General features: G+C 42.7%; 2 protein-coding genes, 3 long non-coding RNA genes and 2 pseudogenes across 11 annotated transcripts; 3 read left to right on the top strand and 4 right to left on the bottom strand.

Annotated features, from left to right (window-relative positions):
• The first annotated feature begins 19,184 nt into the window (after positions 1–19,184).
• Gm3752 (predicted gene 3752) lies at positions 19,185–41,757 on the top strand. Of its 5 annotated transcripts, none has more exons than NM_001374192.1 (7): positions 19,259–19,528; positions 20,906–21,019; positions 34,096–34,226; positions 34,959–35,121; positions 36,072–36,203; positions 36,880–37,062; positions 40,558–41,556. In NM_001374192.1, the coding sequence occupies exons 4-7, from the start codon at positions 34,994–34,996 to the stop codon at positions 40,565–40,567; spliced, it is 453 nt and encodes a 150-aa protein (NP_001361121.1). In that variant the 5' UTR covers positions 19,259–19,528; positions 20,906–21,019; positions 34,096–34,226; positions 34,959–34,993; the 3' UTR covers positions 40,568–41,556. The 5 variants fall into 5 exon arrangements, with proteins under 5 accessions (NP_001361119.1, NP_001361121.1, NP_001361122.1 ...); NM_001374193.1 differs by lacking the exon at positions 34,096–34,226 and adding an exon at positions 24,254–24,361 and having other exon boundaries at positions 19,310–19,528; positions 40,558–41,703; NM_001374194.1 differs by lacking the exon at positions 34,096–34,226 and adding an exon at positions 24,211–24,361 and having other exon boundaries at positions 19,426–19,528.
• On the bottom strand, positions 69,619–70,753 carry Gm18575 (predicted gene, 18575; annotated as a pseudogene).
• On the bottom strand, positions 85,382–95,594 carry 4933406F09Rik (RIKEN cDNA 4933406F09 gene). The gene is made up of 2 exons (NR_015568.3): positions 95,461–95,594; positions 85,382–86,540 (listed from the first exon to the last, which is right to left on the bottom strand). It is a non-coding gene; the product is annotated as an RIKEN cDNA 4933406F09 gene (long non-coding RNA).
• Positions 87,966–89,185, bottom strand: Gm8379 (predicted gene 8379; annotated as a pseudogene).
• Positions 95,595–95,792: 198 nt separating the features above from the next.
• On the top strand, positions 95,793–123,608 carry LOC115485924. 3 transcript variants are annotated; one of them, XM_030248167.1, is made up of 4 exons: positions 95,793–95,856; positions 103,195–103,369; positions 103,963–104,156; positions 106,947–107,057. In XM_030248167.1, the coding sequence occupies exons 2-4, from the start codon at positions 103,270–103,272 to the stop codon at positions 107,040–107,042; spliced, it is 390 nt and encodes a 129-aa protein (XP_030104027.1). In that variant the 5' UTR covers positions 95,793–95,856; positions 103,195–103,269; the 3' UTR covers positions 107,043–107,057. The 3 variants fall into 3 exon arrangements, 2 of the variants coding, with proteins under 2 accessions (XP_030104027.1, XP_030104026.1); XR_001781363.2 differs by lacking the exons at positions 103,195–103,369; positions 106,947–107,057 and adding an exon at positions 123,581–123,608; XM_030248166.1 differs by lacking the exons at positions 95,793–95,856; positions 103,195–103,369 and adding an exon at positions 103,383–103,778 and having other exon boundaries at positions 106,947–107,890.
• Positions 108,495–130,003, bottom strand: Gm41090. Its single transcript, XR_001781391.2, has 6 exons — positions 129,752–130,003; positions 128,862–129,022; positions 115,456–115,596; positions 114,790–114,924; positions 111,667–111,903; positions 108,495–110,180 (listed from the first exon to the last, which is right to left on the bottom strand). It is a non-coding gene; the product is annotated as a predicted gene, 41090 (long non-coding RNA).
• 4930521O11Rik (RIKEN cDNA 4930521O11 gene) lies at positions 126,148–132,657 on the top strand. The gene is made up of 3 exons (NR_152169.1): positions 126,148–127,243; positions 127,696–127,869; positions 132,244–132,657. It is a non-coding gene; the product is annotated as an RIKEN cDNA 4930521O11 gene (long non-coding RNA).
• Positions 132,658–144,179: the final 11,522 nt, after the last annotated feature.

Below are 144,179 nucleotides of genomic sequence, written 5' to 3'. Positions count from 1 at the left end.
CAGATAATGAGTCTTCCACAGAGGCCTGTCAACTCAAAAATAGAAGCTTGGGTATTTCCAAAGTTTGGGATGCCACTCTACAGTCATGATGAATTGGTTACATGAGATCATACAAGTTAACTAATGTCTGTATGACTATTTTCCTTATTTGAAAGTGAGTAATGAGATCATCTGAGGAGTGGGTGCTAAGAGTAAAATCACTGATTAAAATGAGTGATAGGACTGTACAGAGTATGGGCTTAATTTTCTGGGTCAAGTGCAAATAGCTGGGAAAGTTCAAAACAAAACCAATAGAAACAACAGGAATACTAACAAAAACAATTGTTTAAAAACCTTCTGAGTGCTGGGATTACAGGCATGTACCAACTCTACCCTACTTTTTTGTGTATGTATAACAAACAAACAAACAAACATCCCTATTCTAGTTCTAGCAGTTGCATCAGAGAGAGCTGTGTGACACTGCATGGTGCTTCCTTTCCCCAGATAGCTCAGGTCTTCTGTCCTATACCAGGTCAGCTGGAGCTAAAGCTGGTGCCATGCCATGATTCTGCAACAATCCTTTTCTTGGTAAAATTGATCCTGTATACAGTGAGCCCCTTGTTGTTGGATCCAGGCCCCGTTAGGCCAGCAAACACATAAGCCACCCTCAGTGAAAGAGAAAAGGAAAATTGGAAGAAAAAGACCTCAACTTTGAATCTATCACCTATCTCCCCTTGATTTTTGAGCTCTGCATATTGATATTGTTTGGCTCAAGAAGGGAGTGAAATTCAGATGGTTTCCCAATGAAGACATACATAGTTTTTCACTCTTTATCTGTGAGGTTAGCGGGCATTATAGCACAGATTCAGCAGACCCAGCATAAGAACACAGAAGCCAGAGATGATAATGCCAAGGGACAGCATCCTGAACTTATAGACACATTAAAATTGAGGTTTCATCTCAACTCAGGCCATTGCACTCCCTGTCCTACCTCCTGAGTCTTATACTTGCTGTGAGTACAGTATCACGGTACAACCAGCAACATCCTTATTGCTCAACTTCTCAATTCCGGAAGACAGATATTGGAGAAGTTATTGCAATGAGGCTAAAATGTAGTAATGTAAAGTCCGGGATGACCTTTGCTCTCTGATGCCCACTTAAATTGTCTGGTTGTTTTTGAGAACAGGACCATGTGCAAGATAATGTTTTGAAGATGGGACAGCAAGTTTACCATTTATATTTGCCCTGTAGTTGATCCCCTATGTTTGAAAGAATAGGGAGTTTTCCTTATAAAAGATAGCATTGTAAACCAGAGATTTTGTGAAACACATGGATATATATATATATACATATATATGTATGAATTTATGTATGGAAAGAATGACAAGAATAACCACTATCAAGGAATGCACCGTTAGAAAATATCATCCAGGTTTTATACAATTAAATGTATAGGAGAAAGATATTTGCCTCTGTTATACAGGAAATCCCTGGGAAATTGGAGTATATGTCATATGAATTGACTCAGGTGGCATATTTATTTTTGAGAAAAATCTACTACATCCACAGTCCCTAGAGATTTGGGGCTAACAAAATCTCTTAAGCATGTCAGAGTCCTAACCAACGTTCCCCCTCAAAAGCACATGACATCTAATAAAGCAGTTAGAATTCTCCAGCTTTGGAAGGAGAGGTTGCCAAAGGGGATCACACGGGTCCATGAGAGGCTCCAGGAGAGGCACCCCAGAAAAGGACCAAGTTGGGGAGAACTAGTTAGCAGGTAGTTCATGGCAGTTGCTAGTGACATCATCAGTAATGCCTTCCTTGGAGAATCTCTTGTATCTAGGATAGAACTAGAATCTTCTGTGTTGTCACCTGTGTTGTGGTGACAGCAACTGCCTGTGGTTCATACCTTCTGTTTGCTGTGGGATTACCAGCAGGAATGTTTTCCTGGCTGCTCAGGCTATGTCAGAAAGAGAATGGCAATGAAGGAGAGACCAGACCAACAGAGAAGGAAGAGGGAATCCTTTCTCATGAAAAAGGAAGAAGGAAATCATTCTTGAGAAGGCACAGTGAGTCCTGGGCAGAGTGGGGATCTTCCTGGTAGAGTTAGGCTTGAGCTGGGCCGTCCAGGAGTAGGTCTTACAAGCTGAAGCCTTGGACTTTGCCAATGTCAAAGAGTCAAGAATTTCTGATGATTAGTTTGACAGAGCCAGGAATTGACAAACCTGCAGCTACTTTTCTGGGAGCTATTTAATTTCAATTTGAGTGGCAAAGAATGCCAGGAGTGGGCACTATGGGAATATCAGTGTTTTATTCCTTTCATGGAAGGGAGTTGAAACACTTCATCTTCCAGATTACTGTAGGTAACTTGAGTCTCTGATGAAAAGAACAGAGAAGGATGCTTCCCTGGTCATGTCATGTGGTGAGGACTCAGACACTTTGGATTTGAAGACACTCGATTAATTAGAGCTTGATAGTGCTAAGCACTATGAACTTCAGGATTTCCCTGAAACACATCTGATATGACCTGACAATGTTCCCCATATCTTTTTGTCTGAGGCAAATTATAGATTTCAGGGCAAGGGGTCCTGTAATAGGGAGTGTGGCATATGTCTGACAGTGGTGATTAGGAAGAGGACATAGCTTAGCAAACCAGCTGGAAGATAGCTTTTCTGCTCTTTTAGGGATTCACCCTGTCTTTACCTTTTCTCTCCCTCAGTCTTCTTCTTGGGACTCAGAATGGTCTCCCCTCTCCTGGGCCATCAAGTATGCAAATTCATTTGTGTTTATCTATCTGCAGGGTCTGCTAGAAATACTTCAACCCAAAATTCCAACATCACTAATCAGATATCAAATATAAATAAAGTTAGAGAATTGAAATTGGATATGAGGAAGATCAGCAATGACATGGAGGAAATGTGTGGAATCCTGAACGTTTACATGTATGAGAATTTGAACTACAGGTAGGAATTATGCCCAGTACCCTCTTGCCTGTATTGTGCCATCTGTTAACCCAATTTCCTTCCATGAATGGAGTGTGTCATCTCCCATCATTCAATTAAGTTGCACTGACAGGTGTTTAATTGTTGGATAAACAAGGTGCTGTGTGTTTATTATCAACTTCTTTTGTACTTGACCTTGGGTTGCTTGCAATCTGATTGTTGCTGTCAACAGCTGGAAGGACCTGCTCACACTTGCTGCCTCTCAGTGTGTGAATGCAATGCCTGCAGGCTATCACACCTTTACTCTGATATTGTTCATCATATTCTGAGCTTGGCACCTCCCTGGATTTATTGGCATTCTAATTGTGTCTATGTGTGTGAACTTAGCTGTGTGTGTTTTGTTCAGGACTGAGGCTCTGGGACCTTTGATGGGGTCTGAGGATTTGTGTGATGCACAGTTTGCAGGTCCTGTTGGTGTGAGTCCATAGAGGTCCAAAGTGATCACCAGGGAAGTTTGCTCCTGGTGTTTCCTGGTTGTCACACAGGAATGTCCTGGGGGAGGAGGTGTGATAAAGCCTTTCACCTGTAAATAATAGTTGTGTCCTCTGGGAATTCACATAACAACAGGAACCAAGGAATGAGAATCCCTGCCTTAAAAATAAGAGGAAAGTCATTACAGATACCAATAGGACCCTTGCCTGTGGCACAGTGTATTGGAAAATTGTCATAGAAGTAATCTATTCCTTCAGGCTTGCCCAGGAAGCTCTTGAAGGTCAGCTAGCTCCATTAGGTCTCCTTGCTCTGCTGTCCTCTGCCCAGGATAGTAAGTTTAATTAGCACCAAGGGGACCCAGTTTTAAGGAACTAGGATGTGGCATGCAATTGGCTTGGGTAGTCCATGATACAGCCTGTTTGCACATGATTATTGAATCCTCAATTCAGCACATTATTTGCTTCTTGGGCCATGCCTTAACACAGGATGAACACTGAATTCAACATCATTAAATCACAACATGAGAAGACAATGTTGGATATGGATAAAATGACCCAGTCCATAATTGCTTCCATGAAGTTCTCCAAGGAACTGTTAAAAGATAACTATTCCTACAGGTGAGTCAGTGACACAACTGAGACCCCCAGAACTAGGTAGGAAATGCTTCTGTCCTTTTAGGACTTTGAAAAAACGCAAGGGCTCTGGTTCTATGTTATCTTTTTTTTATTTAGGAACCCTGCCCTGAGGCAAGGGTCTTGGATTTGTACCTCTTGGACTCAGTTGTCCTAAGTGTGAAAAGTGTCCAAGACCCTCCAATCTTTATTCTTCCAAATTCAAGGACCTCTACATAAAAACTTTTCCACCACACTGGGAATATCCAGGAACCCTGAACCTCTAGGGTTCTGACCACAGATTAAAAGATCTAGGATTCCAGACAAAAATGGAAAGAGTGTACACTTGTTGGGTCAGCTCAACTCTCTCAGAGGAGATAAGCCCTCTCCCTGCTGAAGGTTTTATGGTACCACAGACCTATAATCAACCATGAAGAACATTTCCTCTTCTGTGATGTATAGGGTGCACTCTTGGTGTCAGGGCTTTCAGAAGTTTGTTGAGTCCTGTGGAACATGGGCGGTATCTTGATTTGACCTGCCTCTGTTTGCTGCTGCTATGTATACTGTAGACTCTTCTGGGACTGTCTGGGGTTCAGGGCCCTTGTGGGACCATGGGACTTGTAGTAGTGGCAAGCCAATGGAATCTGGCTGGGAATCACCAATTTTTTTTTTTGTGGATCAGCATCAAGCAGAAACACCACCTCCGTGAGTGCACTCAACTAAAGGAGAAAGTGAGGATATTACCGAATGAGAACAGAAAGGTGCTGTTGGAGTAGGCTGGAATGCAAGTGTCCCGTGGGGAAGAAAAGAGGTTCTGTGAGGAGGCCAGCAAGAACATCTGTGCCTCAAGTGCCAAGGAACAGCAGGTAGGATGATGTGTATCAGAGGCAGATTGCCCTCATGTCTAACCATAAACATAGACAATCCAATGTCACAGTCCACCAACTTCTCCAGGCACTCACCTATGTCTCCTCCAAGTGTTTGTTTATGTGATCATCTACAGGGCTCTCTGTGGAGGTAGCTTGGTTCAAGAAACTGCATGTTTGGCATGCAAATGTTCCTGCTCTGCTAGAATCAATAAGGGTGATAGGTTGTTTACACATCACAACACTACATGCCTTAAGTTTGAAGGATGCTGTGTTGGAGCCCTTGTTGAGAATAGCAAGAGCTTTGAAGGAAGAAGTAAAGGCCTGTAGCTCATTTGCTTTACAGGGATCTTGTGAGATTCTAGGTAGGAAATAGTTTGCAGGGATGACAGCCTTGTGTAATTGACAAATAAGTGGATTTCATTGCTGTCTTTTGGTGGCTTCTCTATTCCCCCCTTTCCCCTCTATCTCAAAATGGTCTCTGCAGGCTTCATATATCTTGGTTCACACTGAGAGGTCCTGAGTAGCATATTGTCAGTCCCATTTTCTTTGAGTGCTGTTGGAGTGGTCATTCCTGGGCCTGAGAGTCTGGAGTTGTCTGGATGACCAGAGATGACAGAGAGGCTTCTCACAGGCTCAGGTTTGGTGTGAGATTTCTGAGGCTTCATGAAAAAATTTCTTAATATATGCCCCCAATTCTGACCAAGAAGAGTGTTCTCTAGTGATTTTTGTTAGATGTTTTTTTTTTTTCTGTCCCCTGTGACAGGGATTCTCTGTGCAGCACCTGCTGTCCTGGAACTCACTCTGTAGACCAGGCTGTCCTTGAATTCAGAAATCTGCCTGCCTCTGCTTCCCAAGTGCTGGGATTAAAGTAGTGTGCCACTATGACCTGGCTTCTCCAGGGCTTTTTATCCCTCTAAAGTAATCACAGAGTCGTTGGGTCTCCCTTGAAACATCTCCTGTGCATAGTCTGAATTATCTTGGTCCTGAACCATAACAGATACCTCATTATTTTGTGCTCAGTTATGATTTTATGTGAATCAGTCTGTGTGTGCTTCTGTGTGTGTCTGTGTCTGTGACAGTGTGTCTGTGTGTTTCTTTTTGTGTATGCATTGTTTTCGTGACCTGTGTCTCTCTCAGTATGTTGGGAGGCCATTCAGTGACATCTGAGTTGTGCAGTTATTCTCTATATTATTTCTTTGAGCATTGGTCTCTCAATAAAAGTGACATTTCCTGTTTTGTTCTGTCCAGTAGTCTTTGCATCTCCTGTTCACTATCAGGTAGCATCCCCTCTCTCATTTATTTCAACAAATTGATAAACACAGCTATTTTAAAAATAAGTGTTAGATTCCTTCACTTTCCCTGCATAGATTTATCTCCCTGGGAGATTTGGGTTTGTCTTATTGGCTCCACCATGAACATGCATAGAATCCTACCGTGCATCCCTCTGCTAACATGGTTTTTGTAACTATATTGTGGGCATGGCTTTGTTTCAGGATAGATTCCTCTTCATAGTCGGCACAGTGCTGCATTTCATAAATGTCACAGCATGTTATTTCACCAGCTTTTTTTCTGACTGATATTGAGGAAGATTTAATATCACATGAACTGTAATAGGTTGAAAAGTTCCTGGGTAGTGACCAAAAGTCACTGTCTTCCTCTGATGCTACCAAGGAACCAGTGTAGTTGTAGGGAAGGCTACTGAGAGAGTCAACATGGGGGCTTGCTGGAGGCTTTTCTTAGGAATCTATTTCTTGGGAATTTGGTATTGTGTTGTCCAGGTTATCTGTGCAGAGCTTGTAACTTCCTGGTAGGATCAGAAAGCATCTGCATAAAAAAAATTTTGAAGAGGAGTTAATTACAGATGAGGCCACAAAGACTGCCTGAGTCTAAGAACCTTATACTCATACACATCAGAGGTCCCAGTAGCTGCTCATGCAACTGGAAATGTGCTGGGCGACAGTAATATTTTCATTGATTTGTGTTTGTGTATCTCTATGTGTGTATTGTGTGGTGTGTATGTTTTTGTTCCTTGTGTGTGGTGTGTGTGTTTGTCTGTGTGTGTTTGGACCACGTTTGGCTGAGCTTGTTTATACTAAAGTTGTGTATTAGTGTAATACTAGGTAATTTTGTGTTTGTGATATGGGTGCTTGTATATACAAATGTGTGTGTGTGTGTGTGTGTGTGTGTGTGTGTGTGTGTGAGTGATTGTGCATGAATGCACCTGTGTGTGTCTCTAGAGGTCAAATTTAATGAGAAATACACTCTGAGGTTTGAGTTTGCACCTATGAAATATCAAATACAGCACTTCAATTATTCTTCATGCTCACCTAACACCCAAGAATAAAAGGACACAAGAATTCTTGTAGGGTCAGATTTTTAACTGACTAGAGACAAAACTATTGATTCTCATTGAAATCTTTAGAGCAAATGTAAGGGATATGGTATATGGAGGTAAGGAGGACATTGCTGTATAAAATCCTTGTGTTTATGACCTTTTTCTGCTCTTGGTGAATTGTGAAGGACCACTGGGAGGTCAGGTGGCTCACTGTGTCTTCTAAGCATTCCAGGTTGTTTTCCTCATTGCCTGCCACCATTACATTTCCTGCTACCTCTGCTCAGTAAAGCTTTGCCTTGTAGTTTGTCTTGGATTTTACTCATTGAGAGATTGAGTTGCTTGGAGCTGAACTTGGATCCAGCAGAATTCCCATAGCTGTGAAGCAAACCAGGCCTGCTTCAGGAGCCCATTGAGGGTCTTGATAATCTAAAGTACTCACACTATCTTATCTGTGTAGCATTCAGCAGGACTGTTCTTCAACATCATTTTCTCAGAGTTAAAATCAGCCTCAGTTGGGGTTGGGAGAAATGAGGACCTTCAGATGGTTCTGGTAGTATAAAATTGGTTATGTCTGTTAGAAGCCATGTTCTGAAAGTAGAAAAGAAGTCCTCATTGACCCAGTTCTTCCAGAACAAGTAGGAGGTATCCACAGAGTCTAGGGTATTCAGGGCTTTAGTGGTCCTCAGAGCAGCCCTGAAGGAGAAGTTATCCTGATGTCCATTTGCTGAAGAATGAAACGGTACTGTGTGGTGCAGCCCTTCCATGAACTCAGTGTGAGATAATCCATGCAAGCTTTTGTCCTTCAACTAGTCAGCCTTTTCTTACTCAAAATAGCCCTGACACAATCACATTCTGGGGAGAAAATGGTTCCTTTGGATCCTGTTATAGACAGTTCCTATTACTCTGGGCTCATACCTTTGGACACCAAGTCAGTTAGGTGATGGAAAATGGAGATCCTATTGAAAGAAATTGTTTACTTTGGGACAAGTCTGAAACAGTGAGCAAGAACAAGAGGCTGGTCCACCACCAACATGTGAGCATAGGCTGGGAAACAAACCTATTCTACACAGCCTTGGGAACTTGCTGAGCCAGATTGGATAATAGGACAAGAACCCTGATTCCCAGACTGGTTTATGAGTGGAAAGCATATCACTGACTGTGCTGCCTATATGCTTTGCCCACTAAGTACCTTTCCCATTCAAGATTTGGTTTTTTATGCCTCTAAAGTTTCCTGGGAGATTTTTATATTTGTATTAACCCGGAAACTAAATGGGGCACTGCAATACAATATGCTTGTATTGCATAAACACAAATAGGTGTGTTTGAGAGTGTGCCCTACAATAGTCATAGATGTACAGGGGTGTTCTGTTTTTTTCATGACCATCACTTTTAAGGTTCATTGCTCGGCCTTGGGAATATTTTTATTTAGCAAACTCTTACAGATTCTAGGACCTATGAAGTACCCATGGGGTTTTGTGTTGTATGTTGTCTCTGGTTATTTGGAGATAGAGGGATTGACAAGAGGAACCTTGTGAGGTTCCTGCACTGGAGAAATAATCATAGCCTTCACTTCAGTTCAGGGCATGCTCGCACCCCATAAGGAATCCACATGGTTTTCTAAGTTGCACACATCTCTCTTGGACTCACATTCAGACATTGTTCAATTGTTATTACTCAATATAATATACCCGCACAACTGGGGAAATGTGGTGTTTTTTTAGAACTCCAGTATAATGTGTAGTTGACAGTTCAGTTTCTAGCAGTTTTTAAAAGGTGAGAAACAATTCCAAGCTCAGGTGTTCTATGACACTTGGGATGCACGGTATGATCTCAGCTCATAGGTCATGTTTGTCCAGCTGAATAGAGCTGTTCTGGGAGGGACAGCTCAATTGACAAATGCTTACCAGGCCTTTGTTTCTTCCTTCCCTAAGTCTGAAATAGTCCAGCAGAAAGCAGAACATGGCACAGACCACAACATGATCTCCCTCAAAGAGAAGTGCTGGAGGAGGAGCACTGAGTGTGCACAGGAAATACACCACTGTTGCCTCTCATCCCTAATAACCATGGCTGTTATGGGCTGTATGCTCCTCCTTTATTTTGGTTTATTTGGTATGAACAGGCCTTAATTTCATCTATCCTCTGGCCCAGAAAGAGTGCACATTTAAAGGGATTAAGAGAAATGGTGAGACACATTAAGAGCTGCTGGGCATCCAGGAAGAATCTGAGTGCAAATTTATCTTTTCCTGATGGGTCATCATGACTAATTACATGGAGATCAGTCAACAAAATTGTAAAACCTTGGGTCCAAGTCTACAACCTGTGTTCTGCTTTGACTTGGGAGGCCACATCCTTCAGACCCACACTCCAAAAGGAGAGTGTTGCTTAAATTTCTCCTGCAAAGATTTTTACCTGCAGGAACTGCTTTTCTACTTAGTTGCCAAGGACAGCCACAGGCTATAAGTCTATGCTACAAAATAAGCAGACTAAGAATTTTGCTTTGCACAATTTTTTGGTTTGATATTGGTTTGAGTTTTGATTAGTTATTTGGTTTTTCTTGTTTTCATTCGAATTTTGTTATTAATTGGTTGTTTATTTGTTCTTGTAATTAATTTGATATTTTGATAAGGCTATATACAGTACATATTGACTGTCAGCTTTTAGTTACAATTGAGTATATTGCATTTATTCTTATGACTAACACAGTGATCTCCAACTCTTCACTCTTAAAAACCTTGTTATTTCAGGAGTGATCATGAAATCCCACAGATATCAGACCCAGATGGATCTCTGCATTCTTCATGGGACTTGGGCTCCATAGTTTCTTCACAGCCAGAATGAACTACAAAGTCCATCATACATTCAGTGTGGAGAGTGTGTCCAACTCTCTGGATAGGAACTTAATGTTGGAAAACTTACCCATGCTGCATCCTTGTTGTCAAATATTTAGCTACTGTGAAAATTCTGTGGATGATGATGTTGAACACATTAATGGCAAATACATCAGTATTTCTGTAATAACTCTCATTAATTAAAAGCATAGTCTAAGGGAATAAAAAGCTGTCAGAAAACACAGCAGTGTATGCTTCAGCTTTCCTTCAAATATAAAATCACTGGTAACTGCAAGTAGAGATAATAAATTCCACAATCTGTTTGGGGACAGGTTTCTCTACGGGTCCTTCAACATTCATTTTATTACTTTATGATTCACCTGTGTCTGCCAAAAGACATCATTCAAAAACAATGAAGACTGCAATTAGGTATCATCCTATAAAATCCTAACAAATGCTTTTTTATTTGATATTTTCTTTACATACATTTCAAATGTTAAACCCTTTCCTTGTTTCCTCTCTGAAGATCCCCTTTTTCCTACCCCCAACCCCTGCTTCCCAACCTACCCACTCCCTCTTCCTGGCCCTGGCATTCCCCTTTACTGGGGCACAGAACCTTCACAGGACCAAGGATCTCCTCCCAGTGATGACCAACCAGGCCTTCCTCTACTACATATTTAGCTAGATCCATGAGTTTCACCATGTGTTTTCTTTGGCTGGTGGTTTAGTCCCAGGGATCTCTGGAGGTACTGGTTAGTTCATATTGTTGTTCCTTCTATGGGGCTGCAAACCCTTCAGCTCCATAGTTCCTTTCTCTAGCTCCTTCACTGGGGACCCTGTGCTTTGACCAATAGATGGCTGTGAACATCTACTGCTGTATTGGTCAGGCAGTGGCAGAGCCTCTCAGTAGACAGATATATCAGGCCCCTGTCAGCAATCTCTTGTTGGCATCCATTGTAGTGTCTGGTTTTTGTGGTTGTTTATGGGATGGATCCCCAGGTGAAGTCTCTGGATGGATATGAGGTGTCCTCCTGCCTCAGCACAAATTTGAACACAAATTTGTACACATGCATCCACACACAGGTATAAGGCACACCAAACAGGCACTGACACTGTAACCTATTACATTATGAATCCCTTTGACCTTTTCTGGTCTATGCATCTTTTATCTGTCTTTAAACACAGACAACATACCTGACATACCACTTTGTAACCTGTAGTCTCCCCTCCCCCAGCCTGAAACCTGCTTGCTCAGGGGTGGAGCTTCTCGCTCAATCATTCTGCCATGCCCACTGCTGGAACCTGCTTCTTTGCTGTTTGGAGCCCTGCACATTGTCACTCTGCTATTGGAACCCAAGATTAATTTCCGGGAATAGGGGCCCCCTTTCCCTGCTTTATAGTTGCATGTGGAACAGTAAAATTGAGCTTTGATCAGAATGACTGTCTTAGCTACATTTCTTTATCTCGCCACCTAGCCCCTCTTCTCTTCCAGGTTTCCAAAATGCCTTTCCAGGCTAGAACCCATGTTGTCATCTGCTGGCCGGACACAACAGTAACCTCATGTACTAAAGAGAAGTTCTTTAAGTCAGACGTGATGGAACATTACTGATATCCCAAGACTCAGGAAAGGTGTGAAAAGTACAAGTCCAGGGCCACCATGAGCTACATCATGCTATTTCCAAACAAAACAAAACAAAACAAAACAAAACAAAACAAAACAAAACAAAACCAAAGTTTGTTTTATAAGCATTTGTTCAGTTGGTAGAGTACTTCCCTAGCATGAACTCAGGGGGATGGAGACAGGTAAGTCAATGTTTTCCGCTTCATAACAAGTTTGGGAGTAGTCTGGCTACAGGGAAATGGGTAGGTGTGAGATTATCAATACAGTGTGTGTGTGTTCTCAGAGAGAGAGAGAGAGAGGGAGAGACAGAGAAAGAGAGTTTATTGTTAAGACACTTAGATGTGACTTTGATAACTTCTCTCTTGAGCAGTCCATGGGCACTGTGGCGGTCTGAATGCGAATAGCCCCCATATATTTGGGAAGGATTAAGAGGTGTAGCCTAATGGAGGATTTTCAAAAGCCCATAGCATTCCCTGTCTCCTGCCTGTGGATCAGATGTAAACTCTCAGCTACCACTCCAGTATGATGCCTGTCTCCTGCCATGCTCCCCACCATAAGAGTCATGGACTAGCACTCTGCACCCAGGAGCCCCTGTAGACGCCTTCTTCTATACGTTGCCTTGGTCATGCTTTCTCTCCATAGCAGTAGCAAAGTAACCAAGACGGCCCAGTGATATGTACAACTACCACCCCCCAACCCCCACACAGTCATTCTCAGTAAACTCCATTTATGGTTCATACAGACTTGTACTGAATTTCTCTTTTGTGGTGTAAGTTAAGAGTCTCATTTTTCAGTGAGTAGAAGTCCCCCTAAGGGACAGTTGCCAATGTTGAGCTGTGTCTTCCTTTTCCACTGCCATTACTATGCAGCCCAGGACTGCTTGGGGACCTTTCCTGAAGTGCCTTCCCCAGCCCTTAAGTTTCAAAGGCCCTCTCTAGTCTCCTGGATTCCTGCCTCCCTGCTAGATGTCATGCTGGCTACTGAGTCACCTACAGCTGCCTTCAGGCTCCTTATGTGATTAATCTCCAGAATTGATTCTGAGAGAATAATCACAGAATTATTGATCCCGAGAGCACCTGGGTTGATTCTTGGCAACTGCGTGTCTTGGCTTTGGAGCTCTAAGCTGGAATCTGAAGTGGCTGGGTCCTACCACTGTATAGAGGGGCTCTGCTAGAAGTATTCTCGGGGGATCATAAGAACTAGCTTCCCATGCTGCCCCTGGCTTTTCCCCTGCACATTTGGAGGGAACCTCATATTTTCTATTTCTTTAAAAGAAAACGTATTTATTTTCAAGTTTATTTTAGGTATATGAGCATTTTGCCCACAGTATATGTCTTTGTACCATGAATGTGCTGTATGCGTAGAGGCCAGGAGAGGGTGTCAGATCCTCTGAAATTGGAGTTGCAGATGAATGTTAGCCATTGTGTGAGTGCTAGGAACCCAACTTGGGTCCCCTGGAAGACAGCCAATGCTCTTAACCTATAGCTGACTCTCCTGCCCTGAACGTGCCATTTCTTGAACTACAACTAAATCTGTCACAATTTATATTTATTTTAGACTCAATTGTTTCATCCTCTCTCTGTGGAAAGCAGACCTCATGTTGGTTTGTTCTTTTTTCTGCATCGTTAACAACCTCACCCAGCAGTCATGGAATACTTTTTCATAGTTTTCTATACTGATCTCTTTGTTAGATGAATCATTTGTAATTATTAATCATTTTCTTCTCTTACAAGCAACAACAACTGTGCGGAGAAAAAAATACATGATCTTACCATACTTTAGCCAAAAGGAAGGAAAAAAATACATGCAATTATGGAATCCTGTTGCACATTAATAACCAGTAGCCATGTTGAGACATAACCTACCAATTCAAAAATTCTTATTTTATCATATGTACACTTTTTACACATTGGGATTTAGGTAGTTAAAATATTTAACAGTTTTTTATTTTTAATAATAACATTTTTTTTACTATTAGTAATGTGTGTGTGTGTGCAGAAGAACATGCTATCCTGTACATGTGCGGGTCAGGGGATAACTTTGTAGCCTTAGTTCTCTCTTTCCACATTTATGTGCATTTAGTGATCTATTTAACTGCCATCATTAGGCTTGTGTGGCCCATGCCTTTACCCACTGAGCCATCTCACCAGCCCTATATTGTGCTTTAAAAAAATCTGTCTTTCATTTTAAAATGACATTTAGTTTTTTTTTTCTCTCTTAATAATTAGGTGAGATGTGGACAACAGGAAAATAAGGTCATTTGTAGAATTTACACCTTGAGTTATGAGCTAGAAATAACACCAAACCCAGACACTGTTGCTGATGCAAGGGCTATGTAGAAAGATCCTGTTGTACATACATGCCCGCCCACCCATGCCCACATACAGGTTTAAAAGATAAATAAAACACAAAGTATATTAAAAAAGACCTAACAGCTTTGTAAAAGAATGAGATGAAAGTTGTAAGGAGATTAACAAATGAGAAGACAGTGGTCATATTAAGAAATTAAGAAGCAGGCTAAACAGAGACAGGAAGATTACTACAAGTTTGAAGCCAGTCCCATCTCTGTAGAGACTGGTAGGCCAATCACCAGAACTACATAGCAAAACCTTACCTCAAAAGGACAAGAAATCAGCACTGGCAACTGAACATTGTTGCAAACAAAATTAGGGAATTGGATAATATTTCAGAGAAAAGTATCCAAGACTAGCAAAACACACACAGACACAAACAAAACAAAACAAAACAAATCATCGTCACCATCACCATCACCAGCAACAACAACACCACCACCACCAAAGAGGAGAACGGTGAAAGAAAGATCGAGATTTGGAGGATAGTATAAAATCTCTGTGTCAAATCTAGTTATAGAAACTCAAAATAGAGAAAATTGCATGGAACAGGAATGAAGATAAGTAACAGTTGAATTTAAAACATTTTCAGTCTTCTCTTGAGGGACATCTGGGTTGTTTCCAGCTCCTGGCTATTATAAATAAGGCTGCTATAAACATAGTGGAGCATGTGTCCTGGTTATATGTTGGCGTATGTTTTGGGTACATGTCAATTAGTGGTATAGCTGGGTCTTCAGGTAGATCTATTTACAAATTTCTGAGGAATCGCCAGATTGATTTCAGAAGTGGTTGGACCAGCTTTCAGTCCCACCAGCAATGGAGGAGTGTTCCTCTTTCTCCGTATCTTCGCCAGCATCTGCTGTCACCTGAATTTTTGATCTTAGCCATTCTGACTGGTGTGAGGTAGAATCTCAGGGTTGTTTGGTTTGCATTTCCCTGGTGACTAGGGATGTTGAACATTTCTTTAGGTGCTTCATGGTCATTCAGTATTCCTCAGTTGACAATCTCTGTTTAGCTCTGTTCCCCATTTTAATAGGGTTATTTGGTTCTCTGGAGTTCTTCTTGAGTTCTTTGTATAGACTGGATATTAGCCTTTGATAGTATATAGGATTGGTAAAGATCTTTTCCCAATCTGTTGGTTGCCATTTTGTTTCATTGACAGGGTTCTTTGCCATACAAAATGTTTGCAATTTTTTGAGGTCCCATTTGCCGATTGTTGATATTAGTTATCTGGAGACACCAAACCCAGACACTATTGTTGATGCCAAGAAACACTTGCTGACAGGAATCTGGTATGAGTGTCCCCTGACCAATACAGATGCAGATACTCATAGGCAACCATCTAACTGAGCATGAGGATACCAGTGAAAGAGCTAGGGGAAGGACTGAAGGAGCTGAAGGGGGTTGCATCCCCATAGGAAGAGCAATATCAACTTACTGGACCACCCCATGCTCCAAGAGACTAAACCATCAACCAAAGAGTATACAAGGAGGGATCCATGGCTCCAGATACATATGTAGCAGAGGATGACCTTGTTCGGCATTAGTGGGAGGAGAGGCCCTTGGTCCTGTGCAGGTTTGATGACCCAGTGTAGGGGGATGCTAAAGGAAGGGTGGGAGTAGGTGGGGGATTGGGGATCACCCTCATATAGGCAAAGAGGAGGCAGGAGAAAGAGGGTTGGGTGGGGGTGGTTGTGGACAGTTAAAGGGGGATATCATTTGAAATGTAAACAAATAAAATGATTAATTAAAAATCCACCCCCCAAACCCAAAAAACATTTTCAGATTTAGAGAAGGATTTATATTTCAGGGTAAAATGAATATCAATTTCATAAGAAGAAACAAACAATCCTAAAACTAAAATCCACTTAGATTCAAACCATTAGTCCAAACACAAAATGAAAATATTAAAACTTGATGGACAGAAACATAGTGGACTGAGAGTAGACATCTCATTGCTGGCCCGAGGTGCCAAAAGGTTGTTATGAAGGGTTGGTGTTAATCACTTTCCATGTAGAATTCTGTAGACATTGAAATTTTGATTCAGGCATAGGAGGAAATAAAAATACAAGACTCAGAGGCCTTTGGTGAAAGAAATTGAAAAGCACATTCTCAGACACACACACAGACACACACAGACACACACACACACAGATATACACACACACACAGAGACACACTCACACACACAGAGACACACACACACACAAACACCAGTGTCTAGAGTTCTGTGAAGCAATGCCCCTCCCTGCCTTTTTTGTCTCCCACAGGAGACGCTATATCACTTCCCTCCTCTGTAAAAAGCACATTCTCAGACACACACATACACACACACACAGAGACACACAGACACACACACAGAGACACACACACACACAGAGACACACACACATGCAGACACACACACAGACACACACAGACACACACATAGACACAGACACAGACACACACACACACACACACACACACACACACACACACACACACCACTGTCTGTAGAGGTCTGTGAAGCAATGCTCCTCCTTGCTTTTTTTTGTCTCCCACCCCAAACTCTGTATCACTTCCCTCCTCTGTATGAGGGCAAAGCCTCAGGAGGTGGATGGTAATGTGGAACAGAGGACACACCCCACAATCTCCTAAAGTGTACTGTTCCCTGAGAAGGAAATAAGGTGAGGGGGAGGGGCGGTGGCAGCAAGGCTTTCCTAGAGCCCTTTAGTCTGATTAATACACACAATGAATGAAAACAGTCATGCTAAAAGTAGTGCTCTTAGGATGGTCTGGTAGTAGTGAGATCAAACCGTATTTTTAGGACATCCTTAAAACACAATGACTTGGAAGAGTTGAAAAACAGAACTAGTTATACTGTGCATTCAGGAGCAAAGAGAACACTTTTATTATACAGGACAGAATTTAATGTTATAAGACAATGGAGATGGTATTCTGTTTCTTGCTTTATGTTTTGAATTGTTTTATGTGAGTGTGTGCCTGCCTGTCTATCTGGGCACCATGTTCATGCAGGTACCTGAGGCCAGAAGAGGGTATTGGATCTTTTGGAACTGGTGTTACAGGTAGCTGTGAGCTGCCCAAGGTGGGTACTGGACACTGAACGTGGGTCCTCAGGAAGAACACTGAGTGTTCTTAGTCACTGAGCCATCTCTCCAGCCCCTCCACCTACAAGACACCAGTTCCATTTATACAGAATCTGCTATCATAACCAGACCCCTTCCTTAGGTGCTCATGCAAGTTAGGACTTCAACGGGAACTGGGGAGATACCAACATTTAGAACATAGAAACAGCTGTATATGTAGTCACATTAATGAAGCAATCTGGATTATAACCCTGGCTCTGGGAGTTACACAGGTCCCTGGGCAAGCTGCATTCTTCTTTTCCAGTTTTAATGCTTTTCTTTTTTTCCTTCTTTCTTTCTTTCTTTCTTTCTTTCTTTCTTTCTTTCTTTCTTTCTTTCTTTCTTTCTTTCTTTCTTTCTTTCTTCCTTCCTTCCTTCCTTCCTTCCTTTCTTTCTTTCTTTCTTTCTTTCTTTCTTTCTTTCTTTCTTTCTTTCTTTCTTTCTTTCTTTCTTTTTATAAAAAATAACGTATGTGTGTGTTTGAGACAGAGACAGGGACAGAGAGAGAGAGAGAGAGAGAGAGAGAGAGAGAGAGAGAGAGAGAGAGGAAACACAACTTTTTGGAGTTGGGTTGCTCTTTCTGCCAGATGGGTTTGGGAGTCTGAAAGCAGGGAGTTTGCTTTGGAGCACCCACACTGGGTGCCTCCTAACTCCAGCTCTAGGGGTACTGGATGCTTCTGGCCTCCATGAGAATTCACACTGCTGTGCACAAACCCACACACAGACACAGACACCCAAGTGAAAAAGAAAAGTCAAAAAATGTAACAACATGCTTGAAAAACAGCAGTTCGCTTCTGGTCTGGGATAGCTCAGTTGGCCTAGAGGAATGAAGGGCTGGGTTTGAGTGAGCCCCAGTGTTCATCTGTGATCCCAGTGCTGAGGTAAGGCAGCATGGTCAGAATGATGGAGATCTGTGAGTTATCATCTGGCTGCTAACTAAAAGCAAGGGAGGAACTTGTAGACTGCTCACTCACCCCACTTAACCCTCATTCAAAGTAAATGAAGGACAGGCTACTTAGGCAGCAGGTAAGAGGCCACTGAACAAAGCATAGTCACAAACAAAGAAGACCCAACATTCCAAGGCCCTTTAAAGGAGAGATTCAGGAATGCAAATCTAGTCAGTCAAGTCACAGAAAGTGAGGGCTGGAAACCATCCAGTGGCTTAGCTCTCTCCACAATCCTTAGTGACCTTTATAGGTGTAGCTCCAGTGGAATATTAGCCTTGGAAGTTAGTATGACGTGGGAGCATGCTGGATCAAGTACGTGTTTTGAATTTTCGGTTTCAAAACGTGTGAATGCATCTGTCTACCAGACTAAGGGCCAGGAGATGCAGGAGTCTGAAGTCCATGAGAGAGGAAATGATCCATGCAAATGCAGTCACTCCTCTGTTTGCAACTAGATGGAAACTGTCTCCACTGCCAGTAAAGATGATTTCAGGAAAGATGATTGAAAAACTTGCTAGTTGCAATTTTCATTTTCTTTTTCCCAGAGAGCAGCAGGAGAGACAGTTGACATTTCAGCTGTCTCTGAACTGCCCCTGTCCCTAATTTGAGTTGAGAGCTCACAGGGAACCACAGACCTGCTCCTTAGCTGGTTCTCTTTTCACAAAATCTTTCAGCCATAGAAAATGAACAAAAGCAGGGCTCCCCAGCCAGCCCAGCCAGACATCCCAGCTGCCAGAATAGGTGCTTGGGAGCGGGTCAGGGGCGCAAAGCACAGCCTTGCTCTGTTGAAGCCAGGTACTGTCCTGGGCAATTGGCTCCAGGCTCAGCTCAGGAGGCAACCACCTGGAGCTACAGGCACCCGAGGCAAGGAATGCCTGAAGGAAAGGGGCCAGGTCCTGCTCACCCCTCATGAGCTACTTGCCCCTGACATCCCGATGCTCCTGTTGAGCCTGGGTCCTTGGTGAAGCTTCCTCTTTTAGCTGCACCACCGCCAGGTGCCTGTGACCGCCTGGTGGCTGCTTTCCTTTCGGCGCCATATATGGCCTGGCAGGGGGGGGGTCACATGCATCCCGGGCCGCCGGCCGGGAGGGGTCGCTGGGGAAGGGGCAGAAGGCGGGAGAAAAGGGGAGGGGGTCGGAGGCAGAGACAGGAGAGGGGTGGGGTGGCAGATTCTGGGGCCATGGGAGGCAGCAAAGGCTCGAGGAGCCCAGCGCTCGCCACCGCGCCATGGAGCTGCACTCATGCGGCTGCGGAGGTGGTGGTGGAGGGAGGGACCCGCGCGGGGGGCGGGGGGGGGGGCGAACGCGTCCGAAGCCAGAGAGCACCGTGTCCCTGCGCTCCTTCGGTCAGCGGGCGCGGGCCGGCAGGATGGAGCCGCAGCACGTGCGCCCCGTGCTTGGATCCCAGAGCCCAGCCTGGGAGGAACCGGTGGGTACCGCGCCCGCGCCCGTGCACACCCCTCCCGCTTGTCCTTGCTCCCCGCCTCCCCCTCCCGGCCAGGTTCGGTTCAGGAAGCGGTCCGGGATGAGGTCCCCAGCTGCTTCCCAGCCGGGACAGCGCTTCCTCCCGCGCCCTGGCTCCTCCTTGCTCCCCGCCCGAAGCGCCTTTGTCTGGTCGGCCTCTGGATCCGGAGAGGACCATTTCCGCGCTTCATCCTTTTCTCAGCTTTGCACTTTATTTCCTAGAGTGGCATGGAGGCCAGGGAAGTGGAGGGGGCTGGGTTGCGCGGTCAGCGGGTGCGGCCAGGAGGAGATGGGGGTTCACCTCTTGACCATGCGCTGGCAGTCACCTGGGCACGCAGGTTCCTGAGGACCGCCGCCTGGGAAGGCCCGAGGCTGCCAGAAGCCCAGAGCCACGCCTCCGACTCGGGTAGCCTAGGCTGCCCTGAACTGTTCCGAGGGTCAAGGACCTGGCCAGGGATCCAGCCCCAGATAACTTCGCTTTCGCCTGGACCTCACAGCACACGCCACGCGAAGATTGAGTCACTTTTGGGGCTAAGTGTTGCGTGTGAGAAGATGAGAGTCGGGGTCTTTGGATTTATTCCCTAAAATCCATTAACTTATTTCTTGCACCTCAAACTGAACCTTCTGTTATCCAACCATCCATTCAGGGATTCCTCGCAGGAATCCCCGCCCTGCGTAGACCCTTGTAATCTTGAGTGGGCAATGAATTTTGGCCCTGCATACCCTATCTATGTATTTCTTACTCGTTTTTGATTGACGTTGTGAACCGTCTCAAAAGCCTGGTCTAAAATTTCTGGCTTCATCCCTGCTGAGGTGCTGTTCCAGTGAAGTTGTCCCAGGGACTTCCTGAGTCTGCTCAGGTGCGCCCTCTGCCTGTTGAGAGCTTGTAGGTCAGGGGCCAGGCTTGCTTCTTCTTTTCTACCCTTAGACTTCCAGCCCTTTTGCCAGGGTACAATTTACTGCCTCCTGCTTCCTGACCTTTCACGAGTGTCCTTCGACTTTGATCCATCTGCCACTGCGTTTGTTTTTGTGAGTTTGCACGTTAGGTAGCCCATCTGCTCGTGTTCTATTGCGATCATTATTAGGGAGTAAGGTGTTCTTGGTTAAACATACAATTCAGTCTTGACATTTTAGATCATTGGGAATGAAATCCAGCGACCTGTTTTGAACTTTACTATATAAAATCTTATCAGCTTCCACCACGTACAGCGGGAAGCTCCAAGTTATGTGTGGTGCTTTTTGGGTGCTGAATGCTAGGACTTCACCGCAGTAAGAAAATTAGAGAACCTCCGGCTTTCTTCTCCAAAGTGCTAAGAAACAGAGTGCTTTCTTATTCTCCTAGAAAATCTTCAGTACTCGTCTCGCAACATGAACGTTTAAAGCTAAAACCTTCACAGAGATGTGAGATGGAGCAGGAGCAGTGGCTAAATGTTGAACTCTTCAAAACTTGGCGTATGTAAGTGGCTAAGGCATTTTATTAGTTCAGCACATATTCTTATCCAACACCTGTCGTGTTCTGAGATTGTTGGGCAAGCTGTTAACTCTCAGACAAGCGTTGTCCCCAAGAACCTTACTTTATAGCTGAAGGTTGACATCTATCCAAGTAGGTGTCATAAAAAGTTCTCACGAGGGATTTTATTCAGAACTTTGTGTAATGATTACAATATTTAAGGATTTTTCAAATGCTTTATATAACTACATAAGAAAGTTGTGTTACCTGAACGACTAAAAGAGGAGTGTATTCAAGAGAAAGCAAGAATGTAGTAGAGGAAACAGCTTTAAATGTTAAATTTTCTGGCATGGGGTGCAATGGGGTTGACGATTTAATCTAAATATGTTTTGAAGGAACACTGGGTCCATCCGAATCTGTGTTGTTTATGTTTGGGACAGAGCATCACACTGTAGGACAGGCTGCTGTGGGATTTACCCGGTAGGCCAGGCAGGCCTGAAACTGCATGCCCTGCTCTTGCTTCAGCAGAGTACAAGGCATCATCAAATTCCCCAAAATCAGAGTCTTTAACTTTGATTCAGGGATCTCAAGAATCTGAATGAAGTGAGTTCTGGTTTCCTTCAGAATGAATCGATATGACCGTCATGCGGCATGCTATACTTAGAACATTAATTGCTAGTCTATATATAATTTTAAGAAGCCACACTGTCTGTCTGTCTGTCTAACACACACACACACAGACACACACAGACACACCGACACACAGAGAGAGAGGGGGGAGCGAGAGCGAGAGAGTAAGAGAGAGAGACAGAGAGAGAGAGATATCAGATCTAAGCAGTAGAATCACAGCTTTTTGAAGCCCCAACTCTGTGTGCTCAGAGACTCTCATTTTCAAGCTTTGTGTGTGTCCCCTCCCCCCATTGCTTCCTAGTAGGTGGCACAGAACAAGCAGCTGGTACATGCTCTGGCAACCACAACTAGAGACCCAGCTCCATGCCTTTCCCACCAAGATATATTTATACTCTGAGACAAAATAAATCCATACTCTCTTAAAACAAAATGAAAGAACAACAAAGAAAGCAAACCTGTTTTCACTGGGATTCCAGTTCTGAGTTGGTTTTTCAAAAAACTTTCTTAAAATTTAAATATAGGGAATTTAATATTTTACCATACAAACTTGACTAAATGGGATTACTGTGTTATCATGGCATGTGGCAACATGTATGCAAGAATTTGCTCTCTCTCTCTCTCTCTCTCTCTCTCTCTCTCTCTTCCCCTCTCTCCCATCTATGATGTATTTTTCAGTGAACACAGTTTGAGTTTCAAGAAGATTGGATCTTGTAACAAAGGGTATATTTTAATGTTTGAAGCTATATGTGATCATATTGACTAACAGCACACATGTGGTCCAGGCTTCATAAGAGAATGACAGTAAAAGAGCCATTAGCTAGAATCCAAGTACCTTCTGCCCTGCTTTCTATTAGAGGTAGGGACCAAAGAAAATGTTGGGACACAAGTTGAAGTAGGGGAGAGAAAGGAGGTGATGGGAATGCCTGGCCTGGTTCTGCCTGCCTTTAATTTCAGCACTTGGGAGTACTCAGAGACAAGTAGATATCTGTGAGTTCAAGGCCCTGCAGGCTCTTCCTGGGTGTGCTTCCAAGCATCAGTACTTGAGGCAGGTGTTCCTTCTGCATCCATATTCATCCTAATCTGAGTTTTCAGGAGTATTTTATTTCACATTTACATGAATAGGGGAATTTTGAGAAAGAAATGAAACATTCCTGGGGAAATTTTTGAAAATAAACAATCAGTTCCCCATGGGGGAATTAGTAATGAGTTTCCAACCAATCTAATGGAGGTCTTTGGAAGGAGGAGGTACTGAAAGGATTCCCTTCAGTGTTAGGAGTGGCTCCTGGAAAGTGCAGCATGAATTGTGAGGAGAGCTAGTTAGCATGGTTGCAGTGTCACCTCAACATGACATCAGCAGTTCCTTCCCTAGACATTCTTTTGTGTATCCTGGAGAGGCCTGGCATGGTTTGAGATGTCACCTGTGTTGTGGCAACACCAACTGCACTTGGACCACTTTATGCACTGCCTTTCCTAATCATCCATAGATATGTTGGCTAGAGGAAGGATGCTACTTAGGAGAAAGAATGGACACAAGTGAGAGGAAGAAAGATGACCCTTGACCCTCAGACCAAAGCATCAAGAAATAAATGGTCCTTGAAAATGCGCCACCATAAGTATTGGTCAGAAGATGGGAAAATTCCTGAAGGAGACCACAGTCTGTTTCTGGGTCTTCAGGAATTGGGACTCAGTAGTTAGTCTCTCTGGGAAGCTTCTGGCCTTCCCTGCTTGTCATGGATCCTGAATTTGTCAATGATTACAGGACATTATTTTGTCCCAGATCAATGAAGTTTTAAGGCAAAAGCTGTTGTCCTGGGAGTTTCAGGCTTCTGCTCTTACAGGGGAAATGGGTTTAAACGGGACAAAAGTGAAAGCAGCAGCAGGCAGAGGACTGTGAGTGAGATGTCAGCACCTCAGGGCTGGGCATCACTGTCCTTTACCCCAGGGACTCCATTAGGTGAACTGTCTGTCCAGCTCTCCTAAGAAGGAAAGAAATTGGCTTCCCAGGGAAGACCTTTCATTTCTCAGATGTCACAGAAGAACGTCTCTGAACAGTGTTCCCTAAAAGTTGCCCACATAGGTAGCAGGTGTGGGTATCAGTTTGTTCTCTAGTCTAGCCACTGGACTGTCAAAATAGTGAGCCAGAGTAGAGACTGGTGCTTTCTTGCCAACTCTGGGCACACTGGGCTCTCACGCAGCTGACTTGGTGAGTCTGGGAACTCGTTGTGCTCTGGCACTGTTTTTCCATCCATAGTCTTGTTTCTAGAGTGACCTGACAGGAGATATGGGCATCTCCACACCATCTTGGTGCTTGTGGGCTATGATAATTTTCTGATGGTTTCTATACCACAAGCTTATGGACAGTACTGCCTAATTAAATCATACGCAGCTATGAATAAGCCTGAGGATCCTGTCCTTGGTCACATGATGCATGTGCAAAGTGAAGCGAAAGAGGAATGACTGGGTCACATGGATTCCTGTTTTGTAAGATGTCTGTATAGGACTCAGTGTTCTGTCAATGCTCTGTTCCTTGACAGTATGCATATTCACTTGTGTTCATCTACCCATAGGGGCTGCTGGTGTACCACCATCATCCCCAACACTCCTGTTCAGACAATGGGTGAGGAAAGTGGAAAGTCTAATCAGTCAGCCGATGACCAGTGGGAAAAATGAGCTACAAGATCACCTGATCTTCATCAGTGAGAAAGCTTTGCACAAGAGGTATTTTTCATTCTGTCAAACATCATGGTCAATTTCTTGGGTCTATGGTATGGCCTACAATTTATTCTTATTAAATTTTATGGTACTGGGAGACTGTAACTCCAGGGTGTCACTGTGCCCAACCTTTTCTCGCTAAACATTCTCACAGGCTGAACTTGAAGTCAGAGCAGGAGTGAGCTGCGGACATAGGGTATTCTATTTTTTTTATATGAAAATGAAAGCCTACAACTGAGGGATTGAAGAGGATGTGATGTCTCAGCATGTATTGATAGAGGCACTGACATGTGACCGTTTGAGTGAGATATTAGTTGCTGTGAGGTTTTGATTGATTGTTTGCTTGCTTGAGTTCGTTGTTTGTTTGTTTGCAAAGCTTTGTAATTGTCTGGCAGGTGTTGCTTGCTGAAGCTTGCTATATCACCAGGAAAGCTTGGTCCCATTTGGTCCATCCTGATACATGATGGAAGGTCTTGGGCTCATTAATACTCTTCTCAGATTTTGGGCCTTATAAACAGAATGTCCTCTGCATTTCCTCTGGATTCTATTTCAATTGTACTTTCTCATTCTCCCTGCAAATACACCCTGATTCTGTGTGCATGCATGTGTGTGTGTGTGTGTGACTCTCTCTATATTCTGGTCATAAGGGTATGTGCTAGGACCTGAGGAATTGCCTGCCTTACAGTCTGCTGACAATGCCAATGCTTAGGACTGGAAACCATACTTCAAGCAACAATGCACTTGCATTATGTGTTCAACTTGATGAAATATTTGAGTTCTGTGGTGAATTCACCATGACCTCCTCATTCTGGGTAATTCTCCCTGAAATGTGGATTATATAGTTTGGCCAAATTCATAGGACTAGGCCAAAGATCAAGAGTCCTTGTTCTGAAAGAAAAAAAAAGGAGAAATGTCCTCATAGTTTCTGTATACCCACACCTGTGCCATAAACTACTGAGAGTTTAGAGACCTCGTCTGTCCCTCCAGGCCTATGCGGGAGCTCAAACAACCAGAACTCTAACCACCTGGACACCCAGCCTCTGGAGACCTTTGGACAAGATAGCAAGATTAATAAGCTTAGATGATCCTAGTACATAGGAGGTAGAAGGTAACATACTGTGAGCTTGGATAGTTCAGAATCCATCCTGGATTCAGGTGACACTTGAAGCCTGTGTTCTTGGGACTCTTTGCTCTTGGGGCCAGGCCCAACCACAGATCAAATCCTTACTATGAAAAATTGAAAGTGGAGACTAAGCAGGTAATGTTGGACCTGCAGAGCTTACAGAATGTGTACACTGAGGCCTCAGAGACATTTGAATTCCTGGCAAAGAGAAAGGCTGCTATAGGTAACTGTCTGTCTTGCTTGGGAGCACATGAGCTGTAGAATTGCCATCTCTGCTTTTGATCCTGCACACAGGAGCCTTTAGATCGTTCTGTTGTAAACCTGTGGGTTGAAACACTTTTTGGGGTAAAAAAAAAGGTCAAAGGACCCTTTCACAGAGGTTGTGTATCAGACAATCCTTTATCTCAGACACTTCTATTATGGCTTATAACAGTACAAAAATTATAGTACCCAAGTAGCAATGAAAATAATCTTAAGTTTGGGAGGTCACTGCATTAAAGCATCCACAGCATTTGGTAAATTGAGAAACCCTGGTCTTGACAGAAGAACTATTTGTATCATGTGAGGTCTTCTTGACCCCCGGGGCTGAGTCAGGATCTGTAGAGAGCTAGTTACCAGCAGACCCATATATAGCAAGTATTCCCCTTGTTTCTCCTTTCCAATTCATAGTGCCTTTGCCCATTCCTTCGTGATGTTTCTCCATTAGGATGGACAGGTAGGGGCAACTGTAGTCCACTTCTTCTTTTTAGGAAACATGGATCCCTCTTAGTGTTGGGACTTTTGGAAGTAGCATGAGTGTTTCTGGAATTTGCTGTTCTCTAGTTTTTGCTTTCTGAGTGCAGCTCACCTAGATGTCCTGAGTTCTTATCTAGGTCTTCCTGAGAACCAGGGTCTGATGGGGTTGATGGTGTTTCTTATAAGTTAATAGGAAAAGGATAGCAGGGGCTTTGTATGCATTGGGTGTTTGCAGAAACCTGCAGAGCCACCTTCTGATGGAACTGAATCAGCTGAAGAAGAAGGTAGACATGCTGAGGAGGCACAGGAATAAGAAAGTGCTGGAAGATGAGGCACTGGTGCTGCAGTACTTGTGGGACTTAAAGGGGCTCCATAAGGACCAATAGGAAGAGGCCAGTGACTTCCAGAGTCAGGAACAACAGGTAGAGACAGGCAGCTTTGTCAGGCTAATGGTTAGCTCCATCTGCCCTTGTAACTTCTAGACGAGCTCATCCACCTACCTGTGCTTTCATCCATCATCTTACTCATCCACACAGCAATCTAAGTACATACCTCATGACAGCCAATTGTTCAGGTCTATGTCCAAGCACAAATATTTCTGGGGAATGAGCTTCTTGTGAGAAAGTGGATTATCAGCAAGCAAATCCTCCTCTGCTTAATACTTCAGCCCAAAGATGAGTACAGTTCAATAATACACCACACGCCTACAGGGTTTAGTGCACAGAGCTTTAAGTGAGTGAAGTCAGGGCTTGTGGCTTATTTGCTTGGCATCAGTCATATAATTCACATGTGAGAAGCAGCTTGCAAGGGTGGGGGGAATCCCTTTGCAAATGCCAAATGAGCAGTTCTTGATGTCATCTTTTTTGGGGTGACATGTGGCATTTCTCATCTTTGCTGTCTACATTTCAAGACAATCTCTTTAATCTGCCCAGGACAGACTCACACTGACTGAACTCTGACTAGCAGAGTGTTAGCCATGTTTTTTGTCAATGAGGCTGGAGTATTCTCCTTTTCTGTAGATTGCATTCTCCTGTTGACTGGATGACTATGGATGTGGGTAGGGATTCTGACAAGCTAGGGACATGGTGTCAGAGATTTAAGATTGCAAGAGGAAATTTTATGCAACCACTTCAGCATAGTCTGGCCAAGCAAAGCATGCTCACCATAGCAATTGTATCTTCCACCTTTTGTTTAGCATAGTGTAAGATACCGCTCAAATTGCTGGTATGCTATAACTAAACGAATGTGTTCTTGCAGCACGAGGTGCTTTTTTTTTGGTATTTTGCTCTCATTTACATACTCTGTGTGTGGTGGATAGGCTGCGGATATGTGTGTTTTTGTGTGTGTGTATATTTTCTTTTTTTGTATAGTATAGGCATGTGGTTTTTTTTTTCATGCACTTTTTCATGCATTTTCTTCATTTTCTAGAAGATCTCATTGGGTTTCATTTTCAGCCTCTGTCTTGAAATACTGTTTGCTCTTTCCCCCAGAAGCTGGCTGCTTTGCTTGCCTGGCTGATCATCAACCACTGGTATCCTTTGTAAACACTTGCATTTTTATTCCAGTGTGTGCATGCTTTTTGATACCCCTCCACTAAGAACACATACTCTAATTATCAGGAACAGGATAGTCTGGAGCAAAGGCTATAGTACTGCTGAGCAGAAGGACCTGGTCATGCAGAAGAAGAACAAGCAATAAAAAAAAAAAAAATCTGGTCTTGCTTGGTTGTCTCTCAGATGAAGTAGGAACAAAGCCTGGGAGGATCCTGTGGAGTGACTTTTGTGGGCTTCTTTCTGCTCATGGACAACCTGATGGTCACAGCCAGAAAGAGAACACATCAGAGTTTACATGGATCTAGTCTTCAGGACCTTCTGTCCAGGAAACAATATGTTTGATACTCAGTGAGTGTCTTCCTCCATTCCAAACTCTCTGATATGTTATGAGCTTGCTGTTTTTGAACACACAGAGATCCTCCTGTTTATAACTTTTAAGTGATGGGATTTAAAGGAGTGCATAACCATGGTTGGAAGAAACTACACTTTTATTGAGAAATACTGCCTGTAGACCTGAGATTGCCACCCTTGAACCCGGGTCTCTGCAGTTTCTGCCTATTTCTAGTGAATAGTGTTCTCTGGATAGAGAAGATTTAGGAGGTAGCTGGATGAACCCAGGCAGAGCCTCTGCTGCAGGGATGCCTAGAGCACTTCAGAGGAGTGTTCTGTAACAGAGTCCCATAAGAGCCAGCATACAGCATCCAGAGCTAGTCCTAAGTCTAACACATCATAATGAAAGTCATTTTTAAACAAACAGGATCACTTTCCCTCCCAGGTCCTTCCCTCCCTCCCTAACATGGTAGGGGGCAGTTGGTGTGGGGAGAGGGAAACCTGATCTGGTATTGGTAGAGGGAAAATGACTGAAGTCCTGATGTCTGGCAGAAAGAATGTAAACAGGCAGCCTCAGGAAACTGGACCCCCAGAATGCACCAGAGGCAGTGTCTTTTGCTTTGCAATTTTGTGAGGTCCCATTTGTCGATTCTCGATCTTACAGCACAAGCCATTGCTGTTCTATTCAGGAACTTTTTCCTTGTGCCCATATCTTTGAGGCTTTTCCCCACTTTCTCCTCTATAAGTTTCAGTGTCTCTGGTTTTATGTGGAGTACTTTGATCCACTTAGACTTGAGTCTTGTTTAAGGAGATAAGAATGGATCAATTTGCATTCTTCTACATAACTGCCAGTTGTGGCAGCACCATTTGGTGAAAATGCTGTCTTTTTCCCACTGGATGGTTTTAGCTCCCTTGTCAAAGATCAAGTGACCATAGGTGTATGGATTCATTACTGGGTCTTCAATTCTTTTCCATTGATCTACCTGTCTGTCGCTGTACTAGTACCATGCAGTTTTTAGCACAAGTGCTCTGTACTACAGCTTGAGTTCAGGCATGGTGATTCCCCCAGAGGTTCTTTTATTGTTGGGAATAGTTTTTGCTATCTTAGGTTTTTTTTTATTATTCCAGATGAATTTGCAAATTGCATTTTCTAACTCAGTGAAGAATTGAGTTGGAAGTTTGAATCTGTAGATTGCTTTCATCAGGATAGCCATTTTGACTATATCAATCCTGCCAACCCACGAGCATGGGGGATCTTTCCATCTTCTGTGTTCTTCAATTTCTTTCTTCACAGACTTGAAGTTCTTATCATACAGATCTTTCACTTCCTTAGTTAGAGTCACGCCAAGGTATTTTATATTGTTTGTGACTCTTGTGAATGGTGTTGTTTCCCTAATTTCTTTCTCAGCCCGTTTATCCTGTGTGTAGAGAAAGGGCATTCATTTGTTTGAGTTAATTTTATATCCAGCTACTGCACTGAAGCTGTTTATCAGGATTAGGAGTTCTCTGGTGGAATTATTAGGGTCACTTATACATACTATCATATCATCTGCAAATAGTGATAGTTTGACTTCTTCCTTTCCAATTTGTATCCCCTCGATCTTCCTTTGTTGTCGAATTGCTCTGTCTAGGACTTCAAGTACTATATTGAATAGGTAGGGAGAAAGTGGGCATCCTTGTCTAGTTCCTGATTTTAGTGAGATTGCTTCCAGCTTCTCTCCATTTAGTTTGATGGTGGTTTTCTGTAGATTGCTTTTGTCATGTTTAGGTATGGGCCTTGAATTCCTGATCTTTCCAAGACATTTATCATGAATGGGTATTGGATTTTGTCAAATGCTTTCTCAGCATCTAATGAGATAATCATGCGTTTTTTTTCTTTGATTTGGTTTATATTGTGAATTACGCTGATGGATTTGCGTATATTAAACCATCCCTGCATCCCTGGGATCCAGCCTACTTGGTCATGATGGATGATTGTCTTGATGTGTTCTTGGATTCGGTTTGTGAGGATTTTATTAAGTATTTTTGCATCCATGGTCATAAGAGAAATTGGTCTGAAGTTCTCTTTCTTTCTTGGATCTTTGTGTGGTTTAGGTATCAGAGTAATTGTGGCTTCATAGAAAGAATTGGGTAGAGTGCCTTCTGTTTCTATTTTGTGGAATAGTTTGAGGAGAGTTGGAATCAGGTCTTCTTCGAAGGTCTGCTAGAACTTTGCACTAAATCCGTCAGGTCCTGGACTTTTTGGGGCTGGGAGACTATTGATGACTGCTTCTATTTCTTTAGGGAAATGAGAGTGTTTACATCGTTAATCTGATTCTGATTTAACTTTGGTATCTGGTATCTGTCTAGGAAGTTGTTTATTTCATACAGGTTTTCAGTTTTCCTGAGTATAGCCTTTTGTAGTAGGATCTGATGATGTTTTGGATTTCCTCAGGTTCTGTTGTTATGTTATAAAGAACTCAAGTAGATAACCTTCATAAGAGCTAAGAACACAATCTAAAAATGAGGTAGAGAACTAAACACAACATTCACAACAACGCATCTTGAATGGCTGAGAAGCACTGAAGAAGTGTGCAAAGTCCTTTTTTTTCAGGTAAATGAATATCAAAATGACCCTGAGGTGGTGTCCAGCGTTATACTTTCCAGTGAAGAATGCTAAGATCAAAAAAACTCATGTGAAAGCATATGTTGGTGAGAATTTGAAGAAAGAGGAACATTCTTCCATTTCTGGTGGGACTGCAAAGTGCTATGGCAACTCTGGAAATCAAAATGGAGTTCCTCAGAAATTTTCAGATAGATCTACCTGAGAGCCAAGGACCAACCTTTCTGGTGCATGGCCTGCTACTTTCAGTTTTCACTTGATGGCTTGTTACTCAGATTTTCTTATTGGGCTATGACTTTGCTCTTGTCTTTCTGATTCTCAAGCAGTTCTCTGTTCTTACACATTGTTTTGAGGTACCTCTAGCCACTGGGATTTATTTATACCTTCAAATCCCTCTAAATTGGGGGACTTCTAATACTTGGAGAAGCTGAGTGACAAAAGCAAAGTATGTTGAGCCCTTTGGTGTCCAGTGCACACGAATCTATGGGAGTTTAGATATAATAATCCTCTAGAACATTCTTTAGGAAAGCAGCAGTATGCTCTCAGGTCCCTGTGTGACCTCAGTTACCTTTGCCAGCTTTGTGGGCTTCTCTACTGCTGGTCTGAGAACAATTGGAAACTCCTGGAATAGATGTCTCATATCTCATTTCCTTTGTCTTTGTTAGTATACTGATGGGATTCGGTTTGATGGAAATATAATCTCAAGAATAATTAATAAAACCAGTGCTTCTTACGGACCATCAGGATGAAGTACCAAGTTCAAGGACAGTTCTGCAAGAACTGCTCAAAGCCAGCCAAGTGGAACAAGAAGAAAGCCAAGCAGAAGTCATTCATTCCCAGCACCCTCAGCACCTTTCTCCAGGACAGGGTCACTCAGCTTTGGTAGAAGAAGGGATGACCTGAGATAGCTGCCACATATTCCCTCAGAAAAGAAGCAGCCAGCAATATTGGGGAAAGAATATAGGTGTCAGGGGGCAGAAAGCAGAGTGTAAAGTGAATAAATAAAAAGATATCAATAAAAAATATTTAATTATTTAAAAAAATTGGACAGAATGTATTGTTCTAGTAACTCTAGTGTGTATACACAGGCAATAACTTTAACACCCAGAGAGAATAGATGTTGTAAAGTAGGGTGCCTTTGGTATTGACATAAACTAGGAACATAGCAAAGATAAATAAAAAAGAAAGATGTTTGTCCCATAGATCCATTATTCTCCTCAAGTCGAAGTGTTTGTGCTCACTTTTACCAGAACTCTGGAAACCTCTGTTAATCCAGGTCTCAGGGCTCATCCAAAGTACAGTCCTGAACTGGCTGTGGCCAAGGGTTCCTGTGTTGTTGGCTGACCTCTGCCTCAGGCTTCAGAGGCACTGGAGGGGCAGTTTTGGCCTTCAGGTGGCAGCCATTCCAGGTCCCCTACCATACCAGATATCGAGTCTTCCACAGATGCCTGACATCTCAAAAATAGAAGCTTGGGTATTTCAAAGATTGGAATGGCACTCTACAGTCATGATGAGTTGATTATGTGAGACCATACAAGTTAACTAATGTCTGTATGACTGTTTTCTTTATTTGAAAGTGAGTAATGAGATCATCTCAGGAGTGGTTGCTAAGAATAAAATCACTGATTAACATAAATGATAGGACTGTACAGAGCATGGGCTTAATATTCTGGGTCCAGTGCAAATAGCTGGGAGAGTTCAAAACAAAACCAATAAAAGCAACAGGAATACAAACAACAACAATTGTTTAAAACCCTTTTGAGTGCTGAGATTACTGGCATGTACCAACTGTGGCTAACTTTTTTTGTTTTATAATTAACAACCAAACATACAAACAAACAAACATCCCTATTCCAATTCCAGCAGTTTGCATCAGAGAGAGCTGTGTGACACTGCATGCTGCTTCCTTTCCTCAGATAGCTCAGGTCGTCAGTCCTATACCAGGTCAGCTGGACCTAAGACAGTGTAGTTGAACTACTTGCTGTCACGACATGATTCTACAACAATCCTTTTCTTGGTAAAATTGAGCCTCTATAGAGTAAGCCCCATGTTGTTGGAACCAGGACCCTTTAGGCCAGCAAACACACAAGCCACCCTTAGTGAAAGAGAAAAGGAAAAATCACATTGGAAAAAAATATGCGCCCTAATTGTAAGAAAAAGCCCTCATCTTTGAAGCCATCACCTATCTCCCCCTGATTTTTGAGCTCTGCATATTGATATTGTGTGGCTCAAGAAGGTAGTGAAATTCAGATGTTTTCTGAAAGAAGATATACATGATTTTTCACTCTTAAATCTGTGAGGTTAGGGGGCACAGGTTCAGCAAACCAGCATAAGAACACAAAAGCCAGAGATGATAATGCCAAAGGGACAGCATCCTGACCTTATAGACACATTAAAATTGAGGTTTCATCTCAATTCAGGTCATTGCACTCCCAGCCCTACCTTCTGAGTATTATATTTGCTGTGAGTACAGTATGACGTTACAACCTGCAACACCCTCATTTCTCAACTTAGCAATTCTGGAAGACAGATATTGGAGAAGTAATTGCTATGAGGCTACAATGCAGTAATGTACAGTCCAGGATGACCACTACTCTCTGTTGCCCACTTAAATTGTCTGGTTGTATTTGAGAATGGGAGCATGTGCAGGATAATGTTTTGAAGAAGGGACAGCAAGTTAACCATTTATATTTGCCCTGTAGATGATTCCATATGTTCAAAAGAGTAGGGAGTTTTCTTTGTAAAAGATAGGGTTGTAAACCAGAGATTTTGTGAAACTCATGTATATATACATATACATATATATATATATATATATATATATATATATATATATATATATATGAAAAAATGCCCTCTGTCAAGGAATACACCGTAGAAAATATTGTCCATGTTTTGTACAATTAAACCTATAGGAGAAAGATATTTGCCTCTGTGAGACAGGAAAACCCTGGGAAATTGGAGTGTATGTCACATGAATTGACACAGCTGGTATATTTACTGTTGTGAAACATCTACTACATCCACAGTCCCTAGAGTTTTGGGTGCCAACAAAATCTCTTAAGCATGTCAGAGTCCTAACCAACGTTCCCCCTCAAAAGCACATGACATCTAATTAAGCAGTAGAATTCTCCAGCTTTGGAAGGAGAGGTTGCCAAAGGGGATCCCACGGGTCCATGAGAGGCTCCAGGAGAGGCACCCCAGAAAAGGACCAAGCTGGGCAGAACTAGTTAACAGGTAGGTCATGGCAGTTGCTAGTGACATCATCAGTAATGCCTTCCTTGGAGAATCTCTTGTATCTAGGATAGAACTAGAATCTTCTGTGTTGTCACCTGTGTTGTGGTGACAGCAACTGCCTGTGGTTCATCCCTTCTGTTTGCTCTGGGTTCACCAGCAGGAATGTTTTCCTGGCTGCTCAGGCTATTTCAGAAAGAGAATGGCGATGAAGGAGAGACCAGACCAACAGAGAAGGAGGAGGAATCCTTTCTCATGAAAAAGGAAGAAGGAAATGGTTATGGAGAAGGCACAGTGAGTCCTGGGCAGAGTTGGGGAACTTCCTGGTAGAGGTAGGCTTGAGCTGGGCCTTCCAGGAGTAGGTCTTACAAGATGAAGCCTTGGACTTTGTCAATGTCAGACAAAGAGTCAAGAATTTCTGATGATGAGTTTGACAGAGCCAGGAATTGACAAACCTGCAGCTACTTTTCTGGGATCTATTTAATTTCATTTTGAGTAGCAAAAAATGTCAGGAGTGGGCACTATGAGAATAACAGTGTGTCCTTTCATGGAAGGGAGTTGAAGCACTTCATCTTCCAGATTACTGTAGGTAACTTGAGTCTCTGATGAAAAGAACAGAGAAGGATGCTCCCCTGGTCATGTTATGTGGTGAGGACTCAGACACTTTGGATTTGAAGACACACGATTAATTAGTGCTTGATAGTGCTAAGCACTATGAACTTCAGGATTTCCCTGCGTCCCATCTGATATGACCTGACAATGTTCCCCATATCTTTATGTCTGAGGCAGCTTATACATTTCAAGGCAACCGGGCCTGTAACAGGGAGTGTGGCATATGTCTGACAATGGTGGTTAGGAAGAGGAACATAGCTTAGCAAACCAGCTGGAAGATAGCTTTTCTGCTCTTTTAGGAATTCACTGTCTTTATCTTTTCTCTCCCTCCATCTTCTTCTTGGGACTCAGAATGGTCTCCCCTGCCCCTGGGCCATCAAGTATGCAAATTCTTTTGTGTTTACCTATCTGCAGGGTCTGCTAGAAATACTTCAACCCAAAATTCCAAAATGACTAAGAAGAGATCCAAAAGAAATGAACTAGAAGAACTGAAATTGGATATGAGGAAGATCAGCAATGACATGGAGGAAATGTGTGGAATCCTGAACCTTTACATGTATGAGGATTTGAACTACAGGTAGGAATTATGCCCAGTACCCTGTTGACTGTATTGTGCCATCTGTTAACCCAATTTCCTTCCATGAATGGAGTGCATCATCTCCCATCATTCAATTAAGTAGCCCTGACAGGTGTTTAATTGTTGGATAAACAAGGTGCTGTGTGTTTATTATCATCTTCTTTTGTACTTGACCTTGGGGTTTTTGCATTCTGATTGTTGCTGTGAACAGCTAGAATGTCCTGCTCACACTTACTGTCTCTCAGTGTGTGAATGCAATGCCTGCAGGCTTCAAGGCTTTACTCTGATATTGTTCATTATATTCTGAGAGATGGCACCTGTCTGGATTTATTTGGCATTCTAATTGTGTTTGTGTGTGTGAACATAGTTGCGTGTGTTTTGTTCAGGACTGGGGCTCTGGGACCTTTGATGGGGTCTGAGGATTTGTGTGATGCACAGTTTGCAGGTCCTGTTAGTGTTGAGTCCATAGAGGTCCAAAGTGATCACCAGGGAAGTTTGCTCCTGGTGTTTCCTTGTTGTCACACAGGAATCTCCTGGAGGAGATGTGATAAAGCCTTTCTCTTGTAAATACTAGTTGTGTCCTCTGGGAATTCACATAACAACAGGAACCAAGGAATGAGAATCCCTGCCTTAAAAATAAGAGGAAAGTCATTACAGATATCTACTGGACCCTTGCCTGTGGCACAGTGTAGTGTAAAATTGTCATAGAAGTACTCTATTCCTACATGCTTGCCCGGGAAGCCCTTGAAGGTCAGCTAGCTCCATTTGGTCTCCTGGCTCTGCTGTCCTCTGCCCAGGATAGTAAGTTTAATTAGCACCTAGGGGACCCAGTTTGAATGAGCCAGGATGTGGCATGCACTTGGCTTGGGTAGTACATGATATAGCCTGTTTGCACATGATTATTGATTCCTTAATTCAGCATATTATTTGCTTCTTGGGCCATGCCACAGGATGAACACTGAATTCAACATCATTAAATCACAACATGAGAAGACAATGTTGGATATGAATAAAATGATCCAGTCCATAATTGGTTCCATGCAGTACTCCAAGGAACTGATAGAAGATAACTATTCCTACAGGTGAGTCAGTGACACAAATGAGACCCCCAGAACTAGGCAGGGAATGCTTCTGTCCTTTTAGGACTTTGAACAAAAGCAAGGGTTCTGGTTCTATGCTATCTGTTTTTTATTTAGGAACCCTGCCCTGAGGCAAGGGTCTTGGATTTGTACCTCTTGGACACAGGTGTCCTAAGTGTGAAGAGTGTCCAAGACCCTCCAATCTTTATTCTTCCAAATTCAAGATCCTCTACATAGAAAACTTTTCCACCACGCTGGGAATATCCAGGAACCCTGAACCTCTGGGTTTCTGACCACAGATTAAAAGATCTAGGATTCCCAACAAAAATGTAAAGATTGCACACCTGTTTGGTCGTCTCACCTCTCTCAGAGGGGCTAAGCCCTCTCCCTGCTGAAGGTTTTATGGTACCACAGACCTATAATCAACCATGAGGAACATTTCCTCTTCTGTCATGTATATGGTGTACTCTTGGTGTCAGGGTTTTTAGAAGTTTGTTGAGTCCTGTGGAATATGGCTGGTATCTTGATATGACCTGCCTCTGTTTGGTGCTCCTATGTAACTGTGGACTCTTCTGGGGGCTGTCTGGGAATCAGGGCCCTTGCAGGGATCATAGGACTTGTAGGAGTGGCAAGCCAATGGAATCTGGCTGGGAATCACCAATTTTTCTTTGTGGATCAGCATTAAGGAGGACCACCTCCTCCGTGAGTGCACTCAACTCCACGAAAACGTAAGGATATTACTGAATGAGAACAGAAGGCTGCTGGTGGAGCAGGCTGGCCACAAGTGTCCTGTGGGGAAGAAAAGAGGTTCTCTGAGGAGGCCAGCAAGAACATCTGTGTCCCAAGTGCCAAGGAACACCAGGTAGGATGATGTGTATCAGAGGCAGATTGCCCTCATGTCTAAACATAAACATAGACAATCAAATGTAATAGTCCACCAACTTCTCCAGGCACTCACCTATGTTTCCTCCAAGTGTTTGTTTATGTGATCATCTACAGGGCTCTCTGTGGAGGTAGCCTGGTTCAAGAAACTGCATATTTGGCATGCAAATGTTCCTGCTCTGCTATAATCACTAAGGGAGATAGGTTGATTAGACATCACAACACTATATGCCTTAAGTTTGAAGGGTGCTGTGTTGGAGCCCTTCTTGAGAATAGCAAGAGCTTTGAGGGAAGAAGTAAAGGCCTGTAGCTCATTTGCTTTACAGGGAACTTGTGAGATTCTAGGTAGGAAATAGTTTGCAGGGATGACAGCATAGTTTAATTGACAAATAAGTGGATTTCATTACTGTCTTTTGGCGGCTTTTCTATTCCCCCCTTTTCTGCTCTATCTCAAAATGGTCTCTTCAGGCTTCATATATCTTGGTTCACACTGAGAGAGCCTGAGTAGCAGCTTGTCAGTTCAATTTTCTTTGAGTGCTGTTGGAGTGGTCATTCCTGGGCCTTAGAGTCTGGAGTTGGCTGGATGACCAGAGATGATAGAAAGGCTTCACACAGGCTCAGGTTTGGTGTGTGATTTCTGAGGCTTCATGAAAAAATTTCTTAATATATGCCCCCAAATTGGACCATTGTTAGATGTTTCTCTCCCCCCCTCCCCCCAGACAGGGATTCTCTGTGCAGCACTGGCTGTCCTGGAACTCACTCTGTATACCCGGCTGGCCTCAAACTCAGAAATCTGCCTGCCTCTGCCTCCCAAGTGCTGGGATTAAAGGAGTGTGCCACTATGACCCTGCTTCTCTCGTGCTTTTTCTTCCTCTAAAATAATCGCAGAGTCCTTGGGTCTCCCTTGAAACATTACCTCTGCATAGTCTGAATTATCTTGGTCCTGAACCATAACAGATACCTCATTGTTTTCTGCTCAGTTATGATTTTATGTGAATAAGTCTGCGTGTGCTTGTGTGTGTGTCTGTGACTGTGTGTCTGTGTGTTTCTTTTTGTGTATGCATGGTTTTTCCGACCTGTGTCTCAATCAGCCTCAGTGGGGGCTGAGAGAAATGAGGACCTTCAGACAGTTCTGGTAGTATAAAACTGGTTATGTCTGTTAGAAGCCATGTTCAGAAAGTGGAAAAGAAGTCCACTTTGACCCAGTGCTTCCAGAACAAGGAGGAGTTATCCACAGAGTCTAGGGTGCTCAGGGTTATAGTGGTCCTCAGAGCATCCCTGAAGGAGAAGCTATCCTGATGTCCATCTGCTGAAGGATGAAAAGGCCCTGTGTGGTGCAGCCCTTCCATGAACTCAGTGTGAGATAATCCATGCAAGCTTTTGTCCTTCAACTAGTCAGCCTTATCCTACTCAAAATAGCCCTGACACAGTCACATTCTGGGGAGAAAACGTTTCTTTTGGATCCTGGTTGTAGACAGTTCCTATTACTTTGGGCTCATGCCTTTGGACACCAAGTCAGTTAGGTGATGGAAAAGGGAGATCCTATTGGAAGAAATTGTTTACTTTAGGACAAGTCTGAAACAGGGAACAAGAGCCTGGTCCACCACCAACATGTGAGCCTAGGCTGGGAAACAAACCTATTCTACACAGCCTTGGGAACTTGCTGAGCCAGATTGGATAATAGGACAAGAACCCTGATTCCCAGACCGTTTTATGAGTGGAAAGCATATCACTGATTGCGCTGCCTATATGCTATGCCCACTAAGTACCTTTCCCATTCAAGATTTGTTTTTTTATTCCTGCAAAGTATCCTGGGAGATTTTTATATTTGTATTAACCACGAAACTAAAAAGGTCACTGCAAAACAATATGCTTGTATTGCATAAACACAAATATTATGTGTGTTTGAGAGTGTGCCCTGCAATAGTCATAGATGTACAGGGGTGTTGTTCTGTTTCTTCATGACCATCACTTTTAAGGTTCATTGCCCAGCCTTGGGAATATTTTTATTTAGCACACTCTTGCAGATTCTAGGAACCATGAATTACCCATGGGTATTGTGTTGTATGGTGTCTCTGGTTATTTGCAGATAGAAGATTGACAAGAGGAACCCTGTGAGGTTCCTGCACTGGAGAAATAACCATAGCCTTCACTTCAGTTCAGGGCATGCTCCCACCCCATAAGGAATCCACATGGTTTCTAGGTAGCACACATCTCTCTTGAACTCACATTCAAACATTGCTACAATGTTATTACTCAATATAATGTACCCGCACAACTGGGGAAATGTGGTGTTTTTTAGAACTCCAGTATAATGTGTAGTTGACGGTTCAGTTTCTAGCAGTTTTTTTTTTCCATTTTTTATTAGGTATTTAGCTCATTTACATTTCCAATGCTATACCAAAAGTCCCCCATATCCACCCACCCCCACTCCCCTGCCCACCTACTCCCCCTTTTTGGCCCTGGTGTTCCCCTGTACTGGGGTATATAAAGTTTGCAAGTCCAATGGGCCTCTCTTTCCAGTGATGGCCAACTAGGCCATCTTTTGATATATATGCAGCTAGAGTCAAGAGCTCCGGGGTACTGGTTAGTTCATAATGTTGTTCCACCTATAGGGCTGCAGATCCCTTTAGCTCCTTGGCTACTTTCTCTAGCTCCTCCATTGGGAGCCCTATGATCCATCCATTAGCTGACTGTGAGCATCCACTTCTGTGTTTGCTAGGCCCCGGCATAGTCTCACAAGAGACAGCTACATCTGGGTCCTTTCAATAAAATCTTGCTAGTGTATGCAATGGTGTCAGCGTTTGGATGCTGATTATGGGGTGGATCCCTGGATATGGCAGTCTCTACATGGTCCATCCTTTCATCTCAGCTCCAAACTTTGTCTCTGTAACTCCTTCCATGGGTGTTTTGTTCCCAAATCTAAGGAGGGGCATAGTGTTCACACTTCAGTCTTCATTCTTCTTCAGTTTCATGTGTTTAGGACACATGCTCCACTATGTTCATAGCAGCCTTATTTATAATAGCCAGAAGCTGGAAAGAACCTAGATGCCCCTCAACAGAGGAATGGATACAGAAAATGTGGTACATCTACACAATGGAGTACTACTCAGCTATTAAAATGAATAAATTTATGAAATTCCTAGCCAAATGGATGGACCTGGAGGGCATCATCCTGAGTGAGGTAACACATTCACAAAGAAACTCACACAATATGTACTCACTGATAAGTGGATATTAGCCCCAAACCTAGGATATCCAAGATATAAAATATAATTTGCTAAACACATGAAATTCTAGCAGTTTTTAATAGGTGAGAAAGAATTCCAAGCTCAGGTGCTCTATGGCACTTGGGATGCACGTTATGATCTTAGCTGATAGGACATGTTGGTTTGTCCAGCTGAATAGAGCTGTTCTGGGAGAGACAGCTCAATTTACAAATGCTTAACTGGCCTTTGTTTCTTTCTTCCCTAAGTGTGATATAGTCCAGCAGAAAGCAGAACATGGCACAGACCACGACATGATCTCCCTCAAAGAGAAGTGCTGGAGGAAGAGCACTGAATGTGCACAGGAAATACACCACTGTTGCCTCTCATCCCTAATAACCATGGCTGTAATGGGCTGTATGCTCCTCTTTTATTTTGTTTCTTTGGTATGAACAGGCCTTAATTTCATGTAGCCTCTGGCCCAGGAAGAGTTTAAAGGGACATTTAAAGGGACTCAGAGAAATGCTGAGACACATCAAGAGCTGCTGGGCATCCAGGAAGAATCTGAGTGCAAATTTATCTTTTCCTGATGGGTCATCATCAATAATTACATGGAGATCAGTCAACAAAATTGTAAAACCTTGGATCCAAGTCTACAACATGTGTTCTGCTTTGACTTGGGAGGCCATATCCTTCAGACCCACACTCCAAAAGGAGAATGTTGCTTAAATTTCTCCTGCAAAGTTTGTTACCTCCAGGAACTACTTTTCTACTAAGTTGCCAAGGACACCCACAGGCTGTAAGCCTGTGCTACAAAATGAGCAGACTAAGAATTTTGCTTTGCACAATTTTTGTGGTTTGATTTTGGTTTGAGTTTTGATTAGTTTAGTTATTTGTTTTTTCTTGTTTTCATTCAAAGTTTTGTTATTTATTGGTTATTTATTGTTCTTTTAATTAATTTGATATTTTGATAAGGTTATACACAGTACATATTGACTGTCAGCTTTCAGTTACAATTGAGTACATTGCATTTATTCTTATGACTAACACAGTGATCTCCACTCTTCACTCTAAGAGCCTTGTTATTTCAGGTGTGATCATGAAAGCCCACAGATATCAGACCCAGATGGATCTCTGCACTCTTCATGGGACTTGGGCTCCATAGTTTCTTCTGAGCCGGACTTAACTACAAAGTCCTTCATACATTCAGTATGGAGAGTTTGTCCAACTGTCTGGATAGGAACTTAATGATGGAAAACTTACCCATGCTGCATCGTTGCTGTCAAATATTTAGCTACTGTGAAAATCCTGTGGATGATGGTGTTGAACGCATTAATGGCAAATACATCAGTATTTCTGTAATAGCTCTCATTAAATCAAAGCATAGTCTAAGGGAATAAAAAGCTGTCAGAAAACACAGCAGTGTATGCTTCTGCGTTCCTTCAAATATACAATCACTGGTAATTGCAAGTGGTTTCTGTGGGGGTCCTTCAATGTTCATTTTATTACTTTATGATTCACCTGTGTCTGCCAAAAAACATCATTCAAAAACAATGAAGATTGTAATTAGGTATCATCCTATAAAATCCTAACAAATGCCTTTTTTATTTGATATTTTCTTTACTTACATTTCAAATGCTAAACCCTTTCCTAGTTTCCCCTCTGAAGATCCCCTGTTTACTACACCAACCCCTGCTCCCCAACCCACCCACTCCCTTCATCCTGGCCTTGGCATGCTCCTCTACTGGGGCATAGAACATTCATAGGACCAAGGACTCTCCTCCCAGTGATGACCAACCAGGCCATCCTCCTCTACACATTTACCTAGAGCAATGAGTTCCATCATGTGTTTTCTTTGTTTGGTGGTTTAGTCCAAGTGATCTCTGGAGGTACTGGTTAGTTCATATTGTTGTTCCTCTTATGGGGCTCTAAACCCTTCAGCTCCATAGGTCCTCTCTCTAGCTCCTTCACTGGGGACCCTGTGCTCTGACCATTTGATGGCTGTGAGCATGTACTTCTGTATTTGTCAGGCACTGGCAGAACCTCTCAGTTGGCAGCTATATCAGGCTCTTGTCAGCAATCTCTTGTTGGCATCCGTAGTAGTGTCTGGTTTTTCTGGTTGTTTATGAGATGGATCCCCAGGTGAAGCAGTCTCTGGATGGTCATTCCTTCAGTCTCTGTTTCACATTATGTTGCTGTCACTCCTTTCATGGGTATTTTGTTCCTCATTCTAATAAGGATCAAAGTATCCTCACTTTGGTCTTCCTTTTTCTTGAGTTTTGTATGCTTTGCTATTTGTATCTTGGGTATTCCAAGGTTCTGGGCTAATATCCCCTTATCAGCAAGTACATGTCATATGTGTTCTTTTGTGATTGGATTACCTTACTCAGGATGATATCCTACAGATCCATCCATTTGTCTAAAAATATCACGAATTCATTCTTTTTAATAGCTGACTAGTTCTTCATTGTACAAATGTACCGTATTTTATGTATCCATTCCTCTGTTGATGGAAATCTTGGTTCTTTCCAGCTACTGGCTATCATAATTAAGGCTGCTATGAACATAATGGAGCTAGTGCAGATTCAAGGCAATTTATATACTACATAGCCTATAAATCATCGTTGTTACCCGACTTGAAAGGGACACAGCAAGTCAGACTCATCTGTCATTTGGGGACAATAAGTCTTGAGAGTAACTTTTAGGATATTTCAAGTTTAAGACAAGCTTAAGTAGAGGACCAAAAGGGGAACGTGGCTGTTATCAGTCTGCAATCAGTTGACCCCTAGAAAGGTTGTTATAGTTAAGTGCTATATGACTCTACAAATCCTCTTGTAAGGGGTCAGATTAACCCTGCAATTGAAAACATTACCAAACCAGGAATGTGCTATGCTGAGCACTCACAGAGAGTTATGAGGAGCTCCCCTAGGCTCCTTTTACAGCAAGTAAAAATAGACAAAGAGATCAAATATCCTAATATCACAAGATGATAAACCTAACAACTGTAGATTTTACTGAGTATCAGCAAGTTTAGATTCTTGGCCATCTATAGATTTACATGCAACATCTGTATCGGGGACAATACATAAGGAGGTGGCTGCTCAATAGCATGACAAACAACCAAGAAGAGCCATAGCCTCTACCACTCTACTCTGGATGCTGAGACTAAATAACTTTAGTTTTTCACCACCTGTCCCAGGACTGCTCGCATCATTTCTTGCATATGTTTACTCTAGCACTTGTCTACCTTGGGTACAAACCCAGAGGACAGTCCCACAGCCCAAAGAAGAGGCTCCACTCCACACACTCACTCTATCATGACCAGGATCTTAGAATCCCAGGATCCCAGAATCCCAGGAGTTAGTCACACAAGAATCTTAGAGTCTCACAGGCAACTTGTCTCCCAGGAACTGCGACACACCCAGAATCTCAGGGTCACAGGATCCCGGAATTTTACACCTGTATCCTTATAGCTTTAATGATCAAGGACAAGGATGCAGCTGGGACTGAGTGTGTGAAGAAGATGCAGGACATGTTCAACGCTGAGATCCTGTTGTCTAGACATTCTTAAGCTCTGCAGATGTGGGCTCACAGATGCATCTTTGCACTCAAAGGACATATATTGATTTAAAAATTAGAATTACCTTCAATCTTGCTATTTCCTTAGAGAAGTGAGGTAGGATTTCTTCCTTGGGGAAACAATTTTTCCATGCTTTCTTAAGCACTTCAGTTTTACTTTGAAATCTTTTGAAATGACTTCCTGAAGATGCACAAACTGTGATTCCCTAGGCTCATGTTGAATATCCTTCAAAGTCTTGTCAGCAGACTGATCTAAGAGTAGGGACCAGATGTCATTGTCATAATTCTGTTCAGGTTTGTACTTTAAACTTTTGCTGAATATGTGCTCGCAGAAAGTTTTTTTTCCAGAGGTCTTGTTTTCAAAATAACTCTGTCTTTACATATTACAATGTATGGATTAAGAAAAAGGGGCAACTACTTACTGATTCTCAGTTAAATATCTTCTTATGTGTTCCTGTACTCACACAATCACTAGAAATTGTTAATCAGTCCAAATCATTTATTTTAGTAGAGTAGACTATAACCATGAACCAATATACTTAGTTTACTATTGATGACTGTGTTGATTACAATAAATACATGAATGATAGGACTGTACAGAGTATGGGCTTAATTTTCTGGGTCCAGTGCAAATAGCTGGGAGAGTTCAAACTAAAATTAGTAGAAACAGCAGGAATACTAACAAATCCCAAAGATCCAATATTCTCCTCAAGTCTAAGTGTTTGTGCTCACCTTTACCAGAACTCAGGAGACCTCTGTTCATCCAGGTCTCAGGTCTCACCCAAAATACAGACCTGAACCAGCTGTGGCCAAGTTTTCCTGTGTTATTGGCTGACCTCTGCCTCAGGCTTCAGAGACCCTGGAAGGGAAGGCTTGGCCTTCAGGTGGCAGCCATTCCAGGTCCTCTGTCAGATAATGGAGTCTTCCACAGAGGTCTGTCATCTCAAAAATAGAAGCTTGGGTATTCCAAAGATTGGGATGCCACTCTACAGTCATGATGAGTTGGTTACATGAGATCATACAAGTTAACTAATGTCTGTATGACTGTTTTCCTTATTTGAAAGTGAGTAATGAGATCATCTGAGGAGTGGTTGCTAAGAATAAAATCACTGATTAACATGAATGATAGGACTGTACAGAGCATGGGCTTAATTTTCTGCCTCCAGTGCAAAGAGCTGGGAGATTTCAAAACAAAACCAATAGAAACATCAGGAATACTAACTACAACAACTTTTTAAAAACCTTCTGAGTGCTAGGATTGCAGGCATGTACCAACTCTGCCTTATAATAAACAAACAAACAAACAAACAAACAAACAAACAAACATCCCTATTCCAGTCCTAACAGTTGCCTCAGAGAGAGCTGTGTGACACTGCATACTGCTTCCTTTCCCCAGATAGCTCAGGTCTTCAGTTCTCTACCAGGTCTGCTGGACCTAAGATACTGTAGTTGAACTTCTTGGTTCCATGGTATGATTCTGCAACAATTCTTTTCTTGGTAAAATTGAGCCTCTATAGAGTAAGCCCCTTGTTGGTGGATCCAGGACCCTTTAGGCCAGCAAACACAGGAGGAAATGTGGAGATAAGGTGTGGAGCAGAGAATGAAGCTAAAGCCATCCTGAGCCTTCCCCACCTGGAGATCCATCCCACATACAGACACCAAGGCCAGACACTATGGAAGATGCCAATAAGTGCTTTCTGAGAGGAGCCTGCTACAGTTGTCTACTCAGAGGCTCCACCTGAGAGTGACAAATACCAAGGCACATTTTTGCAGCCCCTCTTTGGAATGAGCATAGAGTCCCCAGTGGAAGAGTTGGAGAAAGGACTGAATGAGCTATAGGGGGTTGCAACCATAGGAAGAACAACAATATCAACCAACCATATCCCCTAGATATCCCAGGGACTAAACCACCAATCACACATGGACTGGCCCATGGCTCTAGGCACATGTGTGCCAGATGACAGCCTTCTTGGACATCAATGGGAGGAAAGGCCCTTGGTCCTTTAAAAGCTCCATGCCCCGGTGTATAGGAATGCTAGGCTAGCAAGAGAGCACTGTGTGGTGGAGCACCCTCATAGAAGCAGTTCAAAGGGGCATGAGGTAAGTGGGTTTTAGGCAGAAAACCGGAAAAATAGCTAACATTTGAAATGTAAGATTAAAGTGTTTTAAAATAGAAAAAGAAATGATTTGAAGACCGAGAAATTAAACTAGACTGATGGACACTTGATCATGGACAAAGTCATGAATATGCAATGCAAAAAGAAACATCTTCAATAAATGTCGCTGGTCTAACTTGGAGTAAGTATGTAGAAAAATGAAAGTAGATGCATATTTGTCACCTGGCACAATACTCAAGGCCAGGTGAATTAAAGAACTCAACATAAAACCAGATTCACTGAATCTAACTGAAGAGAAAGCAGGAAAGACCGTCAAACTCATGGGAATGGGGATAAATGTCATAAACAGAAGTCCAATAGCTCAGACTCTAACATCAAAATTTATAAATGGGCCACAAGAAACTGAAAAGCTTCTATAAGACAAAGGGCATAGCCAATAGGACAAATTGGCAAACTACACATTAGGAAAAAAACGTTCACCAACAATGTCAAGGTCTGCCTGATCCAAAGTCAGGACTATGAAGCTCAACCCTATCTCAGAAAAGCAAAGCTAAACAAAAATAAAAATAAACGTTTGTCAAGAAAGCACTAGGTAGAAAAGTACTCTCATCTGTCTGAAATGCCCAAACGTGGTGGTGTGTGCTGTAGATTCAGCTACTCAGGAAACTGAGGCAGGAGGATGGTTTGAGGTCAGGGATTAGGTGGGAAGAACATAACAGACCCTGTCTCCTTATAAAAATAACCCAAATAACCCAAAAAACACCCACATCTGTAAAACAAAAAGCCCCAGAGTGAGAAATAAGTGCATAGGTATGTGTGTGTGTGTGTGTGTGTGTGTGACAGAGAGAGAGAGAGAGATAGACAGAGACAGACAGAGACAGAGAGAGAGAGAGAGACAGAGAGGTGGTGCTAGCCCAGGGGAGCTTAGAAATAGTGACCATCTTTATTTCAGCTCCTAGAATGGTGGTTTTACCCGCACGGCCATCACATTCATTTGAGAACATTTTCTGTACCACACATCACCACTTTTAAAATCTTTTTTAAACAGGAGGATCTTATAATGCTTCTGTAAGCATGGAGTTTCTGCTGCTTCCCAATTTTAATGTTTCGCATATCACGTGTTTAGAATGCACTGAAAGCCTCAGCTTTGTCAACCACGATGTCAGTGGTTCTTTCTCAACCTGTGGGTCACAACCCCTGTACAGGATACCCCGCATATCAGATATTTACATTAAGACTCATAACGGTAGCAAAATTACAGTTAAGAAGTAGCAATGGAAATAATTTTATGGTTCAGGTCATGAGGAACTGTATTAAAGAGTCACAATTATGAAGGATGAGAACCACTGCTCTGGCCAATCATATCTGACTCTGTCTGTTCCCAGAGCAAGGCAGGTGCTTTGTAAATGTGTGCCTGTGTCATTCTGCCCACTTTCTCCATTTCTCTCCCGGGTTTAATTCTGTGTACTGTTCTTTTTTTTTTTTTTTTTTTTTTTGTTCTACGCACTCTGTCTCGGGCTTTGTTTTGGTAAAGTATGGACAGGCGACTGTGATCTAAGAAGGTTATGTTGATCAGGCAAGACGTTCAGTAAGGGCACACCATGTGATCTCCCGGACATTCTCACAGCACTGCTGAGGGAGGAAGTAGATGTTCTCTTCACATCCACCATAACAACCCCAGAGGGTACCATGAGGACACTCTCTCCTGTAAGGCCCATAGAGAAACTCAGATTTCAACTGAGTGACAGCTGCCACTCAGGGGATCCAAGTGAGACACTACTAGTTCTGGGTAACATAGGCACAAAGGTGCAAGTAGTTTTTATTCCTTTGGCTTTTTGAGGCAATGTCTCTCAAAGGCCTTGAACCCCTGATCCTTCCCACCCTTTCAAATGATTTCTAAAGACTGAATAAGTATCAGGGATTTTGAATTACCTTTTCCTTAAACTGGATTCTCTTGTAGAACTCGGGCTATGTTGTGTTTTATTTTGTTTTTCGTTTTCACTTCCACAGAGTTGAAATGTTTTGGGTTGAACAGGATGTTAGAATGCAAGGGAAGTCTGTCAGTTCTTGGTGGCTTTAAAGATCGGAGTGAAATGATGAGACCCTTGTATAACAATGCTTGAAAGCATTTTTAGACGGTTTCACAATATGTTATTGTGAGATCAGTGTTGATAACATGAGCCTCTGAATAATTCTTTTTTTATTATAGTGTATGTGGGTTTCCCCTTTCCCTTCCCTCCTTCCATTTACCTCCATCTCTCCCTCCATCCATCCCTCCACCCCTCTCTCCACCCTTTCTTTCCCTCCCTCCCTCCCTGCTTTCTTCCTTCCTTCCCTTTCTTACTTCTATGAGCTTGCATAAAGGAGGAATAGAGCCAGGAGAAAGAGTGGAGGATGCAAAGATAGGCGGTGATGTCACACCTCACATTTTCACTTCTGTTTATAAACTAGTATGTACATTATTCATGATGGTCTCTAGTTATATTTTTTATATTTTAATGTTCACAATTTTATTACAAACATCCTTAAAAAGGAGATACTAGTAGTATGAATGCCTATGAAGTTGGCCGTGTTACCACATGCAAGACATTAAAGAAACTACTAAGTATTTATGAACACTCAACATCAAAACTTTAAAAATCTAAGTATATAGTAGCCTCCAAAAAACCTCCAGCTTGCAGATGGTGGTGGAGTAACCATTACTACATCACCAAGGAGGCAGGAGCAGGGGGTATCTGTGTGAGTGTAAGCCTAGCTTGATGACAGAGAAACTGCTTCAAACAAACAAATGAACACATAAACAAACCCTGGGGGGAGGGGAAGCTACAGACTGTATTAAAAACTTCTTTCTCTACCACAGTACTAGGGATTGAACTCAGGACCTTGTGAATATTAAGTTAGCACTGCAAGCACCCACTACTGAGCTATATCCTGATAACATACAATAAAAAAATTCATACATGTATACAATGTATCTTAATTGTAGTCATTCCTTGTTCACTCCCTCTAGCATTACCACTATCACCTCCTGCCCCCAACAGGTCTCCCATACTTTTGGAATCACCACACTTCCCTCAACAAGTCTCCTGTATCCCTCCCAACTTCATGTTGTTTCATAAAATCACACACTAAGTCCCACTGGTGCTGCCTGTATTCATGCATGCCTGCTGGGTCATACACAGGGGTGTGGGAAACCTGCCAATGGCCACCTTTCTCAAAGGAAAGTGGCTCTCTGTCCTTTAGCAGTTATCAGTTGCCATTAGCAACTCAGTAAGGGAAGGGCATGGGGTATTGAGAATCCCTCCCCCTCCACAATGGAAAGTTTAACACTCCGGATCTTGTGAAGGGCTTGCACAGGTAAACACAGCTGCTGTGAACGTGTGTGTGTAACAGCCATGGTGTGTTCAGAGGCCAGCCTCTCACAGTATTCTTCTCCATTCATCAGGTTTTTACACTCACTCTTTCCATAGCTTCTTCAATACTGTTTCCTGAGCCTTAAAGTAGGTAGGGATCCTATACAAAACAAAAAACTGTATGGTATTTATAGAGAAGCCAGTGTTAACCTGTACTTAAGTTTCACATTTATAATGAAATAGTAACCGGGCTTCCACAAATTCCATGGGAATCGCAGACTAACCATTTGGTTTTCCTCTGCCTCATGTCCTCCTCCTTCTCGTCCTCCTCATCCCCATTATCCTCATCATTGTCGTCGTCCTCCTCCTCCTCCTTCCCCCCTCCCTACTTCCACTTCTTTTTCTCCTCCTTCCTCTTCTTCTCCTCCTCCAATTTCTTCTTATTCTCCTTGTCCCCCTCCCCTCCTCCTCCTCCTCCTTCTTCTACATCATCCTTCTCTTTTTCCTCCTCCATCTTCTCCTCCTCCTTTTCCTCTTCCTCATCTTCTTCATCTATTCATTCTTCTTTGAGCCTCCTGGCCCACCAGGGCCCTTCTATCTTTCATCACCTCTGCACACTCAAGGTATGCAATATCCTGTAGCTCATACTTCCTTTAGTTCAGCTGCCTTCTCTTCACATGGTGGTCTATCTTGGGCTGTCTGCTCAGACCACATCTCACCCAATTTCCTTGCTACATTCCCAGTGGACAAGCCCTGGGATTCAATCATGATCTTTGGACAATATTCAGAATGAAGCAGGAAGAAAGCAAGCGGTAGTCTTTTGTGAGTATCTGAGTCTTCATTCTTCTTCCGTTCTTTTCTTATTGCCTTAAGAGGAACATAATTCTTCATCAGCTATCATAGCCTCAGAGCAAGCCTTGTCACTTGGAGCTGTATCTTCAGGTTTCACCTTTTCCTTTGTAGGCATGAAGGTCCTATCTAAGAACTCACCAAAGCTGGACTGGACCCAGGCATTTCTTTCTGTTCTCCTGGAAGTCTGCAGGAAGACAGCTCCTGGGCCTTTTCTTCCTCCAGCCAACCAAGTCTCCTTTACCCAAGGTGACCCTTGGCGTGCGGCGAGAAGGGTGGCTCTACCTGAGTGGGCTTTTTCCTGAGTCCAAACCAGATACTTCCTTCTCCATACTATTGTCAGCTAGCTTCACTTTTCATACTATTTTAAGCTTTAATTTTTTTTCTCTCCTTGTGGAGCAACAATTGTGGTAATAAAACCAGATACCAACTCTTATCTCAGGTTAGTAATAAAGTTGTTGCCTACTATCTAGAAATGTACCTGCCTTTTCTTTTTTCTTTCCTTTTCTCTTTCCTTTCCTTTCCTTTCCTTTCCTTTCCTTTCCTTTCCTTTCCTTTCCTTTGCTTTCCTTTTCGTTTCTTTTCTTTTCTGTAAAATGTGGCATTTTACAGGTTGGGATGTATCACCGTTGGTGGAGTGTTTACCTAGCTAGTATATACAAAGCCCTTGTTTAAATTCCTAGCACTGTGTAGGTATGGTGACTCGTGTCTGTAATCTCATAACTCTACAGGTAGAAATGTGGGAAACAGAAATTCATCCTCAGCGTACAGTGAGCTTCAAGTTGGCCTGACCAAGAGGAACAAGGGGGGAAAAAGCTGATGTCTTTTCTCTCTCTCTCTCTCTCTCTCTCTCTCTCTCTCTCTCTCTCTCTCTCTTTGTCCTAATTCTTTTGGTAGAGAGAAGGAAAGAGATGAACATGTATTGATTTCCCTGGTATCTACCAAATTTGTATATTACTTGTTGGTTAATATTATAACAAACATTAAATTGTATTCAGAACCATATTTTGATTACTATCTTTGTGTGCTTTGGATCTCATGACAGTGATAGTTACCTGAGGTGCTTAACTACCATTTTAGTGACAGTAAACTATTCAAGTTTACCCTCTCCCTCTACAACCCAATGCTGTGTAGTTTGTATGGTACATTTGTTGTTGGCTTGTTGTTATTGATGTTGTTTGTGTTGCTGAGGCTAGAGTCTGGGGCCTTGTACATGTTGGGCAGGCAAATGCTCCACCACTGTGCCTCCAGCCACTTTGCTGGAGGTTTTTGTAGCTGTAGATTGTAATGAAGAAGTTTTTCATCTTTTATATTTGAAAAAGATACCACGGCACGATACACAGCTACAACCGATGCACCAAGATAAATAACCAACCCAACAGAGCGACATTATGATGCAGTAGTTGTAAGAATCAATTTAAAAGATATATCACCTCATCCTTGGGTTTGCCTATGTTCTCATCTGTGAGATTTAAAATCTTTTGAAACATTGCATGAAGCCTCTCATCTATCATCTACTGCCATTAAATATCACATATTCACAGCTGAAGAAATGGACCAGCTGACACCCGGAATAGTCCTCCAGTCATTCAAGAAAGAGTTCCTGACTAAGGAGAAATTGTTTCAACTGATTTCTTTCCTGAGGTTTGATTTTGCATTGTGTGTTCACTTTTAAAGCTGCTTGCTGATCTCTTCGTGGACCAGAGATGGAGGAAGTACTCCACTCTGTTTATTTTTTCACCACAAGATTAATTCAGGTCAATCTCATCTCTCAGGTTTGTTCTTGTAGTGGTTTTGAAGGTTTCAAAGGAAAGGTTGCTGCATGGATTGCTGTGAAACTCCAGATGTTTGCAAGTGAGTTTGAGAGTAACTTCTACAAGCAGATCAGATTGGTGGTCCGGGTCTTCTGGCTGTTAGGAGAACACCACTTTGTTCACTGTTTCAAAGAATGTTCTGTTGAGAGCATTTGCTAAGGGGGTTCTGATGATGGCAACTTGCTGATGTCAGGGAACTCCAGGGACATGAACTCACTGAATCACTGCTTTCATTGGAAAAGTAACTTTTGGCCATAACAATTCTCTGCTGGCTAACTTAATGTCAACTTGGCACCAGCTGAAGTTATCTGAGAGGAGGGAACCTCAATGGAGAAAATGCCAACACAAAATCAGGCTGTTGGTACACCTATAGGACATTTTCTTAATTAGATTGATGGATGTGGGCCCAGCCCATTGTGGGTGGGGCCGTTACTTGCCTGGTGGTCCTAGGTTCTATAAGAAATTAGGTTGAGCAAGCCATAAGGAGCAAGCCAGTAAGCAGCATTCCTCAGTGGCCTCTGCATCAGCTCCTGTCTCCAGATTTCTATACTGTTTGAGTTCCTGTCCAGATTCCTTCCATGATGATCTGTGATGTGGAAGTATAAGTCAAATAAACTTTCCTTCCCAAGTTACTTTGGTTATAATATTGCCACAATAGCAGATCTAAGAAAGAAATTGCAATTAAAAAAAAAGTCATTTAACATACCAACTAATAAATCTATTAGGATGTATGGTGGCACATGATAGCAAGTAGGACTCTAAATGTTAATTTCTATGATAAGGGTTTGTTATCCCTAAGCACCAAGGAAGTGCAAATCAACCACAGTGACATTCTGCCTCATACCCCATACCTGTGAGCACAGATATCAAAAACAGAGCAGAGAGATCAGGCCCTGCTGACAGCATACAGTAAAGGCATCATTCTGTGTCTCTGCCTTCCCTCTGGGGGTTAGGAATGCCACCAATGTGCCACTTGGGGAAGGCAAAACTCAGGGATATTAGGCTGTGTTTCTTCCTAGCCCCTGGAGTGCTGAGCCACATTGCTCAGGGAAGGCTGAAACAGTCTCAGGGGGCCCAGCCTGTGTTTCTCTGGCTGAAAACAGCAGGGTTGGGGGGATGGGGAGTCCTGTGCACCCAGAATTTCCTGGGAACCATGATGAGTTGAAAATGGTTGTCCCAATCCTCTTGTGTACGCAGATACCACTGAGAACTTCAAGTAGTTGGGAACAGGAGCCAGTAGCCCTAGATGAACCCAGTGTGGGGAATTCAGCTTAGCTCCAGGTGAGTGCCAGGGCTATGGAGGGGCTAGAAGAGGGGTCCTCTACAGGAGACTTAACCACAGCTCTGTGTGTCTAAGCCTTCCCCCCTGCCATCCCCATCCCCCCACAGCCCACTCTCTCCCACACCCTTCAGGTCCTTGATGAAGAAGACAATCCTTGCTTGTCTAAACTGTTTTATTCAGGGTAGATGAAAATGCACAAGTCTTACTCTGGGTGAACCAGAGATTGAATATCTTTCACAGAATTGGAGGGAAGCTCATTGGCTAATCACTTAGAGCCTAGCTAGATACCCCATCACAATAGAAAACTCTATGCAATGTCACCGGTTGTCATGGTCCTCTGGTGACACAGTCCACTGCCTCACAAAGGATAGCTGTGTGCACTCCAGGCAAGAATTTAAATTGGTGGAGCCACAGGCAAAACAACATGGAAGTTCCTCAAAAGAAATATAAAAAAGATGTAGCTTCCTCATGAGGTGTTTGAGATAATTGTCTCATAATGGCCTGTAGGCAATTCTGTGGGGCATTTTCTTGATTAAGGATTGATGTGGTAAGGCTAAGCCCACTGCAAGAAGTGGGTTGCCTTGGCAGGTGGTCCTGTGGTGTAAGGAAGCAGGCTGAACAAGCCATGAGGAGCAACCCTGTAAGCAGGGCTCCACCATGGCGTCCTGCACTGACTTTAGTTCATGATGGTCTATAACTGTAAGCTGAGAGAAACTCTTTCCTGCCTGTGGTAGTCACTGTTCTATTACTGTGATGAAATACTATAAACAAGGTAAGATACAATGAAGCTTTTAACTGAGGGATTGCTTAGAGTTTCATAGAGTCCAAGGTCATCATGGTTGGAAGTATGGCCGCAGACAGGCAGGCCTAGTGCTAGAGCAACAGCTAAGAGCTAACTAACATCCTTATCTGCAGGGAGTAAGAGATTGACACTGATTCTGACTTGGTCTTTTGAAATGGGCTGAGAAAGAAATTACGGAAACAACACTATTCACAAGAGTAAAATCCAATAGAAAATACCTTGGTGTGACTCTAAGGAAGTAAAAGATCTGTATGATAAGAACTTCAAGTCTCTGAAGAAAGAAATTAAAGAAGATCTCAGAAGATGGAAAGATCTTCTATGCTCATGGATTGGCAGGATAAATATAGTAAAAATGGCTATCTTGTCAAATGCAATCTACAGATTCAATGCAATCTTCCTCAAAATTCCAACTCAATTCTTCAATGAATTAGAAAGGGCAATCTGCAAATTCATCTGGAATTACAAAAAACCTAGGATAGCAAAAACTGTTCTCCAGGATAAAAGAACCTCTGGTGGAAATACATACTAAAGTTGACCAGATTTGGTACAAGCTTGTAATTCCAGCCCTCAGAAGGTTTTTTAAAAATTGTTGTTGGTAGCCTGACCTAAAGCTGTACTACAGAGCATTGTGATCAAAAATTGCATGGTCTTGGTATAACGATAGACAAGTAGACCAATGGAATAGAATTGAATACACAGAAATGAACCCACACACCTATGGTCATTTGATCCTTGACAAGGGAGCTAAAACCATCCAGTGGAGAAAAGACAGCATTTTCAAAAAATGGTGCTGGCACTACTGGCAGTTAACATGTAGAAGAATGGGAATTGATCCATTCCTATCTCCTTGTACTAAGGGCAAATCTAAGTGGATCAAGGAATTCCACATAAAACCAGAGACCATGAAACTTATAGAGGAGAAAGTGGGGAAAAGCATAGAAGATATGGGCACAGGGGGGAAAGTTCCTGAATAGAACAGGAATGGCTTGTGCTGTAAGATTGAGAATTGACAAACGGGATCTCATGAAACTGCAAAGCTTCTGTAAAGCAAAAGACACCGTCAATAAGACAAAAAGGCCACCAACAAATTGGGAAAGGATCTTTACCTATCCTAAATCAGATAGGGGACTAATAACCAATATGTATAAAGAACACAAGAAGGTGGACTTCAGAAAATCCAATAACCCCATTAAAAAGTGGGTCTCAGAGCTAAACAAAGAATTGTCACCTGAGGAATACCGAATGGCAGAGAAGCACTTGAAAAATGTTCAGCATCCTTAATCATCAGGGAAATGCAAATCAAAACAACCCTGAGATTCTACTTCATACCAGTCAGAATGGCTAAGATCAAAAATTCTGGTGACAGCAGATGCTGGCAAGGATGTGGAGAAAGAGGAACACTCCTCCATTGTTGGTGGGATTGCAAGCTTGTAAAACCACTCTGGACATCAGTCTGGCAGTTCCTTAGAAAATTGGACATAGTACTCTTGGAGGATCCCAGAATACCACTCCTGGGCATATATCCAGAAGATGTTCCAACTGGTAAGAAGGACACATGCTCCACTCTGTTCATAGCAGCCTTATTTATTATAGCCAGAAGCTGGAAATAACCCAGATGCCCCTCAACAGAGGAATGGATACAGAAAATGTGGTACATTTACCCAATGGAGTACTACTCAGCTATTAAAAAGAATGAATTTATGAAATTCCTAGGCAAACAGATGGACCTGGAGGACATCATACTGAGTGAGGTAACACATTCACAAAGGAACTCACACAATATGTACTCACTGGTAAGTGGATATTAGCCCAGAAACTTAGAATACCCAAGATATAAGATACAGTTTCCTAAACACATGAAACTCAAGAAAAATGAAGACTGAAGTGTGGACACTATGCCCCTCCTTAGAAGTGGGAACAAAACACCCATGGAAGGAGTTACAGAGACAAAGTTTGGAGCTGAGATGAAAGGATGGTCCATGTAGAGACTGCCATATCCAGGGATCCACCCCATAATCAGCATCCAAACGCTGACACCATTGCATACACTAGCAAGATTTTATCGAAAGGACCCAGATGTAGCTGTCTCTTGTGAGACTATGCCGGGGCCTAGCAAACACAGAAGTGGATGCTCACAGTCAGCTAATGGATGGATCACAGGGCTCCCAATGGAGGAGCTAGAGAAAGTACCCAAGGAGCTAAAGGGATCTGCAACCCTATAGGTGGAACAACATTATGAACTAACCAGTACCCCGGAGCTCTTGACTCTAGCTGCATATGTATCAAAAGATGACCTAGTCGGCCATCACTAAAAAAAGAGGCCCTTTGGACAGGCAAACTTTATATGCCCCAGTACAGGGGAACGCCAGGGCCAAAAAGGGGGAGTGGGTGGGTAGGGGAGTGGGGGCGGGTGGGCATGGGGGACTTTTGGTATAACATTGGAAATGTAAATGAGCTAAATACCTAATAAAAATGGAAAAAAAGAGAAAATATTATCCAGGTTTTATACAGTTAAACATATATGAGAAAGATATTTGCCTCTGTGAGACAGGAAAACCCTGGGAAATTGGAGTGTATGTCACATGAATTGACTCAGGTGGTATATTTATTGTTGTGAAACATCTACTACATCCACAGTCCCCAGAGATTTGGGTGCTAACAACATCCCTTAAGCATGACAGAGTCCTAACCAACGTTCCCCCTCAAAAGCACATGACATCTAATGAAGTAGTTAGAATTCTCCAGCTTTGAAAGGAGATCCCACAGGACCGTGAGAGGCTCCAGGAGAGGCACCCCAGAAAAGGACCAAGCTGGGGAGAACCAGTTAGCTGTTAGGTCATGGCAGTTGCTAGTGACATCATCAGTAATGCCTTCCTGGAGAGTCTCTTGTATTTAGGAAAGAACTAGAATCTTCTCTGTTGTCACCTGTGTTGTGGTGACAGCAACTGCCTGTGGTTCATCCCTTCTGTTTGCTCTGGGTTCACCAGCAGGAATGTTTTCCTGGCTGCTCAGGCTATGTCAGAAAGAGAATGGCGATGAAGGAGAGATCAGAACAACAGAGAAGGAAGAGGGAATCCTTTCTCATGAAAAAGGAAGAAGGAAATCATTCTGGAGAAGGCACAGTGAGTCCTGGGCAGAGTTGGAGAACTTCCTGGTAGAGGTAGGCTTGAGCTGGGCCTTCCAGGAGTAGGTCTTAGAAGCTGAAGCCTTGGACTTTGTCAATGTCAGACAAAGAGTCAAGAATTTCTGATCATTAGTTTAACAGAGGTAGGAATTGACAAACCTGCAGCTACTTTTCTGGGAGCTATTTAATTTCATTTTGAGTGGCAAAGAATGCCAGGAGTGGGTACTATGAGAATAACAGTGTGTCTTTTCATGGAAGTTAGTTGAAGCACTTCATCTTCCAGATTACTGTAGGTAACTTGAGTCTCTGATGAAAAGAACAGAGAAGGATGCTCCCCTGGTCTTGTCATGTGGTGAGGACTCAGACACTTTGGATTTGAAGACACATGATTAATTAGGGCTTGATAGTGCTAAGCACTATGAACTTCAGGATTTCCCTGCGTCCCATCTGATATGACCTGACAATGTTCCCCATATCTTTATGTCTGAGGCAGCTTATAGATTTCAAGGCAACGGGGCCTGTAACAGGGAGTGTGGCATATGTCTGACAATGGTGGTTAGGAAGAGGAACATAGCTTAGCAAACCAGCTGGAAGATAGCTTTTCTGCTCTTTTTGGATTCACCCTGTCTTTATCTTTCTCTCCCTCCATCTTCTTCTTAGGACTCAGAATAGTCTCCCCTGCCCCTAGGTCATCAAGTATGCAAATTCTTTTGTGTTTATCTATCTGCAGGGTCTGCTAGAAATACTTCAACCCAAAATTCCAAAATCACTAAGCAGAGATCAAAAATAAATGAACTAGAAGAACTGAAATTGGATATGAGGAAGATCAGCAATGACATGGAGGAAATGGGTGGAATCCTGGAACTTTACATATATGAGGATTTGAACTACAGGTAGGAATTATGCCCTGTTGACTGTATTGTGCCATCTGTTAACCCAATTTCCTTCCATGAATGGACTGTGTCATCTCCCATCATTCAATTAAGTAGCCCTGACAGGTGTTTAATTGTTGGATAAACAAGGTGCTGTGTGTTTATTATCATCTTCTTTTGTACTTGACCTTGGGGTTTTTGCATTCTGATTGTTGCTGTGAACAGCTAGAATGTCCTGCTCACACTTACTGTCTCTCAGTGTGTGAATGCAATGCCTGCAGGCTTCAAGGCTTTACTCTGATATTGTTCATTATATTCTGAGAGATGGCACCTGTCTGGATTTATTTGGCATTCTAATTGTGTTTGTGTGTGTGAACATAGTTGCGTGTGTTTTGTTCAGGACTGGGGCTCTGGGACCTTTGATGGGGTCTGAGGATTTGTGTGATGCACAGTTTGCAGGTCCTGTTAGTGTTGAGTCCATAGAGGTCCAAAGTGATCACCAGGGAAGTTTGCTCCTGGTGTTTCCTTGTTGTCACACAGGAATCTCCTGGAGGAGATGTGATAAAGCCTTTCTCCTGTAAATACTAGTTGTGTCCTCTGGGAATTCACATAACAACAGGAACCAAGGAATGAGAATCCCTGCCTTAAAAATAAGAGGAAAGTCATTACAAATATCTACTGGACCCAAGCCTGTGGCACAGTGTAGTGGAAAATTGTCATTAAAGTAGTCTATTCCTTCACGCTTGCCCAGGAAGCTCTTGAAGGTCAGCTAGCCCCATTTGGTCCCCTGGCTCTGCTGTCCTCTGCCCAGGATAGTAAGTTTAATTAGCACCAAGGGGACCCAGTTTGAATGAGCCAGGATGTGGCATGTACTTGGTTTGGGTAGTCCATGATACAGCCTGTTTGCACATGATTATTGAATCCTTAATTCAGCAGATTATTTGCTTCTTGGGCTATGTCCTAACACAGGATGAACACTGAATTCAACATCATTAAATCACAACATGAGAAGACAATGTTGGATATGAATGAAATGACCCAGTCCATAATTGGTTCCATGCAGTACTCCAAGGAACTGATAGAAGATAACTATTCCTACAGGTGAGTCAGTGACACTACTGAAACCCCCAGAACTAGGCAGGGAATGCTTCTGTCCTTTTAGGACTTTGAACAAAAGCAAGGACTCTGGTTCTATGCTATCTGTTATTTTTATCCAGGAACCCTGCCCTGAGGCAAGGGTCTTTTATTTGTACCTCTTGGACACAGTTGTCCTAAGTGTGAAGAGTGTCCAAGACCCTCCAAACTTTATTCTTCCAAATTCAAGATCCTCTACATAGAAAACTTTTCCACCACGCTGGGAATATCCAGGAACCCTGAACCTCTAGGATTCTGACCACAAATTAAAAGATCTAGGATTCCCGACAAAAATGGAAAGAGTGTACACCTGTTTGGTGGTCTCACCTCTCTCAGAGGGGATAAGCCCTCCCTTGATGAAGGTTTTATGGTACCACAGACCTATAATCTACCATGAGGATCTTCTGTGATGTATTGGGAAAACTCTTGGTGACAGGGTTTTCAGAAGGTTGTGGAATCCTCTGGAATATGGGTGGTATCTTGATTTGACTTGTCTTTGTTTGGTTCTGCTATGTATATTGTGGACTCTTCTCGGGCTTTCTGGGGATTAGGGCCCTTGCAGGGATCATGGGACTTGTAGGAGTGAAAAGCCAATGGAATCTGGCTGGGAATCACCAATTTTTCTTTGTGGATCAGCATTAAGGAGGACCACCTCCTCCGTGAGTGCACTCAACTCAGCGAAAAAGTAAGGATATTACTGAATGAGAACAGAAAGCTGCTAGTGGAGCAGGCTGGAACGCAATTGTCTCATGAGGAAGAAAAGAGGTTCTGTGAGGAGGCCAGCTAGAACATCTGTGCTTCAAGTGCAAAGGAACAGCAGGTAGGATGATGTGTATCAGAGGCAGATTGCCCTCATGTCTAAACATAAACATAGACAATCCAATGTCACAGTCCACCAACTTCTCCAGGCACTCACCTATGTCTCCTCCAAGTGTTTGTTTATGTGATCATCTATATGGCTCTCTGTGGAGGTAGCCTGGTTCAAGAAACTGCATGTTTGGCATGCAAATGTTCCTGCTCTGCTATAATCACTAAGGGAGATAGGTTGATCACAACACAACAGCACATGCCTTAAGTTTGAAGGGTGCTGTGTTGGAGCCCTTGTTGAGAATAGCAAGAGCTTTGAAGGAAGAAGTAAAGGCCTGTAGAACATTTGCTTTACAGGGATCTTGTGAGATTCTAGGTAGGAAATAGTTTAAAGGGATGACAGCCTAGATTAATTGACAAATAAGTGGATTTCTTTGCTGTCTTTTGGTGGCTTTTCTATTCCCCCCTTCCCCCCTCTATCTCAAAATGGTCTCTTCAGGCTTCATATATCTTGGTTCACATTGAGAGAGCCTGAGTAGAAGCTTGTCAGTTCTATTTTCTTTGAGTGCTGTTGGAGTGGTCATTCCTGGGCCTTAGAATCTGGAGTTGTCTGGATGACCAGAGATGATAGAAAGGCTTCTCACAGGCTCAGGTTTGGTGTGGGATTTCTGAGGCTTCATGAAAAAATTTCTTAATATATGCCCCCAATTCTTACCAAGAAGAGTGTTCTCTAGTGATTTTTGTTAGATGTTTCCCTCCTCCCCCCCCCCCCTGACAGGGTTTCTCTGTTCACACTGGCTGTCCTGGAACTCACTCTGTAGACCTGGCTGGCCTCGAACTCTGAAATCTGCCTGCCTCTGCCTCCCAAGTGCTGGGATTAAAGTAGTGTGCCACTATGACCCGGCTTCTCTAGTGCATTTTATTCCTCTAAAATAATCGCAGAGTCGTTGGGTCTCCCTTGAAACATCTCCTCTGCATAGTCTGAATTATCTTGGTCCTGAACCATAACAGATACCGCATTGTTTTCTGCTCAGTTATGATTTTATGTCAACAACTCTGTGTGTGCTTGTGTGTGTGTCTGTGTCTGTGACTGTGTGTCTATGTGTTTCTTTTTGTGTGTGCATGGTTTTTCCGACCTGTGTCTCTCTCTTGTATGTTGGGAGGCCATTCAATGACATCTGAATTGTCCAGTCATTCTCTATATTACTTCTTTGAGCCTTGGTCTCTCAATAAACGTGACATTTACTGTTTTGTTCTGTCCAGTAGTCTTTGCATCTCCTGGCCACTATCAGGAAGCTCTCCCTCTCTTATTTATTTCAACAAATTGATAAACAATACAGCTATGTTAAAAATAAGTGTTAGATGTCTTCACTTTCCCTGCATAGAATTATCTCCCTGGGGGATTTGGGTCTGTCTTATTGTCTCCATCATGACCATGCACAGAATCCTACCATGCATCCCCCTGCTAACATGATTTTTGCTAACTATATCGTGGGCATGACTTTGTTTCAGGATACTTTCCTCCTCATAGTTGGCACAGTGCTGCATTTCATAAATGTCACAGCACGTCATTCAACCAGCTTTCTTCTGACTGATATTGAGGAAGATTTAATATCACATGAACTATATTAGGTTGAAAAGTTCCTGGGTAGTGACCAAAAGTCACTGTCTTCCTCTGATGCTACCAAGGAACCAGTGTAGTTATAGTGAAGGCTACTGAGAGAGTCAACATGGGGCTTGCTGGAGGCTTTTCTTAGGAATGTCTTTCTTGGGAATTTGGTATTGTGTTGTCCAGGTTATCTGTGCCGAGCTTGTAACTTCCTTGTAGGACCAGAAAGTATCTGCATGAAAAAAGTTTCTGAAGAGGAGTTAATTACAGATGAGGGCCTCAAAGACTGCCTGAGTCTAAGAACCTTATACACATACACATTAGAGGTCCTAGTAGGTGCTCATGCAACAGGAAATGTGCTGGGCGACAGTAATATTTTCATTGATTTGAGTTTGTGTGTCTCTGTGTGTGTATTGTGTCCTGTATATGTTTTTGTTTCTTTTGTATGGTGTGTGTGTTTGTCTGTGTGTGTTTTGACCACCTTTGCCTGAGCTTGTTTATACTAAAGTTGTGTGTTTGTGTAATACCCTTGTATTTTGTGTTTGTGATATGGGTGCTTGTATATACAAATGTGTGTGTGTGTGTGAATGTGCATAAATGCAGCTGTGTGTATCTCTAGAGGCCAAATTTAATGAGAAATGCACTCTGAGGTTTTAGTTTGCACCTATGAAATATCAAATACAGCAGTCCAATTATTCTGCATGCTCACCTAACACCCAAGAAAAAAGGACACAAAAAATGTTGTAGGGTCAAATTTTTAACTGACTAGAAACAAAACTATTAATTCTCATTGAAATCATTAGAGCAAATGTAAGGGATATGGTATATATAGGTAAGGAGGACATAGCTGTATAAAATCCATGTGTTTATGTCCCTTTTCTGCTCTTGGTGAATTGTGAAGGACCACTGGAAGGTCAGGTGGCTCACTGTGTCTTCTAAGCATTCCAGGTTGTTTTCCTCATTGCCTGCCACCATTACATTTCCTGCTACCTCTGCTCAGTAAAGCTTTGCCTTGTAGTTTGTCTTGGATTTTACTCATTGAGAGATTGAGTTGCTTGGAGCTGAACTTGCATCCAGCAGAATTCCCATAGCTGTGGAGCAAACCAGGCCTGTTACAGGAGCCCATTGAGGGTCTTGATAATCTAAAGTACTCATACTATCTTATCTGTGTAGCATTCAGCAGGACTGTTCTTCAACATCATTTTCTCAGAGTTAAAATCAGCCTCAGTGGGGGTTGGGAGAAATGAGGACCTTCAGACAGTTCTGGTAGTATAAAATTGGTTATGTTTTTTAGAAGCCATGTTCAGAAAGCAGAAGCTATCCTGATGTCCATCTGCTGAAGAATGAAAAGGTCCTAATGGTGCAGCCCTTCCATGAACTCAGTGTGAGATAATCCATGCAAACTTTTGTCCTTCAACTAGTGAGCCCTATCTTACTCAAAATAGCGCTGACACAATCACATTCTGGGGAGAAAATGTTTCCTTTGGATCCTGTTATAGACAGTTCCTATTACTCTGGGCTCATACCTTTGGACACCAAGTCAGTCAGGTGATGGAAAGGGGAGATCCTATTGGAAGAAACTGTTTACTTTGGGACAAGTCTGAAACAGTGAGCAACAAGAGGCTGGTCCACCACCAACATGTGAGCCTAGGCTGGGAAACAAACCTATTCTACACAGCCTTGGGAACTTGCTGAGCCAGATTGGATAATAGGACAAGAACCCTGAATCCCAGACCGGTTTATGAATGGAAAGCCTATCACTGATTGAGCTGCCTATATGCTATGCCCACTAAGTATCTTTCCCATTCAAGATTTGTTTTTATGCCTCCAAAGTGTCCTGGGAGATTTTTATATTAGTATTAACCGGGAAACTAAACAGGTCACTGCAATACAATATGCTTGTATTGCATAAATACAAATATTATGTGTGTTTGAGGGTGTGACCTACAATAGTCATAGATGTACAGGGGTGTTTTTCTGTTTCTTCATGACCATCACTTTTAAGGTTCAGTGCCAGGCCTTGTGAATATTTTTATTTAGCAAAGTTTTGCAGATACTGCAACCTATGAAATACCCATGGGTTTTGTGTTGTATGGTGTCTCTGGTTATTTGCAGATAGAGGGATTGACAAAAGGAACCCTGTGAGGTTCCTGCACTGGAGAAATCATCATAGCCTTCACTTCAGTTCAGGGCACGCTCCCACCCCATAAGGAATCCACATGGTTTCTAGGTTGCTTACATCTGTCTTGAACTCATATTCAGACATTGCTACAATGTTATTGCTAAGTAAAATATACCTGCACAACTGGGGAAATGTGGTGTTTTTTAGAACTCCAGTATAATGTGTGTATGTTTGTGTGTCTTGTGTGTATGTTTGTGTATGTTTGGACCACCTTTGGCTGAGCTTGTTTATATTAAATTTGTGTGTTTGTGAAATACTAGGTAATTTTGTGATATGTGTGCTTGTATATACAAATGTGTGTGTGTGTGTGTGTGTGTGTGTGTGTGTGTGTGATTGTGCATAAATGCATCTGTGTGTGTCTCTAGAGGCCAAATTTAATGAGAAATTCACTCTGAGGTTTTAGCTTGCACCTATGAAATATCAAATACAGCAGTCCATTTATTCTGCATGCTCACATAAAAACCAAGAAAAAAAGGACACAAAAATTGTTGTAGGGTCAGATTTTTAGCTGACTAGAGACAAAGCTATTGATTCTCATTAAAATCATTAGAGCAAATGTAAGGGATATGGTATATGGAGGTAAGGAGGAGGTTGCTCTATAAAATCCATGTGTTTATGTCCCTTTTCTGCTCTTGGTGAATTGTGAAGGACCACTGGAAGGTCAGGTGGCTCACTGTGTCTTCTAAGCATTCCAGGTTGTTTTCCTCAATGCGTGCCACCATAACATTTCCTGCTACCTCTACTCAGTAAAGTTTTGCCTTGTAGTTTGTCTTGGATTTTACTCATTGAGAGATTGAGTTGCTTGGAGCTGAACTTGCATCCAGCAGAATTCCCATAGCTGTGGAGCAAACCAGGCCTGTTTCAGGAGCCCATTGAGGGTCTTGATAATCTAAAGTACTCACACTATCTTATCTGTGTAGCATTCAGCATGACTGTTCTTCAACATCATTTTCTCAGAGTTAAAATCAGCCTCAGTGGGGGTTGGGAGAAATGAGGACCTTCAGACAGTTCTGGTAGTATAAAATTGGGTATGTCTGTCAGAAGCCATGTTCAGAAAGTAGAAAAGAAGTCTTTTTTGACCCAGTGTTTCCAGAACAAGGAGGAGATATCCATAGAGTCTAGGGCACTCAGTGTTGTAGTTGTCCTCAGAGCAGCCCTGAAGGAGAAGCTATCCTGATGTCCATCTGCTGAAGAATGAAAAGGTCCTGTGTGGTGCAGCCCTTCCATGAACTCAGTGTGAGATAATCCATGCAAGCTTTTGCCCTTCAATTAGTCAGCCTTTTCTTACTCAAAATAGCCCTGGCACAATCACATTCTGGGGAGAAAATGGTTCCTTTGGATCCTAGTTATAGACAGTTCCTATTACTCTGGGCTCATACCTTTGGACACCAAGTCAGTCAGGTGATGGAAAGGGGAGATCCTATTGGAAGAAACTGTTTACTTTGGGACAAGTCTGAAACAGTGAGCAACAACAAGAGGCTGGTCCACCAACAACATGTAAGCCTAGGCTGGGAAACAAACCTATTCTACACAGCCTTGGGAACTTGCTGAGCCAGATTGGATAATAGGACAAGAACCCTGAATCCCAGACCGGTTTATGAGTGGAAAGCATATCACTGACTGTGTTGCCTATATGCTATGCCCACTAAGTATCTTTCCCCTTCAAGATTTGTTTTTTATGCCTCCAATGTTTCCTGGGAGATTTTTATATTTGTATTAACCGGGAAACTAAACAGGTCACTGCAATACAATATGCTTGTATTGCATAAACACAAATATTATGTGTGTTTGAATGTGTGCCCTACAATAGTCATAGATGTACAGGGGTGTTGTTTTGTTTTTTTCATGACCATAACTTTTAAGGTTCATTGCTCGGCCTTGGGAATATTTTTCTTTAGCAAACTCTTGCAGATTCTAGGACCTATGAAGTACCCATGGGCTTTTGTGTTGTAAGGTGTCTCTGGTTATTTGCAGATAGGGGGATTGACAAGAGGAACCCTGTGAGGTTCCTGCACTGGAGAAACAATCATAGCCTTCACTTCTGTTCAGGGCACGCTCCCACCCCATAAGGAATCCACATGGTTTTCTAAGTTGCACACATCTCTCTTGAATTCACATTCAGACATTGCTACAATGTTATTACTCAATATAATATACCCGCATAACTGGAGAAATGTGGTGTTTTTTTTAGAACTCCAGTATAATGTGTAGTTGACAGTTCAGTTTCTAGCAGTTTTTAAAAGGTGAGAAACAATTCCAAGCTCAGGTGCTCTATGACACTTGGGATGCACGTTATGATCTCAGCTGATATGTCATGTTGGTTTGTCCATCTGAATAAAGATGTTCTGGGAGGGACAGTTGAATTGACAAATGCTTACCAGGACTTTTTTTTCTTCTTCTCTAAGTGTGTAAACTCCAGTAGAAACCGGAACATGGCACAGACCACGACATGATCTCCCTCAAAGAGAAGTGCTGGAGGAGGAGCACTGAGTGTGCACAGGAAATACACCACTGTTGCCTCTTATCCCTAATAACCATGGCTGCAATGGGCTGTATGCTCCTCCTTTATTTTGGTTTCTTTGGTCTGAACAGGCCTTAATTTCATCTAGCCTGGACTGAAATCCAGGCATTTCTTTCTGTTCTCTTGGAAGTCTGCAGGAAGACAGCTCCTGGGACTTTTCTTCCTCCAGGCAACCAATTCTCCTTTACCCAAGGTGACCCTTGGCGTGCGGCGAGAAGGGGGCTCTACCACAGTGGGCTTTTTCCTGAGTCCAAACCAGATGCTTCCTTCTCCATAATATTGTCAGCTGGCTTCACTTTTCATGCTATTTTAAGCTTTAATTTTTTTTTTCTCCTTGCGGATCAACAATTTTGGTAATAAAACAAGAAACAAACACTTGTCTCAGGTTAGTAATAAAGTTGTTGCCTACTATCTAGAAATGTACCTGCCTTTTCTTTTTTTCTTTTTTCTTTTCTTTTCTTTTCTTTTCTTTTCTTTTCTTTTCTTTTCTTTTCTTTTCTTTCCTTTCCTTTCCTTTCCTTTCCTTTCCTTTCCTTTCCTTTCCTTTCCTTTCCTTTCCTTTTCTTTTTCTTTCTGTAAAATGTGGCATTTTACAGGTTGGGATGTAGCACCGTTGGTGGAGTGTTTACCTAGCTAGTATATACAAAGCCCTTGTTTCAATCCCTAGCACTGTGTAAGGTAGGTTGTGACTCGTGTCTGTAATCTCAGAACTCTACAGGTAGACATGTGGGAAGCAGAAATTCATCCTCAGCGTACAGTGAGTTTCAGGTTGGCCTGACCCAGAGGAACATGGAAAAAACAAAAACAAAAACAAGAAAACCTAAAAGCTGATGTGTTTTCTCTCTCTCTCTCTCTCTCTCTCTCTCTCTCTCTCTCTCTCTCTCTCTCTCTCTCTTGTCATAATTCTTTTGGTAGAGGGAAGGAAAGAGAAGAACATGTATTGATTTCCCTGGTATCTACCAAATTTGTATATTACTTGTCGGTTAATATTATAACAAACATTAAATTGTATTCAGAAACATATTTTGATTATTATCTTTGTGTGTTTTGGATCTCATGGCAGTAATAGGTACCCGAGGTGTTAACTACCGTTTCTGTAACAGTAAACTGTCCCTCTACAGCCCAATGCTGTGTAGTTTGTATGGTTCATTTGTTGTTGGCTTGTTGTTATTGATGTTGTTTGTTTTGCTGAGGCTAGAGTCTGGGGCCTTGTACATGTTGGGCAGGCAAATTCTCCACCACTGAGTCTCCAGCCACTTTTCTGGAGGTTTTTGTTGCTGTAGATTGTACTGAAGAAGTCTTTCAGGTTTTATATTTGAAAAAGATACCACGGCAAGATACACAGCCACAACCAATGCACCACAATAAATAACCAACCCAACACATGACATTATGATACAGTAAGAATCAATTTAAAAGATATATCACCTCATTCTTGGGTTTGCCTATGTTCTTAATTTTTAGATTAAAAATCTTTTGAAACATTGAATGACACCTCTCATCTATCAACTACTGCCATTAAATATCGCATCTTCACAGCTGAATAAATAGACCAGCCAACATCCAGAATAGTCCTCCAGTCATTCAAGAAAGAGTTCCTAACTAAGGACAAATTGTTTCTACTGATTTCTTTCCTGGGGTTTCATTTTGGATTGCATGTTCACTTTTAAAGATGCTTGCTGATCCCTTCGTGGACCAGAGATGGAGGAAGCACTCCACTCTATTTATTTTTTTCACCACAAGATTAATTCAGGTCAATCTCAGCTCTCAGGTTTACTAGCAAGATTTTATCGAAAGGACCCAGATGTAGCTGTCTCTTGTGAGACTATGCCGGGGCCTAGCAAACACAGAAGTGGATGCTCACAGTCAGCTAATGGATGGATCACAGGGCTCCCAATGGAGGAGCTGGAGAAAGTACCCAAGGAGCTAAAGGGATCTTCAACCCTATAGGTGGAACAACATTATGAACTAACCAGTACCCCTGAGCTCTTGACTCTAGCTGCATATGTATCAAAAGATGGCCTAGTCGGCCATCACTGGAAAGAGAGGCCCATTGGACACGCAGACTTTGTGTGCCCCGGTACAGGGGAACGCCAGGGCCAAAGGGGGGGAGTGGGTGGGTAGGGGAGTGGGGGTGGGTGGGTAAGGGGGACTTTTGGTATAGCATTGGAAATGTAAATGAGCTAAATACCTAATAAAAAATGGAAAAAAAAATTCAGGTCAATCTCAGCTCTCAGGTTTGTTCTTGTAGTGGTTTTGAAGGTTTCAAAGGAAATGTTGCTGCATGGAGAGCTATGAAGCTGCTGATGTTTGCAAGTCAGTTAGAGAGTGACTTCTACAAGCAGATCAGATTGGTGGCCCTGGTCTTCTGACTGTCAGGGGAACACCACTTTGGCCACTGATTCAAAGAATGTTCTGTTGAGAGCATTTGCTAAGGGGGTTCTGATGATGGCAACTTGCTGATGTCAGGGAACTCCAGGGACATGAGCTCACTGAATCACTGCTTTCATTGGAAAAGGAACTTTTTGGCCAGAACAATCCTCTTAGAATCTATCTTTCTGCACAGCAGCTCTGGATCATTTCTCCAATGCCCTGACTGGTTTAGCCTTAACTATAGGGGAAATCACACAATCACACACACACACACACACACACACACACACACACACACACACACACACACACACACACTGTGGTTAGCATCTGCTTTCTTTCCCTGTCTACCTGGGCCACAAAATTTCTCCACCTCAAATATTTTCAGGTCTCAATAGATAAAAGTTCTGAAACTTCATCTTGATATGCACCAATAATACAGTAACACACAATTTCTAGCAGTCTATGTAACATTGATGTTTTGTCCAGGAGGCTCATAGCTCTTTTTTCAAGTAATCACCTAATCCAACCCTAAGTCACAAAAATTGCAAACCTGAAGACAAAAAGAATCTATTCTGAGTCAGGTGAAGTCTCTGCAATGTTCTTTTGAAGTTCATATACTGTTTTCAGATCTTCCCTCTGATATTCTAAAATGTCACCATCATTCCTTCACTGAGGGCTTTATGAAGAATGAAGTAGGAATATTGAATCCTCTCTGTGGCATTGGCTTTAACTCACTCAGTCTTGGAAGATACACTCATATCATGGATAAATTCTGTTCTGCCACCCACAGTGCAGAGCAAGTTACAAATCTATCAGATATGTGTCAGCATCTACATGTTCACAGTAATTCATGCTTCATGATTTATGACCACACATCTTGAACGATAATATGTCCTGTCTTGATCAAACAAGCTTCACATTATCATCCCCAAATTTTATCATTCGCCATCACCTTCAGTTTTAAAACAAACCCTGTAACATCAGTTATGGTTCTCTCTGCTGGAAATCAGGAATGCATGGAAAATAATTTGTAGGGTCCTTATGATCTGTTTCTGCTATCACAAAATTCAGGAAGTCATAATTTTCCCAATAACTCAAATTATCATTGTCATGACAGCTTTAGTCATCTCAGGGTTATGCTTTCTACATCCTAAGCTTCAGTCAAAATATTAATAGCAACCTCCAGCTATGCTGACCGAGTGCAGTTTGCTGTTTCTGTCTAGTAGTTGTGCTGTCACATGATCCATAAGTGATCCTCATATAGTTTTCCTTTATACTCAGCTGGATCTCATCATAATGAATGGGGCTGGGAGCCCACAATTCTGCCTTGTATATAGGGTGTCACCCTGCCTCTGGATAATTTTGCATTGTACTATCTGTACACGTCTTTCAGCTGATGTTCATTGATCCAGCAACAACATACATAGCTGTTGAGCTTCAGGGTAGTATATGAAATAGCTCAGCCAAATGATTAGTAGCTCCAACCTGCAATGTGCATATTGCCTGGTAAACATAGAGCTTTTTCAAGCATTGGTATATTTTGCCCTGAATCATCAATCTCTGTTGGTATAAAATACACTGTCTTGGCTTGCTGACCTGTGGAGAAAAGTAAGTTCCTCATTAGGCTGATACTATAATATGGATTCTTTCAGTCAATCTCTGCTTGTGACCTTCTGGAGAAGTAGCTGAACATTGGGAGCATCTGCTCTTCAAAGAGGTCAAACATGCCCTCTACAAATACTTTCTCAGGACTGGACATTTCAGTCCAGCGGTGAAACCGGAGTCTCCAGTAATTTTCTTTATGGAGGAACAAATGAGTAACGGGAGGAATGTGGGACTGTTGTCATCTCTGACACAAATTATCTTCGTCCACATGTTACTCTTGTGCGTGTGATGGAGTCATTCTGCTTTAGCACTGTACTGGGGTTGGAATCTTATGCATTTGGTTGTCATCTGTTTGGATAACAACCTAGATCAACACAGTTGACAACATTCTTTCATGACACATTTCCCTACACATAGGGAGAACTGAGGACTCAGTAAGCTTACCACTGCCTTGGGCAGTAAACTGACAAGATTCTTTCTTGCTCACGTGCAAATCTTCCCTCCATGTGGGCTACTTGTTGGTGGATATCTGGGTTTTGAGTACAGTTATAAGGAGTTGGGCAGAGGACATGGAAGTTGAAAGGAGGGGCAGTTGAGTGCAGAGAAAGTCAATGTTTGACCTTGCTTACTGAATGTAATAAACCAAAGGGGCAGTGGTTCCCATAATTCAAATAAGTGAATCATGTGACTATGAAACAGCATGTGATTATATTGGAGAGTCCTATATTACTGGATAACTGGATAGATACCAGGACATTTTTAGCTCTTTTGTTTTCAATGAAGTAGTTCAAACTTCTATGTAGGTTTGTATTTTTAGTGTATTTTGCAAAGAGTCACTTTCTTGATGCATATACTTTTTCCAATTATGGCCACTCCCACCTAATTTATCGAATTGGTTTTTTCTTCCAAGTCCACTGGGTACTTCAAATTTAATATGAGAAACTGAAGACAATGTCCTAAATCTTGTCTCTTGTCTTAGGATTTCCATTGTTGTCAAGTGACACATGACCACAATAATTCTTAGAAAGAAAAATTTTATTGAGGCTGGTTTACAGTGCAGAAGTTTAGTCCATTATCATCATGGTGGGGAGCATGGCAGTGTGCAGGCAGAAATCGAGCTGGAGGACCTGAGAGCTCTAAATTTTGATCTGCAAGTAGCAGAAAGAGATTGGGTTATACTAGGCTTGAGCATATATCAGACCTTGAAGCCCTCTTCCAGTTACACACTTCCTCTAACAAGGCTACACCTAGTGCAACAAGACCACACCTCTTAGTAGAGCCATTCTCAATGGGTCAAGCATTCAAACACACAAGTCCATGCAGGCCATGCCTATTCCAACCACCTCATCTTGGAATTACTCCACACTATCAGCTGGTATCTCATCCTAATTAGGACCAGGTGGTAAATTGTACTGAAATCCTGAATTGGGGAAGTTTTGGGTCCTAGTAATTCTTCATAGCTCTAACAGACATTAAGTTCTGTGTCTGTTGTTCTGTCTTTATCGTTGAGAAGAGCATGTCTACTTCTTTTGTATTTATTTTAATGTTTCAAAATGTTATTTACAATCACATAATACATTTTCATCTAAAACACCACACTTTACTTCCCTCAATTCGTTCCTATCTGTAACCACTATTCCTTTACACACTATGTATTTTTAAAGAAGATAACAGAGCCCACTTAGCATGGATAGAATTAGCAAAATCTACTGGAGCATGAGTAGCCTCTCAGGGATGTATCCCCAAAGAAAACTGGCTCTCTTCTCCTCAGCAGCCACCACTTGCCAGCAAGTCCTTACCTAAGGATGGTCCTGCATGAGCCTCTCCCTTGTTAATGCTGAGAAGTTCATTGCCCAGATCTTGCTCACCTTTTGGGCATGCAGTTACAATTGCTATGAAGTAATGTGTGCAGCAGCCCTATCATAACAGATAAATACTGTTTTGGTTTGGACATCCTTACCTCTGCATCTCAAAAATTTCCTCTACCTTTTTCTGCCATAACTCCATAGCCTTGTAGTATGAGGTTGTGATATAGCCGGGTCATGTAAGCTGAGAACTCCACAGACCCATATTCTCTGTACATTGATCAAGTGGTCTTTTAGGACTCTAATAACTGTTATACACTGTTAGGAGAAGTATAGGACCAGAAAGGTGTACAACTTACAGAGAAAGTCTGACACAAGAGTGAGTTTGAAACATGTCCAATCCCTGAAAATATCCTGAATACAACACTAGGAGCATTGTGTCCTCCTTGTCTGAGCCTGCATGTTCCAGCTCACTTACAACACCTACCTCCACCACCCTTGAGGTAATCATTTACTCTGGTGACTAGATTACAGGTTAAACTTCCTTTCACTCTATTATGACAGGACCAGCCAACACATGGAGTTCTTCATGCAAATGAAACATTCACAGCACATTTGCACTGGAGAATAATGCAGTTACCCTGAAAGCCCCTACCTACATGTTCACTCCAATTTAAGGAGATCTGTTTCACTGAAAACCGTCTCAAGAGAAGACTATTTCTCCCACACTCACACCAACCAAGATCTTGGTATCCTAACTGGCTACTCATCATTCTTTCCAGTCAAGCCTGGGGTACAATGGTGCCTGGATATGCCCAAGGGAAAAACAGATTTGACTGACAGAGACTCTTTTCTGATGATTACCTAGAGCTATACTATTTTATGTGTCTAGAAATGAAACTTAGAAGACAAATTAATACTATTTATTTACAGTGGGCAAATAGTAGCCAGATCTCCCCTAGGGGCTATGTCCTACACATACATATTTAGCCCAGTCAACATCAACAACAAATAAATGTGGAACTCTGAATCTAGTGTGGAAAGGGTTGGTTATTCCCATAACATTCACACTACTGTTTCACTTGGGATCGTGATTTGCTGGCTGAGGAACATTGTTGATCACAGGGTTCACTGTTGAGGAAATGGTTGATTATTTTCTCACTGTTAGCATGAAGGCCATATCCTAATATTGTGAATGTTATCAGGCAGGGATGAACCTTGCAGGTTAGTACCAGATTGAGTTCTCCATGTCCTATGACTCAAGGATATAATGTCTTCAGCAAAAGGACCTTAACATTGAGTTTTGGAGGCTAACCATGAGCCATGGGATTATTCCATATTTTTGAAGGGATTGTATCTATGGGACATTTTTACTAGATAAATTTTTGGGTGAGAAACTTTCTTGTCAGTATAGAGTAACTCCATTTAAATCCATTATATATATGCAGATGTACATATTTTACCACCTGTTTACTAATGGGTCTAAAATTATGTACGGGACTATGGAACTATCTTATCATGTTCATAATTAACAAGGTTCACAAGGTTCATGGGTGGGTGAGACTGTTGAAGGCTTTCCCCCAGCAGGTTATAAAAAAATATAGTAGACAAAGAATTGATACATCTGTAACATGGATCAATCTTGAAAACAATGCTAAGTGAAAGAAGCAGTTCATGAAGTCTACTGCAGCCTGAACACATTTATATTTAAATAGTCACCCAAAAATATTCCTCCATGCTCTGACACAACTAGATATAAAGCACAGTTATTGTAGTATGTGACCTCCCAGATCTCACCTACTTAAGGCATCTTTGGAAGAGTAGAAATTTTAGTAATGAGGCCTTATTTGTTGCAACTCTACCATTCTGCATAACTCGCCTTTATCAGTCATTCCCTACCCTAAATTTGAAAAGTTAAAATGAATAACGCAATCCATAGATATTTGCTTTAGAGTGCAACACTCTTTTCCTTATAGCTCTTAGTCATTTCCTGACATTTCTAAGAGCTGTTGAAATCTTCTAATGGGTGGTCACTTAATGAGTGGACCCTGGCCCCTCAAATACTTCCAGATCCTGTATTTTGTTTTTGATTTTGTTTTTGTTTGCTTGCTTGTTTTGTTTTTCGAGACAGGGTTTCTCTGTATGGCCCTGGCTGACCTGGAATTCACCTCGAACTCAGAAATTCGCCTGTCTCTGCCTCCCAAGTGCTGGGATTAAAGGTGTGCACCACCACTGCCCGCCAGATCCTGTATTTTTATTCAGGTCTTTGGTCAGAAAGACAATGAGAATATTATCAAATAATTATTTTGTGTGCTTTGTTTTCTTTTAATTGATGTAGGTAGTATCCTATCTCAGCATGTCTATTAATTTCATGGACCCAAACATTATCAGTCTGACAGAGCTCCACAGTGAGAGCCACACTGTTGACAAACAGTAATAACAGCAGTAAGATATGTTAGGAACTTAACTTTACTGATTGTGGAATCAATTATTCTTTTAAAAACTGAGAGAATTGAATATAAATAGTAAATACATTAACAACTAGTATAACTCCATAGGTTGCTTTAACCCCATCATGTATTCTAGCTTTTTACTAAAAATATGATACTAACAAAGAAAAAGTTAAATAAATGCTTTCTTTGTATCATAACCAGTTGGAAACAGATAGAACGGACTGAAGGCAGTCAAGACTGTATCTCACTTAGTTGTTTCCACAAATTAAACCATTAGCCAAACTTCCAGAAACTTCTTCAACAATCTACATTTGCAGTTGCTCTTAAGGAGCTGAACCTTGTGTATTTGGAGCCAGAGTTATAGACTGGTCCTTGTAGATGAAGCACACATGTGCATTAGTGTGCTAGGGATCCACCTTTAGTTTTCATGTCACTTTGCATCTATAATTATTAGAATTTACAACCCTTAGCTGTTGATCAAAAGAGAGATGCTAGTGTTTCTTAATATGGTTAGTATGGATTTCTATTGAAGTACTATAAATTTGCTAATAGTGGTTGAAAATGGCATTAGATTTTAGAGTTGAAGATGCAGCTCACTGTTAAAGCACTTATTCCAACAGGAGAATGTCAGCCTTCATGGGTTAATACTGGTTATGCTTGAGAAGGTTATACTTATTCTAAAAGTTGCATCCTTCTTTTTATTCCTATGCCTTTGAGGTACTGACTTTGCAGCTCATTGAGCAAAATGCAATCCAAAGGGATTGTATCTGAATTCTCTTAAAAAACATTGATATTTTATTTCTAGTTTGTGATTTGCATAAATTTTTAGTATACAGACATATAAAATGTATGCAAGTATAGAAATTTACAAAATGAAAGTCAGAGTTTACAGTAACTTCTATTTCTTCTTAATCATTAGAATACATGTACAATTGATATCCAGCAAAAGTTCCAATCTTTTAGAATTAGAGAGATTCTCATATTCAATCACCACAACCACAGATTTCCTCAGTCACCAGCTCTTAATCTAAATCACTGGTGAGGCATTGCTTGCTAACTTTTCAAATCCATATACAAAGCAGTTAATAGCGCCTACAATAATCATGCTATGTAGCACTGAGAAGCATATCTTTACAGGCAGGTAGTAACTTGCAGGGTCAACAAGTGCTGAGGCTGGAGGATTATTTCAGGATTTGGTTCTTCTACCATGTGGACCCAAGATCAAACTCAAGTAATCATGTTTGGCGAGTGGCACATTTACCCATTGTACCATTTAACTAGACCCTCAAACAGTTATTACATGAATTAAAGCACAGTATGGTTCCATGGAGCTTTTTCTTCTCTGCTTAGTCTTGGTTATCATTTACCCCTCTGCACTGTTTAAAAATTTCCACTTGCCCCTAAATCAGATAGGGGACTAATATCCAATGTATATCTAAAGAACTCAAGAAGGTGGACTCCAGAAGATCAAATAACCCCATTAAAAATGGGGCTCAAAACTAAACAAAGAATTCTCACCTGAGGAATACCAAATGGCTGAGAAGCACCTGAAAAAAAATGCTCAACATCCTTAATCATCAGGGAAATGCAAATCAAAACAACACTGGAGAAAGAGGAACAATCCTCCATTGTTGGTGGGATTGCAAGCTTGTACAGCCACTCTGGAAATCAGTCTGGTGGTTTCTCAGAAAATTGGACATAGTATTACAGGAGGATCCCGCAATACCTCTTCTGGGCATATATCCAGAAGATGTTCCAACTGGTAATAAGGACACATGCTCCACTATGTTCATAGCAGCCTTATTTATAATAGCCAGAAGCTGGAAAGAACCCAGATGCCCTTCAACAGAGGAATGGATACAGAAAATGTGGTACATTTACACAATGGAGCACTACTCAGCTATTAAAAAGAATGAATTAATGAAATTCCTAGGCAAATGGATGGACCTAGAGGGCATCATCCTGAGTGAGGTAACCCAATCACAAAAGAACTCACATAATATGTACTCACTGATAAGTGAATATTAGCCCAGAAACTTAGAATACCCAAGATACAAGTTACAAGTTGCAAAACACATGAAACTCAAGAAGAAGGAAGACCAAAGTGTGGACACTTTGCCCCTTCTTAGAATTGGGAACAAAACACCCATGGAAGAAGTTACAAAGACAAAGTTTTGAGCTAAGACGAAAGGATGGATCATCTAGAGACTGCCATACCCGGCGATCCATCCCACAATCAGCCTCCAAACGGTGACACCATTGCATACACCAGCAAGATTTTGCTGAAAGAACCCTGATATAGCTGTCTCTTGTGAGGCTATACCGGTGCCTGGCAAACACAGAAGTGGATGCTAAAAGTCAGCTATTGGATAGAACATAGGGCCCCCAATGGAGGAGCTAGAGAAAGTACCCAAGGAGCTGAAGGGGTCTGCAACCCTGTAGGTGGAACTGTTGTCTTAGTTAAGGTTTTATTGCTGTGAACAGACACCATGACCAAGGCAAGTCTTATAAAAAACAAGATTTAATTGGGGCTGGCTTATGGGTTCAGAGGTTCAGTCCATTATCATCAAGGTGGGAGCATGGCAGTATCCAGGTAGGCATGGCGCAGGAGGAGCTGAGAGTCATATGTCTTCATCCAAAGGCTGCTAGTGGAAGACTAACCAGTAACCCCAGGGCTTGTGTCTCTAGCTGCATATGTAGCAGAAGATGGTCTAGTCAGCCATCACTGGGAAGAGAGACCCCTTGGTCTTGCAAACTTTATATGTCTCAGTACAGGGGAATGCCAGGGCCATGAAGTGGGATGGGGTGGGTATGGAAGTGGGGGTGGGGGACTTTTGGGATAGCAATTGAAATGTAAATGAAGAAAATACCTAATTAAAAAAATTTGGAAATGGAAAAAAAACAGAAAAAAGAAAAAGAAAAAGAAAATGTCTTGCAACATTACAAGGAATTGACACAAGTCTGTTCTGAGGGACATACAGTTACACATATGAGGCAAATGTCATTTTTGTATAATTTAATTGGGTTTTCTTCTTATATAGTCAGGAGGATTAGACATTCTGGTCCCTTCTTCCTTCAGTGCATCTTGGAGTTTCGACCCATAAGTTCTTGCACCCATAATTACATAACTTATCATAGACTCAGACTGTGGTGTTGTGAGGAAGTGAAGACATGTTACAGGCATATGAAACTCAGATGGGCTGTTGGGAGCAGCACCTGCCTGTACAGGTGTCAAGGCAGCTAAAATCAGAGCAATATGCAGGACAGCTAGCTTTAAGCTAAGGCACCAGTGTGGATGGAGTGGGCAGGGAAGGTGTGGAATGCTCAAGGGAAAGAATGGCTTGGAACTAAAAGAGGGAGAATCAGAAGATCTGTGTGGAGAACGGGTACAGAGAGGTGGGGGCCTGATTGGGCAGATGTTAATGTCACTGTATGATGTTAACACTGTATACCCACTTGAATGAATAAGAAAATTTCATAATGTAATGGGAAAAAAATTTCCACTTGCAGGCTCCTCCCCATCTGCTTTCATAGAACATATATTCTGCCCTCCCACTTACCTTGAGATCTGTCTCTTTTTTTTTTTTCCTTCCCTTTTATAGTCCCATTACTGCTTTCTGGACTTTACAGGCCCTTCATATTAAACACATTTGTCTGGAACTCCATAGCTATGACCCACATGTAAGACAGAAGAGACACATAACCATTCTGTCCATTCAAAGTATCCATTTTTCTTCCCAAATCTTCATTTGTTCTGCTGCTCATGTTCCCTAGACCTGAGCTGAGGTTCTAAGGCCTCCGAATCTCTGCAGCTGGTTGGAAGTTTGAACAGTGTTTCTTTTTCTCTTTTTCCTGCTTTTGCACTACTGCTTGTTTTGGTTTTCACACAGCTTCTCATTTAACTAGAAGAGGGACTCTCAGATTCTGTCTCTGTCTCCCTGTTTCTCTCTCTGTCCCTCTCTATCTTGTCCTCTCCCACTGTGAGTGTGTGTGTGTGTGTGTGTGTGTGTGTGTGTGTGTGTGTGTGAGTTCCTATCCTCTCATCCTTTTATGTTCATAAAGACACAGTTCAGACCAGTTTAAGCACATAACTTGCTTCTAAATTCCAGTGTGGCCTCAAGGTGTTATCTCTACAAGACACTACTTTAAATAAGAGTTGACATCCTCCTAAGGGAAATGATTTTGGGGGAAAAGCACAGAGATCTGAAGAAAATGCATTCCAAACTGTCCATGTGTTGACTCCTCTTTACAGCAACTCTCAAGGAGAAACATTGTATATAGTTTAGAAAGGATGTATGCTACAATATCCCAGAGTGGTTCCACTTGCTAGCTTCTTGCCTGACATTCTCATGTTCTTCTGATAGATAGTGTATCTAAAGCTAGCAACAGCACATTTTTAAGAACATAGGAATTGCCACAAATGGGTCTGTGCCAAGGTATTTGGCATTTCTTTGCTGGGTGTAGCACCATAGCAGTGATCTATATCATGTTCACCTCTGTGGCTGAGGGTTTAGTGTGAGTGAGTGTGAGTGTGAGTGAGTGAGTGAGTGTGTGTGTGTTTCCAGCTCATGTTGTTTCTACATAGCTCAGGCTGATATCTTACTTGCTATTACTCTGTCCTCAGCTCCTTGATTCAACATATGGGCCAACATACTCTTCCTGGGATTGTTTGCTTCTGATGGCTGAGGGGATCACTTGGGCTGATTCAGGACTCACATGGATCCAGCTAGACCTATGAGTATCTTATCATAACTTCACTAACATCCTCAAAGCTGTAGTGAGTTCTGATGAGGATTTCGGGGAAATTCTCATCACTATGTATGTGATTTCCTTTGAACACCCACTCAAAGAGTGTATAGTCCTAGAATCTTCTCCAGATGCTTGTTCATTTCAGAGGATTCATCCTGCTGGCTCTCTATCAAACAATTCTAAATTCTCGTCATCCTTTTTTTTCTTATCTTCCTTACTATGAACCTCAGAATGGAAAGAGCCACTTCTAGCAGTGCTTGGAAATTGAACCTTAAATTCCCTCATAGATTAAAAAGTTTCTAATAAACCAGAGATCTATTGGAAAGTGGAGATGATAAAGAGCTTTGTTGTCACAAATGACAAGGAGAAAAAAAAATCCCCTGGTCAAAGCCAGAGGTTCTAACCCTTTACATCGCACTGTCTACCAGTGTGATATCAAACCTGCCAATGACACTTTATAGTTCTGAATGCCTGACCTCTCTCTAGCCAGGCATCTTTCCTCAAATTCAAATGCAGGTTTGGACCATCACTCTTTCTGCCAGTGTTTGCTCCTTGTATCAGAGGGCTAAGCTTGTGTCTGCCAGTCCTTAGGTATCTCCAGCCTGACCTGTCACTGGCTGAGCCCACCTTTTCTAACATCATAACGATTGGAATTTATTCTGTTGAAGCTTTGAGGGAAATCTCCATCTTATGTGACACATCTTTGTCACACACAGCCCCCCCCCCACCCTGACACATTTTACGGGCCCTGAGGATCTTCCTTTTGTCCTTGTATATGTCAGGTGACTGGCTTTTGATATGCATTATCCTGATCCAACTTCCTAGCAACTTTTCTCATCATCCTGATTAGAGGAATTAAGGAGGGCAAGAGCTGGGCTGTGTGGGAAAAGTGAGTGTCCACCTTCCCACATGAAGTAATGACATGATTCTAATGTAGCAGAGATTTCACACTTTTTTGGTAGAAGGGGATGCTAAAGACTTTTTCTGGGTCTCGGGGAAGGCCTGTGGAAAGGTATGTTAAATTGTGGAAAAGCTAACTACGTGTAGGCTCCTGGTGATGACCCTAACAGCTCCTTCACTGGACATTGTCTTGTATCCTGGAGAGCCTTAGCATCCTCTGTGATGCCACCAGTGTTGTGATGCCATCAACTATTCTGGGGCATTTGTTTGTTGCACATAAGGTTACCCATAAATATGTAGGCCAGACTGAACAAGCTGCTTCAGAGAGAGAATGGAGAGCCTAGCAAGAGCAGAGAGAGGCAGAAGGAATCCAGCCTTTGCTGTCAGAGTAAAACAGCAAGAAACAAGAGTTCTGTGGTTGGCACAGAAAGTCCTGAGCAAGGGATGGATGACAAGCTTCCTGAAGTAAATGGTCTGGAGATATGTCTTCTAGTTTTGGGGCTCTGTAGCTGTGAGTTCCTGGGAAGAAATCAGCCTCATAGGCTCCAGCTTGAAGCATGCTGCCCTTGTCTTTCGGTGTTTCTTTAGGGTTTTTCCCCACTATGCAACTTCTTTTTTATTATTAGATATTTTCTTTATTAAATTTCAAATGTTATTCCCTTTCCTAGTATCCTCTCTAAAAATCCCCTATCCCCCCCCCCGCCCCTGATCCCCAAGATAACCTTCCTCCTTCTTTGCCCTGGCATTCCCCTATTCTGGGGCATAGAACCATCAAAGGACCCAGGGCCTCTCCTCCCATTGATGACCGACTAGGCCATTCTCTGCTACATATGCAGCTAGAGCCATGAGACCCACCGTGAGCTTTCTTTGATTGGTGGTTTAGTCCCAGGGAGCTCTGGGGTTACTGGTTATTTCATATTGTTGTTCTTCCTATGGGGCTGCAAACACATTCAGCTCCTGGATACTTCCTCTAGCTCATTCATTGGGGAACCACGCTTTGGTCTTCCTTCTTCTTGAGTTTCATGTGTTTTGCAAATTGTATTTTGGGTACTCTGATCATCTGGGCTAATATCCACTTATCAGTAAGTACATATCATGTGTGCTCTTTGTGATTGGGTTACCACACTTAGGAAGATGTCCTCCAGATCCATCCATTTGCCTAAGAACTTCATAAATTCATTGTTTTTAATAGCTTTGTAAATGTACCACATTTTCTATATCCATTACTCTGTTGAGGGACATCTAGGTTCTTTCCAGCTTCTGGATATTATAAATAAGGCTGCTATGAACATAGTGGAGCATGTGACCTTGTTACAAGTTGGAGCGTCTTCTGGGTATATGCCCAGGAGTAATATTGCTGGATCCTCTGGTAGTACTATGTCCAATTTTCTGAGGAACTACCGAACTGATTTCCAGAGTGGTTGTACAAGCTTGCAATCCCACCAACAATGGAGGAGTGTTCCTCTTTCTCCACAACCTTGCCAGCATCTGCTGTCAACTGAAATTTTGATCTTAGCCATTCTGACCTGAGGTGGAATCTACGGTTGTTTTGATTTGCATTTCCCTGATGATTAAGGATGTTGAACATTTTTTAGGTGTCTCAGCCATTCAGTATTCCTCAGTTGAGAATTATTGTTTAGCTCTGTACCCCATTTTTAATGGGGTTCTTTGGTTTTCTGGAGTCTAACTTCTTCTTTTTGGGTGGTGGTTGTGGTTTCAAGACAGGGTTTTTCTATATAGCTCTGGCTGTCCTGGAACTCAATTTGTAGACCAGGCTGGCCTCCAACTCAGAAATCGGCCTGCCTCTGCCTCTCCAGTGCTGGGATTAAAAGTGTGCACCACCATGCCCGGCTGAGTCTAACTTCTTATCCAGAGATGGGCAACTTTCCTCATGTACAGACCAACCTAAGACATGGGACCCAGTGGTGATAGGGTTAACCTATGACAGGAAAGGCTGTGACATTGGAGGAATGACCTAAGACAGGAACCACAGCAGATGGACATGACTGCAGAGGCCTAAACCAGCCTCAAATTTTAATAAAATAAAAAGGGGGAAATGTGGAGAGCCGTGCCATTAGCAATCACCATTATAAGATGGCGCCGGCTTCCACTGAGCCTAACTAGTAAACAAGCCTTATGCGCAAGTGCAAGAGTAAATTCACGCCCAGTCACTGCCCATCTCGGGGTGTAGTAATGGGGTGATGGGCGAGCAACTAATCAGGTGCTGTCACGCCACATCAGGTGCTGAACCGTCATGCTGCGGGCTATATAAGCAGCACCATTTTCCGGGTTCGGGGTCTTCCTTATGTTGAAGCAATAAAAGCTTTGCCGTAGAAGGATCCGGTTGTCCGAGTGAATTCTTGCCGGCGAGATACTAGCTCGGGTGAGAGTCCTGGGGTTAAAGCACTCCCTGGAGGCAAGCTCTCCTCTGGGAGGGAAGGTGCTCGGAGGACTGAGGGTCAGCTCCACCTCCTGGCTGCAGATGTAGGCCTGTAGGACCCTGTCCCAGAAGCTCTGTTGCTTCTGTGGCCTGTCCTCTTCTGAGTAGACCTGCCTTCATTTCTTTAGGTTTTATGCATTCCTTTTCCACAGGCTTTTCCATGGGACTTAGCATCATCTCTCCTGGTCTCTCTTATTTTTCTCTACTCTACCTAAAAGGACTATCCTGAAGGCATCATCTGCACTGCTCTTCCCCAGTGATCAGGATACAGAGATGAACAAGGCAGATAAACTGCCATTTCACCCTCAGATTATGACCTATGAGAGGAATGAACTGCATGCAATTCTGGATCATTATAGCAACAGTGATTTGAAGAACATGTAAGCATTACGCCCAGTTCTGTTTTCTGTTTTGACACCATAACATCATCCCCAGTATTTGTCAGATCACAAGAGGTTGTGCCTCAATCATATTCTCATCCCCAGACTAATTTTTATATATTCTTCTAAGAGACAGAACTGATGCCTGGTTAGTAGGTATATGTACTGTGTGGGAAGTATTCTGATCCCCTTCCTCCAAATAAAAAGCAGAGCCTGTCGCATGGAGTCAGGGGATAAGGGTACTAGAGTGTGATCTCACAGAACACATTTCAAGAGGTCTTGACAGGTGTTAGCTTCTGTCATATGCTAGGTATTGTGAGTTTATGGTGAGTCTTTGTACTTAATCATCATGAGCATTGGTGCTGATTGCTCAGACTACAGCAGAAGTGATCTGGTGCCACTTGGTCTGTCGAAGTTTGTGAACAGATTTTACCATTGCTCCTTTCTTGTCTACTGCCTTAGACTCTGGGACAGTGCCAATTTCCTTCATTTTTTTGCATGTTTCCCTCTGGATTTTGGTAATTAGGCTTCTGGTCACCAGGATGATTTTCCTTTTACAAGTTCCAAGCAGTGCCAGTGCTGAGACCAGGGAGCCCCACTTTGACCCTCGCTGCTCTTGGCCTATGGCCCTATGTGTTCACCTTGGAGATATATCAGAATTCCTTGTAAACCGTAATCCAGACATCTTTATGTTGGATTTCCTCCTTGAAAATACTGATTGTGTGCTCTGGGCTTCCATGGAGTAACAGGAACCCAGGATCAAAAATCCTTGTTCTGAAGAAAACACAAATGTCACCGCGGGTTTCATGTGAGCCTATATCCCCTGGAAAATTTTTAGAGAGTTAGTTTACTCCTCCAGGCCCATTGAGGGTTCTCATTCATCTCTGGCTCCCTACCTCTGGTTTCCTTTTCTCTGCTGTTTTGGATCATGAGAATAAGTTTAATAAACAACAGGAAGTTCCAGTGTGTAAGAGCCAGTGTTTGACATCCAGTGTGCTAGAACAGTTCAGGACTCACACCTGAATTCATGTTTTCTTTGAGACCTGTGTTCATGGGCTTCTTTGTTGTTGAGGTCAGAACCAAGATATAGATAGATAGATAGATAGATAGATAGATAGATTTTGCTATTTGATTTCTATCACTCAAAAAACATTAATTTAGCACTAGGTGTTGCAAGTAACGTTGAATCTACTTCCTGTGAAGTAATTCTGCTCTATTTTAAACTTAAACTGATGAAACAGATGCGTTCCATGCCAGGGACTAAGTTGAACTACAGTTGAGTATCCCCAGATGCACACACAGTTCATTCAGAAAAGTGAGGCATTAATGCTAAAATTAAACTCAACAACTTTACCCAGCAATATTTTCTTGAAATGTGTGCCTAGGATTTATTGAAAACACCATTTTCGTGACCAAAGGTGAACACAATTCAAATGACTGTCAACTAGAGAACTACGAAATAAATTGTGCTTTCCTTATACAATAGAATGGAGGATGCAGTCAGTTACCAGAGCAGCCACACAGGTAAAACTCTATAACAAACAAGCATGTTATATACACATGAAATCTAAACACAAAAGTGAAGTAAATGCATAGAATTTCAAACTGGGAGTTGATAATATAACTCAGTGAGTCCAGAGTGTGCCAGGATTGACAGCTAGAGTTTGATCCCAGGGATGGATGTGGTAGCATGACAGAACCTGCTAGTGCATGTTGTCCTTGGCCCCACACACATGCTATAGCACAATCTTGCCCATGCACATATATACATGCAAAAATCAATAAATGCAATAACTATTTTGAGAACAAATTTCACAACCATGTAACTCTAAACGATATATTGTTTAGTGGCGTAGATATTCCTGGCTAAACGATGGGGAAATCAAGCTTCCCTTCAGGTTCAAGATAGAAAATGAGTGAAGGGAAGCTGCCAGCATATTGCTAGAGAGGAGACCACAAAGGCTTTGTAGGTTCTGGAAGGTTTTACTTACAAACGCATGAGTATAACTTGTATCTATCCATGACAGTATACTCACCCCACTTTGATGTTTTCTGAATGACAGAGACCTGCAGGGAGGAGCATTGACACTGTTGTGCCAGCTGCAGGGACACAATGACTTTCCCTTCTTCCTTCCCTGTTAGCTGTGGCACACCTCACTATCACTTGGCACTTATTCCATGCTCCTTACATTACTGTTAGCTGTGAACAAGTCTATTTTCCTCTGCCCTTAATTTGTTCATTCAGCTAACCATCATGGAATGTCCCTAAAGTGTCAACAGGCAGGAAAGGGCATGAATGAAGCGACCATCCAATAAAGAAGAGACAGCTGGATTACTGGTGTGGTGACAAGCCTCTTATTTCAACGCCATGGACATAGGGCAGAAGGATCATGACTCTGTGCCTGCCTGGGAAACATGAGACTCTATCAACAACAGTAATATGAATAAAATAAAGAAAGGCCTGATTATCAGTGGTGGGGAAGAAAGAACCATCTGTGAATATGGCCTGATTTGGTACTAGGCCCTCAAGTAAGGGCTCCAAAAGAGATATCACTATGGAAGCTGAGAGCTCATCCTTTCTAACATCCCAGCATGTGTTTTCTAGAACAGACAGTCCCATCAATATGCCACTGCCAAAGCCAGGGGACAGCTGGGCCTGGAGAAATGAAGGCCCAAGTTATGAGAACTCTACTACCTTAACTGCAGACAGTCACAAGCATCTTTTACTCTTACTGGAGGAGTCTTCTTGGTTTTTTTGCTCACAGGACACTTGCTGATAAGACTGACAACTGTGCAAAAGCAGGCACATTATCCAAATGGGCCTGGCCAGAGGGTCTGAGCCAAAGTTTGGCTGTATCAAGCCCCTTTACTGCTACGTGCATAGTCTAGTGATTCATCTTCTCTATGCTGAAGAAAGATGGGTCTCATTGTCTGGGACAATGTTTGTGAATCTTAAATGGACTGAGACTAGATGAGTACCCATCATTCCTCAGAAACTTAAATCAATGAATGAATGTTTGAACTCAAGACACCACAAATATTCAGTTTCAATATTACATTTGAAACATTTCAGGAAGGTACAGTGAAGTTGAAAGTAGCTGCATTGGTAGTTCTAAATTGTTTGTGTGTGTCTTTATGTTTGAAATTTCTTTTTCATTTCCCATAGTTCGATCCAGGGCCTTGATCATACGAGATCAGTGCTCTACCAAGGGCCAGAGTTAATCCTTCTTCTTATCCACAAGGTTGACTTCACCATGACTCAATTGTGCCATTTGTTCAAAAAACAGACTGTACCTTGTATGGTGGCTCTGAGGACTGAAACACAATGCTTGAAACTGTTCAGCCTGATCCTACTGGTGTACATGCTGAGATTTGAGGTCCTTTGCTTCTTTCTGGAGATGAAGAGCAGAACAGTCTTGGATGGAAGTCGTTCCATTGAGGGAGAATTTCCCTTCCCAAATCCATGAGGCTCAGAGTACCAGGATACAACTTACAATCCCTAAAACCAGAGCAAAGAAAGGGCATTGGTACCCACTGCCTAAGCAACTATAGGCCTCTGATCACATTGCTTGTCATCATAGTATGCTACTACATAGAGTTTCCCAAAAGGTTCCTAAGCTTGCACATCTGGCCAGTCAGGAGAGAGAATAACAATACCAAGTAGGATTGCTTATGGCCCCTGGAGAAGGCCGCTTGGAATAATCAATTCATTTCTTGACTCTATGCCAGTGTACACCCTGGGGAAAAGGAAGGAATGAGACTCAGATATGGTCATAGTAAAGGGAAGTAGGTAAATTGGAAGCTGAACTAAGGTTAGGTCTGAGGAATGCGAAAGAGTAAGAGCCATCCCAACTGTCCAAAGCATCTTTCTCATAAAAAAATGTGTAATCAGAATTTTCCTATTTCACTGAGAAAACAATGCCCCCCAAACACCACCATCCATGGCACTGTTTAGATGGTTATACTGAGGATTATATCTCTACCGCACTCCGAACAAAGGTATTTTGGTGATTTGAAGAAAGATTCCCAACAGAAGTGTCTGTATCTATATGCTTAATCTTCAGGGAGTGAGACAATTAGAGTAGGATTATGTGGTGTGGCTTGGTGGAGAAAATACAACCTTCTGGAAGGAATTGTGTCACTGCAGGTGGGCTTTGAGATTTTCACACCCCATTTTGGTCCCTTTTCATCTCTCTGGTCATTCTGTTAGGATGCAGTTTTCAGATAAATACAGCACCAAGCCTGACATCATGCATTCTGCCATGTTTACTATGGGATTAATCCTCCAAAATGTAAGCAACCCCACAATTAAATTCTTTAATAGGACTTGCCTTGGCCATGCTGACTCTTCACAACAGTAGAATGGTGACTAAGTTAGCCATGGGAAGTGGAATCAACTATAACTCAACTTTCTCTACATGGCAATATAGGGAGGAAGACTGCAGCTTCTACCCCAGTGGTAGCAGTTCTAAGGAAGGCATAATTATTAGTGCTTTGGCAAGCCATCCACCTGCCATCACTTTCTGAGACATCAGAGAGTTTTTGAACCTTCCTTTCTTTATTTCTGATTGACCTGGACCAGCACATCCTACATCAGTGACAAATTATTGATGGGGAGGTGCCAGGAGTTTAGAAGGATAGAGAAGATAGAATCTGTGTCTTCAGATCTTTTACTAATTTGGCTTAATCCAAGCAGGTTTATGAAGAAATACAGCATCATATAGATTATTTACATGGGGAAATGGCCACAGTCATCAAAGAGCCAAGTGTAATTGTGTTGCCAAAGAGAGCATGGGACACCTCAGAAACAGGTGAATAAGCCCTGATAGCCAGAGCCCAAGAGATGGATCCAAAAACACCACAACCTTGATGCCCTGGAGGCATGGGCTCCAGTCCTAGATCATTCTTTTTTTTTTTTTTTTAACTTGGCAATGAGATCTTTCTTGAGTGGTCCCATGAATGCTTTATTCCCCTCCATGGTCTGGAAATGACCATGACAAAACTTGGAGGCGGTGTCAATGAACTTCAGGTCAATCTTCTCAAGGGCCTGACTTTTGATCTGGACCTGTAAGGACTTACAAAGGGTAAGCACTCGCTTCTTGGTCCACACCACACAGCCTTTGATCATGATGAAGTCATTGGTTACCTCACCATAATGGACAAAGCCACCCAGTGGGTTGATGCTCTTATCAGACAGGTCATAGTCAGTAGATGCATTGTTCTTGATCAGTTTACCATCCTTAATGAGGTATCCTTGACCAATCTTGTAAATCTTCTTGATAATCTCTGTTCAGTGATGGTAGCCTTTCTGTCCAGCTCGAGCCATAGAGAAGGCTGCACAGGCAGGGTTCCAGGCTCTAATCCAGGCAACTTTGTGCAAACCTCGATGGGTCTTTTGGGGTAGTTTCTTTGTCTGCCAACAACTGGTCACCCCTTTGTATCCTTTGCCTTTTGTCACGCTGATGACATCAATCATCCCATCCTGCCCCAACACCTGGTTTACAGGAACCTGCTGCTCCAACTTCTCTTGGGCCCAGTCTTGATTCTCAGCCACAGTGCCTCCATTCACCTGGATCTCCATCAAGTGTGCCTTCTGGCACAGAGGAAGCAGACTCATCTGAGTGTGAACAATTATGCGAATGGCCTGGCAATAGTTCTTCATGCTGTTGAAGTCATTTTCCAACTGCTTCTTGCCTGTGTCATCCTGCCATTTCTCACAGTACTTGGTAAAAGTCGTCTTCTTAGATTTGTGCCACTTCTTATAGAACTGCCTTTTACACTCATCACTGATATGCTCAACAAATATAGTCATGAAGGTCCAGAGGCCTCGTGGGGTTTCAACATATCTTACAATGCCCACAACCACCATTGGTGGGGTTTCCACAATGGTCACAGCCTCCAGAACTTCTTTTTTGTTCACCTTAGATCCTGGCCTGTCAACTTCCCAGACGATGTGGGTCATGGCACCCTTGTAGCCTAGAAGAGCTGTGAGGTGAACAGGCTTGGAAGGGTCATCCTTGGGGAGGCTCTTAATTTTCCCATGATGCCGGCTGTTGTGTCTGTGAGGCAAGGAGCCCAATGACCCATGCCTGGGAGCTGAGAATTTCCTGTGAGACATCTTGCCACCACATGCCGCTTATAGAGCTAGATCATTCTTATTGAGGCTACTCCTGAACAAGGACACAGAACGAGAGTTGTTTGTCCTTTAACAATTGACTCTGAGAAATCTTTGGGTAGGCCTACCTCTCCACTTCTGATTCTCCTGTTGCTGGTGGTTTCATTTCATGAATTGGATTTAGTTAATAAGTATATTTATGGCTCTTGTTTCTTCAGGCTGCTATATAACATGTCCACCAGAAGTGATCCTCAATGATGTGGGCCTGGGTACCAGAGGTTTTCCATGGAGATCTCTGGCCAGGCCTAATGCCAGGGTTCCAGCCAAGGGAAGTGATTGCAGGCAAAGATAAAGTTTCTGCCATGCCTTCCAGGTCACTCAGTAACTCTGAGCTGCTTTGCACTGAGTTGGGTTGGGCTGGGCCAACGAGAAGCCGACTATTCAGTGAGGAGTGCAGTGGAACCTCAGATGGAGAGAAGGTCTCTTCCCAAGTGTTACAGCTCTTGGAACATAACACTCAGATGACAGAGTAGTTCTCGAGCATCTTTAATTCCCTGGATAGGATTTATATACAGTTTTTGGGGTGATTCAGGGTTCAACAGCAGGTACCTCTCATTTGTGGGAAGGCTTGGTGCTGCTCCTACGTGACTGATAGCCACACACCTCTCCTGTGGGGGCTGTGGGGATGGTAACTTTGACAGGAGCCAGAAGGCCAGGAGACATGATGGAACACCTTCCGTCCCATGTAGGTGGAAATCACCATCCATCTAATCTCTGGGGTTCCAGACCTTTGTTCGACTGGAGACCAGGCTGTCTGTGCACAGCCCACTACCCCACAAAATGGTAACATTTTTATTATTTCACTCAAATGTTTGTTGGGCCATTTAAAAAGATCTATTGGTATATAACATGTACCCCACACCACAAACCCCTGATTTCTGATTTCCTGAGGTCTACACATGGGTTTTCTTACATAGTTAAAGGGACAGTGTTTGGATGACAGGGTAGAGATTAAGGTGGAGAGTTCCTATCCCCACACTTATTACCTGAAAACCAGCTAAATAAAACTCTTTCTTCCTCTATGCCTCTATTTACAGAGAGGAAACTAGGAAAGGGGACAACATTTGAAATGTAAATAAAGAAAATAATAATAATAATAATAATAATAATAATAATAATCTCTTTCCTTCAGTTTCCAGCTGATTCTGTGAAGTTTCTCTCTCAGAGAAAGTCTATCAATAGCATCCATCTTAGCTTGAGCGCTAGTCTGCTACTATTGTCGTTGTCACTCTATTTTGCTCAAAAGAGAATAGAAGGATAGAGGGTTACAGGATAGTACCCAGCTGGTGTATTGCAAAGGCAACCTACCAGTCAAGCTTTTGGAGCAGTTGAAATTGCCTGCATGAGTCCTGTATTAGTGAGTTTCCTGTGACTGCCAGATGGTGGAACTTGTCAATGTCATTATATTAGTCCTATCACTTAATTTCCTAAAGATTCTAGTAAGCAGAGGTGTGTACCACCAAGGTGTAATAAAGAACGGCAGGCTCTCAATAAGACAAAAAGGCCACCAACAGATTGGAAAAGAATCTTTACCTATCCTAAATCAGACAGGGGACTAATATCCAACATATATAAAGAACTCAAGAAGGTGGACTCCAGAAAATCAAATAACCCCATTAAAAATGGGGCTCAAAACTAAACAAAGAATTCTCACCTGAGGAATCCTGAATGGCTAAGAAGCACCTGAAAAAATGTTCAGCATCCTTAATCATCAGGGAAATGCAAATCAAAACAACCCTGAGATTCCACCTCACACCAGTCAGAATGGCTAAGATCAAAAATTCAGGTAACAGCAGATGCTGGCAAGTATGTGGAGAAAGAGGAACAATCCTCCATTGTTGGTGGGATTGCAAGCTTGTACAACCACTCTGGAAATCAGTCTAGTGGTTTCTCAGAAAATTGGACATAGTATACCGGAGTATCCCGCAATACCTCTCCTGGGCATCTATCCAGAAGATATTCCAACCTATAAGAAGGACACATGCTCCACTATGTTCATAGAAGCCTTATTTATAATAGCCAGAAGCTGGAAAGAACCCAGATGCCCCTCAACAGAGGAATGGATACAGAAAATGTGGTACATTTACACAATGGAGTACTACTCAGGTATTAAAAAGAATGAATTAATGAAATTCCTAGGCAAATGGATGGACCTGGAGGGCATCATCCTGAGTGAGGTAACCCAATCACAAAAGAACTCACATGATATGTACTCATTAATAAGTGGATAATAGTCCAGAAACTTAGAATACCCAAGATATAAGATACAATTTGCAAAACACATGAAAATCAAGAAGATTGAAGACCAAAGTGTGGACACTTTGCTCCTTCTTAGAATTGGGAACAACACACCCATGGAATGAGTTACAGAGACAAAGATTGGAGCTGAGATGAAAGGATGGACCACCTAGAGACATCCCTACCCAGGGATCCATCCCATAATCAGCCTCCAAACGCGGACACCATTGCACACACTAGCAAGATTTTGCTGAAAAGACCCTGATATAGCTGTCCCTTGTGAGGCTATGCCAGGGCCTAGCAAACACAGAAGTGGATGCTCACAGTCAGATATTGGATGGATCACAGGGCCCCCAGTGGAGGAGCTAGAGAAAGTACACAAGGAGCTAAAGGGGTCTGCAACCCTATAGGTGGAACAACAATATGATCTAACCAGTACCTCCCAGAGCTCGTGTGTCTAGCTGTATATGTATCAGAAGATGGCCTAGTTGGCCATCACTGGAAAGAGAGGCCAATAGGTCTTGCAAACTTTATATGCCTCTGTACAGGGGAATGTGAGGGCCAAGAAGTGGGAGTGGGTGGGTAGGGGAGTGAAGGGGGAGGGTATGGGGGACTTTTGGGATAGCACTGGAAATATAAATGAAGAAAATACCTAATTAAAAAAAAAGAACTGTAAGCTCAGGAAAAGTTAAGTAAACAGCTTGAGGAGCTAGCCAATGAATATCCAGTAGAGATTACAAATGATTTCTGTGTAGGAAGAGAGGTACAGGGGAAGATAGGTGCATGACAGGAGCTGGTTATAGAGACATAGGGCCAGTGCAGGGTGAAATGGTAAGAGAAAGAAAGGAAGATGTTGTGAGGGTTAAACTAGAAGTGGCAGAGGGTGTAGGAAGCAGGGACCTCTGAGGTGACTTCAGGTGAGTGGTAGTGAGTAGACTTTCTTCTATTCTATTCTTTTAATGTGCCGGTGCCCTGGAAGCCACAAGAGACTGTTAAATCCCCCAGAGCTGGGGATAGAGGCAGAACTGAGCTGTCTGATGTGGGTGATGAGAACCAAACTGGGGTATCCTGTAAGATCAGCTCGCACCCTAAATGACTGGGTCATCTAGTCGTTCCAGAGAATCAATTTCCACGTTGAGTTATTGTCAGAAATCAGGTTGTAAAGTGCCAGGGATGCAGTGCTGTTGCCCAGTATCTACAAGGAGGTATTGATTTCTTTCTGAAAGAAAACAAAAAAGGACACAGTAGGACCTGGGGGATAAGGGAAGTACCAATTCAGCCTGAATAAAAGGCTGGGCACATGGCTGAGCAGTCATGGATATAATGTGTGTCTTTGCATGTGGTAAAGGAGGGTTCAGAACAGGGAAGGGCTTCTCTCACTGAAAAAGACAATGCCCTTTGACAAAGGAGGTAAAAACATGCAGCAGAAAAAAGACAGCATTTTTCAAGAAATGGTGCTGGTTCAACTGTAGGTTAGCATGTAGCAGAATGCAAATTGACCCATTCTTTTCTCCTTGTATAAAGCTCAAATCCAGGTGGATCAAGGACCTCCGCATGAAACCAGATACACTGAAATTAATAGAAAATAAAGTCGGGAAGAGCCTTAAACACATGGGCATAGGGGAAATTTTCCTAAATAGAACACTTATAGCTTATGCTCTAAGATCAAGAATTGACAAATGAGACCTCATAAAATTGCAAACCTTCTGTAAGGCAAATGACACTGTCAATAGGACAAAACAGCAACCAAACAGATTGGGTTCAGATCTTTACCAATCCTACGTCCCATAGAGGCCTAACATCCAATATATACTAAGAACTCAGGAAGCTAAACTCCAGAGAAACAAATAACCCAATTATAAAATGGGGCCCAGAGCTAAACAAAGAATTCTCACCTGAGGAATACTGAATGGCTGAGAAGCCCCTGAAAAAGTATTCAGCATCCTTAATCATCAGAGAAATGCAAAATAAAACAACCCTTAGAGTCTACCTCACACAGGTCAGAATGGCTAAGATAAAAAACTCAGGTCACAGCAGATGCTGGTGAGGATATGGAGAAAGGAACACTCCTCCATTACTGGTGGGATTGCAAACTAGTACAATGACTCTGGAAATCAGTTTGGCTGTTCCTCAGAAAATTGGACATAGTACTACCTGAGGACCCAGCAATACCACTCCTGGTCATAGTCCCAAAATATGCTCCAGCATGTAATAAGGACACATGCTCTTCTATGTTCATAGCAGCCTTATTTATAGTAGACAGAAGCTGGAAAGAACCCAGATGTCCCTCAACAGAGAAATGGATACAGAAAATGTGGTACATTTACACAATGGAGTACTACTCAGTTATTAAAAACATTGACTTCATTAAATTCTTAGGCAAATGGATGGAACTAGAAAATATCATCCTGAGTGAGGTAACCCAATTACAAAAGAACACACATGGTATGTTCTCACTGATAAGTGGATATTAGCCCAGAAGCTCGGAATATCTAAGATATAATTCACAGACAACATGAAGCTCAAGAAGGACGATTTAAGTGTGGAACCTTCGGTCCTCCTTAGAAGCAGGAACAAAATCCCCATGGGAGGACAGTCAGAGACAAACTGTGAAGCAGAGACTGAAGGAAATGCCATTCACAGACTGCCCCACCTGGGCATCCATTCCATATACAATCAACAAACCCAGACACTATTGTGGTTGCGAACAAGTGCTTGCTGACAGGAACCTCATATAGCTGTCACCTGAGAGACTCCTGATAAATGCAGAGGTGGATGCTCTCAGCCAAACACTGGCCTGAGCACAGGGTCTCCAATGGAGGAGCTAGAGAAAGGACCCAAGGAGCTGAATCGGTTTGCAGCTCCACTGGAGGTACAACAATATGAACCATCCAGTTCCCCCAGAGCTCCCAGGGACTAAATTACCAACCAAAGAGTACACTTGGAGGGACCCATGGTTGCAGCCACATATGTAGCAGGGGATGCCTTTGTCAGACATCAATGGGAAGAAGGCCCTTGGTCTTGTGTAGTCTTGATGTCCCAGTGTAGAGGAATGCCAGGACAGAAAATTGGGAGTAGTCAAGTTGGTGAGCAAGGGGAGAGGGGATGGGATAGGGGGTTTTTGGAGGGGAAATGAGGAAAGTGGATAACATTTGAAATGTAAGTAAAGAAATTATCTAATAAAAAAAAGAAATTCTTTAACTGGGGAACTCCTCAACCTCACATATCTAAATCTCTAATACTGACAGAAAGGAGTTTCTGCCAAGGTCATGGTTAAAATCAACACTAAAGCACTAAATATGTTCCCAGTTTCTGTCAGCTAGTTTCCAGTGACACTAAGAGCATCTTATAAAGGACTGAACAAAAGTACTATGCACCACTGCACAGAATGTGAGACATAATCTCACCAACCATGCTGCCTCACTGGATTATTCAGAAGATTTCTAGGAACACAAACTAATTCTCTTCACTCTCCTTTGACTGTTATTCAGAGACTATGTTTCTCTTCTGTATCTATACTTGTTTTTCATGGAACTTAGTTATTTCTCATCACAAACCAAATCAGTGTCCAATGTCACTTTTCCTTCCCTTTCCCACTTTGTCCATCCCATCATCACCAGGATGTCTATTATTCCTAAGAAGACATAAGATGAGAACCTGAATGATGACTTCAGATCTGTGGTTGCTGTCAGGATAAGTACTGGTCAGCCAGACAGAAGTTATGGAGGTGTAAGGGAGAGGGGAAAGCCAGGCAGTCTGTGTAAAGCTACGGTTCCATGATAGCAGTCACCTCCATTGTCTAAACCTGTTGTTTGTATGGTATCACCTGAAATCAAGTGTCTCAGTGGAGTAACTGTCTTTTACAAAGTTGGCCTTTGGGCATACCTGTGATACAGTCATGTCTCGTTGATAACTGGGTAGGAGCACCCAGGAGACTGTGGGAGTTACCATTACCTGAGCAAATGGTCATGGGTGGTATGAGGATAAGATCTGAAGATGAACCTACCAGGCAAGTCAGCAAGCACCAATTCTTCATGTTTTCTGCTGTAATTCCTCAGTACTAAAGGTGGGCCAGGAAGGATGGAGGCCTGAAAAGAAGATCTCATGGGCACATGCCTCCGTGTCAGAATTCTGGGAACTGTTGGGCTTCAGTGACTTTACCCTCCTCCAATCCCAACTGAAATAGAAGTTTGAAGTGGGATAGTCAACTGGAAGTGGAGCAGGAGGGGTCAAGCCCATCTGTGGCAGGACCTAGGATGGAGTGGTCACCACCTCTGCCTTCTCCATTTTTGTCTCTTCTCTTCAAGTATGGTTTCAACCTCAGCTAACTTGGTTTTGCCAGAAAGAGGAAGCAGAGGGAGAGGCATTCCATGATCATGCCTTATTACCAGTGATGCAGGAGGTTAGTTCCAGCCTATCAATCGCATAGCCTTCCTATTTACAGTTCCCTAGCCTGAAGGCCCAATTCAGTCTGTGTCACTCTGCTGCCCTCACTAAGCCCTGATGCTATCTGGCCATATACAGAGAGGGAAAATGACACCAACAGGGAGCCACAGAGCAAGGAATGGCTCATATAGTATTTACAGAGCCTTGCCCATGCCACGACACAGGTAAAGGCCATGAACAGAGTGCTGCAGTACACCATACTATTGAGCTTCTGTGAGCAGTCACAGCAGGAACAGGAGGTAGTAGGCACCAAAGCAGAGATATTGCTCTACTGTCTCCTGGGCATGTAGCAGGACCACTTCCAGGACCTTCATGCTGCCCTGGAGAAGACAGTTCATCTGCTACCTGAAGGGTATCTTGGGCTCAACAGTTTAGCAAGAGGTAGACAAGTCTTTGACCAGAGGTCACCTCTCTGGTCTCCCTTTTTCTTTGTAGCGTATGGTGAGTTAGCAAGTATCTAGTTAAAGCCACTTCTCCATCTCTATGGCATGGGTGACACCTTACTCATCCTATACATAGGAGGAACTGATGCTTATACAAGAATTCTTACTTCTATTCTGAGGATCCCTGGGAACAATAATAAAACCTTGCCTTCCCTCTTGTGGTCGCCCCTGCTATAGGGTCCTCTGGAGCCATCAGGACCTGGGAGGATCTTCTATCCCTTTGCATCAAAAGGCTGCAACAAGCAAGGCTGGAATTAATGCCAGGAGCTGAAATCCTATATTTTGATTCCCCACTAATCCATTTTAGGATTACTTGGGCCTTTTTATTTTGGGGCTGTTCAAGATTCCTTTTGGCTTTCTTGAGCTCAGTCTCCTAGCTCTTCTAGATTTGCTCTTAACTGTGCATAATGCCTCTTCCAGTTCCTAAGATATTGTGGTTCAAGAAAAAATAACTGAGGAAGTTGTTGTATACCATGGGAAAAACTTAGTGATTGTGGCTGAGTCCCAATTATTCTCTGCAAGTCTTAGGTGCTTTACAAAAGAAAACATGGACTTGGGTTATTAAAGGAACACACCACAACAGCCTCAACTCAAGAATTTCTGCTCTATGAGGCACTGTAATTTTTTTTCTGAAAAATCATCAGATAAATGAAATTACAGAAGCAGAATGAATGTCTGGTTAATATTTTATATTAACAAATACACAATAATGGGAAAGGAAAACAATTTTGGGAAATGAGCCAGGTAGCTCTGACATCAACCACCTCATTAAATAGCTGTCAAGACTCAACTGCTCATGAATTAAGCTTAGTGCCCTGGTAAGAAACATCCTATGGTGAAAAATCCTTAGCCTAAGCACAAGGTTTTGCTGACTCCCTTTCTTTTGCTTTGCATTCATTTTCTACTTTCTTTTCTGCGTTTTCTTTAACTTATAATTTTTTTTTGCATACCAACTTGATCTGAAACTCATTTTTACATGGAGCTAATTTTTTCTATTACATTCCCCATATTTTTAGTGGAATCAATCAAATTATTGATTCATGTTGAGGTACAGGATGATGGGGAGCCTGTAAGGCTAATATTTAGGTCACTGTCTTCCCCCTGGCTGTAGGAGAATGAGTAAAGTATGGTGGCTGAATTTTAAGGTTCCCGGAATCCACTGCAGTTAACCTTGACATCCATGGAGGGACATTGAGATGTGTAAAGAAGTGAGACAGAGAAAAATATGCATCTGTTTTAGCCAGATAAAATTTAATACCTAGGAAGTAAGCCATTTAATCAGAAAGAAGCAGACAATTTGAGTAGACCTTTCTGTAAATTTCTCTTTATAATTATTTTAAGCGGTATTTGTAAAGGAGCCTGGAGAACAAAATGAGCCCTGTTATGACAATGGGCATCTTTCAAAATCATTTGGTTATCTTGCCAGAGGAAAGGGGTGTTTGTGTGTTTGTTTGTTTGTTTATTTGTTTTTCTGGAAAAGTGGAACTAGTTACACTTGTTTCTCACAGTCCAGTTCTTTGTGACTGGGTGAGCAGACACTGAGATTGGTAGGGTTATCAGACTGAGAATTACCTGTTTGAACTGCCTTTGGCCAGTTGATCCCGTCTAATCCTTGAAAATTCTGTAAGCCATTTTCAAGTGCCATTGTGCGTGTTTCCCAAAGGACAGTCAGGCCCATCATGCTGTGTACCTTGTAACGCTGGTGATAGAAAGGGCTTACAGACCTGGCATGTACTGTGTGATAATTGTTTCACTCACACAAAGTCCTGAGTTTTATCTCACAACCAGAAAATAAAAATGCACAGTCATATTCCATGTGCAGGTGGAGAGCATTCTCAGCAGTCCTGGCTTCCATTCTCCAGACAATCCAGGATTTTCTCCATGCACTATCTGCTGCCATGAGTTGAACATAAATCTTTAGTGAGGGAAATGATTATGCTTTCAGTGAAAACAATCTGGTATTTATGAATAAGTAAGCAGAACCTAAATTTTTATTGTATCAACACTTTGTGGGCTATGGAGAGAGCTTAGCAGTAAAGAGTGCCTAGTGCTATTCTCTGAGGCCAGGTTCTTTTCTAGCACCCAAGTAGAAATAGGACACAATATTTAGTAACTCCAGGTCTGGCAATCTGATCCCTCTTCTGACCTTCATGGATATCCCACATAGGAAACATACATCCACACAGACAAACACATAAACAAGGCTCTGTGTCATGGCGAGAGCCCTGAAGGTGGAGGAAGATGTAAGTTCCCTCTGGTCTGTGGATATTTGTTTGTTGTCATTTATTGGATTTATATGACATTTTACTACACCTGCCTTATGGGTTTTATCTTTATTTGTGTATGTGTGTGCATGGTTATTTTTGTTGTTGCCCATGAATGTATTTGGAGGCCAGAATTTAATCTTGGGTGCTCTTTATCATGACCATTGATATTTTTTTTTTAATAAATGCTTTCATTTAGATTTTCTAACTGTGAATACTATGGATTCCATTAGGACACTTTCATGTAGGTTTATGGTGTGCTTGTGTTACACTCACCTTTTGGTACACTCTCATGCATTTCCCAGGCCTGCTCATCCCCTTTCCACCCCAAACTAATTCTTCTAATTTGATCTCTTTTTAAAAATTTAATGTGAAAATGAATTTCATGAAGTCTGAGCGCAGGAGTGAAACAGGGATTATTTACCTGAAAATGGCACATTAAGAATGTTTATACACCGAAGACAATTCTATCCCTGTCCTAATCTTTAACAGAGATGTAGGGTTTCCTCATCACCCAGCATGCTAAGATGCTGACGGAACTTGACTTGTGCATGCTTGGCACATTTTCATGGCTGTGAGTACCTAAAATATCACTAGTTTTAGCTTTCTGTGTCATACCTAAGAAGAATCTGTCCCCTTTCCTAGCACAAATGCCAAAGTCTTTGAAATGGAACAGAATCTGGGTACAATTTAAAGGCTCCCTGTCGACCTTATACTTAATGCTTCAGTGGGGATTTGGCTGCACTGATGAATCTGCCTTTAGTTTTAGCATCAATAGCTGCTTGGCTGGACTTTTTGGTCCTGGAGTTCATAAGCCTTCTGCTTTGGTGTGGAAATTCTGGAGTTGCTTGAGACCATTCTGATCATCACCCCTAGAAGAGAGAGAAGCCTTGCATATTACCAGGTTTATTCTGGCCAAAATGGAGAAGAGTATATTTCTCTTGTGCTATTTTGAAAAGACAATTGACTATCTCTCTGATGCTTATTTTCTGGATGGAAAGACTTCCTATGCAATAGGTCTGCAGTGTCAAAGACATATAGGTTAAAATACTCATAGATGTTTTTTGTTTCACCACTCAACCAAGGCATACTATGCTTCTCTCTCTCCCCTCTCTCCTCTGCCCTCTCCCTTCTCTCCTCCCCACTCTCCCTTCTCCCCTCTCCCCCCTTCCTCTTCTCTCTCCCTCTCTCTCCTGATGGAGCCTAAACCTTGATGGCCTGATTTCTCCTATTCAGAGAGAAAAACAAAAGATTCCTTGGAGATTCATGTGGAGAAAAGGGATTTTCTGGGACTTCCTGCCATTCTCTCTGTGAGGGAGTGAAATTAAGTTAATTAGCTAAATTTGGATACATATTAGTTTATTTAGCATTATTCTGGCTAAGTCTTGAGCCTAAAGAAGATACTTGCTAGTATAGTAAGTTTCTTGGTTTTCTTTGGTGCTAGCTTTGGAATATATTCCAGTGTTAGTGAATATAGTCATAATTTAAATTTTAGCCCAAAAAGTATTTGGGGAATTGGGTGTGGTGCTGCACACCTGTATTCACAACAACTAGGTGAAGAAGGAGGGCCCAGATTGGGGAGCCAGCATAAGCTACATATTGAGACTCTGTATCAAGAGAAAGAGTAGAAAAAAATGGGGGCTGGAATGTAGATCTGGGACAGAGCATATGTCAGTGCAAGGCTTGCCCTAGCATCACTAAAGTAAACAAGTGAGGAGAATCAAAGTGTTTTGCTGTTGAGAATGAGCCATTGGAAGATATTTAGCAAAGCAGTCCTTAATGGTGGGTGGGAGTGGTTAGCAGATAGGTAGTTACAATTCTCACTCAGTTTAAAAATGTGGGAGGATTTACAAAATATCTTAAGTGGAGAGAGGCTTGACTATACTTCATTGCCTAAAATTGGTTTTTATTTTCAAATGGTTCTATACCTGTTGGCATTAGCTGATGGCAGTATACCAGTTAATAGTCCAGAATTAATGGACACTTAGAAAGACAAGTGTTTCGAAGCAAAAAGGCCACAATACAAGCTAGAGGTTGTACAGTTCCTCTTTCTGCCTGGATGGTGAGTCTTTGGCCTTGTGGGCTAGGACCACAGAAGTTCCTGTAATCGACAGCACTGTTGCTCACGGATTGTTTTGTTATCGGCGTAACAACTAAGAAAATTGACCCAGGGCAAACTTTTTGAATGTTAAGTTCTGACTACGGAACACATAGTGATTGCGGAATCGGTTCCATATTGCTGCCAGGGCAGCCTTCCAGTCTGTGCTAGTTCCATCTGTAGTCCTTTGCTTCTGGACTGATCAGGAACATGAGCCCTGCACCATGGCTTCTCAAGTACCCACTCATGGTTTTCAAGATATGACACATAACTCTTAAGTTCTATCACAATTGAAGGTAAAACCTTATTACATGGGATTAGACACTTTAAGTGTCTCATGATTCTGCTTGTGAGCAATTGATTAGTTCAGAATAACTGTAAGTAGTAATAGAGTGTTCATAAAGATTTAATCAGCTTTGGCTCATGTCTCTTGTACTTTGGGGGTGGTGGTATGGCACCTTATTAAGTAGAAAACTGACTGGAGAGGTCAGCTTTACTCCTTTCTATTTAACCCTGACTGTAGCATCTATAGACTGTATGGCCAAGACTCTTTCTTGCTTTTGTTTGTTTGTTTGAAACAAGAATTTGCTGTGTAGCTCTTGCGGGCCTGTTACAATGTAGCCCAGACTGGCTTCCAGCTCTTGGCAGCACTCATACCTTAAACTCCAACATGCAAGCTTTCAACAAGATTATTGATATGTTCTACATAGAAGTTTCATTGTATAGCCCAGGCTGGCCTCACATTTCAAAGGTCTGCTGGCCTCTGCCTCTGGAATTCTGTAACCAAAGTTGTGCACTACAATGGCTCACCAATGAAGATCTCAAAGTAACAGTAATAAAAGGGATTTCATGAGCAGCAGGGGAGAAATTATTTGAAAATCTAAAACACTAAAGAAAGTCAAGGAACTTTTTATAAACCAAATGAGACAATATGCCATGTATTTGAAATTGTAGTAGCCATATTGAGAAATAGAGTTTGATGCTGGAGACCTGCCATAAATGCCAAGTCAGATTGGGCCTGAGGTGTGCTAGGGGACTCCCTCAAAACAAAGAAACAAACTGAACAAAGAAAAGGCAAGTGGATGTCCCTTAGGTCAGAGAACCATTGTGAACACTTTTAACTAGGAGAAGCAGTTAGTAGGTCAGATACTATTTTAAATTGGGGATTCCTTGAAAGTTTCTCAGAAGCAATGGGCTTCCACCAGGCTTTTCCCCTGAGCTGCCTTTAGTGGGAAATGAGGCAGCTTTCCTTTCTTTGCCTACACAGTATTTTCAGCCATCCTGGGTTTCCTCTACAGCTGCAGATGCTGTTGAGTTGCAGTCATTTACTTAGCAGGAACCAGCTTAGACTGGCTTTGCTTTTCAAAGCTACAGGCCTTAGGAGCTGGCTACTGAATTCTGTGTTGATCAGAGCAGCCTGCAAGGCTATGTTTTCATAAGTAACAGATGCCTGCACTTTGAGAAATTAATTGCCTGGCTCCTGGATGTGAAGGTGTGCAATGTGTCTTTAAGCAATCAGCATCCTTTCAAAGAGTAAGAAATAAAACCCGTCCTCTTCCCCAAATAGGCATGGGCCTTAGACCACCTTTCACTTCAGTCACCCTTGACTGGATTCTGGGAAATGTTGCAATATAAAACCTGAAAGTTTAATGTGTAGGTTGAAATACAGGATAGGTGCCAAAGTGACCTTTCACTATATAGAGTGTGGGGAAGAGAACATTAGAATCATAATCACATTTTGGTCCCAGCTTGTGCCCTCTGTCTTCTTTACATTAAAAGGAAAAGTCTGAACTGTGTTAGGCCTTTTACTAGGGGTCTTTGTCTTGACTTGTCTGTGACCAAATAGTCAGACTAAGACAAAGGTCACTAAAAGGACATTATTTTGGTTTTGGCCGTGTATAGGCTTTCTGTACTCTAGGCACTGATCTGGATCTCCGACCAAGGCCATTTGATGCTATTGTTTCTTAGAACGTTCTCGGCAGTGTGTACTAGTAGTTACAGAATTTCATATTATAGGGCCAGAAGGACTTTTGAAGTCCATTTCACCCCGTGTTTTCCCTCGCTAAAGGGAATAACTGACGCACAAGAGAGGCTGTCTCTGTGCTAAAAGGATTGCTCTACTGAGAACCCCCCCCACCAAGTCGGTAGAGAATTCACCATTGGAAAATCACTAACAGCACTGTGAAGGTTTCTAAGGTGGGCAGCAGGAAGCCTGTCCTTTTCCTACCCTCTCCCTCAGCCCCTCTTCCCCCACCTGTGTAGGATTTTGAGGTCGAATGTGCATTGTGCACTGCTGCTGCAAGGTAGCTCTTCCCTGTGGCTGTGCTGAAGCAGCTGGCCAGGGAAGCCTGGGAGCTGAGGCTCCAGCCTGTGGATTCTCTTTCCTCAGACTTTAGTCTGCACCAGGGAGTCGTGTTCTCTCCTGTGGGTGTGTGTATATATATTCTTTACTTTATACTTTGTTCACGTAGTTCGGTGCATTCTTCCAGGCATTCTGGATGGGCGCTTTAGAATCACTCTTTCTGAACCAAAAGCTCTCAGAGCAGAGCTGAACCTCCCAGAAAATGCTCTTCTCTACCAAATCGCCAGATGGGGGTGGTCCCGAAGCTAAACAGCACTGTAGAGGTGGCATAATGGACCAGAACCCCCAGGCAGAGGTGGGAGGTAAGTTCCTAGCAGTGGTGCTGATTGAGGGTCAGTAAGACCCAGTTCTTCTCCTGTGCAGAGGGAACTTTTACTTAGCTGGAATTGAACCTCGTGGTCCGAGTATGTGAAGGGATTCAGGGTCCAGAGTGCACCCCAGAATATAGGAGATAGCTCTATGTCCCCGTTTCCCTCAGGAGCCTTCTCCTCACTCCTGCTGCCTAGAACAAGGGGAGGAGAATCTCCACTGCCTGACCTGCTGCTTCATGCCCCTCCCTATCTCTATTCTCCATTCCCTCTGAGCCCTCCAGACCCTAGGAGGAGTAAGAGGGAGGTCCTTCGAGGCTTATCTCGATTTCCATCCTCTCATTCCGGTGCTGGTCATATCCTGGGTCAGCAACCACAGAACATCCCAAGGCTGGGTGCTCAGGTGTGAAGTGTGCAGAGGACCAACGAGATATAGGCAGGGGCGACTTGTGATCCAGAGTCCCGGGTCCAGGTTGCTGCATGGAGGGGATAAGGGAAGATGGTGCTAGCCAGGTGCAGGGCTCAGACTTTCGGGCAGAGCCCAGCAGCTGACCACAGCCCCTCGGGGCGCTGCTGTGTCCCTGCAGGAATCAGAGAGGATGCCTGGACCAGAAGCCAGCACCACCCTCAGGGCTTCACTGGAGGAGCTGTCACTGGGGCCAGTGCGGTTTCCCCTACTGCTGCAGGACCAGGAGAGGATTCGTCCAACAGTGAATCAGAGCAGGAGGGGCCCCAGAAGCTGGTCCATAAAGTGTCCACCTCTGGACAGATGGGGACCAAGGTAAGGCTCGGCTGGGCACCTGTGAGAGGGCTGTGGGCAGAGTGAAAGCTCTGGGAGATCCCTGCAACTGGTATTGGGAGAAGGGGCGCGGGGGCGTGGCCTGGATGGGGCGTGGCCTCACGCAGGGGACAGGAAGGTGCTCTAGGGATTCCTGAGGTGGGTTGAAGACATATCTAGGGTGTGTTCTGGAACACTTGTCTAGCCATCATAGCAAGCATCTTGGAGCACGGTTAAAGCCTGGTGGCGAGTTCCCACCTAGGAAACTTAAAGGGAGTTTGATTGTTCACCCATGAGCTGCATGCTATGGAAGCCCTGCTGGAAGCTGTATTCTGCCAGCCACTGTGCTTTCCCACCCACAGCAAGCTGAGCAGCTTGAGCCTCTCAGTCAGTTTCTCTGGTGTGCTGTGCCCACAGGCTGCCCAGGCTTCTGTTTTGAAGGTTCCTTCAAAGTGCAGGGCTCAGACATCCATGGTGGTTCATCACAAGTTAATTTCTTTAGGGTATTTCAGGGTGTGGTAGTGCTTTTGTGGCAATTTTGTGCTGATTAGTCTCAAAGTTGAGCTTTCCTTCAATAATGAAGGCAGAGGCTACTTGATGATAAGGGACTTAGATATTCTAACGTTCTTCTTAGTTTAGAAGTCTTCAACACCTAGGCTGTTGTTACTGGAGGAGTTAAAGCAAGATTTTGAGGAGGGAAATGATTAAATTAGTGGATGCTCCCTCTAGTAACAGATTGCCAAAGCAATTCATCTACAGTCATTTCATGACAATTAGCTGCCTAAGGCTTATGGGAGTCTTACATGGAAATAGTTTGGATTAGTGTTTGTTTGAGCATATGCTGGCATCTAAAATGCAGTAGATGTATATGTAGGACCCCAAGAAGGAGCCCTCCCACTCAAGTCTTGGGATGTGGGGTCACCCAAAGAAACACAAGGGACCTTCTTGTTGCAAAAGCACGAGGCAGCTTTAATGGCGGAGCTCTGGGTCGATACGTATCTCACACAGGAGACAGAGGAATAGACACCGAGACTCAAAAACTGGGGTTTTTATAGGGTAGGGTTTAGGGGCTAGGCAGAATTGACGAGGTTACACACGATTGGCCCCATTCAAACATCAGCAACATGATTATGAGTCAGCAGAGTAGTATGTGCAGGCCGGGGCATATAAGAATTCTAAAGCCGGGGGCTTATCTGAGTAGACAACGCATCTGGTTAATGTTTCAGCTTTTGACTATGCTGTCTATAGAAAGGGGGCCAGCAGGAGGCGCCGGGCTGCCAGAGGGTCAATGAGTCAGCCAAGATAGTCAGAACCAGTTCCTGCATTCCTTCCCTTATCTTTATGACCCGGTGACCTAGCTTCAAGATGGACTCGGGCATGCCCGGGCTTGTTTTCTTTGCAGTCTCAGTCCCAGACGTTTTTAGTTTAAACCTTTTATTTGTTTAATTTCCTTTCATTTCCCTCTTCTTCTGTTTAGACTAATTCTAATCATAGAATTTTAGAGATTGGTGTCCCCTAACTCTTTATCTACCTGAACTATAGGTTGATATTGCCTTTGAAGAACCATGAGTTTTACTGTACCAATTCTACTCTGGATGAAAGCCATTCCTCTATTTATTATACAAGGGCCGAAAACTAAAGCTAAGCATATCATAAGGACTGGTCCGGCTACAGCAGAAATCAAAGAAATTATCCAAGATGGTTGTGACTCAAACCACCCCCCGTTGAGCATCCCGTTCCTGTTTCCTTCGCTTTAATCTTTCTCTCAGTTTCTGCATAAAATCTCTAAGTATTCCTGTATGATCTGCATAGAAGCAGCACTCTTCTTTAAGGGCAGCACACAGTCCTCCTTCCTTTAGGAACAACAAATCAAGGCCTCTCCTGTTCTGCAAAACTTCCTCAGACAGGGAAGTCGAAGATTTTTCTAAAGGGTCAATGGACTTCTCTATTGCTGCTAGGTCTTCATTGACAGCATCCCTCAAAGACTGAATTCCTTGTCTTCCTTCTATCAAAGCTGACACTCCCGTCCCCACTCCTACTGCCATACCTATTCCCATGAATACAGCCAGGGTTAAAGTAATTGGTTCTTTTTGACCGCCGGCCAGCATAGCTTTCTTCTAAACTGGATGCAGGGTGATAATATACGCGGGGTAACAGCTGGATCATGACACAAAAATCATGAGATGAATTAAAAACCTTAGTTGATACACAGGGAGTAAGTCCTGTATTGCAAGTCCACCAGCCAACCAGGGAGGGTACAAGATAGTAATTAGCTTCTGTCCTGGACACTGATTGAATTTGTCCGCATAGGTGTTTGTGGGTGGAAGGTGGGGTGCCTATACAGAGACCTGGACTCCTCCCGGATACTTCAGTCAGGGTCAGTTTTTGTCCTGTTCCCCAAGAGCAGGAAGTATGGCTATTGGTTCTGTTGAAATCTCCATTGAAGGCAATTCCTTCATAATAAGGAGGACCGGAGGACAGGCATAGCCAGCAGTCCTCAGTAGCGCTTGGTTCAGTTCTATTAAGGGCATAAAAGGCTCCTCTCACTAGGTTAAACATCCTCTGTCTTGTTGAAGGGATTGTGGAGGTAATAGTTAGAGGTACTTGAAGAGTGGGAGGTTGGGTGAGAGCGACCATATTAAGGGGGTCCGCAATCACCGGAGTAGGCTGAGTAATGGTATAGGTAAGGGGTGTGGACTTGGTTGGGGGGGCCTAAAGGATTGTAGGGGGTCTCTATTTTAATCTGTTAGTGAACAATAATCCCTCATCATATCTTTCCTTGTAAATCCTAAGACCCCAGGTATACCCTTTTGTCCATCCCAGAGCTCTTTTCCCTGGTTCAGTGAAGGTGGCACGGAGCAGATGGCACCAGTCAGTATACTCATCTAGGTGAAATCCTCCAGGTACGTAAGACACTAGGGAATAATTGGCTGTTACTCTAATATAGTCGCAGCTCGAGGAGGGCTTCCAGCGGGCTGTACCTGAAGTCTTGTAAACCCAGCTCTTGCAAAAGAAGTCAGTCTTACCTCAACATGTTGGATTGAGGGACTGACTTTGGTGGGGCCTGGGGCAGACATAGAAGGGATGGGTTTGAAGCATGCTTCTATTCCTTTGGTTAGAGCAACCACCCCATGGGTCTCTCGAATGTTTTTCTACGTACGGAGGGGGTTTAAAAGGTGCCCTCTTAATGTCAGAGTACCCCTAAAGGTCCCATCCAGGAGGGGCTCCTATAGCCAACTTAAAGATGTCAGGGCAAAGATTAGGCCACCAAGTCCACAGGGGGTGTACCTCGGCGATTGTCCATACATCCCTACCCCCCTCATTGAATACCTCCCACGTTTGTTGAACAGGACTGTAGGGGTTGAAGTCCTTTGGGATCGCTCCTATGAAGCAGGCGCAACTTAAGAGGGTTAGTAGTCTTCTCCAAAGTCCACTCATCATGGCTGACTCCAGGGGGTGCTCTCTTGACATGGGACACGTGGATCCAAGTGGGGATTGCTTCCACTTTGACCGAGGTGGGCGTTGTCAGAAGGGGCCAAGAAGGGCCCCTTCCACCTCTGCTCTAGGTTCCCTGCTCGCTGTTTCCTCACCAGGACTGTGTCTCCTACTTCAAACTGGTGCGGCACCTGTGTCACCAGCAACATAGGTTTCTTTTAGCTGTTCCCAGACCTCTTTTCTTACTATTTCGAGAGCTTTTAATTGAGCCAAAAGAGTAGAAGAAGGAGAGAAAGACACATTCAGGTGATTCTTATCCCCTATGATCATAAAAATGGGCGGGGGCGCCCCATACATTAATTCAAAAGGGGTTAAGCCAAGGGGTCCAGGGGTATTTCAAAACCTGAACAAGAAATAAGGGAGAACAGCTGTCCAATCACTTCTGCCGGTCTCCAAGGCTATTTTAGTTAGAGTCTCTTTTAGCGTCCTATTCATCCTTTCTACCTGTCCTGAACTCTGGGGTCTGTATGCACAATGTAATTTCCAATTAGTCCCCAGTTGTCTGGCCAATCCCTGACTTATCTGGGAGACAAAGGCAGGTCCGTTGTCTGTCCCCATTACCTTAGGTATCCCAAAGCGGAGAAGGATTTCTTCAAGTATCTTCTTGACCACTACAATAGCTCTTTCCTTCTTGGTGGGGAACCCCTTGACCCATCCTGAGAAGGTGTCTATGAAAACTAAGAGATATTTATTTCCATACTTAGCCGGTTTCACCTCAGTGAAGTCGGGTTTCCCAGTAGGCTCTAGGCCTGTCTCGTCACAGTCGTTTTCCTTCCTGGAGCCTGCTAGACCCGGTGTTGGTAAGTGCACAAGCATGGCAGTTTTTTACTATCTCTTCTACAATTCTTTTTAATCCAGGAATGTAATAGGGGGACTTACTAACCAATTTTATTAATTTTTTAGTTCCTAAATGAGTCAGATGGTGTATGTTATCTAAGTAATCTCGCCCCTCTTCATCTGTGAGGGTTCTTTTAGTTATTTCCTCGTTGGCGGGCTGTTGGGTTCTTGCCACCAGAGTCATTGGCCCTTGGGCTGCTTTTTTGGCTTCTTGGTCTGCCATTTGGTTTCCCTTTTCAGCGGGCCCCGTTCCCTTCTGGTGTCCTGGGCAATGGATAATTGCCACTCTATGGAACAGATGGACAGCTTCTAATAAGCTGAGAATTTCTTCTTTATTTTTGATATCCTTGCCGGCAGATATTAGCAGTCCATGGTGTTGGTATATTGCTTTGTGAACATGGGCCGTGGCAAAAGCATACCGGCTGACGGTATAGACATTAAGAGTCCTTCCTTCTGCCAGCCTTAAGGCTTGAATTAGTGAGATAAGTTCCGCTTTTTGAGCTGATGTACCCTCCGGCAGGCTGCTGGCCCATATGACAGACTTTCCACTAATCCACTAATGCTGCCCCAGCCCTCCGCTTACCTTCTACCATGAAGCTGCTTCCATCAGTGAACCAGGTCATCTCCCCTGGCCAATGTTGGTCTGTGAAGTCTGGCCAGATTCCAGTCTCTTCTGCCAGTATTTCCTCACACTTATGTGCAGGGGCCTCGTCAACCCCAGGTAGTAAAGTAGCAGGGTTGAGATTGGCTGGGGGTTCAAAACTTACTTGCTCTGTCAGCAATAGGCTCTGGTAGTGCGTCATTCTGGCGTTAGTCATCCAGCGGTCCAGTGGTTACCTGACAATGCTCTCAAGAGAGTGCGGGGCCATTATGGTAACATTCTGGCCCATAGTCAGTTTGTAAGCATCTCTTACTAGCACAGCCGTGGCTGCTATCACTTGCAGGCAGGAGGGCCATCCGCTGGCCACAGGGTCCAGCTTCTTTGATAAGTAGGCTACTGGGTGCTTCCATGGCCCCAAAACATGGGTAAGGACTCCCCTTGCCACCCCATTTCTTTCATCAATGTATACGGTAAAAGGCTTGCTCACATCTGGCAGGGCCAATGCTGGAGGCTGCAGTAGCGCCTTTTTGAGAGTTTGAAAGACTAGCTGATGTTCTCTGGTCCAGATGAACTCTCCTTTTTCTTTGGTTAATGGGTACAATGGGGCTGCCAGAGTGGCAAATTTGGGAATCCAGAGTCTATAAAACCTAGCAGTCCCCAGGAACTCTCTTACCTGGCTAGCAGTGGTTGGGGCCAGGATCTGCATAACGGCTTGTTTCCTGGCTTCTGTGAGCCACTGTTGTCCATCTCTCAGAACATATCCTAAGTAGGTCACTTCTGTCCGGCATAACTGAGCCTTTTTAGCAGAGACCCGATACCCCAGCTAACCTAGCTCGACCAGGAGGTTTTGAGTCCCAGTTTCACAGTCCTCACATGTTTCTGCAGCTAGTAGGAGGTCATCTACATACTGCAGAAGAGTCACCTGTGGGTTACTGGCTCGGAAGGGGGCAAGGTCTCGGTGTAGGGCTTCATCAAACAAGGTGGGCGAGTTCTTGAATCCCTGAGGCAACCTCGTCCATGTGAGCTGTCCAGCTTGTCCACTCTCAGAATCTCGCCATTCAAAAGCGAACAAAGGCTGGCTGTTGGGATGTAACCTCAAACAGAAGAAAGCGTCTTTGAGATCTAGGACTGTGTACCACGTCCAACCAGGTGACAAGGTGCTGAGGAGGTTATAAGGATTTGGCACCATGGGGTGTATGTCTTGAACCCTCTTGTTGACTTCTCTAAGATCCTGAACTGGATCACAGGTCACAGGTCCCTAGTTTTTTTTTTTTTTACAGGAAGTAGAGGAGTGTTCCAAGGGGATTTGCATGGGACCAAAATCCCTTGTTGGAGCAGTTTGTTGATTTGGGGGCGTATACCCTCTTGAGCTTCTTTGCTCATGGGATATTGTCAGACTCCTATAGGGGTGGCCCCGGACTTAAGTTCAATCACCACAGGAGGAACCTGTTTTGCCATGCCCATTCCTCCTGTCTCTGCCCACACCTTAGGGTATCGATTCAACCAGTCCTTTAATCCCTCAGGGGGCTTCACTTTACTTTGGTAGAGTCGATATTCTTTTCCTAGTTGTAAAGTTAGCTCTAGAGTCTGGGGTGCTTTCATTCCCCAGGATACCTCTGGTCGATGAGAGGTAAAAGTTATTTGTGCTTTTAACTTGGTTAGTAAGTCTCTCCCCAATAAGGGCATAGGACACTCTGGAATGACTAGAAACGAATGAGTTACTTGTTTTTGCCCTATGTCTACTATTCAGGATGTGGTCCATGGATACGATTTTTGTCCCATGGTCCCGATCACCAAGGTTTTTTCGTTTTTCTTCACTTTTCCTAGTGGTGTCTTGAGTACTGAAAATTCTGCCCCAGTGTCGACTAGAAAGTCCACAGGGGTCCCCTCAACTTCTAAAGTTACCCTAGGCTTGGGGAGGGGGGCCGAGCCCTGTTTCTCCGAGTCTTCATCTTCTCCAAGAGAAAGCACCTTCACCTCTTGCTTCTTTTTCAGACAGTCACTCATCCAGTGGCCCATTTCCTTGCAATACGCGCATTGCTTCCTCTCCAGGTGCTGTCTGCCTTCTCTGGGTCTCCTTGGTCCCTGGTATCTTCTGTCTCCCAGGTTCCCTAACTGTCTACCTCTTCTCCCTTTATCTCTTTCTCTTACTGTGGCCAGTATCCTAGTCAAAACCTTTTCCTGTCTCCTGTCTCTCCTATCCTCATCCTCTTTTCTCTCTTTCTTTTCTCTCTCTAAGTTTTCATCTTCTGTTTCTCTCTTATGATACACTTTCTCTGCTGCTCTAACTACATCCCTTATGGTATAATCCTGCAAGCCCTCAATTCGCTGTAACTTCTTTCTAATGTGGGGAACCGACTGGCCAATGAAGGCCATAATCACAGGCCCTTTGACCCTCTGATGTGGGATCAAATAGGATATATCTTCTGTAAGCCTCCATGAGCCTTTCGAGGAAGACTGAGGGGTGCTCAGTTGCTCACTGCATAACCTCTCCTACCTTGGCCAGATTCATGGGCCGCCAAGCAGCACCTCTGATACCCACCTCTAGGGCCCGGTGATAATTGGACAGTCGTTCCCTACCTTGTGCTGTATTGTAATCCCATCGGGGCTGGGTTAGCGGGAATCCTTCAACTATCTCGGCTGGAGGTTGGACAGGCTGCCCAACCTCATCTCGGATGTTTTTCTGAGCCTCGAGGAAAATCCTTTCTCTCTCCTCTGTGGTGAATAAGGTCTACAGAAGCTGTTGGCAGTCATCCCAGGTCGGCTGGTGCAAATACATTAGTGATTCGACCAACCCTATGAGTCCTGCGGGGTTCTCTGAAAAAGGAGGGTGATTAGCTTTCCAATTATAGAGATCAGAAGAGGAAAAAGGCCAATACTGTAAGGGCTGCAGACTATCCGGATCAGCAGGGGGAGCCCCAATAGCCCTGAGTGGAAGTGCCACGGTTGAATCAGCAGGCCCCTCAGGGGTGACTCCTCGCCAGCTCCTTGTTCCTGTGGAGGGACCCTCTCCTCCTGCCCAGGCCTGAGGCAGAGGTCCCGAGGAAGCTGAAGGTTGGAGCTGGGGAGCATACGGTGGGGGTTAAGGGGTGTCGGGCCACTCAGGGGGTTCTTCAATCTCTGGATAGATCTTGAGGAGTTTCATCACTGGTGTGCTGTGTTCATCATCTCCCCCGAGCGGTGGTTTTGGTTTCTCTTTCTCAGCATTTTCTCAGATGGCTAGGATCTTGGTGCCAGGGCAGAGAGGTGGGAGGAATGGGTGAACCCACGGGGGTGGGTAGCATGCCAAGTCCTCCCATACTGTGATGTATGGGTGCTGTTCTGGATGCGACCCTGGCCCTTCCTGAAAAACAATGGCCTTCATAGCCCTTATGGTGGGTAAGTAAAATGATCCGGTGGCCAACCTACTCCAAAAACAGGCCATTCCGAGGAGCAGAAAGTCATCCATGGCTTTTTCTTCACTATTACTGACAAATTTCGTCCTCTAGCACTAACGTCCGTCCAATGGTCCTTATTCAAAGATAAAGGAGTAGACACGGTCTGTCCCATAGTGAAGAATAAGAATAAATACAACACAATGACAGAGACAGAACACACTAAGACATCTAAACAAACTTGTCCACATCTGGACTTATACAACAAGCCACACGCTACCTCTGACAGAGTGGGATTCCGCATCCACTCCTTCTCTGGCAGGAAGAACACTCTCTCTCCTTTACTCTGCCAGGCAACAGCCAGGTCCTCCTGACTGTTCCTTACCCTGGGCACTCCCTCCAGGGTCTCCCTTGGAACGTCTTCCAGGGGTGCAGCCTACAGGCCTTAGGGCATCCCCCACCGCAGCCTGTGGGTCCTTACAGTCCTCAATGGCAGCTGCCAGAACACCAGACTCCGAAAAACAAGGCACAGACTCAGTGGCCGCACAAACATACCACACACATACAAAACGTAACTCCAAGTGGTATTTCAAGTTCTTGGGGACCCCTCAAATCCCGGACGAGCCCGCAAATGTAAGATGCCCCCCCAAGAAGGAGCCCCCACTCAAGTCTCAGGATGCAGCGTCACCCAAAAAAACATGAGAGACCTTGTTGCAAAAGCATGAGGCAGCTTTGATGGTGGGGCTCCAGGTCAATACGTATCTCACTCAGGAGACAGAGGAATCGACCCTGAGACTCAAAAAGTCAGGGTTTTTATAGGGTAGGGGTTAGGGGCTAGGAAGAATTAGCGCGATTACACGTGATTGCCCCATTCAAACATCAACAACATGATTATGAGTCAGCAGAGTAGTACGTGCAGGCCAGGGCATATAAGAATTCTAAAGCCGGGGGCTTATCTGAGTCGTCAATGCATCTGGTTAATCTTTCAGCTTTTAACTATGCTGTCTATAGAAAGGGGGGCGAGCAGGAGGCGCCGGGCTGCCAGATGGTCAATGAGTCAGCCAAGATAGTCAGAACCAGTTCCTGCATTCCTTCCCTTATCTTTATGACCCGGTGACCTAGCTTCAAGATGGACTCGGGCATGCCCGGGCTTGTTTTCTTTGCAGTCTCAGTCCCAGACGTTTTTAGTTTAAACCTTTTATTTTATTTAATCTCCTTTCATATACATGACGATAACTTCAGTTACCAGAGTCAAAGGTTGCTTCAGCCTTGTTTACTCAGACATCTTGGAACTACTATTTAATGAAGACGGATTTGAATTTCATAGCATTTGTAATTTTTCTGAATTTAGATTTTTTTGAAAACTAAAGCTACCTATACTCTTAACTTATGAAAACTTATTCAAAACAAAACAAAACAAAACAAAACAAAACAAAACAAAACAAAACAAAAATAAAAAACCCAAAACCCTGGCCGGGCAGTGCTGGCACAGGCCTTTAATCCCAGCACTCGTGAGGCAGAGGCAGGCAGATTTCTGAGTTTGAGGCAGGACTGGTCTACAACGTGAGTTCCAGGACAGCCAGGGCTATACAGAGAAACCCTGTCTCCAAAAAAACAACACAAACCAAACCAAACAAACAAACATACCTGAAAAAGTGAGTTAAAGAGAAAAATGTTAGGTTTGAAAATGGCACATCATATACTTATATGCAATGGTCAAAATTCCATGCCTATTAATATCAATATCGGCTAGTAAGATTTATGCCGTTTGAAAAAAATTAGGGATGTTTTAAATTGAACTGAGGAAGTAAGATTGAACAAAAAATTTGATAGAGGGCACTATTAAGTTGTGGGCTTAATGAACTTGAAAGATTGTATTGTTTAATTTTTGGATAAAGCATGTTTATGAAGGCTACAATAAATCTAAGAAAATGTTTTAGTTTGTTTGTTTTTGTTTATGTTTTGTTGTTGTTGTTGTTGTTTTTCGAGACAGGGTTTCCCTGTATACCTGTGGCTGTCCTGGAACTCACTTTGTAGACCAGGCTGGCCTTGAACTCAGAAATCTGCCTGCCTCTAACTCCTTAGTGCTGGGATTAAAGGGTTTTTTTTTGGTTTGGTTTTTTTTTTTTTTTTTTGGTTTTTTGTTTGACTTTCTGACAAACATTTGCCACAATTATGGCTAATTATCAAGCTTTCGAATACCGCTTCTGATATTCATATCAGTATATCAGGAAATCTGCATTTTATACTGGCTCATATGAAAACATTTTTGTGCACAAACATCTGATGTCAAAGTATTAAGTTGCTAAGACTCAGACTCATGGCCTACCTCCTGAAGTCCAGGCTGTAACTTGTGCGGTGTTGCCCATCTCTCACGGTGGCAGTCCAGGCTCTACCTCGTGCTGTGGTGCCCATCATGGTGGCACTTAGCTTACATACTGCTTCTTAGGGGAGAAGTTGAGATCTGTGGAGGAAGTAATTTAAGTAGAGCTACTAAAGTTAACAGTGGGTTCCTGGTCTTTGGGAATTATCCAGGTAAGAAGAGAAGCACCCTTAGAAAAATGAAGATATTTCCTCATCTTCTCCCTAGGAGTATAAGGTGAGAGAGGCTTGAATAGAGGCGCAGGCTCCAGATTTGGCTAAGGCTTAGTTGGTTTTGAGGCCACACTAACAGTGTTTTCTCAGTCATCCTGAAGATACATCAAGACACTCTAAGTATGATGGGTTAGGATTACTATTAGTGCATTTAGTTCTGCATTCACACACTTATACATACTACATGCTTACATATAGATGTGTAAATGTGCTCCTGATCGAGTAGTGTGAGTAGGTGTATGGCCCACAGGTGAGTGTGTTGTTCATAGAACTTGAAAATATTTGAGGGGAGGAGCAAGGACTCAGTCTGTAAGGTGCTTGCTGTGCAAGTGGAGGAACTGAATCACATCCCCAGTACTCATGTGTCTTTGTTGCCTTTATGTTGCTGTGATAAAAATACCTTGACCAGCAGAGCTTATAGAAGATTGTTTTGGAGCTTTTACTTCCAGAAGCATAAGAGGTCTTCCTGGGAGGGAGGCATGGTTGCATGAGGCAGGTATAGCAGTAGAAGCAGGAAGCTGTAGCATGATGCACTGAAGTCCTGGAACAGAGAGAGCCAACTGAGAGCAGTGTGAAGCTTTAAACTCCGAGACCCTGCCCCCACAGTGAGGTACTTCCTTCAAAGAGGAACTCCTAATCCTTCCCAAACAATGTCACTGACTGAGGGCCAAGTGTTTACATTCCATAGACTGGGGGCATGCTTGTGTGGAGTGGGGGTAGGGAGGGGCCAGGGGTGGGGGCAGTCATTCTTATTCAGACCCCTCTACCACATTTGATAAAAGACAGGTGCTGGGGAGGCAGACACAGGAGGATCCCCTTGAGCTATTGGCCAAGCCAATCAAAGATTCAGGTTTAAGGATCAACCTTGTCCAAAACTTAAAGAGCAAAGTGACTAAAGAAGTCGGCTGCAGGTCATGGTGGTGCATGCCTTTAATCCCAGCACTTGGGAGGCAGAGGCAGGTGGATTTCTGAGTTTGAGGCTACCTGGTCTACAGAGTGAGCTCCAGGAAAGCCAGGGCTACACAGAGAAACCTGTCTCAAAAAAAAAAAAAAAGAATAATAAGAAGACAGCTGACCTTGACCTCATCAATAGTTGCCACTCCCTGAGCCAAGCATATTCAAACCCACATATACTAACAATACAAGAGACTACAGGGAAAGGATTCTAGCCATGAGACAAATCCTGTCTTCCAGTGATCTCTGGTTTCCTCTCAAAGGCAGTCATAAGTGATGTTTTCTGGGGTGCTTCCAGAAAATCTCTATGTTATATAATTTTTATGTACAACATACATGTAAGAATATATATATATATATATATATATATATATATATATATATATATATATATAAACAAATACATATATAAACACATACATATATAAACACACACACATATATGTATATGTATATATATATATATATATGTATATATATATATATATATGCATTTATACATTTTTTAAGATAACCAAATATCATGGTATATACCTGTAGCTCCAGCCCCAGGGAAACTGATGCAGGAGGATTGCCTAAAGATCAAGTCTAACCTGGGTGACATAGTGAGACCCTCTCTCAAAAAATAGACATTTAGAAAATATCACTGTCTATTTTTATATTTGTAGATATTTATACACACACACACAATGTTTATATATTCTGTTTAAAAACTGCTACTAGGACTGTTCCCAAATGGTCTTCTGTATATTTACTTCCTTCTTTTTAGTGACAGTAGGCCATTCAAATGAGCTGTGCCAAATTGCTTTCAGCAGTTCAAAGTTGGCAAAGTGTAGACAGTTTCATTTGGTTGAAATAACACGGTACGTGATCATTTAATTAATCAATTTAGTGGAAGTAAATTGGTGGTTTTAGGACAGTACACTAATCTCACCATTTTTGGGGGTGGGGTAGTGGATATGACAACTTTAAATGTAAAGAATAGGAGGTGTGTGTGAGAGTCCCACTTCTTGGCCCTGGCGTTCCCCTGTACTGAGGCATAGAAAGTTTGCAAGACCAATGGGCCTCTCTTTCCAGTGATGGCCAACTAGGCTATCTTCTGATACATATGCAGCTAGAGAAAAGAGCTCTGGGAGGTACTGGTTAGTTCATATTGTTGTTCCACCTATAGGGTTGCAGATCCCTTTAGCTCCTTGGGTACTTTCTCTAGCTCCTCCATTGGTGGCCCTGTGATCCATCCAATAGCTGACTGTGAGCATCCACTTCTGTGTTTGTTAGGCCCGGCATAGTCTCACAAGAGACAGCTATATCACGGTCCTTTCAGCAAAATCTTGCTAGTATATGCAATGGTGTCAGCGTTTGGGGGCTGATTATGGGATGGATCCCCAGATATGGCAGTGTCTAGATGGTCCGTCCTGTCATCTCAGCTCCAAACTTTGTCTCTGTAACTCCTTCCATGGGTGTTTGTTCCCAATTATAAGATGGGGCAAAGTGTCCACACTTTGGTCTTCATTCTTCTTCAGTTTCATGAGTTTCACAAATTGTTATCTTGTATTTTGGGTATTCTACGTATCTGGGCTAATATCCACTTATCAGTGAGTACATATTGTGTGAATTCCTTTTTTTTCCATTTTTTATTAGGTATTTAGCTCATTTACATTTCCAATGCTATACCAAAAGTCCCCCATAGCCACCCACCCCCACTCCCCTACCCACCCACTCCCCTTTTTTGGCCCTGGCGTCCCCCTGTACTGGGGCATATAAAGTTTGCTTGTCCAATGGGCCTCTCTTTCCAGTGATGGCTGCCTAGGACATCTTTTGATAAATATGCAGCTAGAGTCAAGAGCTCCGGGGTACTGGTTAGTTCATAATGTTGTTCCACCTATAGGGTTGCAGATCCCTTTAGCTTCTTGGGTACTTTCTCTAGCTCCTTCATTGGGGGCCATGTGATCCATCCAATAGCCGACTGTGAGCATCCACTTCTATGTTTGCTACGCCCAGGCATACTCTGACAAGAGACAGCTATATCAGGGTCATTTCAGCATAATCTTGCTAGTGTATGCAATGGTGTCAGCATTTGGAACCTGATTATGAGATGGATCCCCGGATATGGCAGTCTCTACATGGTCCATCTTTTTATCTCAGCTCCAAACTTTGTCTCTGTACCTCCTTCCAAGGGTGTTTTGTTCCCACTTATAAGGATGGGCATAGTGTCCACATTTCAGTCTTCATTTTTCTTGAGTTTCATGTGTTTAGGAAATTGTATCTTATATCTTGGATATCCTAGGTTTTGGGCTAATATCCACTTATCAGTGAGTACATATTGTGTGAGTTCCTTTGTGAATGTGTTACCTCACTCAGGATGATGCCCTCCAGGTCCATCCATTTGGCTAGGAATTTCATAAATTCATTCTTTTTAATAGCTGAGTAGTACTCCATTGTGTAGATGTACCACATTTTCTGTATCCATTCCTCTGTTGAGGGGCATCTGGGTTCCTTCCAGCTTCTGGTTATTATAAATAAGGATGCTATGAACAGAGTGGAGCATGTGTCCTTCTTACCAGTTGGGGCATCTTCTTGATATATGCCCAGGAAAGGTATTGCTGGATCCTCCGGTAGTACTATATCCAGTTTTCTGAGGAACCGCCAGACTGATTTCCAGAGTGGTTGTACAAGCCTGCAATCCCACCAACAATGGAGGAGTGTCCCTCTTTCTCTACATCCACACCAGCATCTGCTGTCACCTGAATTTTTGATCTTAGCCATTCTGACTGGTGTGAGGTGGAATCTCAGGGTTGTTTTGATTTGCATTTCCCTGATGATTAAGGATGTTGAACATTTTTTCAGGTGCTTCTCTGCCATTCGGTATTCCTCAGGTGAGAATTCTTTGTTCAGTTCTGAGCCCCATTTTTTAATGGGGTTTTTTGATTTTCTAAAGTCCACCTTCTTGAGTTCTTTATATATGTTGGATATTAGTCCCCTATCTGATTTAGGATAGGTAAAGATCCTTTCCCAATCTGTTGGTGGTCTTTTTGTCTTATTGACGGTGTCTTTTGCCTTGAAGAAACTTTGGAGTTTCATTAGGTCCCATTTGTCAATTCTTGATCTTACAGCACAAGCCATTGCTGTTCTGTTCAGGAATTTTTCCCCTGTGCCCATATCTTCAAGGCTTTTCCCCACTTTCTCCTCTATAAGTTTCAGTGTCTCTGGTTTTATGTGAAGTTCCTTGATCCACTTAGATTTGACCTCAGTACAAGGAGATAGGTATGGATCAATTCGCATTCTTCTACACGATAACAACCAGTTGTGCCAGCACCAATTGTTGAAAATGCTGTCTTTCTTCCACTGGATGGTTTTAGCTCCCTTGTCGAAGATCAAGTGACCATAGGTGTGTGGGTTCATTTCTGGGTCTTCAATTCTATTCCATTTGTCTACTTGTCTGTCTCTATACCAGTACCATGCAGTTTTTATCACAATTGCTCAGTAGTAAAGCTTTAGGTCAGGCATGGTGATTCCACCAGAGGTTCTTTTATCCTTGAGAAGAGTTTTTGCTATCCTAGGTTTTTTGTTATTCCAGACGAATTTGCAAATTGCTCCTTCTAATTCGTTGAAGAATTGTGTTGGAATTTTGATGGGGATTGCTTTGAATCTGTAGATTGCTTTTGGCAAGATAGCCATTTTTACAATGTTGATCCTGCCAATCCATGAGCATGGGAGATCTTTCCATCTTCTGAGATCTTCTTTAATTTCTTTCTTCAGAGACTTGAAATTTTTATCATACAGATCTTTCACTTTCTTAGTTAGAGTCACGCCAAGATATTTTATATTATTTGTGACTATTGAAAAGGGTGTTGTTTCCCTAATTTCTTTCTCAGCCTGTTTATTCTTTGTGTAGAGAAAGGCCATTGACTTGTTTGAGTTAATTTTATATCCAGCTACTTCACCGAAGCTGTTTATCAGGTTTAGGAGTTCTCTGGTGGAATTTTTAGGGTCACTTATATATACTATCATATCATCTGCAAAAAGTGATATTTTGAGTTCATTTTTTCCAATTTGTATCCCCTTGATGTCATTTTGTTGTCGAACTGCTCTGGCTAATACTTCAAGTACTATGTTGAAAAGGTAGGGAGAAAGTGGGCAGCCTTGTCTAGTCCCTGATTTTAGTGGGATTGCTTCCAGCTTCTCTCCATTTACTTTGATGTTGGCTACTGGTTTGCTGTAGATTGCTTTTATTATGTTTAGGTATGGGCCTTGAATTCCTGATCTTTCCAAAACTTTTATCACGAATGTGTGTTGGATCTTGTCAAATGCTTTTTCTGCATCTAACGAGATGATCATGTGGTTTTTGTCTTTGAGTTTGTTTATATAATGGATTACATTGATGGATTTTCATATATTAAACCATCCCCGCATCCCTGGAATAAAACCTACTTGGTCAGGATGGATGATTGCTTTAATGTGTTCTTGGATTCGGTTAGCGAGAATTTTATTAAGGATTTTTGCATCGATATTCATAAGAGAAATTGGTCTGAAGTTCTCTATCTTTTTTGGATCTTTCTGTGGTTTAGGTATCAGAGTAATAGTGGCTTCATAAAATGAGTTGGGTAGAGTACCTTCTACTTCTATCTTGTGAAATAGTTTGTGCAGAACTGGAATTAGATCTTCTTTGAAGATCTGATAGAACTCTGCACTAAACCCGTCTGGTCCTGGGCTTTTTTTGGCTGGGAGACTATTAATAACTGCTTCTATTTCTTTAGGGGATATGGGACTGTTTAGAAGGTCAACTTGATCCTGATTCAACTTTGGTACCAGGTATCTGTCCAGAAATTTGTCCATTTCGTCCAGGTTTTCCAGTTTTGTTGAGTATAGCCTTTTGTAGAAGGATCTGATGGTGTTTTGGATTTCTTCAGGATCTGTTGTTATGTCTCCCTTTTCATTTCTGATTTTGTTGATTAGGATTTTGTCCCTGTGCCCTTTAGTGAGTCTAGCTAAGGGTTTATCTATCTTGTTGATTTTCTCAAAGAACCAACTCTTCGTTTGGTTAATGCTTTGAATAGTTCTTCTTGTTTCCACTTGGTTTATTTCACCCCTGAGTTTGATTATTTCCTGCCGTCTACTCCTCTTGGGTGAATTTGCTTCCTTTTTTTCTAGAGCTTTTAGATGTGTTGTCAAGCTGCTAGTATGTGCTCTCTCCCGTTTCATCTTGGAGGCACTCAGAGCTATGAGTTTCCCTCTTAGAAATGCTTTCATTGTGTCCCAAAGGTTTGGGTACGTTGTGGCTTCATTTTCATTAAACTCTAAAAAGTCTTTAATTTCTTTCTTTATTCCTTCCTTGACCAAGGTATCATTGAGAAGAGTGTTGTTCAGTTTACATGTGAATGTTGGCTTTCCATTATTTATGTTGTTATTGAAGATCAGTCTTAGGCCATGGTGGTCTGATAGGATACATGGGACAATTTCAATATTTTTGTATCTGTTGAGGCCTATTTTGTGACCAATTATATGGTCAATTTTGGAGAAGGTCCCGTGAGGTGCTGAGAAGAAGGTATATCCTTTTGTTTTAGGATAAAATATTCTGTAGATATCTGTCAGGTCCATTTGTTTCATAACTTCTGTTAGTTTCACTGTGTCCCTGTTTAGTTTCTGTTTCCATGATCTCTCCATTGATGAAAGTGGTGTGTTGAAGTCTCCCACTATTATTGTGTTAGGTGCAATGTGTGCTTTGAGCTTTACTAAAGTGTCTTTAATGAATGTGGCTGCCCTTGCATTTAGAGCGTAGATATTCAGAATTGAGAGTTCCTCTTGGAGGATTTTACCTTTGATGAGTATGAAGTGTCCTTCCTTTTCTTTTTTGATAACTTTGGGTTGGAATTCGATTTTATCCGATATTAGAATGGCTACTCCAGCCTGTTTCTTCAGACCATTTGCTTGGAAAATTGTTTTCCAGCCTTTCACTCTGAGGTAGTGTCTGTCTTTTTCCCTGAGATGGGTTTCCTGTAAGCAGCAGAATGTTGGGTCCTGTTTGTGTAGCCAGTCTATTAGTCTATGTCTTTTTATTGGGGAATTGAGACCATTGATATTAAGAGATATTAAGGAAAGGTAATTGTTGCTTCCTGTTATTTTTGTTGTTAAAGTTGGCATTCTGTTCTTGTGGCTGTCTTCTTTTAGTTTTGTTGAGGGATTATCTTCTTGTTTTTTCTAGGGCGTGGTTCCCGTCCTTGTATTGGTTTTTTTCTGTTACTATCCTTTGAAGGGCTGGATTCATGGAGAGATAATGGGTGAATTTAGTTTTGTCGTGGAATACTTTGGTTTCTCCATCTATGGTAATTGAGAGTTTGGCTGGGTATAGTAGCCTGGGCTGGCATTTGTGTTCTCTTAGTGTCTGTATAACATCTGTCCAGGCTTTTCTGGCTTTCATAGTCTCTGGTGAAAAATCTGGTGTAATTCTGATAGGCTTGCCTTTATATGTTACTTGACCTTTTTCCCTTACTGCTTTTAGTATTCTATCTTTATTTAGTGCATTTGATGTTCTGATTATTATGTGTCGGGAGGAATTTCTTTTCTGGTCCAGTCTATTTGGAGTTCTGTAGGCTTCTTGTATGTTCATGGGCATCTCTTTCTTTAGATTTGGGAAGTTTTCTTCAATAATTTTGTTGAAGATGTTTGCTGGTCCTTTGAGTTGAAAATCTTCATTCTCATCCACTCCTATTATCCGTAGGTTTGGTCTTCTCATTGTGTCCTGGATTTCCTGGATGTTTTTAGTTAGGATCTTTTTGCATTTTCCATTTTCTTTAATTGTTGTGCTGATGTTCTCTATGGAGTCTTCTGCACCTGAGATTCTCTCTTCCATCTCTTGTATTCTGTTGCTGATGCTGGCATCTATGGTTCCAGATTTCTTTCCTAGGGTTTCTATCTCCAGCGTTGCCTCACTTTGGGTTTTCTTTATTGTGTCTACTTCCCTTTTTAGGTCTAGTATGGTTTTGATCATTTCCATCACCTGTTTGGATGTGTTTTCCTGTTTTTCTATAAGGACTTCTACCTGTTTGGTTGTGTTTTCCTGTTTTTCTTTAAGGACTTTTAACTCTTTAGCAGTGTTTTCCTGTTTTTCTTTAAGGACTTGTAACTCTTTAGCAGTGTTCTCCTGTATCTCTTTAAGTGAGTTATTGAATTCCTTCTTTATGTCCTCTACCATCATCATGAGATATGCTTTTAAATCCAGGTCTACCTTTTCAGGTGTGTTAGGGTGTCCTGGACTGGGTGAAGTGGGCGTTCTGGGTTCTGATGATGGTGAGTGGTCCTGGTTTCTGTTAGTAGGATTCTTACGTTTACCTTTCGCCATCTGGCAATCTCTGGAGTTAGTTGTTATAGTTGTCTTTGTTAAGAGATTGTTCCTCTGTTGATTTTGTTACCCTCAATCAGCAGGCGTGGGAGACAAGCTCTCTCCTCTGAGTTTCAGTGGTCAGAGCAGTCTCTGCAGGCAAGCTCTCCTCTTTCGGGGAAGGTGTACAGTTATCTGGTGTTTGGACCTCCTCCTGGCTGAGGGTGAAGGCCCAAAACAGGATCTTTCCCAGAAGCTGTGCTGCTTTGGCCAGGAAGGTGGCAGGTTGTCTGGAGACGAAGGTGGCGCCGCTCCAGAAGCTCTGCGACTCTCACCCGACCCAGAAACGGCTGGCCTCTGTATTCCACACGGTCTCCCGTGCAACCTGCCCTCCACGGAGTCCCGGAGCCAAGAAGGTTCCCGCCGGCGCCTGTGACACAAACCTCTCCTTGTGTGAATTCTTTTGTGATTGGGTTACCTCACTCAGTATGATGCCCTCCAGGTCCATCCGTTTGGCTAGGAATTTCATAAATTCATTCTTTTTAATAGCTGTGTAGTACTCCATTGTGTAAATGTACCACATTTTCTGTATCCATTCCTCTGTTGAGGGGCATCTGGGTTCTTTCCAGCTTCTGGCTATTATAAATAAGGCTGCTATGAACAGAGTGGAGCATGTGTCCTTCTTACCAGTTCGACCATCTTCTGGATATATGCCCAGGAGAGGTATTGCGGGATCCTCCAGTAGTAGTATGTCCAATTTTCTAAGGAACCGCCAGACTGATTTCCAGAGTGGTTGTACAAGCTTGCAATCCCACCAACAATGGAGGAGTGTTCCTCTTTCTCCACATTCCAGCCAGCATCTGCTGTCACCTGAATTTTTGATCTTAGCCATTCTGACTGGTGTGAGGTGGAATCTTAGGGTTGTTTGATTTGCATTTTCTGATGATTAAGGATGCTGAACATTTTTTCAGGTGCTTCTCTGCCATTTGGTATTTGTCAGGTGAGAATTCTTTCTTTAGCTCTGAGCCCCACTTTTTTTTTAAATTTATTTATTACGTATTTTCCTCAATGACATTTCCAATGCTATTCCAAAAGTCCCCCATACCCTCCCCCCACTTCCCTACCCACCCTTTCTCTTTTTTTTGGCCTTGGCGTTCCCATGTACTGGGGCATATAAAGTTTGTGTGTCCGATGGGCCTCTCTTTCCAGTGATGGCCGACTAGGCCATCTTTTGATACATATGTAGCTAGAGTCAAGAACTCCGGGGTACTGGTAAGTTCATAATGTTGTTGCAACTACAGGGTTGCAGATCTCTTTAGCTCCTGGATACTTTCTCTAGCTCCTCCATTGATTTTCTGGAGTCCACCTTCTTGTGTTGTTTATATATATTGGTTATTAGTTCCCTATCTGATTTAGGATAGGTAAAGATCCTTTCCCAATCTGTTGGTAGCCTTTTTGTCTTCTTGACGGCATCTTTTGCCTTACAGAAGCTTTGCAATTTTATGAGTTCCCATTTGTTGATTCTCAATCTTACAGCACAAGCAATTGCTGTTCTATTCAGGAATTTTCCCCCTGTGCCCATATCTTCAAGGCTTTTCCCCACTTTCTCCTCTATAAGTTTCACTGTCTCTGGTTTTATGTGGAGTTCCTTGATCCACTTAGATTTGACCTTAGTAAAAGGAGTTAGGAATGGATCAATTTGCATTCTTCTACATGTTAACCGCCAGTTGTGCCAGCACCAATTGTTGAAAATGCTGTCTTTTTTCCACTGGATGGTTTTAGCTCCCTTGTCAAAGATCAAGTGACCATAGGTGTGTGGGTTCAGTTCTGGGTCTTCAATTCTATTCCATTGGTCTACTTGTCTGTTGCTATACCAGTAACATGCAGTTTTTATTACAATTACTCTGTAGTACAGCTTTAGGTCAGGCATGGTGATTCCACCAGAGGTTCTTTTATCCTTGAGAAGAGTTTTTGCTATCCTAGTTTTTTTGTTATTCCAGATGAATTTGCAGATTGCCCTTTCTAATTCATTGAAGAATTGAGTTGGAATTTTGATGGGGATTGCATGGAATCTGTAGATTGCTTTTGGCAAGATAGCCATTTTTACTATATTGATCCTGCCAACCCATGAGCATGGGAGATCTTTCCAACTTCTGAGATCTTCTTTAATTTCTTTCTTCTGAGACTTGAAGTTCTTATCATACAGATCTTTTACTTCCTTAGTTAGAGTCACACCAAGTTATTTTATATTATTTGTGACTATTGAGAAGGGTGTTGTTTCCCTATTTTCTTTCTCAGCCTGTTTATCCTTTGTGTAGAGAAAGGCAATTGACTTGCTTGAGTTAATTTTATATCCAGCTACTTCACTGAAGCTGGTTATCAGGTTTAGGAGTTCTCTGGTGGAATTCTGATAGGCCTGCCTTTATATGTTACTTGACCTTTTTCCCTTACTGCTTTTAATATTTTATATTTAGTGCATTTTCTGTTCTGATTATTATGTGTCGGGAGGAATTTCTTTTCTGGTCCAGTCTATTTGGGCATCTCTTTCTTTAGGTTTGGGAAGTTTTCTTCTATAATTTTGTTGAAGATATTTGCTGGTCCTTTAAGTTGAAAACCTTCATTCTCATCTACTCCTATTATCTGTAGGTTTGGTCTTCTCATTGTGTCCTGAATTTCCTGGATGTTTTAAGTTAGGATCTTTTTGCATTTTGCATTGTCTTTGTTGTGCTGATGTTCTCTATAGAATCTTCTGCACCTGAGATTCTCTCTTCCATCTCTTGTATTCCGTTGCTGATGCTCGCATCTATGGTTCCAGATTTCTTTCCTAGGGTTTCTATCTCCAACTTTGCCTCTCCTTGGGTTTTCTTTATTGTGTTCACTTCCCTTTTTTTGGTCTAGTATGGTTTTGTTCATTTCCATCACCTGTTTGGATGTGTTTTCCTCTTTTTCTTTCAGGACTTGTAACTCTTTAGCAGTGTTCTCCTGTATTTCTTTAAGTGAGTTATTAAAGTCCTTCTTGATGTCCTCTACCATCATCATGAGATATGCTTTTAAATCTGGGTCTAGCTTTTCGGGTGTGTTGTGGTGCCCAGGACTGGGCGAGGTTAGAGTGCTGGGTTCTGAAGATGGTGAGTGGTCTTGGTTTCTGTTAGTAAGATTCTTAAGTTTGCCTTTCGCCATCTGGTAGTCTCTGGAGTTAGTTGTTATAGTTGTCTCTGGTTGGAGATTGTTCCTCTCGAGATTCTTTTATCCTCTATCAGCACACCTGGGAGACTAATTCTCTCCTCTGAGTTTCAGTGGTCATAGCGCTCTCTGCAGGCAAGCTCTCCTCTTACAGGGAAGGTGCACAGATATCTGGCATTCAGACCTCCCTCTTGGCAGAAGATGAAGGCCGGAAACAGGACTTGTTCCAGAAGCTGTGTTGCTTCTGTAGTTCACACTCTCATCTGCACAGACTAGTCTCAGAGGGATCCGGGAACCAAGATGGCTCCCCCAGGTGCTCCAGCAAAGCCCTCCAGGGCAGGGCGGACACCTCTCCTCTGTCAGGGAAGGTGTCCAGATGTCTGGAGCCCAAAACGGGGTCCTTTCTCAGAGTCTGTCTTCTAGGGACCTTGGGGGTGTCTGCCAACTCTGCGCCCAGGTGACCAAGTCCTGGCACCTACTGGAAGGGACTTGTGACCCTGGTCAGGCCGGGTTTCCTGCTTCTCTAATGCTTTCTCAGGTCCCAGGCGATTGGATCGGAACAGAAGTTGTGTTCCACTCACCAGTGGTCCTAAGATCGTGTGGAGAGTCCTCTAGGGGATCTTGGGGTGTTCACCGACTCCGTGCCCAAGGTGACCTGGACTATCCTTCAGCTTCTTGCAAGAGGCTAACACCACAGAAAGTCTTGTAAATGATCACAGAAATGAACTACTGGGTGAGCCATAGGAGAGATCTTGGATAAGGTGCAGGATGGTGGCCTAGGCTTGACTGTGTTTATGCTTAGATATGACTGCAACCTGCCCCTGATGCTTCATTCATCCTACCTGCTGCTGCTTGGTACATAGGTCATAGATATTCAGGCTGCCTTCTTTACACAGCCTCTTTGTTTCTTTGGAGCATTTTTCCAATGCAATCTGCTCCCCTAGCAGCTGCCTGTTCTCCTGACTTTGTGCTGAAGGTGGTTAGATTCACTCAGGAGGTGGCAGTGCCTGATGCTGAGCCACAAACAAAAAATTGTGACTCCCAGGCAGCACCTTCCTCCCACTCCTCCCAAGGACCATCCTCCCATCATGAGCCCTGACCCCCAGACAGCCTCAGACAACAATTCATATTGGCCATGGAGCATCACATAGAAGCCTCACTGATGTCCTGGAATATTTTCTGCAGGTTGGCTATCACCTGTTGGTGTTGCATCTCGAGCATGAAGGCCTCAAAGTTGATCCTGTGGGATGGCATGGCCCAAGGAGCAAATAATCCCTTGAACTGAGGCTACAAGGATCATGTCAGTTCAAGCTGAATCGTGGACTACCTCAGCCCACATATGCCACATCCTGCTCCTTGGTACTGGTTCCTCTTGGTGATTATTAAAATTATTACTCTTGGCCTGGGGCCAGTAGAGCTAGGGAAGTAAAAGAAGAGAGCTGACCTGCTTTAGCTCCCTGAGGGGACTTGAAGGAATAGATGAGCTCTCCAAGAACTTTCCAGGAGCCTGTGCCACAGGCCTGGGTCCACCTTAAACCTGTGATGACCCTTCTCCTGTTTTTAGACAAGGAATTGTCAATCCTTGGTTCTATTGCTACATAAATCCCCAAAGGACATAATATCTACAGTGAAAGGCTTTATAAAAACACATACTAGGAGTTTCCAACGTGCACCCAAGGTGAGCACAGAGGTCATGTGCTGTGCTGCTAAAATGGAAGGCTCCTTGTCCTCATCACTATCATGACCTGAAAATTGATTCAGGCCAATCCTCAGGCCAAATCAAGGCCAGAGACTCCATGGATTGTAAGGTAAACACACACACACACACACACACACACACACACACACACACACACTTAGAATGCCAAATAAATACAATTCAGAGTACAATGAGCAAAATCAGAGAAAAGCAGTGACCTGCAGAAATCCTGTCACACTGAGAGGCAGCACGTGGGACCAGAACTCTTCAGCTGTTGACAGGACCAATTAGAACCAAAGTACCTCCAGGTCAGTTACAAAAGTGATTTGCCATAAGCACACAGCACCTAGTAATTTCCATAAGCCAACACATGTCCAGGCTTCTTAAAATGCAGGATGAGAGCTCACACACTTCTACCCTTATTCCCAGACTGTGATTCAGGCCACAGGCTCTGGTTTACTTTTGGGGGAATCAAAAGAGCCTGTGACCCCATCTCACTCCTATCTGAACTTCAAGTTCTGTATCTAAGATGTAATCAGGAAAATGATTTTGGGCATGAGAACACTCTGGAGTTGTAGCCTCCTGTGATGTGAGGAAATCTTGGGTTAACAGAGAGGGCCCAAGATAGCAAAGAACTGGGCATAATGACTACCTGTTGTTGTTCAAATCCTTGTTAGTGTAATGGGCCAGGATTCCCCAGAGTTCATCCCTCCCATTTGTCATCTTCTGGAGAATGTCAGATTCTCCAACCTCTTCAACCTCTCCTCCTCCTTAGAGATGGTGGAGGGTTGGGATGATGCCTTCCAGTAGATCCTGTAGGTAGATAAACACTAGTAAACTTGCATAGATGATGGCACAGGGCCAGGAGAAACCATGCTTAGTCCCAAATAGAAATCTGAGGAAGAAGTGTTGCTAGAGACACTAATGAATCCCTGAAAGAGCAGGAAAGTTATCTTCAAGCTGGGCTCCTCAGCTATGTCCCTGTTCCCAAGCACCATAGGTAGACATATGCCTCACACCCTACTGCCATCTCCCTGGCTCTGAAATGTATCAGCTGGCCCAGGCAAGAAGAATTGAAGGACATTGTTAGCTCATGTTTGATGTGATGCAGGGAATTCTTGGAATCCATACTGATTAGCACCCAAGCCCTAATCATGTTTGTTCAAGACCAAAGTGTCTGAGAATGTGAGGTCTGTCTGACATGACCAGGAGAGTATTCCTCTTTGCTCTTGGCATCACATACTCATGTATCCTACAGAATATGCTTAGGATGAAGTGCTTCAACACTATCCTGACAGCAACACTCTGTTATTCTCACAGAGACTCCTCCAGGCCCACTCAGTATGAAAGTAAAGAGCTCTGAGGAAAGCAGATTGACACATGTCAATTCCCAGCTCTCTGCCAAATTGATCTGCAGAAATTATTGAGTCTGGGTCTGCCATTTAGGAAGACTGAGGTTCCAAATCATAAGTCCTACTCCTGGAAGGACCAGCATAAGCTATCCTCCTCCAGAAAGCTCCCCAAACCCTGCCCAGGACTCACTGGACCTTCCCCAGGACCATTTCTTTCTTGTTGTTCTACAGCATGATAGAAGGTCAGCCTTCTTCTGTCTTGATATGGCCTCTCCTTGTTTTCCATTCTCACTTCAAAATAGCCTAAGCAGCCTGAACAACATGCCTGCTTGCAAAACTAATAGGCTCTAAAGGGATTCTCCATAGGCTGCTGGTGTCACCACAACACTGGTGACATCACAGGTGATTCTAGGGTTCTCCTGAACACAAGAGATTGTCCCCGAAAGGGACTACTGGTGATGTCACAATTAATAATGGATAGTAATGGAATGTTTTCAAACTGTGTTACATACACTGCCCGACTGAAGGGCAAACATTTATTTGTGAGAAAGGGTCATCTTATGTTGCCCAGGCTAACCTAATAAGAATAGAATTTGTGGATAGGGATTTTTCCAAAGAAGCTATTACAAATATTCTCTATATGATCAAAAAAACACAGAGGAAAAAGAAAATATGATCAAGAGAGATACGAAGGATGTGCAAGACATCTTCTGTAGAGAAGGGAAGGTGTGGAGTGGAAACTCAGTTCCATGCAGGGGAAAGGGATGAAGGGAGATGGGGGAGGTTATAAATGTGGAGATGAAAAAAAAAATGATACTAACCCTACAGTATAGAATAGGACTTGGTGGTTTGGGCATAAATGTGTGGTTATATTCACATATACTTCACCTCTGTTTTTTTTTAACTATGTCTGTATGTGTGTGAATTTATATCTGTATGTGTATATGTGAACATGTACATGCATTTTCTAGCTCTGTTCAGGGAGAGGACCTGTGAGCAATGACCATATTGCACAGCCAGATCTTGGTTCTTAAATACCATTCTCTAAGGAACCAGGGCTCCCTGGAGGAAAGGATGACTTCAGGGCTGAGAAAGAAATAAGAGGAGAACCTGCTTTTACTCCAAACTAGGCAAATGCTCAAAGGAATGAGGGATTCACACCCAAAGGACAGAGTAACCAGCTTTTAGCCTGTGCTAATTTAAGATCAAAATAACAGATGACAGGAGCTGGAGAGAGAAATGGTCGAGTGGTTAAAAGCATGGCTGTTCTTCCTGCAGACCTGGGTTCAATTCCCAGAACCCACAGTGCTGCTTATAGAGGATCTGGTATCCTCTCTGCCCTCCATGAGTGCCAGGCACACACATGGTGTACAGAAAGACATGCAGGCAAAATACCTGTACATGTAAAATAAATAATAAATTAACCAAGATTATAAACTATTGATTAAGTGGGGACACCTGAGTCCATAGCAACATAATTAAATATATTAAGAACAAACAAACAAACCAGGATGTTTTATGAGTAAGAAAAGAGTCACACAATCTTGATCTACCTTTCCCAAATTTCAAGATACTGAAGAACTGCAAAGGGAAAAAGAATTACTTCTCATGGAGAAACTGTGAGGATGTCACCTTAGTCAATAATCAAAGTTAATGTCAATAGTAAGTGGCAACTCAAAATCAAGTCCCACTTGGAGCTGGGCAACAAAGCAACACTCTATGTGGTCAAGGTTTTCTAACTAGAATTTAATCAGAACAAAATATCAGATAAGGGGGACAGCAAAACGTTCAGTGGGTAAATATCTTTGTTGCCATGCCTCACGCCCTGAGTTTGATCCGCAAGGACCACATAGTGAAAGGAAAGAAATGTCAGATGAGCCCAAACTGAGTGACCTTGCATAAAATAAATGTACCACAATCTTAAAAATGTGTCAAGGTCTCGAGAGAAGCTGTGTCACACAGGACAGCTAAGTGCAAGACAGGATTTTCAATCAGGTCCTTTTGCTAAAGAAATTATGATTGGGGTCATTTTTCACATTTAAATGGGGTCTCACTATTAGAATGGAAATGTGTACCACTATTGACTCTGATCATTACACTATATCCATGGAGAAGAATATCCTGAGTAGCAGAAAATAGACATTAAAGCATTTGAAGGTGGAAGGCCAAGCTCTTGTCACTGTACTTGTGACTTGTCAACTGACATGTCTCCAGGACAGAAATAACTTTACAGAAGAAAGAATGTCATCATTTGAAAAACACAGTTTTAGATTTATGGATGTGTGTGTGTGTGTATATGTGTGTGTGCCACATGAGTGTGGATACCCAAAGGGACCAAGACAAGGTGCCAAATTCCCAGAGCTGGAGTCACCGGTAGCTGTGGGTTGCTTGACCTGGGTGCTGGGAACTGAGCTCTGATCTCTTGTAAGAGCAGCAAGTATTCTTAGTGCTAAAGCCAAGGCATCGCTTAGCCCCTGCTTTGTTTGTAAAGTGGGTTCTTATTGGTCTGGAGCTCTTCTGTTAGCCAGGGTGGCTGACCAGTAAGCTCCAAGGATCTGCTTGTCTCCTGTGTGCTAGAATCACAAGTGCACACCGTCACATCTGGGGTGAGGCTCAAACCCAGGTCTTCAAGCTTGTGTGGCAAGAACAGTAACTGAACTTTCTCATTCTCTACTCTGACAGTAGCATTGATCTTCCCAGACTGATAACTGCTGAAATCCAGGTCACGGCTCACCTCACCAAACTCAAAGCAAGGAGTGAGGAGAGGGAGACTCTAGACAGCCACTGGACTACAACCATCGGCTCTGAAATAATGAGAAACTATTGTAAGCAGACAGATGCCTTGATGTCTCTGAGAAGTTGCAAAAGAGACAGCTGTCTATGAAGATAGAAGCTAGACCGCCTGTCAAGCTGACATGGAATGAAGAGCTACAGTTCCATCTTCATTACATCCTGAAATTGAGCTCCATCTTCAAATTGATGCCTCAGAATCCATAGGAGCCATCAAGCAAAGAAATACACCCTGACAGGTTGTCATGGCCTCCGCATATGTGAAGTTGCCTGTGCACTAAAGGTTATCAGTCATGATGTCATGTCCTCAGCTGGTTTGCCTGCATTAATGCAGTTACCCAGCACTGCTTCAGTCTTTTGTGTAGTTGATATTACAAGCTTACACCACCAGGCTTAGTTAACAGTCCTGTGTGTGTGTGTGTGTGTGTGTGTGTGTGTGTGTGTGTGTGTGTGTGTGTAAGGAAGACTCTGCTTTCACTGATAACTGGGCTATTTCAAAAGTTTAATTTCTCGGGATTTAAAACTTCTAAACTTTTGTAAAAGTACAAATTGAGAATCTCAAAATATTGGACCACCTTGCTTTAAAAACTTTTTTTAATGAAAAATGGTGTGTGTGTGTGGCTAAGACACAAGTCAAAACACAAAATTCATTTATATTTCACACCTCATGAATATAGCCTGAAATTAATGATTTACAGGATTTTTAATGAGCTTATGCTTTTACTATGACCCTTCAATTGAGGTCAAGTGTGGAAGTTTCTCCTGGTGGCACTGTCTTGGTGCTTAGCAAGTTTTGGATTTGTAAATGTTTTAGGCTTTCAAATTTAGATGCTTAGTGTATGGTGCTTCCCCAGTGGCAATGTAAAATGCATAGGGATAAGTATATACATGGTGCTGGACCAATAGTTACTGAGTTCTTAAATATTTTATCAGCCTTCCTCAAATAGAAGTTTCTCACTCATCTCAATGCAGACCAGAATTTAATTGAAAAGCTTTTGCTTCATTTCCAGCAAGTACAATAAATTAAAGCTGGCCATACTTGAATGTCTATAAGGCTGTTGTATGTTTTATTGATTTTATCATCTATGGAAATATTCTCAATTGACCCACAAAGAGGAGTTTACCTTATTCTTCCTAATAAAATTGAACATACATTTTGAAGAAGGGACTTTAAAGCTATTAAATTCAAATGCTAGAAAAAATATTTACAACGCCCTAAACCGAGGCTATGTGTCCATTCCCTAGCACCATGCATATTTAACTAGTTTACTTCTTGAATGTCTCTCTGTCTCTTTGACTCTGTCTCTCTCTCTATGTGTGTCGCTGTCTCTGTCTATCCTTCTCTCTTTCTGTCTCTCTGTCTCTGTCTCCTGCCTCCCCTCCCCAGCCTCCAGATCTTGCTATGCAGCTCAGGCTCCCCTTAAACCTGTTTTAAACTAGTTCATTTTTCAGTACAGCATTCTCTGAAGTTCATTTCCTATGTGGTAAGGGTCTATCATCAGAAAGATGATAGAAATTAGAAATGTTCAGACCTGACTCCCTAATTAATGTATTCTTCAATTATTAAAATCAGCCAGTCTTTTATAATTTTCGAATTGTTTTAAAAGGTACACTGCAAATGGTGTTTACTTATAATCACACCATCCCACAACATCTGACTTAGACCCACCTCTCCTACTGTCACACCATCGCACACCATCTGACTTAGACCCACCTCTCCTACTGTCACACCATAGCACACCATCTGACTTAGACCCACCTCTCCTACTGTCACACCATAACACACCATCTGACTTAGACCCACCTCTCCTACTGTCACACCATAGCACACCATCTGACTTAGACCCACCTCTCCTACTGTCACACCATAGCACACCATCTGACTTAGACCCACCTCTCCTACTGTCACACCATAGCACACCATCTGACTTAGACCCACCTCTCCTACTGTCACACCATAGCACACCATCTGACTTAGACCCACCTCTCCTACTGTCACACCATAGCACACCATCTGACTTAGACCCACCTCTCCTACTGTCACACCATAGCACACCATCTGACTTAGACCCACCTCTTCTACTGTCACACCATAGCACACCATCTGACTTAGACCCACCTCTCCTACTGTCACACCATAGCACACCATCTGACTTAGACCCACCTCTCCTACTGTCACACAATAGCACACCATCTGACTTAGGCCCACCTCTCCTACTGTCACACCATAGCACACCATCTGACTTAGGCCCACCTCTCCTACTGTCACACTATAGCACACCATCTGACTTAGACCCACCTCTCCTACTGTCACACCATAGCACACCATTTTACTTAGGCCCACCTCTTCTACTGTCACACCATAGCACACCATCTGACTTAGACCCACCTCTCCTACTGTCACACCATAACACACCATCTTACTTAGGCCCACTTCTTCTACTGTCACACCATAGCACACCATCTGACTTAGACCCACCTCTCCTACTGTCACACCATAGCACACCATCTGACTTAGACCCACCTCTCCTACTGTCACACAATAGCACACCATTTTACTTAAGCCCACTTTTCCTACTGTCACACCATAGCACACCATTTGAATTAGGCCCACCTCTCCTACTGTCACACTATAGCACACCATTTGAATTAGACCCACCTCTCCTACTGTCACACCATAGCACACCATTTTACTTAGACCCCACCTCTCCTACTCCTTTTCATCTGGCGTGTGAATGTTCTCTGATTACTGCAGTTATATTTAACTAATTACATTCATACTTAGAATTTTCAAAGAATCACAAAGGACACAAACACTGTCTTTGACCTAAAGGACCATATAGTCTGTTTGGAAAAGTTTATTTAATAAAAGTTAAATTAGCAAATTTGGTAGGAATACAAAAAGATTAATAAACAGATGAAGGGTTAAGCTAACCTTTAATGAATGAATATAATTTTCATAGGCAAAAAAGGGATGTGGAATGGAGTGGGATGTTCCCAGTGAGGAGCCCAGAATGACCAGGTAAGTAGGAATTTCCACAACACATTACTAGAGCAAGAAGGGGAATCCATTGAAAAGGTATACTAGAAATATTTGAGAGAAATAAGCAAACTTGAAATTGTTATGTGGGGTCAATTTATGAGTCTAACCAGTTAAGTACCAATCAGTTTCTTCATGTTCCTGGCCTTGGATTTTTCCCCCTCTTACCTCTAGATTCCGGATTGTAACATTAAGAGTGGCCACTTTCAACGATCACCCTAGCTTACAACAGTTCCTGGCTACTTTTTTATTCTTAATTCCTAGAAATCAGGATTTTATGCTGAAGCTTGATTTTGATCACAGGTGATTAAAGTTAGAGATGTCTTATTCTTCCTAACCAGAGATGTCAGACTAAGGTGGTGAAACTGGAAAAAACATGGCCAAGTCTTTCTGTTACCTTGGGAGCTGAGGGTGGCCATCTGGTATCTGTCATATGCACCAATCAGCTGAGAAATTCACTCTTCCCAGGAAATACAAATGGCAGGAGAAGCAATGGCTCATCATGGAAGCCTCCCAGTTCCCAGTGGCTCCAGTCATCCCTTTAATTGCTGACCCTTCAACTGCATTTCTGCCCCTGTATTCTATGATACCTTGTGTCTTGTATAAATAATCCCCTCTTTCTGCTTAAGTTAGTTTGTTTTGGGTTTCTGTTTGATACCCAAAGAGTCCTAATATGGTAATAACAAGATACTTCCTGAAACCCTGCTGTCCTCTACTTCTGTATGTGTCCCCCACCTGCATTCTAAGGATAGATAAGCTTTCCCTTATTTCTCTTTTAGGCTTTGTATATTCCCTGCTTTAGAAATCTGAGCATCACAATTCACAATCCCTCTCTATGCCTTTGCTTTGACTCCCTGGCTTTTACTCCCTATCCTTGAAGGAAATGCTAACAAGGAAACGGAGAACACCTGGGAAGGTCATTTATATATGCCTGGGCTTATGAACAGATATGGGCTCCATTAGTCTGAATCTCCCAGGACATATGATAAAAAGGTTAAAAAACAAGAAAGAGCCAGCATATAAACATAGCAGACAATATTGAAAGTCAAAAAAAAAAAAAAAAAGAAGGATGAACATAATAGTCACAGGAGGAAATGTGGAGACAAGGTGTAGAGCAGAGAATGAAGCAAAAGCCATCCTGAGCCTTCCCCACCTGGAGATCCATCCCACATATAGACACCAAACCCAGACAATATGGAAGATGACAATAAGTGCTTTCTGACAGGATCCTGCTATAGGTGTCTCCTCAGAGGCTCCACATGAGAGTGACAAATAATAAGGCACATTTTTGAAGCCACTCTTTGGATTGAATATAGAGTCCCCAGTGGAAGAGTTGGAGAAAGGACTGAATGAGCTATAGGGGGTTGCAACCATAGGAAGAACAACAATATCAACCAACCATATCCCCTAGAACTCCCAGGGACTAAACCACCAATCACACATGGAGTGACCCATGGCTCTAGGCACATTGTGCCAGATGACGTCCTTGTTGGACATCAATGAGAGGAAAGGCCCTTGGTCCTTTAAAGGCTCGATGCCCCAGTGTAGGGGAATGTCAGGGTAGTAAGAGAACACTGTGTTCTAAATAACTTTAAAAGTCCCACAGTCTTTACATATTCTTAAAATTTCAATCTCTTTAAAATATCCATCTCTTTTAAAATTCAATGTCTTTTTACAATTAAAAGTCTCAACTGTGGGCTCCACTAAAACAGTTTCTTCCTTCAAGAGGAAAATATCAGGGCACAGTCACAATCAAAAGCAAAAGTCAATCTCCAACCGTCCAATGTCTGGGATCCAACTCACGATCTTCTGGGCTCTTCCAAGGGCTTGGGTCACTTCTCCAGCCAGGCCCTTTGTAGCACACGAGTCATCCTCTAGGAGCACCCTCATAGAAGCAGGTGGAAGGGGCATGAGATAAGTGGGTTCTAGGCAGGTAACCAGAAAAAATGGCTAACATTTGAAATGTAAGATTAAAGTGTTTTAAAATAGAAAAAAAAATGAAGACCCAGAAATTAAACTATACTTATGGACACTTGATCTTCGCCAAATTAAAAAATATACAATAGAAAAAAGAAACACCTAAAATAAATGTCGCTGGTCTAACTGGGAGTAAGTATGTAGAAAAAAGAAAGTAGATGCATATTTGTCACCTGGCACAATACTCAAGTCCAGGTTGATTAAAGATCTCAACATAAAACCAGATTCACTGAATCTAACTGAAGAGAAAGCAGGAAAGAGCCTCAAACTTATGGGAATGGGGATAAATGTTATAAACGGGAACTCCAATAGCTCAGACTCTAACATCAAAGTTTATAAATGGGCCACAAGAAACTGAAAAGCTTCTATAAGACAAAGGACATAGCCAGTAGGACAGATTGACAAACTACATATTGGGAGAAAAATGTTCACTAACCCCCCATCCAGTGGAGCACTAATATCCAAAATATATAAAGAACTCAAGTAGATAACCACCATAAGAGCTAAGAACACAATCTAAAAATGTGGTAGAGAACTAAACACAACATTCACAACAACTCATCTTGAATGGCTGAGAAGCACTGAAGAAGTGTGCAACGTCCTTTGTCTTCAGAGAAATGAAAACCAAAATGACCCTGAGGCTGGTTTCCAGCGGTATACTTTCCAGTGAAGAATGCTAAGATCAAAAAAACTCATGTGAAAGCATATGTTGGTGAGAATTTGAAGAAAGAGGAACATTCTTCCATTTCTGGTGGGACTGCAAAGTGCTATGGCAACTCTGGAAACCAATATGGAGTTCCTCAGAAATTTTCAGATTGATCTACCTGAGAGACAAGGACCAACCTTACTGGTGCATGGCCTGCTACTTTCAGTTTTCACTTGATGGCTTGTTACTCAGATTTTCTTATTGGGCTATGACTTTGCTCTTGTCTTTCTGATTCTCAAGCAGTTCTCTGTTCTTACACATTTTTTGAGATACCTCTAGCCACTGGGACTTATTTATACCTTCAAATCCCTCTAAATTGGGGGACTTCTAATACTTGGAGAAGCTGAGTGACAAAAGCAAAGTATGTTGAGCCCTTTGGTGTCCAGTGCACACGAATCTATGGGAGTCTAGATATGCTAATCCTCTAGAACATTCTTTAGGAAAGCAGCAGTATGCTCTCAGGTCCCTGTGTGACCTCACCTTTGTCAGCTTTGTCGGCTTTTCTACAGCTGGTCTGAGAACAATTGGAAACTCCTGGAATAGATGTCTCATATCTAATTTCCTTTGTCATTGTTAGTATACTAGTGGGAGTAGGTTTGATGGAAATATACTCTCAAACATTAATCAAAACAGTGCTTTTTATGGACCATCAGGATGAAGTACCAAGTTCAAGGAAAGTTCTGCACGAACTGGTCAAAGCCAGCCAAGTGGAGCAAGAAGAAAGCCAAGCAGAAGTCATTCATTCCCAGCACCCTCAGCACCTTTCTCCAGGACAGGGTCACTTAGTTTTGGTAGGAGAAGGGATGACCTGAGATAGCTGTCCCATATTCCCTCAGAAAAGAAGGGGCCAGGAATATTGGGGAAAGATTATGGGTGTCACGGGGCAGTAAGGAGAGTGTAAAGTGAATAAGTAAATAGATATTAATACAAAAATATTTAATTATTTAACAAAATGGCACAAAATGTATTGTTATAGTAATTCTAGTGTATACACAGGCAATCAGTTTAACACCCAGATAGACTAGATGTTGTAAACTAGGGTGCCTTTGTTATTGACATAAAGTATGCACGTTGCAAACATAAATAAAAAAGAAAGATGTTCATCCCAAAGATCTATTATTCTCCTCAAGTCTAAGTGTTTGTGGTCACCTTCACCAGAATTCTAGAGACATCTGTTCATCCAGGTCTCAGGGCTCATCCAAAACACAGACCTGAACCAGCTGTGGCCAAGTGTTCCTGTTCTGCCTCAAGCTTCAGAGACACTGGAGGGGCAGCCTTGGCCTTCAGGTGGCAGCCATTCCAGGTCCTCTGTCAGCTAATGGAGTCTTCCACAGAGGCCTGTCATCTCAAAAATAGAAGCTTGGGTATTCCAAAGATTGGGATGCCACTCTACAGTCATGATGAGTTGGTTACGTGAGACCATAGAAGTTAACTAATGTATGTATGACTGTTTTCCTTATTTGAAAGTGAGTAATGAGATCATCTGAGGAGTGGTTGCTAAGAATAAAATCACTGATTAACGTGAATGATAGGACTGTACAGAGCATGGGCTTAATTTTCTGCTTCCAGTGCAAAGAGCTGGGAGAGTTCAAAACAAAACCAATAGAAACAACAGGAATATTAACAACAACAATTTTTAAAAAACCTTCTTAGTGCTGGGATTACAGTTATGTACCAACTCTGGCTAAGGTTTGTATGTATTTATAATAAACAAACAAACAAACATCCCTATTCCAGTTCTAGCAGTTGCCTCAGAGAGAGCTGTGTGACACTGCATGCTGCTTCCTTTCCCCAGATAGCTCAGGTCTTCAGTTCTCTACCAGGTCAGCTGGACCTAAGACAGTGTAGTTAACCTTCTTACTGCCATGGTATGATTCTGCAACAATCCTTTTCTTGGTAAAACTGAGCCTGTATAGAGTAAGCCCCTTGTTGTTGGATCCAGGATACTTTAGGCCAGCAAACACGCAAGCCACCCTTAGTGAAAGAGAAAAGGAAAAATCACATTGCAACAATATGTGCCATCATTGGAAGAAAAAGCCCTCATCTTTGAAGACATCACCTATCTTCCCCTGATTTTTGAGCTCTGCATATTGATATTGTGTGGCTCAAGAAGGTAGTGAAATTCAGATGTTTTCCCAAAGAAGACATACATGATTTTTCACTCTTTATCTGTGAGGTTAGGGGGTATTATAGCACAGGTTCAGCAAAGCCAGCATAAGAACACAGAAGCCAGAGATGATAATGCCAAAGAGAAAGCATCCTGAACTTATAGACACATTAAAATTGAGGTTTCATCTTAACTCAGGTCATTGCACTCCCAGCCCCACACTCTGAGTCTTTTTTTTAAATTTTTTTTTATTACATATTTTCCTCAATTACATTTCCAATGCTATCCCAAAAGCCTCCCACACCCCCACCTCCCCTACCCACCCATTCCCATTTTTTGGCCCTGGTGTTCCCCTGTACTGGGGCATATAGAGTTTGCCTGTCCAGCGGGCCTCTCTTTCCAGTGATGGTCGACTAGGCCATCTTTTGATACGTATGCAGCTAGAGACAAGAGCTCCGGGGTACTGGTTAGTTCATAATGTTGTTCTACCTATAGGGTTGCAGATCCCTTTAGCTCCTTGGGTACTTTCTCTAGCTCCTCCATTGGGGGCCCTGTGATCCATCCAATAGTTGACTGTAAGAATCCACTTCTGTGTTTGTTAGGCCCCAGCCTAGTCTCACAAGAGACGGCTATATCATGGTCCTTGCACTAAATGCTTGCTAGTGTATGCAATGGTGTCATCATTTGGAGGCTAATTATGGGATGGATCCCTGGATATGGCAGTCTCTTGATGGTCCACCCTTTTGTCTCAGCTCCAAACTTTGTCTCTGTAACTCCTTCCATGGGTGATTGTTATCAATTCTAAGAAGAGGCAAAGTGTACACACTTTGGTCTTCGTTCTTCTTCAGTTTCATGTGTTTTGCAAATTGTACCTTATATCTCAATATATTAAGTTTCAGGGCTAATATCCACTTATCAGTGAGTACATATTATTTGAGTTTTATTGTGATTGTGTTACCTCACTCAGGATGATGCCCTCCAGGTCCAACCATTTGCCTAGGAATTTCATAAATTCATTCTTTTTAATAGCTGAGTAGTACTCCATTGTGTAGATGTACCACATTTTTTGTATCCATTCCTCTGTTGAGGGGCATCTGGGTCCTTTCCAGCTTCTGGCTATTATAAATAAAGCTGCTATGAACATAGTGGTACATGTGTCCTTCTTACCGGTTGGGACATCTTCTGGATATATGCCCAGGAGAGGTATTACGGGATCTTCTGGTATTACTATGTCCAATTTTCTGAGGAACCGCCAGACTGATTTCCAGAGTGGTTGTACAAGCTTGCAATCCCACCGGCAATGGAGGAGGGAGACATAACAACAGATCCTGAAGAAATCCAAAACACCATCAGATGCTTCTAAAAAAGGCTATACTCAACAAAACTGGAAAACCTGGACGAAATGGACAAATTTCTGGACAGATACCAGGTACCAAAGTTAAATCAGGATCAAGTTAACGATCTAAACAGTTCCATATCCCCTAAAGAAATATAAGCAGTTATTAATAGTCTCCCAGCCAAAAAAAGCCCAGGACCAGACGGGTTTAGTGCAGAGTTCTATCAGACCTTCAAAGAAGATCTAATTCCAGTTCTGCACAAACTATTTCACAAAATAGAAGTAGAAGGTACTCTACCCAACTCATTTTATGAAGCCACAATTACTCTGATACCTAAACCACAGAAAGATCCAACAAAGATAGAGAACTTCAGACCAATTTCTCTTACTAATATTGATGCAAAAATACTCAATAAAATTCTCGCTAACCGAATCCAAGAACACATTAAAGCAATCATCCATCCCCCTGAGTCTTATATTTGCTGTGAGTACAGCATCATGGTACAACCCGCAACATCCTTATTGCTCAACTTTGCAATTTAGGAAGACAGATATTGCAGAAGTCATGGCTATGAGGCTACAATGTAGTAATGTACAGTCCAGGATGACCTTTGCTCTATGATGCCCACTTAAATTGTCTGGTTGTATTTGAGAACAGGACCATGTGCAAGATAATGTTTTGAAGATAGGACAGCAAGTTTACCATTTATATTTGCCCTGTAGTTGATCCCCTATGTTTGAAAGAATAGGGAGTGTTCCTTATAAAAGATAGCATTGTAAACCAGAGATTTTGTGAAGCACATGGATATATATATATATATGTGTGTGTGTGTGTATATATATATATATATATATATATATATATATATATATATATATATACATACATATATATGTATGTATTTATGTATGGAAAGAATGAAAAGAATGACCACTATCAAGGAATGCACCATTAGCAAATATCATCCAGATTTTATACAATTAAACGTATAGGAGAAAGATATTTGCCTCTGTGATACAGGAAATCCCTGGGAAATTGGAGTATATATCATATGAATTGACTCAGGTGGCATATTTATTGTTGAGAAAAATCTACTACATCCACAGTCCCTAGAGATTTGGGTGCTAACAAAATCTCTTAAGCATGTCAGAGTCCTAACCAACGTTCCCCCTCAAAAGCACATGACATCTAATGAAGCAGTTAGAATTCTCCAGCTTTGGAAGGAGAGGTTTCCAAAGGGGATTCCACGGGTCGATGAGAGGCTCCAGGAGAGGCACCCCAGAAAAGGACCAAGTTGGGGAGAACTAGTTAGCAGGTAGATCATGGAAGTTGCTAGTGACATCATCAGTAATGCCTTCCTTGGAGAATCTCTTGTATCTAGGAGAGAACTAGAATCTTCTGTGTTGTCACCTGTGTTGTGGTGACAGCAACTGCCTGTGGTTCATCACTTCTGTTTGCTCTGGGATCACCAGCAGGAATGTTTTCCTGGCTGCTCAGGCTATGTCAGAAAGAGAATGGCGATGAAGGAGACACCAGACCAACAAAGAAGGAAGAGGGAATTCTTTCTCATGAAAAAGGAAGAAGGAAATCATTCTGGAGAAGGCACAGTGAGTCCTGGGCAGAGTTGGGGATCTTCCTGGTAGAGGTAGGCTTGAGCTGGGCCTTCCAGGAGTAGGTCTTACAAGATGAAGCCTTGGACTTTGCCAATGTCAAAGAGTCAAGAATTTCTGATGATTAGTTTGACAGAGCCAGGAATTGACAAACCTGCAGCTACTTTTCTGGGAGCTATTTAATTTCAATTTGAGTGGCAAAGAATGCCAGGAGTGGACACTATGGGAATATCAGTGTGTTATTCCTTTCATGGAAGGGAGTTGAAACACTTCATCTTCCAGATTACTGTAGGTAACTTGAGTCTCTGATGAAAAGAACAGAGAAGGATGCTTCCCTGGTCATGTCATGTGGTGAGGACTCAGACACTTTGGATTTGAAGACACTCGATTAATTAGAGCTTGATAGTGCTAAGCACTATGAATTTCAGGATTTCCCTGCATCACATCTGATATGACCTGACAATGTTCCCCATATCTTTATGTTTGAGGCAGCTTATAGATTTCAGGGCAAAGGGTCCTGTAATAGGGAGTGTCGCATATGTCTGACAATGGTGGTTAGGAAGAGGAACATAGCTTAGCAAACCAGCTAGAAGATAGCTTTGCTGCTCTTTTATGGATTCACCCTGTCTTTACCTTTTCTCTCCCTCAGTCTTCTTCTTGGGACTCAGAATGGTCTCCCCTCTCCTGGGCCATCAAGTATGCAAATTCATTTGTGTTTATCTATCTGCAGGGTCTGCCAGAAATACTTCAACCCAAAATTCCAACATCACTAAACAGATATCAAATATAAATAAAGTTAGAGAATTGAAATTGGATATGAGGAAGATCAGCAATGACATGGAGGAAATGTGTGGAATCCTGAACGTTTACATGTATGAGAATTTGAACTACAGGTAGGAATTATGCCCAGTACCCTGTTGCCTGTATTGTGCCATCTGTTAACCTAATTTCCTTCCATGAATGGAGTGTGTCATCTCCCTTCATTCAATTAAGTTGCCCTGACAGGTGTTTAATTGTTGGATAAACAAGGTGCTGTGTGTTTATTATCATC

Source organism: Mus musculus, chromosome 14 (assembly GCF_000001635.26).
Source record: "Mus musculus strain C57BL/6J chromosome 14, GRCm38.p6 C57BL/6J".
NCBI classification, from domain to species: Eukaryota; Metazoa; Chordata; class Mammalia; order Rodentia; family Muridae; genus Mus; species Mus musculus.
The sequence above is the reverse complement of the archived record's forward strand: the minus strand, read 5'-3'. Positions and strand labels throughout refer to the sequence as shown.

Excerpts from the sequence above, each read along its gene's own strand:
- LOC115485924 (XM_030248166.1), top strand. The coding sequence starts at position 103,527 with ATGTCCCCGTTTCCCTCAGGAGCCTTCTCCTCACTCCTGCTGCCTAGA. Across the intron at positions 103,779-103,962 it reads TCCCAAGGCTGGGTGCTCAG|GAATCAGAGAGGATGCCTGG; the intron begins GTGTGAAGTGTG and ends GTGTCCCTGCAG. Across the intron at positions 104,157-106,946 it reads CTGGACAGATGGGGACCAAG|ACCCCAGGTATACCCTTTTG; the intron begins GTAAGGCTCGGC and ends GTAAATCCTAAG.
- Gm3752 (NM_001374190.1), top strand. The coding sequence starts at position 19,342 with ATGCGGCTGCGGAGGTGGTGGTGGAGGGAGGGACCCGCGCGGGGGGCG. Across the intron at positions 19,529-34,958 it reads GCCCAGCCTGGGAGGAACCG|GGTCTGCTAGAAATACTTCA; the intron begins GTGGGTACCGCG and ends ACCTATCTGCAG. Across the intron at positions 35,122-36,071 it reads TATGAGGATTTGAACTACAG|GATGAACACTGAATTCAACA; the intron begins GTAGGAATTATG and ends GCCATGCCACAG.